The 144,179-nt window shown below is 43.7% G+C and overlaps 2 protein-coding genes across 6 annotated transcripts; both read right to left on the bottom strand.

Annotated features, from left to right (window-relative positions):
* Positions 1-82,197: 82,197 nt before the first annotated feature.
* Positions 82,198-88,224, bottom strand: OLFML3 (olfactomedin like 3). Its single transcript, XM_035123831.2, has 3 exons — positions 88,032-88,224; positions 86,499-86,784; positions 82,198-83,665 (listed from the first exon to the last, which is right to left on the bottom strand). The coding sequence occupies exons 1-3, from the start codon at positions 88,137-88,139 to the stop codon at positions 82,881-82,883; spliced, it is 1,179 nt and encodes a 392-aa protein (XP_034979722.2). The 5' UTR covers positions 88,140-88,224; the 3' UTR covers positions 82,198-82,880.
* Positions 88,225-99,069: 10,845 nt separating this feature from the next.
* On the bottom strand, positions 99,070-143,431 carry HIPK1 (homeodomain interacting protein kinase 1). Of its 5 annotated transcripts, none has more exons than XM_035121700.2 (16): positions 143,157-143,431; positions 133,960-135,034; positions 131,458-131,581; positions 129,668-129,787; positions 128,468-128,554; positions 127,604-127,788; positions 126,765-126,927; positions 126,022-126,244; positions 124,535-124,656; positions 115,264-115,398; positions 111,264-111,403; positions 109,825-110,007; positions 109,231-109,446; positions 107,858-108,090; positions 106,556-106,692; positions 99,070-105,041 (listed from the first exon to the last, which is right to left on the bottom strand). In XM_035121700.2, the coding sequence occupies exons 1-16, from the start codon at positions 143,224-143,226 to the stop codon at positions 104,571-104,573; spliced, it is 3,684 nt and encodes a 1,227-aa protein (XP_034977591.1). In that variant the 5' UTR covers positions 143,227-143,431; the 3' UTR covers positions 99,070-104,570. The 5 variants fall into 5 exon arrangements, with proteins under 5 accessions (XP_034977591.1, XP_034977590.1, XP_034977592.1 ...); XM_035121699.2 differs by having other exon boundaries at positions 111,264-111,406; positions 143,157-143,429; XM_035121701.2 differs by lacking the exon at positions 143,157-143,431 and adding an exon at positions 142,099-142,421 and having other exon boundaries at positions 111,264-111,406.
* Positions 143,432-144,179: the final 748 nt, after the last annotated feature.

Raw genomic sequence — 144,179 nt, 5'->3', positions numbered from 1 at the left:
GGGGCAGCAGAGGTGCCAGGGTGGGCAGGGCACCCACATGGGTGCTGCCTCTTGGGCTTCCACCAGCCGAGGTGGCATATGCACACATCCCAGTTCCTCTGAAGAGTTTCCTGAAAGGTGCCATGTCCTTGGATGGCTCTCCCACCCGTGGCATCAAAGAGTCCAAGATCTGGCTTGAGAGCAGTACATGTGAAAAGGATCTAGGAGTCTTGGTAGACCACAAACTTGACATGAGTCAACAGTGTGATGCAGCAGCTAAAAAAGCCAATCCAATTCTGGGCTGCATCAATAGGAGTATAGCATCTAGATCAAGGTATTCCACTCTGGTCAGACCTCACCTGGAATACTGTGTCCAGTTCTGGGCACCACAGTTCAAGAAGGAATACTGAAAAGCTGGAACGTGTCCAGAGGAGGGCAACCAAAATGGTCAAAGGCCTGGAAACGATGCCTTATGAGGGAGCTGGAGAAGAGAAGGTTAAGGAGTGAAATGATAGCCATGTTCAAATATATAAAAGGATGTCATATAAAGGAGGGAGAAAGGTTGTTTTCTGCTGCTCCAGAAAAGCGGACACGGAGCAATGGATTCAAACTACAAGAAAGAAGATTCCACCTAAACATTAGGAAGAACTTCCTGACAGTAAGAGCTGTTCAGCAGTGGAATTTGCTACCAAGGAGTGTGGTGGAGTCTCCTTCTTTGGAGGTCTTTAAGCAGAGGCTTGACAGCCATCTGTCAGGAATGCTTTGATGGTGTTTCCTGCTTGGCAGGGGGTTGGACTGGATGGCCCTTGTGGTCTCTTCCAACTCTATGATTCTATGATTCTATGACTGATCTAACATCTCTGATTATTTAGTAAAAGCAAAGTGCTTGGCAGATGAGGCTGCTCAGGGTGTTCTAGCCCCCACAGAAGCTTCATGTCTAATCTTAGCAGTCTGTCTAGATGCTGCCAGCTAAAATAATTAATTATATAATTTTATATCCTTCCCTTTCCTTGATGTGCTACAAGGTTACCGGATCTGTTCTCTGCGAAATCTCTGCCTTCTCTTGTAATCTGGGATTTAGTTGAAACAAGCATGGCGTTCAGTAGAAAGCTTCAGTTTTTAATCTCAACTTCACAGGAATGAATCTCCTCTCAGCAGACAGCTATAAACATCTTCTTCCCAGTTCCACATGAAAGTTCGCACCAAGGCCCTGTTATTCTCTCAGAAGCTACAAGCAGGGTCCATATATTGGTTTCTGCCTTTTCCTCCTATGGAAGGGCATCTTGGCTGTGAGTCCTGGAAGACCTGTTCCCTGCCTTGCGACTCTTTTTCTACCTGGCCTGGGAAAGCAGGTCCCTGACTGACTCCAGCTACAAAAGATGAGGCTATGAACAGAATATTAAGCTAGGGTGTTGTTGTTGTTGTTGTTTGGGGGGGTTGTTGGCGTGGTGTTGCTGCTGTTGCTGCTGCTAATTTTTACTTCTTTATTTCAGATCTTATGATTTATGTGGAAATTGTTCAACTAGGTTGTGCACTTTTTGACGTTTTGTTTATTGTTTATGCCTACTTTTTATGTTTGTAGTTTTTATATATGTTGTAAGCCGCTCTGACCATGGTTTTAGCTTTGGTCCTTGTTTGTGGGGAGTGTGTGTGTGGCAGCCATGGAGCAAATTTCAGATGGAACAAGAAGGGAGATGTTTGCAGCTGAATTATAACAGTTATACATTAATTATTTGTTGAAATATTTCCACCTGGCTTTTTGATGCAACGAATCTCCAAGGCACCAACAAGTAACAACAAAAAGAAACAATTTCCATAAAACTACATCCAAGAAATAAACCAAGAAAAGAAGTGGATTTGTTGTGCAAGAACTTCCATTTGACTATAACTGTGCAATCTGAATTTTCCGGTTTGTGCTTGAATCCCACCTAAAAACAGTGACCTAGTGGAAGCACCCTTGCCTATCATTGGTGAAATGCTATCTGCTCTATTAAATCCACATGCCAGCTACTTTTTAGCTCATGGTATCCATAATAGGGTGTTGTTTTTTTAATTTGATTTGGTTAATTAACTATATGTACCAATACTGACTACCAAATAAATGACAACTAAAGAAATAAAGAAATCAGTTCAGAATTAGGACTAGAAAATTTCATGGAATATTAACAGCCATACTAAGCGTCCAGCTAATATAGTACTAACTTGATGCTGGCATGCAGTGATATTCAACTAAGTTTTACTCAGAGAAAACCTATTGAAATTAATGTACCTAACTTAGTCATGTTGACTAATTGCAATGGGTCTGCTCTGAGAAAACCTCCACTGAAAAGCACCCATCTTCAATAGCAGTCAATTCTGTGGTTCTAAATGAAGTGGGAAGAATAAGAGTGTTGAAGTGAATTCTATTCAGCCATTACTACAATGTCTAACACCATTGTAGTGCCTTGTCACGATGCATTTTAATCCCAAAAGCAGAAATTAGAAATTCCAGAGTGGCTTTCATCTCACATCAGCAAGAACAAACAGTGCTGTAAGACATTCGAAGGACATGCTTCAGGTCACCTCCAAGACGCGCAAAATATACTAATGACCACAAAAAGAGTAGAAAGCTTCATAATGCAGGAGAATTAAACACAAAGAGACGGAAACAACCCTCCACAAGCATCACAAGGGACCACATATAGGTCAGCACTTAGGTGCCAAAGACATAAGAGACTAATCTCACTTCTGCTGCATAATGTCTCCTGTGTAATATATATTCTGATGTTTGTTTCACTCTTCTTCACCACTCAAGGTCTTTTTAAATGGGTCCTAGGTAGTGGAGATAGGTACCCTCTGTTCAGCTCTATGGAAGAGCCTTAAGGGTGTCAGCCCATGTCCCAGGTAGGGATGGATAAACCCATTGAAATGTTCAGAGGGGATGGGACTAAGTCCACCCCACCCCATTTCCAGGCAGATTTTTAAGGGGATAGGCGTACAAATCCACCCAGGAACACACATTGCAAAAAAATACATTTAAAAACAGCTTACGGTGTTCTCTGAAGGCTGCATAGGTGCCGATTCCCTGGAGCCCTGGGTGCCCGAGCACCCACAAAATTCCCCATGAAGGAGCTGGGCATCCACAAATTTTAGTGTCAAGGCCATGCACGCTGCATGGCGCCCACAGCCCCGGGCACCCACAGTCACAGGGCCAAGCTGGCACTCCTGGAAGGCTGTGTCGTGCCTCCATTCCACTCCAAAACATTTCCCCCTTAAGTCATCTGATATTATGTATACAGCTGCCTGCAGCCAGGGCCGGCCTAGCCAAGATACAGAATCTGAGGAGCATACTGCTTGCCATCTTCTGTGCTTGTTGGCCACCAGTGCCACCTGCCATTGCCTGTTCCTGTCTGGTCTTCTTTTATTCCCCAGCCACCTTCAGTGTACTGGGGCTTCTCCAGGCAACGTCCAGTCACCTCAGGTGGTGGCAGAGGAGGAGGAGGAGGAGGAGGAGGAGGAGGAGATGGAGGAGATGGAGGAGATGGAGGAGATGGAGGAGATGGAGGAGATGGAGGAGATGGAGGAGATGGAGGCAGAGCTGTAGAGATGAAGGTGAGGGTGGCATTCTCTGTTTCCCCTCAACTCGTGAAACATCCTGGGCCAGTTTTGTTAACATTATTATAACAGCAGCAAACACTGTGGTTTCTACAGACCAGATATGGAAAACAATCTTTTTGTTTCAAATCTGCTGCATGTCACAACTTTCATACACTCTTGGGCTGCCACTACTTATTATCACAACTGTGTCTGTGTGCTTTCTTGGCAGCTGCTGTAGAGGCATAAATCCAACAGGTTCAGCTTTCTTGGATCTGTAACATTATTGCTTGCCTTGCAGACATTAAAGGCACAGAGTTTCTGTCAGGAGAAAGATGTTAACCCCACTGCCCTCTTAAAAGGCATTTCACATGGATACTCTTAAGCTAATCTAACTGCTGGCACATCCTTTCTACAAGAAGAAGCCTTGTTATCAAAGAAGCAAATATTTAAGCAGCAGTTAGGATGAAGCGGTTGAAATCTCTGCTGATTCAGTTCCTACAAGGGCAGCTATAAGCAGGGCTATTCTGTTTAATTGAGGATCTAAAGTTGATTATTAAAGCCAGAGCAGGGAGCCTTTTCATTGGGTTAATGAGGTGGATGGGAGACCTTTCTGGGTAAGGTAAAGAAAATTGGGTTAAGAAGCAAATGATATCCACTCATATGAAACAGTCCACTAGACTTTGGAAAGCTGAATAAAACCAGCCAGAGAGGAAGGACAGCCTCTGCTGTGTTCTGAGAAATCGGAGGAAGAGGAAAGGGTAGATCTCTTTGGGGGAATGCAAATGACCCATAAGAAGTTATACTTTGTATAGTAAGCCTAAACAAGAGTGCTAACAGTATTGCAAGACTCTACCTTGAAAACTGTGGCAACATTCATAGTACTATTCAGATGTTCTGGGGGCGGAAACAAGGCCAACATCATGGCAGCTGAGCACCTGCACATTCATTCTGTGCATGAATAGGTTCTGTACGTGCAATATGGTGTCCACAGTGGTGTAGCATGGGGGAAGGCCACAGGGGTGGTTGCCCCAGGCGCAAAATTGTTAGGGACACAAAATTTCAATACCAGGAGTGCCTCAATATAGCTGCACTCTTCCATCACTGGGATCCTTTGAAAATGGCTTCTCCATGTGAACCAGGAAGTGATCTCTCCAGACAATGGAATGATTCTTTTCACTTATATCTGCAGCTGAGATCTCCTGGGTGACATAGACAACATTAAGCAGTTAAATACACATGTGTATTCCATCCTCCCCCCCCCCTTGGCATGGTCCCAGGCACTGGTGACCCACGCTACACCACTGGGTACTCGTACTAAGTTACAGCTGGTATACTTACTGTACAGTGGTACCTCAGGTTACAAACGCTTCGGGTTACAAATGCTTCGGGTTACGAACCCCGCTAACCCGGAAATACCGTGTTTCTCATATTTTAAGACATGTCTTATATTTTTTTACTCGGGGGTGTCGTATTTTTTGCCGAGCCCCGACTGAGCGGGAACCAGCAAAGGCAGCAGCCCGCCGCCGGCTTGGAGCTCGGCAACGTGCGCGCTGCTGCCTTTGCCGGCTCCCGCTCTGTTGGAGCTCAGCAAAGCGCCGCTGCTACCTTTGCCGGCTCGAGCTCCAAGCCGGCGGCGGGCTGCTGCTTCGCGGCTTCTCCTCCTCCTCCTCCTCCTCACTGCCGCCTTTTTCGGGCTCCGGCTCCTTCTTCCCCACAGGCTCCTCCGCGGAAGGCCCGTCCGGCAGCTCGGCCTCTGAGTCGCCGCTGCTGCTGCCGCCTCTTTCTCCTTCTCCTCCTCCGCCACCGGGCTCTCCTCCTCCGGGCCCCTCGTCCTGGGCGGGAAGAGCGGTGGCGGGGGTCTCGGCGGCCGCCGGGCTCTCCTGGGTCTCCTGCATGGGGGGCTGCGCAGCCTTCCCGCTCGCCTCACACGCGCGGCGCACGGACAGGCAAGGCGGCGCGCTGGGCTGAAAAGTGGGAGGGAGGGGGAGGGAGAGCGCAGGCGCGCTCGCAGGGGAGGCTCCCTCTCACCGGGCCATGTGCGCGAGTGCGGACCCGGCGGCGAGTCTCGCGAGAGGGGGCAGGGACCAACTCGGCACAGGAGGGGGGAGGAACGGATTCCAAAAGTGGTGTCTTACTGGGTTGTATATGTTAATCTCCTATGTTAATGGGCTAGGACAGGGTTTGCTATAGCTTAACGCCCAGATAGGCTTTCCCCTAGGAATTAGGCGTTTCGGTCTTGAGGTAAAGCTCGCTTCACATCCCACCCCCTCATTAGAACAATCCTGGTGGTTAAGTCCAACATGGCGGCTCGAGGCCCCCGCATTAAGCCCGCCCTTAGGTGGGGTCGGATGGACCATCCCAGAAGGAGGGTGGAAGTGAAAGTAGTGTCGTGAGTAGTGGCATCGTCATTGCGTCCTTTCGCTTGTGGCAGTATTGTCGAAATTGAGCGGGAAAGCAGCAGACCGCCGCCGGCTTGGAGCTCGGCAAAGCGCGCACTGCTGCATTTGCCGGCTTCCGCTCCGTTGGCCGGGTCCTGCTCAGTCGGGACTTGGCGCGGCGTGCCCTGCCATACCGTACCAGCATGTCTTATTTTTGGGGTATGCCTTATATTTCGCCAGGTCTTGAAAATCCTGCCATGCCTTATTTTTTAGGGATGCCTTAAAATATGAGAAACACGGTAGTTGCTCCAGGTTGCAAACTTTGCCCCAGGATGAGAATGAAAATCGCGCAGTGGGCGGCGCAGTGGCAGCAGCAGGAGGCCCCATTAGCAAAAGCGCACCTCAGGTTAAGAACAGTTTTGGGTTAAGAACGGACCTCCAGAACGAATTAAGTTCATAACCCGAGGTACCACTGTATGTAAAGGTAAAGGGACCCCTGACCATTAGGTCCAGTCGTGACCGACTTTGGGGTTGCGGCGCTCATCTTGCTTTATTGGCTGAGGGAGCCAGCGTACAGCTTCAAGGTCATGTGGCCAGCATGACTAAGCTGCTTCTGGCGAACCAGAGCAGCGCACGGAAACGCCATTTAACTTCCCGCCAGAGTGGTACCTATTTATCTACTTGCACTTTGATGTGCTTTCGAACTGCTAGGTCGGCAGGAACAGGGACCGAGCAACGGGAGCTCACCCCGTCGCGGGGATTCGAACCGCCGACCATCTGATCGGCAAGCCCTAGGCTCTGTGGTTTAACCCACAGCGCCACCCGCGTCTCCTAACACTGTATGTAGAACCAATCAAATATGGAGATTGGACGTGAGGGGTGGATCTGCTGTTGGAGTCCTAATCTCCACTCCACACATTTACTCTGCTACTCACATTTAGACCTTTTTTAATAGGGCTTGTGTGGGGAATACAGGTTGCATACATCTGCTTCTACCAGGCAAGAGAAATTTCAGATAGGTTGAAATCTTGATATCAATGAGAAGGATTTTCCTTCTTTTCCCTTTCTGTCCTTTTCCCTCACAACTAACAAAAGCCACCAGCAGAGAAAGATAAATGTTAAATGATTATGCACCTTTAACTTCCTCCTTATGAAACTATGACAGCTTTAGTACCCCTAATAAATTTTTATCCTTGTCAAACAAAAAACCACACCAGTTAGATTGTTTTTATTATTTTAAAATAATAGGTTTTTTTTATTGAGAACATGAATATGTTAAGAGCCAAAAAGATAATTAAGGGAAATTTACATTTAATATTGTTCATATTGTTTGCTAACATGGAATGAACTTATAGCGGAAATTGTTTTTCGATCATCTAAACAATTATATTGAGAGTCACAGGTAGGGAACTCAAACATGATTTGAAGTCAAGTGTTTCATTTGTAGAAACATATTGTCTGGAAATGTTGGTGTGTGGTTATGTGAACTTCAGAGAGTTCATTGTTTAAGAGTAACTTTGAGAAACAAAAACTGAAATATTTCTGAAGTTCAAGCAGGTTAACATAATCAGGGAAGAGACATGAAAATGAAGCAAATATAATTTAATAACATGTATTAAATAATTGCAATGTTAAAGATGCTTATCAGATACCTTTTCAAGTTGGATGTTACAAGCAAAGCTCATGCGTTTTAAGTGTATATCTATTAGAGCCCAGTTCAGAGAAAATGTCAGGAGGCTTTTGATGTCTTAATTCCTTATAGCTTTCTCTCTTCTCCCAGAGAGATCATTGGAGTTACTTCTTTTAATGAAAGGCTGGATATGTCAGAATTCTTAGAAAGCTGTTGAAATGTGTTATTGCTTATTACAGCGACCAATTTTGTGCTTGTTTCTGTGTGCATGTTCTACGCTTTCATGCCATATCTTGCTAGCCTGTAAATATTGTTTGTTATTTTGAAGACCTTTTCTCAAGTCCCTTTTCCTTAAATATTTTTGTCAATGTAACATCTGCTAAAACCTATAATGAAAATAAAATAGGTATGCTTCTTTCACTGCAGATTTTAAATTGCCTAGTTAGCAGGTAGCCTTCTGTTTTCTAAATACCAATGGTATGAAACTCTCCTACAAGGGCAGAAAAATATAGGGTTGCCATGTTTTGAAGAGCAAAAAAGAGGATGCTATGACAGCTGTTCAAAGCAAATAAATGCAATTTGTCTCAAATTTTACCCCTGAAAAAGAGGACATGTCCTGGAAAAAGAGGACACATGGCAACCCTACAATTGCAGCTTCCCTTTACAAAATCCAGCTTGCAAAATCCACAGTAATATTTGAGTGGTCTGCCCAGGTCTGCACAACCAAAAACTGTATAAGGCAATAATTCTTGGGATCACTCTTGGCAACTTTTTAATGAATGGGTACAATAATTATACCAGATCCCCAAGGAGATATGATCTTACCAAATTCATTAATAAAAGTAAAAAAACTTTTCAAGTAGTGGAGCCCACCAGTTAATATTTTGTTTATAGATTTATCGGGGCATCATATGTTCACCTGAGGCCTGAATAACTTTCTGAGGCAAGAGACCATGTGGTTGTATTCTAGATATCAGGAAAAGTTGCTGATAAAAACCCATACATTAAGCTCTCTCCAGAATTGAGTATATGTCAGGATTCGGGGAATTCTATCCCTCCCATGGTGGCAGCCAGAAACAGAGAAAAACAAAGAAGAGTTCTTACTAATGAGTTTATTCAATCATCACAGCAAGAAACAAAGGAAAGCAGTCTGTCTCCCGTTAATGCTGTTGCTCCAACTGATCTCCTCCCCCTCCCTTTCTAGCAACAGCACTTCCTCTTACAGTGGCTGCCAGGGGCTAAGTCCTTTGCTCTTGCATGCTCAATGAATGCTGGGTTCTGGGAGAAAGGGGGGTCAGAAATACACTCCAGTGATAACGTGTCAGCTGGCTGCTCTGTCGCTGTCTCTGCTTTCTCTTTTCCCAATACCTTCCAACTCCCAACTTTTCTGTTTGCCTTTCTCTGAGCTGTGACCTTTCTCAAACCACTGCTGTAATTCCTCAAACCACTGCCTTCCTCTTCTCTGGAAGCTTCAGGAGAAGGGGGGACAATCTTCACCATTTCTCCTAAATCTCGTCCCCTTCAGTCCAGTCTCTGACAGTATATAATTAAAGATTTCTTTAGATTTGCTACATTTAAAAATGTAGCATAAACACTGACAACAGGGAAACACTGTCCTGCGAGCATTCTAATAGGAACCTTTACCAAAGGTGTCATGGGCTTTGAAGACACTCGAACTTAGGACGCTAGGGAGAAATGTGCTAAGAGGAAGGCATGCTTGGCAAATCCACACCGTGATCAACTCCCACCCAGGAACCAATGTCCCCACTGTGGAAGGATGTGTGGATCCAGAATTGGCCTCCACAGTCACTTACAGACTCATTGTTAAAACCGTGTTTATGGAAGACAATCTTACTTGCCTATGAGTGATCGCCAAAGAAGAAGATGATGATTAAAGGGAGTGTGTGCAGAAACACGACTATTGAGCATGTTCACCCTTCCTTTGTATTCATGGAGGCTTCCATACTCATAAGATTTCCCCCATACCTCTCTTTTGTGAATGAATGGTTCCATTTTGACTAGAAAAGGAGGACCCCACAGAGAGAATGAGTTCACTATTAATATAAGATTGTCTCTGGCAACACCGCATTACAAAATATATCTATTGTTTGCTTTGAATGGAAAGGTAGGGTCCAACCTTGTCTGTAAAAAGACCCTTAAAATTAAGTTTCTGGTCAGAACTGAAAAGGCATCATATATCAAGAGAAAAACAAAACTGTAAAGAAATTAGGAAGCACAAATAATTTGGGGTCATGGGATAACTCTTAATGATGTAATTTTTTTGGAAAAATTTGCAGGGCAGAGACTCTATTCAGTGATCTTTTCCTCCTCTGTGATAATAATGTGGAGTCCTCATATGCCCTTTCCTATCTACTTCTGCAGAGAAATCTATTTTAAAATCTGACTAACTGAGGCAAAACAAAGCCACCCCCTGGCTCTGCTGGGTGAGATCTGTCACCAAGAGGACACTTCCCTTTAGTGGGAAGATCCACTGTAGCAGATCTACATCGACCTTTGAGTTGCGTGCTGAACAAATGCATGAAATAGTGCTAAAAGGAACAGAGTGATTTACTGGAATAAGTGCTTGAGGTTGAAATGATATCCACCGCTTTGTTGTGGTTGCAATATGAAAAGGCACAAAGTCATGCAACTAGGTTGTTCAGGTCCGCTTCGCACATTACAGCATTTTCGTAATATGCATGTAGAGAAGAAAAGGTTTACACACACACACATATCCTATGTTGCCACATGTGAAGAGTCTGAAATTGCAATGGCATCTGCTTGCTTTATGATAGCATGTTGTGTGGGGAACATGAGCTCTTGGGAAGCAGGAAAAACATTTCCTCTGCTTTTGTGCAATGTCTGATGTGCTTCCGTTTGAGGTCAAGTATCTGTCTACAGCAGCAACTTGATGTTTTCCACAGTGGCCAGCCAGATCAGTCCCAGGAAGCCCACAATGAGGGGTGGACATGAAGGCAAATGCCCTCCACCATGTTTTGGCTCCATCATCTTCCTCTGCTAACTATGGAGGTTCATGTCTAATAGCAATGGATAACTTTATGTCCTGTGAATTTGTTGGGTCCTTTTTTAAAAGCCACCTCAGCTAGTTGCTATGTGTTAAAGAAATGTGAGCAATGGAAGCAATTCTAACTCGGTTTATGGCATTTCATGCCCCAAACATCAGTTCCTTCCATCTGCTCATCTGCTGAAGTGCTAGATTCAAATTTGTGAAGGGTAAAGGAATTTATTCCCTCTTTAGAAGCTATGTCAATAAGTGATTTGGCTTATGTAACAGTTTTCTTACATAATTATAAGAATATGGCTATAGTATACATGAACTTTAGATCTACCTTGCCTGTCTAACCTGCAGTGGTGGGGGGAGGGGGAGGTGTAGCCATCCAAATCCTAATAGCATTTGTTACAAATGGATCTTGAAATGCTTGCCTTTTCTCTGCCTGTTCTTTGAACTTTTCACTGAGGCTTAATCCAGATAAGCAGATGGCTTTTGGTCGGTTGGAGGATGGCTCTGGGGGGCAGCATCCAGCCTCCTCCAGGTGTAGTTGCATTTTCCTTGAAGAAGCAGACTCACTGCTTGGGAGTTCTGAAATCCCCACACTTCCTGCATGTCCAGGTAGCTGCTGTAACAAGCAGGGCTTTTACCAACTTAGGCTGGTACGCCAGTTGTGACTTTTCCAGCAGAAGATGGATGCAGATCACATGTGGGGAATATTTCTCAGCCTTAGGGCCACATTTCCTCCTGGGAAATATTTTTGGGGCCACATCCCTGCAGTGAGAGGCACCACAGGAAAAAACAGGTGCAGCAATGAATTTAAATTTTGCCTTTGTACAATAGACTGGCATCTACAAGCACCAAAGCACCCATCTCTCTCTTCCATCCATCCAAGCAAAAGGCATTTTGAACATGCAAGGACACATTCCAGCCAGGCAGAAACACCCAAGGAAAATGCCAAGCACTCCTGGCAAGGAGTGTAGCCTGTGAAGAGGGGTGGGGTGGCTTCATAGAGGGTGTGACCTGTAAAGAGTCCCTGGACAACTGCATTTGGCTCTCAGGCCTAAGGTTCCTCACCCCAATTTAGATATTGTCTCAGACATGTGTTCGATCAGGGATGAGGAATGTGTGGTCCTCCAGATGTTGTTGAACTCCAGCCATCATGGATATTAGCAGGAATGATGGGAGTTGTAGTTCAGCAACATCTGGAGGGCCAAAGGTTCTCCATCCTTGCCTTAGGTGATCATATCCAGACTGAATTACTGCAACACCGTTTATGTGAAACTGCCTTTGTAAAGTGTTTGGAAACTGAATTGGCGTAAATCGCAGCAGAGAGTTTTAACTGAGGCTGGGTCTGGGTTTTTTTGTTTGTTTGTTTTTTTCAGTTCATGTAGCTCCACTGCTATGCTAGCTTCATTAGCTCCTAGGTTGTCATCCAGCTCTAGGGTCATCCAGTGAAGATGAATGTTGGAAAATTCAGGACAGATGAAAGGAAGTACTTCTTCACAGCATGTAGTTAAACTGTGGGTTTTCCTACCCCAGAATGTGGTGATGGCCACCAACATGGATGGCTTTAGAAGGCAATCAGATAAAGAAGGAGAAGCTTACTAGCCAGGAAGGTTGAAGTAGGTTCAATATTAGAGGCAGTGTGCCTTTGAATGCCAGTTGCTGGGAATCATGAGTGGGAGAGGCTATTGCACCCATGTCCTGCTTACCATGGGCATCTGGTTGACTACAGTGGGAGACAGGATGCTGGGCTAAATGGCCAGATCCTGCAGGGTTCTTCTTAATCTCAATCCAATTCAGCATGCTGGCAACCTAAATGGTTTGGGACCAGGATTACATCCTCCTTCATAATCTTGCCCATCAAAATGATCCAAGGGGAGGTTCTCATTCCTGTTTCACCAGCACCAGTAGAGGTGAATGCATTTGGTAGCACTTTCTCTGCCATGATGCCCAGGCTTCTTAGAACTCCTTGACTGAAGATGTCCAGAGAGTCTGTTTTGTCGCCAGCCATGAAAACACAATACTATTTTGCTGAAGTTGAAAAACCTAATAATTCAATTGCTTGTTATTATACTGTTATGTCCTGCTGTGCTACCTGACGATGTTTTGAAAATGTAGATATTTTTATTATGCTGTATGTGTGTTTTTAATTGAAAATGGATTTTTAAACAAAAATAATAATTGTTGTCAGCCACCTTGTAATTTCTCTGGAACTGAAAGTGCAAAATCGAAAAGTTTTAAGTAGACTACTTATGCTAGGTATGCTTCCAAGGTGGAAGATGAAAAGCCAGCTGTAAAGGTTACTAGTGTAGCAGTCCTTGAAAAATGGCACCTGGCAACAGAATACTAAATAGGGGGTGGAAAGAACTGGAGTCAGATGACTAAGAGCAGCTACTACTGATTGGAAGGCTTTTGGCACCACAGTTTCTGAGTCAACTGAAGAGCAAGAAGCATCAGGAGCAGCCTATCAAACAAGAAAAATAGATAATTACAGCCAGGAGACCCAACTTGAATAAAATATTTGGGAGGCTCGGGTAAGCCCCAGTCACATGACACAGTGCACACTGTTAGGATCCTCCTCCTCTCGTGTAGGACCCTGGCAGAGACACATGCCCAACTGGCATGTTCTCTCCCTCCTGGTCGGTCGTTCAGGAGCTTCAAAAGCTTTCTCCAACCCGAACATCACAGCAACTGATACCAAGAAGCAACAGCACACTTAGGGATCTGCAGAGTATTGGCAGTTTGCGTAACAGAGCTCAGTAGCACAGCATCTTGGCTAATCTACTTTATTTACTCAGAGCATTCTGCCTTAAAAAACCGTCTTTAGATGCGGCCAATATGGCCAACTATCGCCCAGTCTCAAATCTTCCATTCCTGGGCAAGGTGATTGAGTGAGTGGTTGCTGAACAACTCCAGGCACGCCTGGAAGAAGCGGACCATTTGGATCCCTCATCATGGGACTGAAACTGCCCTGGTCGCACTGGTCGATGATCTCCGGCGGGCTAGGGACAAAGGTGAGAGCTGTTTCCTAGTTCTGCTGGATCTCTCAGCGGCTTTTGACACCATCGACCATAACATCCTTCTGAACCATCTAGAGGGCTTGGGAGCTAGGGGCACTGTCATGCAGTGGTTCCGCTCCTTCCTCCTGGGCCGTGTTCAGAAAGTGGTGGTGGGGGATGAGTGTTCAGACCCCTGGGCTCTCACTTGTGGGGTGCCTCAGTGTTCTGTCCTCTCCCCCATGCTTTTTAACATCTATATGCAGTCGCTGGGAGAGATCATCAGGGGTTGGGCTGGGTGTTCATCAGTATGCGGATGATACCCAGCTTTACCTCTCTTTCAAATCAGAACCGGTGAAGGTCCTGTGTGAGTGTCTGGAGGCGGTTGGAGGATGGATGGCGGCTAACAGATTGAGACTGAATCCTGACAAGACAGAGGTACTGTTTGTGGGGGACAGGAGGCGGGCAGGTGTGGAGGACTCCCTGGTCCTGAATGGGGTAACTGTGCTCCTGAAGGACCAGGTGCATAGCCTGGGAGTCATTTTGGACTCACAGTTGTCCATGGAGGTGCAGGTCAATTCTGTGTCCAGGGCAGCTGTTTATCAGCTCCATCTGGTACGCAGGCTGAGTCCCTACCTGCCCGCAGACTGTCTCGCCTAAGTGGTGCATGCTCTAGTTATCTCTCGCTTGGACTACTGCAATGCGCTGTACGTGGGGCTACCTTTGAAGGTGACCCGGAAACTACAACTAACCCAGAATGCGGCAGCTAGACTGGTGACTGGGAGCGGCCGCCGAGACCACATAACACCGGTCCTGAAAGACCTACATTGGCTCCCAGTACGTTTCCGAGCACAATTCAAAGTGTTGGTGTTGACCTTTAAAGCCCTAAATGGCCTCGGTCCAGTATACCTGAAGGAGCATCTCCACCCCCATCGTTCTGCCCGGACACTGAGGTCCAGCACCGAGGGTCTTCTGGCGGTTCCCTCACTACGAGAAGCCAAGTTACAGGGAACCAGGCAGAGGGCCCACCAGAGGTCAAAGAGAATAACAATTACCAGACCTTTAGAAAGCATCTCAAGGCAGCCCTGTTTAGGGAAGCTTTTAATGTTTGATTTCTGTATTTTAATGTTTTGTTGGAAGCCGCCCAGAGTGGCTGGGGAAACCCGGCCAGATGGGCGGGGTATAAATAATAAATTATTATTATTATTATTATTATTATTATTATTATTATTATTAGCTCCTTCCTCTTTCTCATCAGACAGCAAAGAGAGAAAGAACAAAGAACAATAGTCCCACTTCACGGAACATAGTAACACAAAACATCATGTCTCTGTCACTTCCCACACTGTGGAATGAAAACATACACCGTCATGTGATAGACAACAATCCCATGACTACAAACACAGAGCAAGAATCCTAATATCCACACACCATTTGAATTGCAATGCCCATCAACCTGGGGGGACAACCCCTTCAAATATATTTGGGGGGGGATGCAAAGACCCCTCAGCCCCTAGGAGTTGGCTCCTATGATTATAGGAACAGCACACACACAAAAATACATATTACTCTTCACAGGGCAGAATTTTCAGGTCTTTGGTGCCAGGAATCCAATAGAATTGGGGTTGGTGAACCTGTGACCCTCCAGATTTATTGGATTCCTTTCAACAGCTCTCATCAGGCCGAGCCAGCACAGCCAGTGCTCCAGGGATGAAGGGAGACGCAATCAAACAACATCTGATATGTGTTTTCCCCGTCACACACTATGTGATTTGCCCTACTTCTACTCCACCTGCCTACTCATGAGTCCTACTAGTCCAGTTTGGAAGGCAAGCAAGTTTGTTGTGTAAGAGCTCAAGCCAATTTTAACACCACACCCTGAATTTGCTGGTTTGTGATTGAATAGTGACAATCTGGAAGTAAAATAAAAAAAATCCTTCAGTAGCACCTTAAAGACCAACTAAGCTTTTTCACGAAAGCTCATACCAAAATAAAAACTTAGTTGGTCTTTAAGGTGCTACTGAAGGAATTTTTTGATTTTGTTTCGACTCAGACCAACACGGCTACCTACCTGTAATCTGGAAGTAGTCACAGTTCCAAGTTGGAAATTGCAGCCTGTACTACAGGTAGCAGGCGACACATCTGAGATTCTGGGTTGAAGAAGAAATGTAACCCAGAAGTTACAAGGTTCTGTGGCTTGTAACCCAGATCTATCCCATTCCTTAAACAAAAGGCACAGATTCCTGGGGTAGGCAGAGAGCAGAGACTCAGAAACTACAATTAATCCAGAATGTGGCAGCTAGACTGGTGACTAGGAGCAGCCACCGAAACCACATTGGCTCCCTGTATGTTTCTGAGCACAATTCAAAGCATTGGGGCTGACCTTCAAAGCCCTAAACTGCCTTGGCTCTGTATACCTTTTTTACCTTTACCTGTACAGTATACTGTATCTGAAGGAGTATCTCCACCCACAGCCTGGACACTGAGATCCAGCACTGAGGGCCTTCTGGCAGTTCCCACACTGAGAGAAGTGAAGCTACAGGGAATGAAGCAGAGGGCCTTCTTGGTAGTGGCACCCACCCTGTAGAATGCCCTCCCATCAGATGTTAAGGAGATGAGTAACTATATAACATTTAGGAAACATCTGAAGGCAGCCCTATACAGCGGAACCTTAGTGTTCGAACGTAATCTGTTCCAGAAGACAGTTCAACTTCCGAAATGTTCAAAAACCAAGGATCAATGGGCGGTCGACAAAATCCATTGAAAAAACCAATCCATTCAACTTCTGAGGCATGTTTGAAAATGAAAGCAATTTCTTCTGGGTTTCCGGAGTTTGGGTTCTGAGCTGTTCGGATTCTGAGATTTTTGAAAACCAAGGTTCCACAGTATAGGGAGGCTTTTTAAGGTTTAAGGTTTTACTATGTTGTTATATATGCTGGAAGACACCCAGAGTGGCAGGGGCAACCCAATCAGATGGATGGGGTACAAAAAAGTTGTTGTTGTTGTTGTTGTTGTTGTTGTTGTGGAACATTGCAGTCTTTCAGCTTTGCAAAGCCAGGGATTAATATTGGGTGAGGTGCTAAGTAAAGCTGGATTGTATAGTATTACCTAGTGGTTGATGGTAATGAATGATAGATCACATGACATGCTGTGAGTATGTATGCACACAAGCACACACAAACATATACTATAGAGTACACACAAACATATACTACAGAGGACCCACTAGTGGGGATGGTGGCAACACAACAGGGGCACTACCACCATGCAAATATATGGTAACTGTTTGAGAACTAGGTCCCCAAATGCATGTTTGGGTAAAAAGTGTGTCCTGGGTGTGAAAAGGTTCAAGATACTTGCTACAGGAAACCTCTGCAAAGGGAAGAGCTTACAAATCAAGTTCACAGGTGTAAACACTTTCTAGATTGTTAATTGCTACTGAGGTGAAAAACATTTTTTAAATCTTCTACATTAGTGCTCTCACGTTTTTCCATTAAAAATAAATAAATTCTACTGCCATCAGGGACGGGAAAGCAATAAGAGAGAGGAGAAGATCCCAAATGACTCTTGATTTTTTAATTAAAACAGTGGTTGTGGAGCAGGGAAGGTTTTGCTCAGATACAAGGCATCTCCTTTTCATAAATGAGCTAAATCAATTTATTCTACTACTGATCGCTTTAACTAACCAGAGCATCATTTTTATGCTGCTTAAGAGAGCTGATCCCTGGAATGTAATCTGTATGAAAGGATTTTTGCGCCCCGGTGCCGCATATGCTTAAGACAGCCCTGCTGCCAGTCAGTGTAGACAATAGTGAACTAGATGGACTAATGGTCTGACTCTATATAGGGTACCTTCCTATGTTGCATTGTACAAATATTAGGAGCCCCAATCATGGTTCCATCAGCCAGAGATGGAAGTATAGGGAATTTGCTCCACTCCCCCCAACTCTGTTATGAAGAGTACTCTGCTCTAACTGCTAGTTGTCATGGGACTGCAGAGATTTTCCAGAAAGAAATAAATTTCCCAGAAAAATTTTTAAAAATGAAAATTTTAGCACTCTACATATCAAAAATCACTTTAGGGACATGAAATGATCATGTATAACTTGGTTTACTGTAGAATTATAATGTCTGGTATTTAAAAAGTACAGCTTATTCAGACGATTTTTACAAATTGAATTTGGGTGTTGTTTTTTTATTTAAAAATGTTACAAATGGGACTACAAACACAAGCATCTACCCTTTCACATTTAATTATTGATTTGCTGTGATTACAGTATTTTCTTGCATGCTGCAGACGATGGAGGAATCTGAAGCAAGAGGAGCCAGAGGTTGTGTTGTGGAAAGGCCTTGCCGCCATGCTGCAGAAGGGATATATGCTGGGCAGACTGCATTCCTTGGTCAAATACCTGAATATATTCTGCCCTCTACAACATTTGAAACTTCATTTCCGGGCAGAGGGCCTTCTTGGTAGCATAGCTGCCAAGTTATCCCTTTTTTAAAGGGATTTTCCCTTATGCTGAATAGGCTTCCTCACGAGAAAAGGGAAAACTTGGCAGCTATGCTTGGTAGTGGCACCTGCCCTGTGGAATGTCCTCCCATCAGATGTCAAGGAAATAACTACTGTATTTGACTTTTAGAAGACATCTGAAGGCAACACTGTTTAGGGAAGTCTTTAATGTTGGAAGTTTCAGCGTGTTTTTAATATCCTGTTGGGAGCCGCCCAGAGGGGCTGGGGAAACCCAGCCAAATGGGTGTGGTATAAATGATAATATATTATTATTATTATTATTATTATTATTATTATTATTATTATTAGCATCATGTTCAGGTAGGCCCAGGCCCCATTAGTACCACAGCATCTCTGCTGCTCTTCTTCATACCTGGTCTTCTGTCTTTACCTTACTGATGGCTAGCCCTTCTTTTTTTAAAACAAAAACATTCCACCTATAACTTTTATTGTATATCTGTGGAAGCATGGCCTGTGCCTGATCAGGGAACAATGTAATTTAGTGCCAAAGCTGAATCCAACTATAAGCAGACAGAGAAGGGTCCTGAGGGTAGCAGCCTTCAAGGTGGTGAAATCCAGCAGAGTTTAGAGTGAAACCAGCGCCTGAATGGGGCTGAGATAGTTGTGGGAGCCGGGAGCTTTTGATAGCTGCTGTGTAATCTCTGCTTTATCTAATGATGACTTTAATTACTATGCTCTTTGCCTTTTCTCAGCAGGGCTTCTGGAACAGCTCTGCATCTGGAGTTGGGATAATTGCGTTCCTGCTGACTGGCTGTAGGTGGCAAAGTAATTATGTCCATTCCTTGACCTGGTAAAGGAGCCCAATGAGGGCCCTATAATTTTCCATCTCAGTAAGAGAATGCTTTGTTTTGCAAGGATATGTGGAAACCAAGCATACCCTTCAACATTAATCAAAAGTGAAAATAGGAACCCAGGACTTACCGGTATATTATATGAATATAATAGCCAGCCTGTTTATTTGGGCTAGAAAACAACCTTGACTAGAACAGTAATCCTTTATGGGAGCTGGTGTGTCCCAGTGAAGGACTGGGGGGGGAAAGATGTGCATTTTCTTAATGTCTACAAGTGCTTATTTTTACACTTATGTGCCATGAATCTTTATGTGGATTTCTTTTCAGCAGCTATTGCGAATGTAACTCCGAAAACAATGCAATGTTCACAGTTCAGGACGTTATTTCGTTTAGTATATTTGCATGCTAATCAGTTACATAATCAAGCTCATGTTGCACAAAAGCAAAATGCAAACAATGAAGCCAAGAACAGTCAAATAAAATTCATCAGAGTCAGGTCATGTCTACAACAAATACTGACAATCCCACTGAAGGCAAATGCAAATGTTTGCAGTGATGGTTTCTAGGCTTGGCCTCAGACTAGATTTCCTTCATGTGGCACTTTACATGTCAGAGCCATCACTGAAAAGGCCTTCATGCTCATTCTCATGGATTTTACATAGATTTTAAAGGGCAGGTGGAAATATATGGAGAGGTGTATTTTCTTGGCTTTAAAGGTCAGCTGCTTGGCATGGACTCAAACAAATAGCCAGTGAAACTGTTTGGGGGCATTCTTGGTGTCATAGATGAGTTGTGGCAGTATTTCTCTCAGTGCAGCAGAGACTGACACACTGGAGATCATGGAAGTTGCTGTGGCCAATATAATTTACAAGCACATAAGAAGTGCTTGCTGGGTGAGGCCAATGCCCTTCTAATCCAGCATCCTCTTCTGTCATTGGCTCCCAGAACGTTTCCGAGCACAATTCAAAGTGTTGGTGCTGACCTTTAAAGCCCTAAATGGCCTCGGTCCTATATACCTGAAGGAGCGTCTCCACCCCCATTGTTCAGCCCGGACACTGAGATCCAGCGCCAAGGGCCTTCTGGCGGTTCCCTCATTGCGAGAAGTGAGGTTACAGGGAACCAGGCAGAGGGCCTTCTCGGTAGTGGCACCCGCCCTGTGGAATGCCCTCCCATCAGAGGTCAGAGAGATAAACAACTACCTGACATTTAGAAAATACCTAAAGGCAGCCCTGTTTAGGGAAGTTTTTAATCTGTGATATTTTAATGTATTTTAATGTGTGTTGGAAGCCGCCCAGAGTGGCGGGGGTGGACAACCCGGCCAGATGGGCGGGGTATAAATAATAAATTATTATTATTATTATTATTATTATTATTATTATTATTATTATTATACACAGTATTCCACGTAGGCTGCAATCCTATGCACACTCACTTGGGAGTAAGCCCAATCGAGTACTGCCGTACTTCCAGGTTAACAGTGGATCAACCACTCCCATCAGCCCATCTCCCATTCCCACCCACCCCCACCACCCTCTGTATATATATAGGGTCTGACACTTCTGTTTCTAGTGTATCTGAAGAAGTGTGCATGCACACGAAAGCTCATACCAAAATATAAACTTAGTTGGTCTTTAAGGTGCTACTGAAGGAATTTTTTTATTTTGCTTCGACTCAGACCAACACGGCTACCCACCTGTAAGTGGATCATGCAGATAATTCTCATGAGTGAGGAAGTATTCCAGCATATCCTGTGAATCAGATGTCAGAAGGACATGCAAAAATGTCTCAGACATGTGGAGTGGGGTGGAGGGGAATATAGCTCCAGCTGAATGCTGAAAAGAAAGCACTTGAAGTGTCAGAAATGGCACTATTAGTAGCAGGGTGTGAAACTGATTTTATATGGGGTTATCTTGCATAGTTCTCCTGAAAATTCAGCTTCCACCCCCGATCTTTTAACTATTCACATCTTGTCCCCCCACTCCTTCCCAATTTTTTAATTACTCACATTTATGATCTGCAACAGGATCCCCAAACCTCAGTGCCAGAGTATCCAATCGCTTTCTTATCACTCCTTGCTTCATCCATAGCTATTGAATCATCATCCCCAGCAGTCATAAGGACCAGACAGGTGCCTGGCAGAAGTGAAAAGACATCATGAAAGATTAAATGAGGCATTGGCACATGGTTACAAATGATAGTTTCTCACATAGTTAATCTTCAGATGGCAGTGTAGGATGGAAATAAGTCATTAATATGTCCACAGTTTTCTTTTCAATGATAATGATATATATGTACGTGTATGTATATATATATATATATAGAGAGAGAGAGAGAGAGAGAGAGAGAGAGAGAGAGAGAGAGAGAGAGAGAGAGAGAGAGAGAGAGAGAAGACAGTTAAAGATGGCATTTTTCATTAAAAGAGAGGCTCTAAATCAATGGAATGAGAACATTTTAATGGCATCCGCATCCATAAAAGGGCTCAAAGAGCTTCCTGGAGTTTGTTGAAAGCTAACATAATCATTAGAGTATCTTCAAAGATGTGTGTGTGTGTGTGTGTGGTTGTTGTTGTTGTTGTTGTTTCATGGGGCAGGCTGCATGTTGATTTCAGTATGTACCATTTCACTGGGCAATCATTAATGAAGACATAACCATGGGCGTAGCCAGGATTTTTGTTGGGGAGGCCAGCTTTTGTTGGATTTTTATTGATTTAGGGAGGGCATCTGCCCCTCCTGCCCCTGCTTGGCTACACCCATGGAAATAACCATAATGATACCTATCATTGTACAATCTCAGAAACAGGGGTGGCTGGAAACTAAGGCAGTGTCCCCACTGCACCTTTAAAGCACATTGCAAACACACCCTGCCCAAAGAATTCTGGGCACTGTAGTTTGTTAAGGGTTGATAGGAATTAGAACTCTGTGAGGGGTAAATTACAGTGCCCAGAATTCCTTGAGGGGAAGAATGTGCTTTGTGCTTTAAACTTTAAAGGTATAGTGCAGGCATCCCCAAACTCGACCCTCCAGATGTTTTGGGACTACAATTCCCATCATCCCTGACCACTGGTCCTGTTAGCTAGAGATGATGGGAGTTTTAGTCCCAAAACATCTGGAGGGCCGAGTTTGGGGATGTCTGGTAAAGTGTGTGCACAGCCCAGCAGAACTGTTGGGGCAATGGGCAAGGCAGTTAATGAGAGGAGGGCTGGATCTAGACACATCAAAGAAGTGTTTCAATTTAAAGAGTTGTAAATTTAAACAGGGAAAACAGGTAGAGAAAAATGGGACTCCACATCGCCCTCTGGTGGCACAATGTTATATTGCATATACAACACATATAAATCGCTTTCCCTCTACCAGTCTAGCTGAGTCTGAGGAGTCAGGAGGTCACTGGAGGTGGAGTCATCTCAGTCTGGGTTTCTCTCCCCCCCCCAATCTTCCTCCCTTGCAAATAAACATTGGATACTTAAACCATCCTCAGACACAGGCATCAAATATCTGAGATCCAGCCACTATGGAGAAAAGTTGGGCTCCTGGAAATGTTACAGTTCCAGGAGCCAGAATTGAATCCCTATAATTGGTTTTCACCCATCCTGGAAAGGTTTCAAAATTGCTGGATACAAATATGTAAGAAGATCTCCGGTTTTCCAAAATGTGGGCGTTCTTCAAAAATTCTAAATGCTAAAAAATAATACTGTAACTCGAACATCCTAGTCCTATGCACGTTCAGAAGTAAATCTCACCGCAGCATGACAAAGGAGGAAAGATTAGTCCATAACTAAGAGCTATACAGCACAATAGCCATTTCTCTCTATAGCCTTTGGCAGCCTTGGACATGACATTTTCTAGAGCCATGAGGAAAGCTGTTCATTTTAGAGGGATAAACACAGTACTCAGTATGTCTTTGCTCCAGCTGCCAATTGTAATATTTGGAACAACAGCAAATCACAACTGACTCCAGTGTAATTGTGCGATTCAAAGACCAGATAATGAGATGCTTCAAGCAATATCTTATTAAAGGCACACATTGTCCATGGAAAAGAGACATCAAAGTCCTTACTAAGGCCTTTGAGTAGATTACACAGATTATACAAATTTGAGTAAATTCGACAAACAAAACACACACTTAGCTGTCATATTTAAGTTGTTCCAAAGTAGGAACACATCTGAATGCGAAGGAAACTGTGTTTGTCCACTGTTTTGAGCAACATATCCAGAGCATCCGCAAAGCAAGCAGATTGTAGCAGGTCATCCCTGTAGAATATGTGCACTTCTCTGAGATTTCAACAGGGCATGAGATCCATAGCCCTCTTTCACTTTCCCTCCAGCAACTGGTATTCAGAGACATACCATGATGCATGCATGTTTCTTGCCTTTAAGAAACAAAAATAGATTTATGATGCTATCTTATGCACACTTACATTAAGAATTCCCATGGAACTCAGTGGGACTTGTTTTAGAGTACAAATGCATAGAATTGCAATTCTATGCAACAACGTATTTGGAAATGGCAGAGATTGACCTGGAAATAAAGTTGCCAAGTTGAAAAGAAGGTAGGGCTCCTGTATCTTTAGTAGCTGCTCAAATTCTCTCTTCTACATGGCTACAAAAGGTGTAGGAGACCTGACCTCTTCTAAACCTGACATTCTCACAGAGATGGACTATTTATTAAATTAGCCCTCACATTTCCTATTAGCACCAAACTTATGGCTTCAGATTTGTCTGGAATCTCGGGATTCAATACCAGTTGGCTGGCTTGCATGCCACAGCAAATTCCTTCCAGATGAATGTGGAACAGCTTCTTCCTGATTCACCTCCATTTCAGGGGCATGCTCCATAGTTTCTCCAGCATAGTTAGAATTAGGCAGAGATTCTGGCAAGAAAATCTTCTCGTATTACAAGACAACAAGGTTTCCTTTCAATAACCCAACCAACCCAACAAAATGCAAGTTTCCTTTCTCCTGCTCGTTTGGTTTTTTTCTCACTCATTGGGCAGCCACCTGCCCATAATCCATCCTCCCTATAGACACAGTATTGTTTCTCAGAGCTTTGCCATGTGAATGCTGTCATTTGAAAGCTGAGTTAATTCGTCAAAATCTAACAAATCATTACAGTGAACCAGAAGCTCCCGTTCCCAGGGCTCTTTTTGCCATCCTCCTAAACTCAAACCTTCTCTCTCTCTCTCTCTAGGTGCCTTGCTGCAGAAATCCATTTTAAATCATAAAGCCAAAGCTCAATTACTTCTGGTCCTTTCAAGGGGGAAATAAGGAAATCTTCCCTGAGATAATTTAAACAAAACATTACAGCTAAGCAATTTCATTCAAGACCATGTCAAGAATGCCGTTGCGAATGCAGAGAAGAGATGGAGGCAAAGCGGTCCAAAGCGGCGGCAAATAACAGACATTATTGTGTCCCCAACTGACTGAAAAATTAACTGGCTGCATCTTTGGTTTTCCCAAGAGGGAACAAACTGTTTTTCTTGTTGGTGATTAGGTCTCGGTCAGCTATCAAATCAGCAGGAAGAAATTTAAGAGTAGCTATGTCTCGTTTGCTGTGGAGAATTTGAGCCTTGGTGAGGTTTCCATTAGAGACGAGCTGAAGTTTATCTGAGCACATTTTTCTAAGAATATTTCTCTCTCTTTTTCAGTCTCATGGAAAAAGTCCACTTTGCAGAATTTTATCTGAATATTCCCTCTGTTTGTCTGTCTCTGTCTCTCTCTGGGTGGCACCTAACATAGTCCCCTGGAACGATGCTAAATCTAGGGCATTATGGAGGATGCAAAATAGTGGCCAGGCTGCCAAAAGACCTTTGTATACCATTTTAAACAGTCATGGCTTCCCCAAAGAATTCTGGGATCTGTGGTTTGTTAAGGGAACTGAGAGTTACAGTCAAACCTTGATTCCCAAACGCCTCCGTTTTGGAATGTTTCAGCTCCCGAACACTGAAACCCCAGAAGTAAATGCTTTGGTTTTTGGTTTTTCAGAAGCCAAACAGCTTCCGGGGAGTGTTTTTTTTTTCCTCCATTGACTTTGCTGACCGCCCTTTGATCCTCGGTTGTTGAATGTTTCAGAAGTCAAACAGTCTTCCGGAATGGATTACATTCGACAACCGAGGTTTGACTGTTTTAGGAGACCTGTATTCCCCTTCACAGAGCAGCAATTCTCAGAGTAGCTTAACAGTCCATAGCTCTTCACAGGATGACACCATGAAGAGTTCACTCAAACCTGGAGCTGGCCCTAGCAGTCAAGTACAGCATTAACTCACCATTTCTATTTCAACACATTTTTACACCTTGTCATGTTTTGGCAGGAACATTCTCCTGGTCGAAGTGTGCAACTTGAAAATGTTTTTTCTCTCTTCTCAAACTTACACTGGAGCTGAACTGCAAATTTAGGGGTGAATGTGAGTGAAATGGTTTCCCCCCCCCTAAAACTTCATCATGTTTTGCCAGTACTTCAAAATGCCATCATACTCTACAGAGGCAAGCACAATTTTGATTGCCATCTTTGTCAGTTGTAAGAGGTTTCCAGTGTAGATGCTGCAGATCAGCAGTTATATCAGCACAGACGAAACCCTTTGTCGACAGACCTGCCCGCCCCCTGCTGCTAATGCGTGGTGAAAAATCCCTGCTTGGTCCCTATGTAGAATTCAGTGGTGCATTGTGGCATTTCCAGAATTGCTCAAGCTTGCACGCTGAGCAATGTGATGGGGAAGCTTCGTGGGAGAGCCTCTTCTTTGCATGCAGAAGGTCCCAGGTTCAATCCCCGATAGCATCTCTAGGTAGACTTATTGCAAATATTAATGTTGAAGCAACTGGATGCATTAAAGGGGGGCTCCTTTTTAATACAACATTGCCCAGACCCTTTGGATATTATCCAAGCTTTACTTGCAGTGAAGCAAGGGTTTTCTGATAAACAACAGACCAATTAGAGTTCAAGGAAACTCACCTTTATTTCATAACTGCAGTTATGGTCCCTAGTCGAGACGGACTGAGGCAATGTATGCAGCTCAGTCCAGGCTTTGATACATTTCGAAAGGTACGCCCACATGATACAAGAGCAATTAAACTGGAACACTCTGGTATAATTCATGATACAGGATGAGCAACAGACCAGATGAGCAACAGGTCAAGAAGGTTGTTACAGCATGTGTAGTGCTGGTTTCTTACTTGGCCAGCTTCCCGGTGGGTTACGCTTACCATGCAAGCATGTTAGCATGCGAGGATTTCTCTTCAAAGAAACCTTTCATCCTTCCCCTTTGATAGCTTGCCAACTTCCTATAGCTGCTCAGCTCAGGTCCTGTTGGCTTCCTAAGAATGGTTTGCTCACAGTTCATCCCTTACATGTTAAGATGCTCTGGGCTGTTACCAAATGTGCAGGCAGGCTAGCCGCTGGCTCTTTTCTCCCTGCCGTGTTCTATCTGTTGATACATAGCTGCCTTGATTATTCTAGACTCAGAATAGGCAGCTCCATACTTTGTTAACAGGCTGCAGAAAGGAAATCTCCTTTTATTACAAGCAGCCTGACAGGAAAGGGAAAAGAATCTCACCTTTTCTATACAATTTGGTGGTTCAGAATAAATTCTATTTGGCTCTTCCTTTCTTCAAAACAGAACAAACACATCAAATATACATCCAAATAAACGTTCGGTATCAGACCACATAAAGTTCACAGTTAATTATCAACTAGTTAGAGCTCAGAGAGCTCTCAATATGCTGCTATGGAAAAAACCCAATGTTAGCAATGTTTAGACATTGTGCATTTTAGTGTTGTGTGGGCAGGGCGGTCCCTCCCCTTACCTGGCCAATCCCCTGGCAACGCCTCCCCAGGCGGGATTGGGCAATTGGCTGAGGTAGGCGGAGACCTCCAGCTATCCAGCCTGGAGAGAGCGAAGCCAGCCCGTACTACCGGGAGCCGCACTGGGATCCGGGGGGCTGTGTGTGACCACGCAAAAGGCGCCCCCATTTGATGTGGGGAGTGGTCATTTCAGTGTCAGTTAAACAATTATACTTAATAGGTCTGAGAAAAGGCTCCTGTCTGAAACCCTAAGGAGCAGCTGCCAGTCAGTGCAGACAATATGGAGCTAGGCAGACCAATGATCTGACTTAGTATAAGGCAGCTTCCTTTGTTTCTGTGTTCCTGTGATGCAGTTCTTAGCAGAGTGCAGCTATAGGTGTCATTTATTTAGTAGCCCTGCTTTGGGGGCTTTAACAGTTTAGCATGCGGACCTTAAGCAGGTACAGCTTTTCCTGGCACAGAGATAGAGACAAAAAGTGTCACTAAATTTCTGCACACCAACCTGCTATACATGGGGCAGGGGCAATGGAATATAGGCAAGCCATAATCCTCCCTCACCCTTGGCCATGCTTTCTGGAGCTGATGGGAGTTGGAGGGCCACTGGTTCTCTACGTGTATCCTAGGCACAATCCTTTAACCCTTCCTTGAGGGAGGGCCTAATTGTGCATAAAAAGCATTCTGAATCCTCTGTGAATACTTTTCATATAGCTATAGCTATTGATGGATGCTTCTTAGAATGAAGAACTTTATACAAATGATGCTGATTCCCCTTGGAAATCACTTAGGGAAGTGCTTGGTTTAGTAGCACTTGGATATAAGGCCACAGGGAATAAAACGAGGTGCTTTCCTGGTGTAACAATTGGGTCTAGAAATATGTAAGACTTGAAATGAAAGCCGAGAATGTCTCCAAATTAAATCACCTCCTTCATAGAACACAGTAGACAGATATAATTAATATTTTCCTTATGTTTGCTATAGCTCATTAATTATCTGTAAGTGTTCCCAGGCTTAGATTTGAAAATGAATTCTTGTTCTATTTAAATTTGTTAAGCTTCCAAGAATGATAACTTCTAATCTTCCCTTGCAATGCAAGAGAACGCTGGATCATTACGGAGGGGAAATGGCCTGTGCTGCAGCCAGGTGCCGGAGTCCTTGCAGGAATTTACAAGGCAGCGTGAAAGTGCTTTATCCCCACAGGGCTGAGGGATGAGAGCAGAGCATGTTCAGCGACCTTCTCTCTAACGCTATTTCCCAGTTTTGTTTCCAGTGTCCTTGTTCTGAGAGTTATGCTGTAATATCGCTTTTTTAAAATATGACTTGCTAGTCAGTTCAGGCACAGGAACTTTGGCTGCTTTGGGTACCAATATCTTGATTAACCAAATCCTTATTAAATCTCTTAGTAAGTGGAAGCAACACTTGGTGTTTGAAAGGCAGGCGTACAACCCCAGCCAGCCTGTGCCACCCCACCGCTGCCTTGTATTATCTACACATCCAGTTGCTGGTAAAGGCACAATCACAGAGGTCAGTTGTAAGGCTGGCAATCCTAGTTTTATATCTGCTGGATGTGAAACTTTGCCACCAGTTTGGTATATTTTAATGATTAGCACAACAAGGTTGTATATTTTCTCCCTGCTTATTTAACTTACATGCAGAATTCATCATGCGAAAGGCTGGACTAGATGAATCCCAAGCCGGAATTCAAATTGCCAGAAGAAATATCAACAACCTCAGATATGCAGATGACAGTAACCTTTATGGCAGAAAGTGAGGAGGAATTAAAGAACCTTTTAATGAGGATGAAAGAGGAGAGCGCAAAATATGGTCTGAAGCTCAACATCAAAAAAAACCCAAGATCATGGCCACTGGTCCCATCACCTCCTGGCAAATAGAAGGGGAAGAAATGGAGGCAGTGAGAGATTTTACTTTCTTGGGCTCCTTGATCACTGCAGATGGTGACAGCAGTCACGAAATTAAAAGACGCCTGCTTCTTGGAAGAAAAGCAATGACAAACCTAGACAGCATCTTAAAAAGCAGAGACATCACCTTGCCAACAAAGGTCCGTATAGTTAAAGCTATGGTTTTCCCAGTAGTGATGTATGGAAGTGAGAGCTGGACCATGAAGAAGGCTGATTGCCGAAGAATTGTTGCTTTTGAATTATGGTGCTGGAGGAGACTCTTGAGAGTCCCATGGACTGCAAGAAGATCAAACCTATCCATTCTGAAGGACAGAGTGCTCACTGGAAGGACAGATCCTGAAGCTGAGGCTCCAATACTTTGGCCACCTCATGAGAAGAGAAGACTCCCTGGAAAAGACCCTGGTGTTGGGAAAGATTGAGGGCACTAGGAGAAGGGGATGACAGAGGACGAGATGGTTGGACAATGTTCTCGAAGCTACGAACATGAGTTTGACCAAACTGCGGGAGGCAGTGGAATACAGGAGTGCCTGGCGTGCTCTGATCCATGGGGTCACGAAGAGTCAGACACGACTAAATGACTAAACAACAACAACAACAATGATTAGCACGTTCCAGTAAACAGTATTATGGAAGATACTTAAACCCCATGTTTCCCTAATGCTGCAGCTAGACCATTTTAGACCCTGGACTTAATGATTTTATGGAGCCTTTAGATGGTTGTATGTGTCGCTTCTGTGTGGTGTAGTGGTTAAGAGCGGTAGACTCGTAATCTGGGGAACCAGGTTCGTGTCTCTGCTCCTCCACATGCAGCTGCTGGGTAACCTTGGGCTAGTCACACTTCTCTGAAGTCTCTCAGCCCCACCCACCTCACAGGGTGTCTGTTGTGGGGGAGGAGGGGAAAGGAGATTGTTAGCCGCTTTGAGACTCCTTCGGGTAGTGATAAAGCGGGATATCAAATCCAAACTCTTCTCTTCTTCTTCTTCTTATGAAGGACACAACTGAAATAATCTCTTCTTTTCCCCCATCATCACCCCAGATGCTTTACAGCTGTTTCTACATTCCTGGTATGCTAGAGCTATAAAAAAAAACAGCAAGAACAGTCTGCCAAGTTTTGAAATGGAAGAGAAATACTCTTGAGTATGTGCAGTTTGAGATTTTAAGCTCACTTAAATCATAGCACCATTATGACTACAAGAATAAAATTGAGTTTGCTTCTGCTGCCCAGAAGCTAAGCACATTTACTTTAGGGTTACCAGATGTCCCTGTTTCCCAGGGACAGTCCCCGGATTTGCAAATTTGTCCCCGGACAAATTCCATCCCTGGAATGTCCCCTGATTTCATCTAATGTCCCCAGGAAACGTGGTGGCAGCAGTCTCAGCAGCCCGGAGCCAGCCTGGTAGCGCAGTTGGCTCTGGCTAGCTTCAGGGAAAGCCTGCTCCCATGGCTCCCACCATTTTGCCTCGCTGGAAGTCCCCATATGATGTGTTGCACACAAGACACATCATATGGGGACTTAGAGTAGGGGCTGAAGACACTGTGCTGGGTGCCACCACCAGGCGAGAGCTGTGCGGTGTCATTGAGCTTGGTGCACCGCTGCAGCTTGCTGCTCAGTTCACCGTTGGCACCGCTGCCCAAGGCCGTCGGCTTGGGCTCTGGCTTGGACTCCAGGTGGTGCTTGGGTGGCTGCGGCTGCTGCTCGGCTTCGCCATTGTGCTCCTCGACTTCCAAACAGCAGCTCAGCTTGTTGGCCAGCTCATCGTTGGCCATCGCAGACGAGAGGTGAGCAGGAGACAAGCTGATCCGGCCCAATGCGCCTCCTCCCACTCGCTCGCCACCAGCTCTGTCCCTGACCCACTGACCGGGTGCACCACAGCGTGGATGGGTGGCCGCTGGACAATGCCTGTGCAGGAGACACCCAGACAGACGGGCAGGGCAGCAGCAGGAGGGAGGGGTTCTGCTAACACTTACTCCCGAGTAAGCCTGTAGGGGATCGCAGTGCAAGGAGGGAGGGGGGAAGCACAGCTAGCACTCCAAGAAAGGCTGGGACCCAGAGGAAGACCACGCAACAGAGGAGACCACAGAAGAGAATATATGACTTCTTTATTTTTTAAATAAATTTTCCTCTCTCTTTTTTAATTTATTTATTTATTTAGTCAGTCAGTCCCCGGATTCATTGAACTAAATTTGGTAACCTTAATTTACTTGTGATGAGCAACAGTTTGTTGTAGAAAGGAATTGTGTGTGTGTGTAGAATAACCATGTATGCCACCTTGAACCCCTTGGAGAAGAAGGTGGGTGTAGATGCAATTAATCATCACCAACATCTCTTTTCCTCCAAACCTGAGAACGTTTTTACAGTGGTCTGTGGGGAGGTTTAGGTAGCTTCTCATGTGCATGGCAGATATGTGTAAGATGATAGCTAAGTTTGTGCTGAGGACAATTTGTTCCCAGAAAACAAACTGTGAGAAAGGTTTGTCGGACCAGAAGTGTAGCAAGCTGGATTATAAGGAGAGGAGAGCTACAGAACCTCCTACACACACTTTGCAAAAGAGTTTTGCAGCTGTAAACTGAGATCCTTTGAGTATAGCAGCACTTCACTTACAAACGTTGAATCTGAATTATCCAAATGTACAAGGCCAAAAGCTTTCAGACTGTTCTCTTTCCACACACCCACTTTTGTAACGCACAATGATTTTGTAATCTTTTATGCTTTGTGTACTAAGATTCCCTCATCTTTCTGTAACTTCCCAGAGATCTCAGCCCTTGGTGTGGCTTCTTTGCCTTTAAAAACAGTTGCTTCCAAGCTCGGCAGCTCTCTCGAAAAGCTCAAAGTGATATTAGATCCAGATGGGAAATGGGTTGGTGCACGGAGCATGTGCGCTCCTGGCTGAAGAGACACCAGTGAAGAGGACCTTTAGTGGCTTAATGAGGGGTGCTGTCAAGTCATGCTGGAATTCTTACTGTTATTACTGGAAAGAAAGATATACCATTGCCCTCACCATAACTCCAAATAGTCTTTGTCCAAACAGTTTCTTAGAGACATGAATTTTATTGTCTGATAATGATGTGCCTTGAAGTATTTGATGAACTACCCTCGGCCAGGTGTATGGATTGTGAGAACAGGACACTTTTTTGTTTGTTTGAAACAGACGCAAAAGGAATTTGTGCTACGGCATGAGGACATTTATTCAAAATTGTCACGGTGTGTGCCCAAGTCCACAAATAGCTCTTTGGATCTTGGTCTATGGGCTCTGATTTCTCACCCTCTTTCAATGGTGCTTCCCCAGATAGACAACTCCTGCTGTTAGCCAACCATGGTTCTTCTGCGGTTAAGTACAAGTAGAACTCCAATACTTCAGGGGGTGTACCATGATTGATTGATTGATTGATTGATTGATTGATGTGTGCATCTTACTATGTTCAGTCCCCACAGTGGGTGCAACATAGCCATGTGGGCAGAGTTTGTCCCCTCTCTTTTCCACCACCATTCATGGTGAGCTTAGTTTGGAAGCCACTGCGTTATTTAATTCTTCAAAAGGATGTGGGAAAGACGGCCTCATTTGAAACTGAAAAATTGTGTCACTTTTGTGTTGTCCTGTAACCCTGGTGGGCTTTCCATCCCCTCCCCTTTTCCTGACATTTGATGTGACTGCTCCAATTCATTGTTTCCTGAAGCTGTTTCCTCCTTCCTGCTTTCAGTGCCATTTCGTTACCATTTTTAAAATTAGTATAAATGCATATTTATATGACAGTATCTAATTATTTGCACTGTTTCCCTAGAGCAAACATGTGTGGTTTTTTATAAAAGAGTTTCTGCAGCACGGGGAAAGAGCATTGTGGAGGGGAGCTTATGGAACAACTGGAATGGATTTTTTCGGACGTACCATATGAGTTGCTTATGTGTAATTGGGATGGGAGACAGGAGATTTGCTCTATCATGAGCTCTCCCCAAACACCCTCCATGCTCCAGAGTCTGGAGAAAGGTGCCTTGGTTCCCTCTGAGCTCCCTGATTCAGACGAGGCTGGGAAGCACTTGACTGGTGCTGAGCTATTTAGATCAAGGAGCCAGGGAAGTGGGTGGGGGACTTGATGCATAGCAATGGAAGGCCATGGAGGAGCCTGCAAAGCAGTGAACACTCTCCATGCTTTCCAAGATTCTCCATAGCAAAGCTCCCCTCGCATTTATCTCCTCAGAGAAAGGATTTGAAAATCTCTCACAAACCATCCTTCCCACCTTCCCATCCACGTACCCACCTAGCTCTAGGAAGGTCAGTATCTCCCCTTTAGCTATTCATTGAAAATCTCTCACAAACCATCCTTCCCACCTTCCCATCCACGTACCCACCTAGCTCTAGGAAGGTCAGTATCTCCCCTTTAGCTATTCATTTCCTTGTGCATTTTTGTAAGGTTTTTTTTTAATGAATAATAGAATCGTAGAGTTGGAAGGGGCCCAAGAGTCATCTAGTCCAACCGCCAGCAATACAGGAATATAAGCAGTCCTTGCTTCCCATATTGGCTTCCCTAAAAAGGTGTGACCATATGGCCCATACTCTGACACACCACAGTACACAGCTGAACCAGGCCACTTATAGAAGACTGAAGAGCAGTTGAAAGGCTAGCCACACATAACCTATGGTGATTGCACTGCTCTTACAGTTTTAACAAAATGCCAGATTTTTTTAGTGTGATAAAGGATGAAAGAAACACATTGAAAATGAAGGGTGATTATTATTCCATGCTGATCATATGTAGATACCCTGGGATACCACCAGACGAACTGGTTTTTGAGCATTCATCCTGAGCACAAAGCTTCCGCTGATGTTTGCACAAAGCTTGTGTTGTGGTAATGTCTGCAGTTTATTGAGTATTTGTGGCATCCGGCCAAATCTGACCACCCCTGGTCAGTAACTGGACTCTTGACCAAAGTTTGGAGAACTCCATGTTACATTTTGCTGTGCATCTTATTCCTTCTTAGCAAAAGGGCAAAGAAATATCTATATGTGTAGCTTTGCAAGGTTCAGAAATAGCTATGATTGTTCAAGCTTGAAACCGAAACTCGTCATGCATCAGCCAAGCACCTGTTGTTACTGACCACAAAAGGTCTAAATTCAGCTTTGTGTGGAAAGTACCTGCAGCTGGTTAGATACAATAATAGTTATTCAGCACCCCCTGGGGGAGCAAAACAGCAATGCAGCTTGAAACTAAGAAGGCAGCTGATTGGTTAAAGGGATACTGCAGAGGGATAGCTAAGGGGCAGACCTTTACTGTGTGAAATTGTATTTAATACTCTGTACGTGCACATGGGTTTTGTGCAAGTAGAGAAGCTTTATTCTCGCTGCACCTTATTGCTTTTGTCTGAGAGAAACAATAAAATTGTTCTTAGAACTTTGAAACTTTGCTGCCTGAAGTTTTCTTCATCTGGTCTATGTCTGGAGTCCTAAAACACAGTATAACATATTCACTCTGATTTGTTTGCATGGAAGTTATGTGACACCTGCTGTTTATTGAGTCTTCAATTCTGATTTGTGTGGAAGATACATCACTTCCCAATAGTCCATACTTTATACAGCGTGGGTGGCACTGTGGTCTAAACCACTGAGCCTCTTGGGCTTGCTGATTACAAGGTTGGCAGTTCGAATCCCCGCAATGGGGTGAGCTCCCATTGCTCAGTCCCAGCTGCTGCCAACCTAGCAGTTCGAAAGCACGTCAGTGCAAGTAGATAAATAAGTACTACTGCAGCGGGAAGGTAAATGGCGTTTTCGTGCACCCTGGTTTCCGTCACGGTGTTCTGTTGCGCCAGAAGCATTTTAGTTATGCTGGCCACATGACCCGGAAAGCTGTCTGTGGGCCGGCTCCCTCGACCTGAAAGGACCGCAACTCCATAGTCACCTTTGACTGGACTTAATCATCCTTTACCTTTTTTTCCTTTCTACAAAAAATCTGATTGGGGGAGCACTTGCAAGAGCACTTTAATCCACTTTAACTGCCCCTCTTGGGAGCCATTGGCCACCATTGCCATTCTAAGAGAAATGAGGGAGGTGTTCGTGGTGAGTTCCAGCACCTCTTTTCTGTCTCTAGAAAAATACAATTTGCCTTACCTTTGCTGAATTTGTCTAATTTTCTTTTCAAACCATCCAAGCCAGTGGCCATCACAACATCTTGTAGGAGCCGGTTCCAAAGTTTAACTTTGTGTTGTGTGAAGAAGTACTTTCTCTTGTCTGTCCTGAACCTTCCAACATTCAGCCTCATGGGATTGCCCCAAGTTCTAGTATTACGAGAGAGGCCTAGCCACTTTCTAAGCACCATGCACATGTTATACACCTCCATCAAGTATAAAAGGTCCTGAAAAGTCTTTATGTCTTATGCTGAAGTCTTATGCTGAAGTCTTTATGTCTTATGCATGCCATCTTAATGAAACTCATTTAGACAGCCACCCTTTCATCCTGTTGTGTACCTTCACAATTCTCCAGTAATGTTCTGTGTAAGGGTGATCTCTATTGCTCTTTGCTAAGAGAAGGGACATCCCTCAGGGAGTTTTCTGATGGTGTTACTGTTTGCCATAAATGCATAATTAAGGTGTAATATTACTGTGATTCTTAGAAAACTCTACCCAGCCTTTAACTCCCCGCCAAGGGGTTTCTGTGCTCACAATTCAATTTGAAACTTTCCTGGTACTAAAACAAAGAAAAATATTCACAAACAGAATCCCAAACACATACTTATATATACTTCTGGAGCCAGAGGGTGAAGTAATACATTTTGTCTGTTCAAGAAAACTTATCAGCAGGACCAACAGGACCCAAGGGCATATTCCTGAGAAGATTTTTGAAGAAGACGAGGAAGTAATTTCAGCATAACTGCAGTGCTAGCAATTAAAATCCCATTTCAACTACCTGTCCCTATGGTATAGTGAGCAGCTTTGGCCATTTAGTGATCATCAGGCCTGGGTTGACCTCTCTGGTTCTGTCAATAATACTTCAGAAAGATGGTGATGATTATGATGGTGATGATATTTCAGGAGTACATCCAACCTGGGTTTTAATGAATTTTGAATTGTAACCTGCCATGTTCCATGGACCTCTTTTTCAGACAGAAACATGAATTCAGACCAAGTGCTGTTTAGGCACATCTGTGATCATGGAGTGAATAGCAATCATTTGACTGCTGCCTCCTTGTAGGCGCAGAGAATGCTGCTTGCAGGAAGCCTGAACATTTAAGAGTATCACAACTTAACACTTTTCACTTCTCTATTCATTGAGCGTACTGGTGGAATAAGTCATAGATTTACAAACAGCGGACCAGAATGCTTGGGGACATTTCACGTGAGATATCTGCAGTGCGGCTGAGGGTGCTTTGACTTGGGGGCATGGGGGGGTCACTAATACTAGAAGACAAACAGCATCTTGATCCTGAGTGGGAGCATGTGAGCAGAGGCGGAGCTAGCTGCTCCGGCACCCAGAGTGGTGCACATGCTGTGTACCTGGGGGCGGGGCAAGCCACCCGCAGGGGCGGGACAGGCGTCCCTGCGGGGTGCCCATGGCGAGCGTCCCGGAGGCAGGTGGTGGATGACACCCAGGGTGGGCTGCACCCACCGCACCCCCTTCCTCTGCCAGTGCATGTGAGCAACAGCTGGAGGAAGCCGTTGTTGCTGTCATGCTAATCCAAACCATTTCCACAGCTGCTGGATGAATCCTGTATCAGTAGGGATGGATGAATCTGGATAATTTGGTTTTCTCAGTTTTCCTAATTTTTCCAATCTTAAATTCAGTTCTCCACATTTCCACCTCACTTTGTGATTTATTTATTTTTAAGTTTCCGTGAAAAGTAATCAGCATTAATGCAAATTTCTCCTGACACACATTTTTGTGTGCAATTTTGCTTAATGTACACATTTTTTTTTCAAAATGATCCCCCCCAAAACAATATATTTTTGCATTTTCCTTTTTTACAAGTACCTGGATTTATAAGGACACTTTATCCCAGCATATCCATCTTCATATTTGGCTGAAGAACTGTTTTGCAAAAATTCTAGAAGTGTAAATTTTGATGGATGGCTGTGCTTCAGTTCCTGTATTATTTGAGAAAGTGTGAATTAGGTAGGTTCACCTTTAAATGCAAACTGAACCAAATTTCTCCCCCATCTCTAGTGGGCCATGCCATGGGGCAAGGAGAATATGGTTGCACCGCTGCAAAAATAATGATCCTTAATATCTATTCATTCTGAACCAGTTTTCTCATGTGCAAAAGTAAAGTACATGTTACTACACAAAAGACTCGCTACTACACATTAATCTGAACAAAAATACAGTTGGGAATTCAGTGAAGGAGTTTGAAAAGTAGAGAACAGTTAGAAGTGTGTGGAATGTGAGTTCAACTAACCAGGGGCATATTGGAATATAAGTAGCAATGTGTTGGGGAAACTCCTGGATGCCAAGATCCAAGTACTCTCTGGTCAGAGAACCCCAGCAGAGATTTAACATGGCAATACAAGCAGCTAATAAAAGTGTGGAAATATAGGCTGTAAAACCTTAAAATGGGCCCTTTCCAGTGAATTGCTAAGTACCCCACTTGCTAAGTTTTCCACTTCACCTCGCACACAGATAGACCACACATTTGGTAAATTATAAAAATTGTTTACTTACAAACTCTCCCAAGGTCAGATTCATCTGCTTTTCTGCACAGCAGTCAGAAAAAGTTGCACGGGCAGTAAAACGTAGCTTGGTTACAAAATGGTAAAAGTTCCTAAACTATTGGTATAGGAAAACGCTAGTTTCAGACTCGATTCTTGTGGAGTGGTACACCTTTTTATTGCAAAGTTCCATGTTTTTCTGCCTCCACCCACCCACTCATTACTACAGTTATAAAGTTTCAACCAATCTTAATCTGGCCTGATTATTGCATAAATCCCATTTATGTTCAACTGAGCTTTCTCCCAGGTCAGCGTGCACACAAGGGATTGATTTTTAAGGAGTTATTTTAGGCCTGTAGCCACTAGGGGTGGGGTGGGGACATTTTTTAAATAATTCCTTTATTTATTACTATTTTTGCAGGTAAATTTTCAAGGAAAGCATAGTTAGCATTTTCCCCACTTTCCAATGGCCTCTGCTTGTTGTTAGGCTTTTAGTGTTATGAAATGGATATTTAAAATGCTTTTTATATTGCCTTGGATTTGGACTTGGTTTAGGAGTTATATATATTGCGAACTGCTTTGTGAAGCATGGTTCTCAAAAGGCAGGTTATAAATCCTATATATAAAGGAATGAAGGAGGAAAGGAAATTGTGAACAAACATTCCTACCAGTTCTTAATTAAAATTTTCTCAGGCTATCTGAGTCTCGATAAAATTGCATTGGGAGCAGGATCTGGGCTGATCAGTAAAACTTCAGTGTTAACTCCCTGTCTCAACATATCAGAGCAGGGCCAATATGGTGATTCCTTTTGACTGCTAGAGGATATTGCCTCATGAAGATTGCTGAGCAGTGAGATCTTTGTCGGCAGCTCTGTTCCAGGTGCTCCGCCCATCTGAAGTCAGGTGGATGGTGACCAGTGATAGGTCCACTTTCATAGTGACACCCCAGAGGACAGAACACCCTTCTCACTTTACTGCAGGGGTGCCAACTTGAAGAAAATCGGCTCCTCCCTAACAAGAGTGCACATGTCGCGGTGCGACCTGGCAACCAGACCCTGTGTTGTGAGTGGGAACATTTGGATGGCCACAACACCCTATTGGAGGTCACTCGATGCTGGGAGAAATTAGACCAATGGGATGCCAGCTAAAGTACACCGAGGGACCTCTATTTAAGCCCATGCACATGTCCCTAAACTTCCTCTTTGGGGCTCTGTGCATCGGAACACCCGCCCATCTCTCCCTATATTTAGGGCTTGTGCTTGACCTTGCTATGCCGTCTTGTGTCATCTGTCATTGGGACCGGGGCACGGCAGGAATTTTCCCCACTTGGCTGATTGGCTGGTGCCATTTGGGTTTCGCCTGCCATGTAGCAAATCGTCACAGGTTGCGGATAGGCTCTGGTTCAGGTGATAGGGGTGGCAGAACACTCTGGCCATCCCTATGCGATGGGTATTCCGACTAAAGGAATCCACAGACTCATTGGTTGGTCAACCCTAGGAGGCGTTGTGCCCTGAGCTTGAGTCTAGGGTACATCTGGGTAGAGGACTGCAAGGGTGCAGGGAGCTAGTCGAACCAGAGCCTATGCAACCACTCACTTGATTGTAATCAATAAAGTTGTAGCCTAAATTCTGCCAAAAACCAAACCAAAATTTGAATCTTGTCTGAATTTATTTCGGGGGGTGGTTAAAAGGTCTACGCACACAAATATTGGGGGGGAGCAATCAAGCCCCACCCTGCATAAATGATCACACACACACACACACACACACCATTTGAATGGCAATGCTCATCAACTGGGGAGGGGAGCCGCAAATATTTTATGGGTGTGTGTGTGAATGGACCTCATCCCATAGGAGTTGGTTCCTATGCTTTACTGGCACTATTATTGTAATGTCTAACACTTACCTTTCGTTACTTTTCTCTCTGGTTTCTAACTAATTATTTTTATTGCTTGCTCTGGTTTTTGTGCTTTTATTGACATCTTGCTCCTCATTTGTTTTAACGAGTTACTTCCTGCCCTTCAGAAACTTCCCCAGAGTGGCTATTCCCATTTCATTTATATGCTTGCGTGTGCTGTTCTTGATTTTTATCATCTTCTTTGTTTGCTTCCCTTTTACTGTTATTGTACTGTTTTTGTATTAGTTGATATTTTACTCTTTGTGGCTAACTGCTTCCAAAACTGCTAAAAGTTGGGTATTGTTGCTTTTTAATTACGGTAAATAACGCCAGTGTGGAAAGGATCGGCAGAAAGGTTCTCATCTTTGTAGAAATATTGCTTATGCATCAACCAAAAACACCCAAGGGCAATCAAAGAAGATCATCAGCTTCATGGTTGCCACAATCCCCCAACCATGCTTTCCTCTTTGCATTGTGTGGCAGAGCTAATATTCAGGGTCTTTTGCCTTCCATTCAGCTTCTCTGTGTAGAATGAATGAGCTGCTTTCTATTCCCAGTGATACCTAGGAAGCATCTCTCTGCAACCTTCCCTGTTTGTCGTGGAGAAAATAGGCAACAAGGTTTTCAGGTCGCAACAGCTTTGTTTAATCACGTTTGTGAATTCAATTTGTCCTGCAAGGCAGCTCAATTGCAATGGACCTGTGCATCTTAGATCCACTTTGTCCATCTGAATGTTGATGCTCAGATCAATAAATCACCCCATCTCTCCATTTCCTTGTGATTAGTGAGAGGAATGGCATTCACTGCTACAAATGCCAACAATTCCTAGAAGGAAACAAATAAAGAAAAGCAGTGACATTTGTCTTAATGCCAATCCAAGAGGAATCATGCATGAGTGGGTGAGCTTGGTGGCTGGAAAGGCAGATCAGGCTGCAAGGACAATGACACTTTTTTCCACGGAGAAAACATAGCATTGACCACCATTTTCAGTAGCAGACCATGAAAAAATATTTCACTCTATTAATGGATACTTCGTTATTTTACTATAACAGATCTTTTACTTTTTAAAATGTATTTGGAATGTTCCCTTTGGTGATGTATTTCAAGGGGGAAATTGGGTAGAACAGGGCTGTCTTCCACCAATTTTTCACTGCGCATGCTGCTATCTAGACATGTCAAACCAGACAAGATGTCAGATCAATGATCAGATCTCCCACCATTGTTTTAAGTCTGCGGGTCATCCCAGATCAGAGTCTCAGGCCCACGGTGCTGTGGGGTGTGGGGAGGGATGGGATGTTAAAATTGTCTCCAGGTCCCCTCAAATTTCCCCTGCCTCACAGGAGAAAACACACAGATATAACGCATGTTCAGACACATGACAAATATCTGTTTTGGAGGAAAGGGATTCTTTAGTAAAAGGCGAAATATTTATATGATCTGAAGAGAAAACAGAGTACAGTGGTACCTCTACTTACGAATTTAATGTGTTCCGAACACACATTTGTAAGTCGAAAAAATTTGTAAGTCGAAGCAACCCTATCTAAAAATTCGTAAGTAGAAAAAATCCTATCTAAACCGCATCCAAGATGGCAGACGGAGCTCCATTTGTAAGTAGAAATATTCGTAAGTAGAGTTATTTGTAAGTAGAGGTACCACTGTATGGAGGAAGGGGGTTCTTGATATAGAAAGCAGCATGGGGTTAACCTCACCACTTAAGTACATAAAAAAGTCCTGTTGGGTCACACCAAAGACTTACCTAATCCAACTTCCTGTCTCCCACAGTGGCCAACCAGATGCCTATGGGAAGCCCACAAGCAAGACATGAGGGCAAAACCTCTCTCCCACTCTTGTTGCCCAGTGACTGGGATTCAGAAGCACATTGCTCTGATCCTGGAGGTAGAATAGACACAATGACTAGTAGCCACAGAGTGTAATGTCTGGGTCCTCCACACTTGCTTTTAAACTTTTAAAAAAACTACTCACGAATCTCCTACCATCTCATTTAGGTTCACCCTTGGAAATGTCAGGTTCTGAGATGGGACTTTTCTTTCTTTCTTAGGACTGCCTGAGGGTTGACTTCATGAACTCTTGAATACCTGATCTGGGTGATATATTTCTGACCTATTGACCACTGTATAATGCCTTTATTTTTTGCCTAAATGTTCCCAACTAAACTACACTAAAGGGAATTTTTGGCTTGATGCAAAAATTCACCACCACCATACTGCTCAGAAATGACTGTGCAGAACAGTTTTGGAAAAAGATTTTGTGTAAGTCGATTTCTGTAACTTACTTGCAACCCATGAGGTTGTGTCATCACTGCTCTAGAACGTGATGTTTCCCTCAATGTCTTCCTACCATTTATTTTGATTTTTGACTCTAAGCCACCCTCAGTCTTTCTTGAAATACCTAATTGTGTTGTGTGTATGTGTGGCAGCTTAGATAATCTCCAACCCTTTACTATGCTCTACTGAGTTAGGCAATGACATGGTCCAAACACCTGCCAAATTATACTTGATTAAATGAAACTTTTCTCATTGTAAAAGTACACCGAAAGGCAACATTAATTCTTGCATTAGGAGTTGGTCTTGTCTATTGCTTCCAGAATGAGTAGTTATACTGCTGGGGCTCTGGTGATTTTAGCCGCACGCTAAAATGATCCAATATTTTTGTGGAGTGACTTGCTAACTTCCTTTCTGCATTGCCACACATACTGATGTGCTCTCAAGCTTTTGAATGATGTATTTTCAGATCAGAGCAAAATCCTCCTGCTTTGGGGCTAGAGACGAAATATGGTACAGGAAAAAATCTAGAATCCAGACCCACAGAGATAATGGGCTTCTCCGGTCATCTCACTGAAGTGGCATAAAACCTTTGAATTTTTCCTCCCTAAGGGATAGAACTACCCACCCACCCCAAGCAAACTCCCTGCTACAGCTTCGCTGGAATGTGTGCCACTAAAGCTATGTACAAATACCAGCTATGTACAAATATGCAGCCTCAACCATATACAATACAACATCCTGATATTGCACAAACTCCTTCCATGACTTCTGTTCCAGTGTATCTGAAGAAGTGTGCATGCACACGAAAGCTCATACCAATGACAAACTTAGTTGGTCTCTAAGGTGCTGCTGGAAGGAATCCTTCCATGGACAACATCATGTCACTATAGCCTGTACCAGTGATAAGACCACTGACACAGCAGATGAGTCACCCTTCATTGGGCATTACTGGAACATCCCTGCCTGCCAAAAAATAGCTATGCAGGGAACTTATATATACCCCAGTATGCACATGTTCAGAGTTTCTACCAAGCACCCCTGCTCTAATGACAGTTAGGTTTTGCTGAATACGCAACCCGCTTCTCCCTTCTCTCCAAGGCTTTGCATAACAGGGCACATGAACTTTCAAATGACTTTCAATGAGTTCTCACCAATGGACTATGCTAATGATAAACAACCATATGACCATAATTACAGAGGCAATGTGGGATCACTGCATGGAGACAGCAGCATACATGCTGGTTCTGATGTGGGCTGTCCTGTTTATTCCAAAGAGCTTTTCCGCTAAATACAGAGAAAGCTTCTGTTGAATGGGATTGCTGTATTTAGGGCATTTCTGTCTCCCTCTCCCCCCCAAATAATACAAGGGAGCCTTTTGTTATGACATTTTTAAACACATAACCAAAGTTAAAATTACTCCCTGCAGTATTGCTCAATGCAGCATGTTTGTGAACTGTGTCTCCTTCATTGTCCTCAGCGAATGCAAAAGGGAATGTCAAAGGTTCCGTAAGCTGCTTGTTTTCAGTTAGCAATAAATATATATTTGCTCCTTCTGTTTCTAGTTGGATAATAGCAATCAGACCTGCATGGCGTCTGCTAAACACAGCAAACTCCCAGGCCACAGATAGAGAGAAAGAATTGTAGAATTACACAGCAGGAGAAAGGAGATGTAATTTAAGGGTCCAATGGGAAGAAAAGCTCTGAGAATAGGAACATGCCGTGTTTATATATAGAATTGCATATATGATTTTGCAAACTCTCCAACTAATCTACGGAGTGGGAAAACAGAATTATATTAACTAACTTTAAAATAAAGCAAGTTTAAAAGAAATGTTTTAAATTGCATATTCTTTTTTTTTTAATTGGAGAAAATCATTGCTGGCATAAAATTAACTCACAAATATAATTAGGAGAGAGGGGAGAAGTCCAGCAAGACCTGTGTGTGTGTGTTTGGAAATGTGTGTGCTACTTTTTCTTATAAAATAAGCTGGAAAGTGGTTATATTCTTTTTATATATAAAGCACATAAAATATTTTAAAGAGAATCCAACCTACACCAACTAAAGTCAATTGCATGCAGCAAAACCAACAGCAATATAAAAACAATTCAGCCATAAAAAGAGGAGAGGAATAACTTTTACCCAAACCCAAAAACTACGTGAAAAGAAAGCTTTGAGAGTTCCCAAAAGTGTATAATAAAAAAAGGAGGAGAGGGAGGAGGAAACCAGTCAAACCTCTCTAGGAAGAGAATTCCATGACCTAGGAGCCATAGTAGAAAATGTTTGTCTCACATCCCAAATAATCATGCTGCTGAGAGCAGTGGGATACTCTGGTGCTGAACACAATAGGCAGGCAGTGCTTCAAATATCCTGTCCCAAACATCTTACCACTCAGTAGGGCCCAGCACTTTGAACTGAGCTGAGAAGCAAACTGGGAACCAGTGCAGATGAAACAAAACCGGCATATGGTCAGTGAATCTTGGTCAGGCTCCAGGAATCTTGCCAGCTTTTGTACCACCTGAAGCTTCCAAGCATCTCTCAGTGGCAGTACCACGTGAATTGATTTGTGATGGAAGGGAGTTCATGATGGTTGGGAGTTTGTTAAAAGGGAGATATTAAAAGCACAACTTCAGGCAATACCAATGAGACGGAAACATGGAAGGTGCCTAAAGAAGCCAGGCTGGCTATCTAAAGAACTTTTGACTGAGTTAAGATTTAAAAGGGATATGTACAAAAAATGGAAAAGGGGGGAAATCTCCAGAGAGGAATTCAAACATATAGCCAGCACGTGTAGAGACAAAGTCAGAAAAGCTAAAGCACAGAATGAACTCAGGCTCGCCAGAGAGGTTAAAAGCAACAAAAAGGGCTTTTATGGGTATGTCCGTAGCAAAAGGAAAAACAAGGAAACAGTGGGGTCACTCAGAGGAGAAGATGGTGAAATGCAAACAGGGGACAGAGAAAGGGCAGAACTCCTCAATGCCTTCTTTGCCTCAGTCTTCTCCAAGAAAGAAAACAACGCCCGACCTGAAGAATATGGAGCAGATGATTCAGCAGGGGAAACACAGCCCAGAATAAGTAAGGAGGTAGTACAAGAATACTTGGCTAGTTTAGATGTATTCAAGTCTCCAGGGCCAGATGAACTACATCCAAGAGTATTAAAAGAACTGGCAGAGGTGATTTCAGAACCACTGGCAATAATCTTTGAAAATTCCTGGAGAACAGGTGAAGTTCCAGCAGACTGGAGGAGGGCAAATGTTGTCCCTATTTTCAAAAAGGGGAAAAGAGAGGACCCAAACAATTACCGCCCAGTCAGCCTGACATCAATACCAGGAAAGATTCTAGAGCAGATCATTAAGCAAACAGTCTGTGAGCACCTAGAAAGAAACTCTGTGATCACTAAAAGTCAGCATGGGTTCCTGAAAAATAAGTCATGTCAGACTAATCTGATCTCATTTTTTGACAGAATTAGAAGCCTGGTAGATGAAGGGAACGCTGTGGATGTAGCCTATCTTGATTTCAGCAAGGCCTTTGACAAAGTGCCCCATGGTATTCTTGTAAAGAAGCTGGTAAAATGTGGGCTAGACAATGCTACCATTCAGTGGATTTGTAGCTGGCTTACTGACCGAACCCAAAGGGTGCTCATCAATGGCTCCTCCTCATCCTGGAGAGTAGTGACTAGTGGGGTGCCACAGGGTTCTGTCTTGGGCCCAGTCTTGTTCAACATCTTTATCAATGACTTGGATGATGGGCTTGAGGGAATCCTGAGCAAGTTTGCAGATGACACCAAATTGGGAGGGGTGGCTAACACCCCAGAGGACAGGATCACACTTCAGAATGACCTTAACAGATTAGACAACTGGGCCAAAGCAAACAAGATGAATTTTAACAAGGAGAAATGTAAAGTACTACACTTGGGCAAAAAAAATGAAAGGCACAAATACAGGATGGGAGACACCTGGCTTGAGAGCAGTACATGTGAAAAGGATCTAGGAGTTTTGGTTGACCACAAACTTGACATGAGTCAGCAGTGTGATGCAGCGGCTAAAAAAGCCAATGCAATTCTGGGCTGCATCAATAGGAGTATAGCATCTAGATCAAGGGAAGTAATAGTACCACTGTATTCTGCTCTGGTCAGACCTCACCTGGAGTATTGTGTCCAGTTCTGGGCACCACAGTTCAAGAAGGATACTGATAAGCTGGAACGTGTCCAGAAGAGGGCAACCAAAATGGTCAAAGGCCTGGAAACGATGCCTTATGAGGAACAGCTTAGGGAGCTGGGTATGTTTAGCCTGGAGAAGAGAAGGTTAAGGGGTGATATGATAACCATGTTCAAATATATAAAAGGATGTCATATAGAGGAGGGAGAACGGTTGTTTTCTGCTGCTCCAGAGAAGCGGACACGGAGCAACGGATTCAAACTACAAGAAAGAAAATTCCACCTAAAAATTAGGAAGAACTTCCTGACAGTAAGAGCTGTTCGGCAGTGAAATTTGCTGCCAAGGAGTGTGGTGGAGTCTCCTTCTTTGGAGGTCTTTAAGCAGAGGCTTGACAGCCATCTGTCAGGAATGCTTTGATGGTGTTTCCTGCTTGGCAGGGGGTTGGACTGGATGGCCCTTGTGGTCTCTTCCAACTCTATGATTCTATGATTCTATGATTCTATGGATGTGACCAGAGTATGCATGAGAGTAGCTAGACCCGCCACAGCAGCCACCTCAGCATCCAGGATCAAGACTTTGCCCAGAAGCTCTCCCAAGACTGAACTTTGAGGAATTCAGATTATTCAAAAGTGACTAATGGATGTGAAAAACTTCAGATTGGAAAGTCTAATCTTTTGCCATGGCAAACTGTTCTAAGTCACAGTTGCAGTAAGTGACAGTCACTAGAAAATATTGCACAATCACAAGAAATTTTGTTTCTGTGTCAATGACCTAAGCATACATTTACCTAGCCAGTATTACCTAGGTTATGCTAACAGCGAAATGTGAGTAATTGGTTTTGGTGCATGCAAGTAAGGTGGAACTCTAATCTCCCCTCCCTGCTTCCTACCCTAGTTCATAGATTGTTTAATGGATTTGTCCATTCTGTTAGGTATTCAGTCAGCCTCACATTTATTCTTCTTCAATTGAGCTATTCAGGGGAGATTGTGACTCAAAAGCAGCTCATTTGCATTGTGAGAACTTAACTGGCTATTAAGCATGTAATCTGTTTAAGTGACCAATTAAGGGAGTTAATAATAGGCTTCTCTCTTTCATCAGAAAAGATAATAATTGGTAATTTCTATTTATTTTGACCCCTATCTTTGAGTTAATAGCAGTAATTTCCTTCCATCACCTATTTGTTGCCATGGTTATAGCATCTAATTCCAGGTCACTAGGTACGGTACCTGTCATGGAGATAAGAGCAGATTTACTTGAATGCACCCAATTTATGCATTTGTGGGATTATACAAATGGTAGGAAGCCATGCCACCTAGATATAGTTCTGCCAGTTCCAACTTTTGCCCTTCACTAATCAAACCAATAATCTGATAATTAAGTGCCATCTAAAATCAAATTAATCATTTTTATCTTTCTGACTACTTCTAAAATCCCTTTCAGTCTCCCAAGATAAACCTGCTGTACGCTCATTGCCCTAATATAATCAAGCCCTAATATAATCAAGCAATGGATAAAAGGCCCTTTTGTTTACCAGACATTTGACCCCTGAACATCACTCCTCCATTGTCTCTTCCCTGCCCTATTGCATGTCTTGGTGATCCATCCTGCAAGAAATTCTTCTGAAACTGTCACTGTTAAAGAGAATGATTTCACAATTTTTCATGCCCTGGACAAAAAGGAGGCTTCCTCATTGGATGTTGTTGTGTTGTTCTGTGAGTAAAAGATGTTGGAGGGAGCCCAGTACCTCTGTAGAATTTATATGGCATCTCTATGAGCACAATAAGAAGCTGGACTTATCCACATGATTCACCAAAACATACAGCAGCCTCTTCTGTACATTCATTTATTCTCCTTCCAGAACACATTGCAGGCAATAGATGGGAGGGAAGGATGGTTTGCTATGAAGCTATGACTTCTGTCAAAATCAGAGAATTGAAATTGGCAAGACTTTTCTATTTGCATCCCGGGTTTATTTGCCTTTGTCTTTGAACTCTGACAATGCTTCTTGTTTGTCCATACGGATGATTGAGGGTGTGTGTAAGTGTGTGTAGAAACAAGCCTACTCTGCAAACAGGGCCAGATTTAGGTTTGATGAGGCCCTCAGCTACTGAAGGTAATGGAGCCCTTTATCTGTCCAGCTGTCCTTTGTCAACAACAAATTGTTGCTGTTTTTTGTGTTGAATATATGGTAATTTATGGACCTATTAGGTATCTAAAGCCATTTGCACTAATAATAATTATTATTATTATTATTATTATTATTATTATTTATTATTTATACCCCACCCATCTAGCTGGGTTTCCTCAGCCACTCTGGGTGGCTTCCAACAGAAATATTAAAATACACATAATTTCTTAAAGATTAAAAGCTTCCCTAAAGTACATAACAAAATATGTACATCATAGGAGCCTACACAACACAAAACACTGTTGCTGTATGTAGGTTTTATTTTATTAGTGTTTTATGTTATATTTGGGGAATGTACATCCAGGGGTTTTTTTTCCTTTAAATTTTTTTGGGGCCCCCAAGAGAGTGGGGCCCTAAGCTTATACGTAAATCTGGCACTGTCTGCAAAGGTAACATTTAACTTCATTGCTCAACCCATGTTTGCCTCCTGCTGTGCTCACCACGGGCACGTGACCCCCCTATAAGGTTGCCCAGAACAGAATGCGGCGCTCAGACTGGGAAACTTTTCCCAACCCTGGTTTTCAGGGTAACAAATCACAGTGTGGGCAAAGCCCCAGTCACCCACCATTGTAATTTGTCCAGAATCAAATTTGCGCCACGGGCCCTGAGAAATAGCAATGCCTCTGGTAGGAAGCATAATTTTTTTAAAGAAAGAAACTGCTCAATATAAGCTTAATATTTGTGTCTGCAAAACCTCTTTTTTGGCTGCATAGTAAAGCTCTGTCCTATCCTGAGGAGTATAAACTAACTACATGAAACTCGCCCAGCCCCCAGCATCAAATTCCATCTGTGTGACAAAAAATTTCTCTTTGGCTGTGAACACACTACCATTTACTCTGTAGCCTGTGCACTCTCACCGCTGGTTTGGAAAGCAGCGTACAGATGACATTAGCCTGGAGTCTAGAACTAACCCTGCATCTATCATGCTGTTTCTTTTGAAATACTGCATCCTGATCACGTCCCCTCCCAAACCAGTTTCTAGCCAAACTGAGAAGAACGACCTTGCTGTGTATGCGACCTAGCATGTATGCGGCCAAGTGTCCACAAGATCCTTGCTGGTTGAAGATGCAATTATGTTATTGCAAATTGAAATGAGTTCATGCAACAACACCATCCATCTTGATCAAAGCATGGAAATAATTGCAGATTCCAAGTCAGTAATTGAAACTGTCCGGAAAAGTGATGAAACATTGTTTCATTCAGTGCACTACCAAGTTTGGTTGCTTTTTGTTTTAATAGATTATACGGTTAGGCTGTAAAGATTGTGGTTTTGGAATTCTTGTATGCTCTCTCTCTCTCTCTCTCTCTCTCTCTCTCTCTCTCTCTCTCTCTCTATATATATATATATATATATATATATATATATATATGAAGACCTTGCACACCAGTGGGCAAGTCAAAGCCCTGTCATTTGCAGCAAGCTGTTGACACAAATGTTCCTTTGGGAAAATATTCTTTTCTGCTCAATCTAAACTGCCATTCAGTTAGAAACGCACGTTTCTAGCTCGTCAGTTTTGTAGCAGCTGCTCTGCATAATCCTAGACAGGAAATGCAAATACTGTAGATAGAATTGCCTTGCTGGATCAGATGAAGGGTCCAACTAGTCTAGCTTCCTGTTTCCAACTCTGGCCAGTTGGTGCCACTGAGAAGCCCACATGCCAAGCATGTGGATAGAGCCTTCCTTGTTGTCCGTCTCCAATACCTGGAATTCCTTGGGACACCGCCTCTTCATAAGGAGGTTCCATTTAGCTATTGCAGTTAAAAGACCAATCCCCCATGAAAGATTTCAGGTAGCAGGATGGAAGGTCTATTTTTAGAGATAGCATTGCAAGCTCTTTAGAGCAGGAACCACGAATGCCTTGTGTTACAAGGGATATGTTGCAATAGGCATTAACTCACCCAGGTTGAGACAAGAGACTGGCCAACAAGGAAATAAGTTAGTAGCCTAGTAAATCAGAGTGGCTTATACTAGGGGGTAGAGAACCTCTTATCTTCTTTGTGCTACCTTCAGTTTCTGTTATTTCATTGTGTTTTTCCACTTTCTGAACAAGCCAGAGGGACCTCTTGATTTTGCAATCCAATACAGAATTAAGTCCCCTTTGAATTCAATGAAGCTTACTCTCCTATAGGATTGCAGTCTTTAAAGATTCAGCTTAGCTCCTTATGTGCAAAGTGAAGGAGAGGTCATAGAGACACCTGAATTTTATAGAAAAGTGTAGAAAATGCCCCCAAATATGGGCACATTTTTCAGCTGGGCAAGAAATGGCCCTCTCCTGTTTATTGTCACTGAAACACTCATTCCAAAATAATTTTTTAAGAGAATTCATGCAATGAACAAATGCAGCGTTTACCCCATGAAAGGTCTGCTATGTCAAAGCAAGGTCACTTCTCCACAGTGGGGAAGCCACTGCTGATAAAAGGTGTTTCGTTCTTAGGATGTATCCCTTAAGGCTGCAGTTGTCCAACATGCTTGAGTTCTTCCCAGGAATCAGCCAGGTCAGGACATGGCTTGGTCAAATGTAGCTTTTGTGGGCTGGATGTTGAGATAAACTGGAGCTGTGAGACCTTGCAGAAATGATACTGGAATGGACTGGCAGTAGTGGTACAGTAGGTCTTTACTATGGAAAGATTATTTAAATAATCACATGATTGTGGAGTTATTGGAAGATCTTCTAGTCAAGCATTTTGCACCAATACAATATCTGTTGTTTGTTTAAGAGCCCCTCAAAAGGTAAAGGATTTCAGCAGGAAATGACAGGCTATGCTCTGATTGGAAATGAAGCCGTAAAAAGGTAAAGGTAAAGGGACCCCTGACCATTAGGTCCAGTCGTGACCGACTCTGGGGTTGCGCGCTCATCTCGCATTACTGGCCGAGGGAGCCGGCGTATAGCTTCCAGGTCATGTGGCCAGCATGACAAAGCCGCTTCTGGCAAACCAGAGTAGCACATGGAAACACCGTTTACCTTCCCGCTGTAGCGGTTCCTATTTATCTACTTGCATTTTGACGTGCTTTTGAACTGCTAGGTTGGCAGGAGCTGGGACCAAGCAACGGGAGCTCACCCCGTCACAGGGATTCGAACCGCCGACCTTCTGATCAGCAAGCCCTAGGCTCAGTGGTTTAACCACAGCGCCACCTACGGTAATATGACCACCCTAATAACACAGATGTTCTTGTAGTGATTGGTCGGGTGTTCCACATTTGTGTCACTATAGCTCATCCAGACAGTAATGATGTGGTGAAATTGACAAAGTGTCTCAGAACAACTAATAAAGCAGAATGATGTGTGGACAGTCCAGTTTAAATCCAGCACCAATGCACTATAATTGTGTCAAGAACATCTTGTAGAATACACCTGCAAGAAAAGGAAAAAAGCAAACTGATAGCCTTAAGTTAAATAAAATATAAAGCAGTATTAAAATTTTATGAAATTATGATTAATAATAATACATGGTTTCAGTGAAATCATCACAGAATCCCATTTCAAATCCTGCTATAGGCCTGAGTGCTTTAAAAAACGACCTGTAAGTAGCACAGCGATGGGAAACCTCCAAATGTTGTCAAACTCCAGACTCCATCATCCCCAGCCATCATGGATATTAGCAGGAATGATGGGAGTTGTAAGTCAACAACATCTGGAGGGCCAAAGGTTCTCCATCCTTGCCTTAGGTGATCATCCTTGCCTTAGGCCCGCCAGATGTTGTAGGACTCCAACTCCCATCAGCCTCAGCTCCTGCCAGCATGGCCAAAAGCCAGGAATGATGGGAATTGTAATTCAACAACTTATTGCAAGCCATGGGTTCTCTATCCGTGCTGTAACACATAGGGATGCTGAGAGAGGCAGTTAAAACACCAAGAAACAGTACGAGAGTGGGATGGACCCAGCTTGAAAACCAGTTTTTGCAGTTTAGCTCATCGCCAATCATTTGTTTCATTATTAAGAGCAAGCAGCCTAGGAAGGCTGTGGGAATTCCTCCTCTTCAAAGTTTTCAAGCATCGTTGGGTAGGCATTGACAGGAGTGCTTTAAGGAGGCCAATGCTTCAAGGCAGGGGGTTAATAAGACTTTAAGACCCTTCCAGGTCTGTGATTCTGTGAAATAACCAGAAAGTGAAGCCAATGGTCTGGCAAAGATTCTGCAGCAGTCTGTTCTACTGACAGCTCTCTCTTTCCCATGCCGCTTGAAGATGCCTAGACTTTATCACACTAGGATTCCCAGAATGAGCTCATGGAAGCACATGGAAATTTTCCCATAATTTTAAAAATAATTTAAAGAATCCTTTTTCAGTGGTAAAATTGGGGTGGCTTCTCAGAGGTGATGTCTTGGCATCACAGTGGAATCAAAACATAGAAGCAGTTGTGGGTTTAAAAAGAGGGGAATTGTGGGGGCACAAGAAAGCTTTTGCCATCATGGCATCTATGGAAGAAGTAAAAAAATGTTTTTTAAAATGAACATTTTGGGTTTGAAGGGCTGCAAAAAAAAACCACATCAGGGTGGCATATGCAGGCTACAAGTTAATCACTTCTGATCTAAGCTAACTGGCAACAGCCCCCTCCTAGATTTCAAGCAGGGACCTTCTGCATGCAAAGCAGATGTTCTACAACTGTGCAGCCCCCCCACCTCAAGTTGTACAAGAGGTATGGACACAGCACATTGGTGGCTAATTGAAAGACTAAACATCTCACTTTGTGTAAGTAAATCCACAGAGGGGTTTGTAAGTCCAGCTCCCGAAAAAGAACTAGGGACGATAAGCAATGAAGTTGGATAATGGGCTATGTTTGAGAGCGTTTTGCACAGAGGTTGGTCCCCAGGGGCCAAATGTGGCTCTCCAAACCTCTCTATCTGGCCCTCAGGAGGACTCTTCCCAAACTACACCCCATTCCCAGCCGTACACCCCTAATGGTTCTGAATCACACCCTCCTTGAACACTTTTGCCTGGCTAGTAGGTTTCCTTGAACTCTGATCGTGCATCTTGCTTGGCTACAGATGGGTGGTGAGTGTGTGTGTATAAAACCAAAACTCACTTTTGTTGCTCTGCTCACTTTTGCCTCTGGCCTCGCCCATCACTAGCACGATTCCCTCCCCCCAAAAGTTGTACAGAAGAGAATGCCACTCTCAGGTTTGAAAAAAAATCCCCCACTCCTGGTTTAGCCTCCACCTGTAATCTAACTGTCTTTTCTGTCAGCAAATCTGAACAGAATTTTAAAAACATTTTCTGTCTTGGTTGCTGCTGCTCCACTAACAGAAAGTCATGACAAAAGCTGGTTCTTTGTAGAACCAGTATACAATGGGCCTTTATTAAAAAACAAAACAAAAAAAACCCTGAGAATTTAAGCAAGAATCCAGTGAAATGGAGTGGTTCCCAAGTGAAACTGTTACTAACTTGTCCAAGATGTTAGTCTCCTTGAAGAACAAGCTCCGAGATGTGTATAGTATCTGCAAGATTTAAAACTAGCATAAAGGGGAAATTCTGCACATTGAGAATGATTAATTCTCTGTTGCCTGAACCACCAACGTTGGTTTCTTTTCTTATTTATGGTTGAACTTTTGCAAAGCAAAATAGGGCATGTTCTTGGAATACCACACCAGATTCTCAAGTGAATTGTAAAAATAAATTACAGAGTTTTCTTAAAGTTGCAAAAACACATCATATTGCTCCATAAACACATTAGGGGAAAGGTAACAATAAAGGATAAGAATGAACAGAAGAAAGAGGAATGAGGGAGAATAAGGGAGAGTGGAAAGACTCAGAAAGGTAGAAGACAGAGAGCTGGTTCCGGAGTAATGCTAAGCAGTGGTTTAGCAAGCTTTGGCACAGCTGCAAGGAGGAATTAAGAAGCTTCTGGTTGTAGAAGAGGAGTCAGTGTCACAGAGCTGTCCTCCAGACTTATACCCCCAAAGATGGGCTGGGCTTCCATAAACCCTAGCGTACTTGGGCAATAGTCAGTGATGGTGGAAATTATAGTCCTGTGCTACAGTACAGTGAAAGCCTCTCAAAGCTCTAAAGATTAGAAAAAATGCACAAAACTCTTTTCCCATGACGTAAAAAGTGACCACTACGAACATGAGTTTGACCAAACTGCGGGAGGCAGTGCAAGACAGGAGTGCCTGGCGTGCTATGGTCCATGGGGTCACGAAGAGTCGGAAACGACTAAACGACTAAACAACAACAATAAGGTCACAGGTTCCAGGGATGCCACACACACAATCCCATCCTTTGAGAATACATGGTCACGAAACATCATGTGCTCACATGTGTGGCAAACAGTGTTTCACAGTCCTGGAGTGGGGGGCAGGGGGAGAGGCTTTGAGTAAATAAAGTTCTACAGGAGCAATATTTTCCTAGAGAATTGGATTCTTGTGATTAACTATGGTGATATCCAGAAAGGACACGAGAAAATCATGCTCTCTCACGGGCGCACACACCCCATTGACACATGCTTTATTTCTGACACCTACCCCCCCCCTCTAGAACTGAAGCGTCCCTCCTACCCCTGTTGTACAAATCCCTTGAGAGGCTCTGTTGTTGCTTTGTAATTCAAGGGAGATGAGTTAAGAGCTCATCCAGATGTTATGTGGGCAGAAATACCTATCTGAAGCCTAAAAGCCTGTGATTATACTTGCCAACCAGCCATTAAGAAAGAATTAAACGAAGAAATTATCCCCCATTCTTGTTCCATTACAATAGCAGCTTTGTAATACGCTTGTTTAAATTGCCTGGATTTAATTTTGCTTCTCTTGCTCCTAACACAATGCACAAGACCAGTTTGCTCCATCAAGAAGAGCTTCAGAGCTGTCAGGAGAAAAGCCAAGCAAGCTGAAAATTAGGCAAAGGCAAGAAAACAAAACAAGACCTGAGCAAACAAAGAAGAGCATGTCCTCATTTTTCCTGCTTCTGAAATGCATATGCATATTGTTAACTCTTTCCCAATTGGTGAGAATTCCACAGGCAAAGCTCCAGGAATTCATTTCCTTTGGATGAGAGAGAGCAGGAGAAACCTACCTCGACAGATCCAGAGGTAAAGCTTACAGGAAATATAAACCTGACACCTTTAAAAAGGTATCAAAGACCTACTTTTTAACCTGTTGCTTTTAGTGGGTAACTTGTGGGTATATCCTGGCTTTTGTAACGGTCAGGTTTCCGGAACACGCCGGGGGGGGGCACACGCAGCCCCTGGAATGAGACAGACCTCTCCGGGCATCTTCCTGATGAAGCGCAGCCCAGGACGTTAAAAAATCAGTCCCACTGCGCACCAGCAACACATATCTAAAGACTATGTGCACACTCACTCAGCAGAGTATAGCAGAAACTATCGTGGAGTGTGAGTGTAGCCTTCTAAGTGATTTATTAAGCAATATATACAGGGCAAAGCAATCATGGCGTCCTCTCACTTCTTCTCCAAGAGAGAGAGAGAGAGAGAGGAAGTACAAAAGTACAGTACAAGCGGAAGAGATAAGACTGGCTTCCGTTCTCACACTTTCCAAGCCTGGAAACTAAACACAGACATATGATATAGCAATCACACATCCAGCAACGGAGGAGTGAAATGCTGACAAAGTCTTGTTGCTTTATTTGTTAGTATTCACTGTTGTAAACCACTCTGTGAATCTTTCACTGCAAAGTTGCCTACAATTTTCTGCTTTACTTATCTCAGGGCTTCCCTATACTGGAGCAAAATGTGTATTTGCAGCTGCCGGTCTCCCTATTAATGAATTAATTCACGTGATATTCTCCTCATCACTGTGTTGTTCTGGACCCTTCCCCTGTTAAATGTTGGGTTTTCTAATCCTTGGAAAGCCTGAAATGACCGGCCAGGATCACATTTGAAGTGGGAAAGGTCTGGGACAATACGAGGATAGAGAGGACATTGTGTGGATGCCCCTACATTAATGGGGAGCAGGGCTGTCTTAAACATATGTGGCACCGGGGTGCAAAGGTCCGCCCGGCACCCCCCCCAAGTTTCCCAGGTGTGCAGGAGGGTGGAGCCGGCTGGCTGCCTCAACGTCTCGCTGGCTCAGTCACCCCCGAACTCGCGGCACAGAGCCGCCCACAGCAGAATAGCCCACCGTGGCGCTCTGACCGATGGGCGGGCTCTTCCCCGGACTCAACTCTCAGGCCCCGGACTCTCGGCATGGCACCCCGGAGAGCCCGGCACCTGGGTGCCCCACACCCCTAGTGCCTATGGGTAAGACGGCCCTGATGGGGAGACAGGCAGGTGCAAATCCCCATTTTCCTCCAGAACGGACAGCCCATAAACAGATCCCCAGCTCCAAATAGGCAGGGAAGCAGCAATCTTGATCTTGAATCAGAGTCCCAAACCAACAGTGTGTCTCTCTCAGTCCCTCAGGATGCTTCCAGTCCAGCTAAACATATTACATAATTCTCTCCATCTGTGCCCAAACTCAAACAGCTACAAGCTGGTTTTTCTGTACCTCCCACAAGCTGAAAAGTGTTACCTTCCAAAGGAGAGAGAGATTTCCAGTCATGAAGGAGCATTAAATGTTCCCTTTTGTTACGTCTCTGACCACCCATGAGTTGCTTGATCACAGTAATCAAGGCAACCAAATGTACAGCAATATAAAACCTCCCGATCTGAGTTTGCTTTCCAAAAGGGAAGCGTTTTACAGAGAACCGGGAAGGGGAGGGAATGTTATTACTTAGCTAACTTCTATTAAAGCAATAAAATATTTGGCAATTAAACTAGTAGCAGCTACAACCCCACAAGGAAAGAAGTGATCCAACAGGGCAGCCACAGAACATATTTTCCGCTAACCTTTCATTACTGTAAGTGATGATATCACATCCAAGTGCGGTGCTTTGCAAATCCAGTCCTTTTTCCAGTGCCCAGGAAGCTAATGACTTTATATGCCCATGAGATAGATTGAGGCACTCACTGAGCCCTTGGTTTGTATCCCTCAGAACAGAGTAACAATAATCCCTGCAGAAACCTTCCTATATGTGACATCCAAATGGAACCTGATTGTATTGCTTCTTTTGCAACAGACCAGTGGTCCAAAACAATCTAGAAGGTCTGTATTCAAAGATTTGTCTTGGTTAGTTCAAATCAGTTTTTGACACTGATTCCCAGGCACTATCTCTTGACTCCTTGCACTATAGCCCCATAGCTTCCAAAACTCTCACATCACTTCCTACCCACCATAATATGCCCCAGCTTGCCTCTATGAAGCAGTGGATTTGGCTGTTTGTTGTTTAAGCTATTTCTCCACCCATCTATGTTCAAACTGAATTTTGTAACTAAACACAAATATTACATAACAGCATATTGTTGCATGCAGCCTCAAGATTCCATGGATTCCAGGTTCCCAGGGTTTGGTTTCCTTCAAAATTAGGTACAGCAGACACTGTGGTGTCTTTATAACTGGTTTATTTGCACATATATACAACCTGAGACTATGATGCAGAGATTCACAGCATGAACATCCCAAGAGGGCCATGTTTCTTCCATAGTCACAGCCTTGGATTCCAATAGAAACTAGACATGATTCTGACTCCCTGGCTTTCCAGCCTGCTTCTTGCTTCTACCGGTAGTAGCTTCTAGCTCACACATCTCAACTCTGGCCCTTGCATTTCTAACCGCCAGTGAGTTGAAGGATGGGGGCCCACCCATTTGCCACCTGGCAGAAAACCACTTCCTATGTTACCTTAATGGCCCATACTTAGAGGGACATTACTTCACCAGGAAGCTGGCCTGGCTATTCCAGGATTTGAATCTGTGCTGGATCCAGGAATTAGAAGGGTGATCAGGCAAACAACCTACTCCTGGCCTTCCAAATGAAATTAGACCTAGGTAAGTAGTGTGCCTTAGAACTTCTTTCAGCTTGGAAAAACGGGGTGCATGTATATGCCATAGCAATACAATTTGAAGATGGGAAGGAAACTATCCATTTATACAGAACTGTCAGCTGAAGCAACTGCAATTTTGATGCAAATCAATTGTTCCTGCATTCTGATGGATTTGGTACATTTCAATTATTGTTTCCAGCTCTCCATTTTCTTCTCCAGAGTGAGAAATGTACCAAGTTTAATTAATTCTAAGACTCAGTTCAATTTTTTATTTTTCCTCTCTGTGACCCTTATAAATATTGAAAGCGTGGGGAACAAAGAGGCAGAGATAATGTGAGGTTTTAAAATTCCAGACAGGTAGCCGTGTTAATCTATAATAGGAAGAAGAAGAAAAACACAATGATGCCTGTGGTACTTTAAAGATGAACAGATTGACAGCACAATCCTGTGCATGTTTACACAGTAGTAAACCCCACTGATCTCAATGGAAGAAATCTGGGATTAAACCTTATTGAACTCAGCATGACTTACTTCTGAGTAGACATGTATAGGCTTGCACCGTTGTGGTGGTTAAATGTCAGAAAGATGGAAGGTCTGTTTTTCTGTGGAGAGTTTACTAAGAGTGACAGGAAGGCACTGAATTTCTGTTGATGAAAAACCAGAAGATGTGAAGGTAAATCAAAGGAAATATTAGAGTTATTGAGGGGCCTGTTAGGGAAGTGAATGCTAATACTAAAAACTGGTCTGTGTCTGCAGCCTGTATTGGAGAGGAACATGGAACTTGCTCTTAGTTTTGCTTTTTAGGAAACTTGGCTTACATTTGTGTTGTTCTATCCAAGAAGGTAATTCAGTGAGTTGATCTATGATCTCCCAGCCCTTCTAGTTTTCTGTCAAACTGAGACACTTTGTGCTAGAATAAAACAAATTACTGCAGCTAGTTCGATCACTGTACGTATATTCTGGGTTCTTTTCCAGGCACAGATAAAAAGCATATAATGCAGACTGTGCTCACACCCCTGTGTATTTTGCATTTACCAGTGCTGAGTTTTTAATTGATGTTCACATGTTATCCCAAATGCATACGTTGCCTGTATTTTGTTATAAATATACAAAATATATTCCTCTTCTTCCAGGCCTTTGGCTAATTAAACCATCTATGGCCTTTTAAACTGTGGGTGGGGGCAGGTTGGTTTTTTTTGTTATTATGTTATGATTTTTTTGTGTTTTTATACTGTAAACTGCCTGTGATCTTCAGGTGTACGTAGGTATAATAATAATCATAATCCATTCCTGCCAAGTAAACCACCAGGGGCCCCTCTTCAAACTGGAGCCAACACTGGCTCCTTGGCATTCTCTTTGCAAAACACACCCTAGCTGACCCGCTGTCCTGCCTCACACAGAGGCAGCAGGGAGCATTATGATGCTTCAGAGAACTGTACTTGGACCCTACACTAGACAGATGCAGAATAATCCATTTCCATAGGGAAACGTCTGTTGCCCTTAATAGAGAGAGACTGGTTTTCAGCCCTCAAGCAGAAGGGCTTTGCTGAGCTTTCCCAAATTTGCTAGCATTAACTGTTCAAGCCCTGGTCATACTTATCCAAGCCGACAATAGCACCCCGAAGTCCTGCTTCCCAGGATCCTGCTGTAAATAGGAGAAGACAGAACTCCAAGGGCCATTGTCACTGAGGATCTTTCCATGAAAATCTGGGGAAAGCAGCGGGGAAGTCCCTAGCCTTGCTAATGATGAAGCAGACCAGCATAGCCAGGCTGCAGGCTACATCAATACATCCTGTTTACTGCTGGTTCCATTCTAGGTGGGATGCTCAACACAGTTTGTGAGCATAACAGATAGCAATTGGCATAAAAGGAGCTGAAGATTGCTATGGACTGTGGCTAGCCTCTTGTCCTCTTTCACCCAATCAGTGAGATGGTTGTTGCTTGGATACTCTGGAAGTTTACTCAACTTTATTGCATAAATCTCAAGGTTTAGAGGCAGTAGGCTACTGAATACCAGCTACTGGAGAACAACAGTAAAGGTAAAGGTAAAGGGACCCCTGACCATTAGGTCCAGTCGTGACCGACTCTGGGGTTGCGCGCTCATCTCGCATTATTGGCCGAGGGAGCTGGCGTACAGCTTCCAGGTCATGTGGCCAGCATGACAAAGCCGCTTCTGGCAAACCAGAGCAGCACACGGAAACGCTGTTTACCTTCCCGCTGTAGCGGTCCCTATTTATCTACTTGCACTTTGACGTGCTTTTGAACTGCTAGGTTGGCAGGAGCTGGGACCGAGTAACGGGAGCTCACCCCGTTGCAGGGATTCAAACCGCCAACCTTCTGATCAGCAAGCCCTAGGTTCTGTGGTTTAACCCACAGCGCCACCTGCGTTGGAGAGGGCAAATACCTCCTTGCCCTGCATATGGATTTCCCTGAGGTATTTGCTTGGGCACTGTGCAAAGCAGGATGGTGGACTCGATGAACCTATGGTCTGATCCAGCAGGGCTCTTATATTCTCATTTGTTTATTATTTTGAAGTTCAACTTGTCATTTATTTCAAATGTATTTTTGAGTAGATCACCTGCATAATGCTTATGTAAATGAGCATTGTCACTTCTTCCCAGCAGTCTCATTCCAATTATGGAACAAGTGGTTTATATTGCATTTCCTCATCTACTCCTTTCAATGATTCATAGAATTGGCAGTCGGCAGTCTAACACAACTCCATAGCAAAAGGTTTGAATGTCAAGGCACCACCTCGCTACAAAAAAGCTTATGCCACTGATGGCTACGTTCTTCAGTCTTGGTAGCACTTGAGCATCTCCAACCCCAACACAGTGTCATCAAGGAGGAGTGGAGTACGCAAACGGAGAGCATATCTTTGCAAGAGAAGGTACCCAAAGACTTCTGCAATGTCACTGTTGCCTTCAGCATTATGTTTCATTTAAGAACATAAAAAAGAGGCTGCTGCATCAGGCCACTGGCCCATCTAGTCAAACATCCTGTTCTTCCAGTGGCCAACCAGTGGCAGTGGGACAGTCCCCACCCCCACCCCCCGGATCAAGTTAAACAGTGGAAATCCTTAACTAACTTACCCATCATGTCAGTTCTGTGTCCCCCACCAAAAAAAAGTCCTGTCCTCCCCTAACAAAAATCCTGGCTATGCCCATGAAACTGGAGTAAGAAGTATACCTCAAAAATGGCTGAAATCAAATATGATTGATTTATTCACTGTAGTGAGCCCAAGCCTGCAGAATCCCCTCCCAAATGAGATTGGACAGGCACCTTTCTTGCTGAACTGCAGGCAGACGGCTAAGACTTTCTTGTTCCAGCAGGCATTTAAGTTGGTGTTTGGTTTTATGATCATTTATGATATATTTTTTATCCCGTTTGTATGGATTGTTCTCACCCACATTACTTAGAAAGGCAAATAATTAAGCAGTATATAAATGCCCTAAATACCAAAACAGCACTTGTGGTTCCCAGGATCTGGTACGGTGCCTCGCTAGACGAAATTAATTCGTTCCACGGGTCTTTTCTTATAACGAAAAATTCGTCTAGCGAATCCCATAGGAATGCACTGAATTTTTTTGACCTTTTTTTGCCCATAGGAACGCATTAATTGAATTTCAATGCATTCCTATGGGAAACCGCGATTCGCTAGACAAATTTTTCGTAAAACGCATTCATCTAGCGAGGCAAGCTCCGCTCGAAAAATCCTTTCGTTAAGCGGAAATTTCGTTAAGCAGGGCATTCGTTAAGTGAGGCACCACTGTATTCAGAAGCAAGACAGCATCTAACCATGGATTTAGCCCTTATGGGTAATAACCGGCAATAGCCTTCTCCTCTGTGGATTTGTCCAGTCCTTTTTGAAAGCCATCACTACTTCCTAGGGCAGCTGATAGTTCAGGTGCTCTAGCACCAAGAGGTCTCTTAAAGTTGCTCATGGACAAAGGGAAACAAACCCTCTTTGCCCTATGTTGTCCAGATTCCACATGGGTGCGATATTTCTGTGTTTTTAATAATTGAACAGAGGACCAGCTTCCCCTCCAGTGCAGTATTAACTTAGGGCAGGCTATGCTGCTTTGACAAGTCCATAGGGCAGCATTTCTCAAACTGAGCCAGGAACCACTATTGGGCCTCAGGGACATAACCCCCTTGCCCCACCAGCAGTTGTGCTGTGGCCTAATGACAGCAGCAGCAACAACACAATGCAGGCATCATTCACAGACATGTGTACAACAGGAACGAGTTGAGAGCAAGGCTCGAGAAGAAGAAAGGGGAAAGAGAGAGAAAAATAGAGAAAATGGCCAGGTGGGTGTTAGGGGAAAAAGGAGGAAGTGGCCGATGGACTGAGGGGCTGGTAAAGGAGACAATTTCAAAATAGGGATTGGGTATCAACAGAAAATGATTGCAGTAATTTCCAGATGGTTCAACCAAGCTTCACCATCTGCCACCATTTTTCAACTAGACCTGCCCCTGTGTCATCATTTTCTGATTGGCGATCTCCCATAACCTCAGTGGGTCCTGGGGAAAGAAAATTTGAGAGCCCCTGCCATCAAGTTACTCTTGCAAATCTTTGCCTATTGGACTGCAATTTATATCCTATCAGAGGAATGGGGTCTTCAGGGCTCCAGGAAGCACAGGGAGTCAATTAGAAGACTTATGTTTAATGAAACACTTCTTCTCTTCCCCCCCCCCATTTTTAATACATGAAGAATTGATTGGGAGACAAACGCAGAGCAGTTAATAAGCCTTGCTGAGCAAATGAACACAGTCCACAGGGCATACCAGCCTTTCCAGGAAAAGTTTGCCTGCAGTTCTTCGGCTCTACAAAACATGCACATCTTTTCTCTAAGTGTGGCTATAAATTGACACATATTGGAAAATTCATGTGTGGCTGGAAGGCAAGGGGAGATGAAAAAGGCATGGAAAATTAAGAAACTAAACAGTGGTTTAAAAAAGCCTGGGGTCTGCTCTGCAGGAAGTCACTGGAGGTGCTACAGAGATATACTGTACAGACAAGCAGCTTTTCAGTTCAGTGCCAAAGCAGACAATTTAATCAAGAGCTGTGCACAAATTATCTCCCAAAATTCCGTACCCTGTTTGCAGGTAGATAAAGGGGAAAGGACCATTTCACAGAGATGGACAAATCTGCCTATTTCTAGTCCATGTCACTCATGTGCATGTGTTACCCATAGCACCATCCCATCTCATTGTCACCCAAATCTGCATTCCCCGCCCCCCAGTTAATCTCAAGAATACATAGTTTAAATACATACAGTATTTCCTCCCAAAATAGGTATCAAAATTTGCATTGCCTCTCAGATTATGCTGCTGAGAACTGCTTTGCAATATTATTTATTATTATATTTGTTGGCCACCTTTCTTACCAAGATCAATTACATTAGACATACAGGCGGCAGCGACCCCCACTTACGCAGGGTTTACATTCCAGACTCCCGCTTGCATAAGTGAACTCATGTAAAGTGAGCAGCACCCACTAGAAAAACCTCCCAATGCCTATTTTCCCCTGCTCTCCAGCTCTCTCCCCAACCCAGACCAAAATATCTAGAGTTGAAGCTCTGGGACCAGCTGGAGGATGCACAGGAAATTGGGTGCTGCTACTGCACTACTCCATATGCCAGCTGTTAGATGGGGGTGCTGAGCAGCCTAAACAAAGCCCTGCCGCACCTCAGCTCTCTTTGGGGCTTCCTCTGCCATTAATGATGTCCTCTTCAGGGTGGGTCTCCTTGCGAGTTGTGAGGACTCTCCAGCAGGGGCGTCTTGCCCATAGAGGCAAGTGGCGTGGGGCGCCGGGGCGCCAAGTTCTGGAGGGCGCCAGGGAAGAGACGGAGGCTGGATGCAGCGCCTCCCAGCATCAGCTCGCTGCCCTCGCCCGCCTCTGCCATGACGCGCTGAAGCAGCCCCGCACCCTCCGCCTCTTCCCCGCCGGAGGAGCCGCCCTCCAACTGCTGCCCACCTCCTCCCGCCCCACAAAGCTGCCGGCAGTGCTGTAAAAACGTCGGCAACTCCGGAAAATGAGGGGGCACCGGAGGGATCTTTGCACCACAGCTCTTTTCCTCCATTTCTGCGTACAATTCTCTTTATTTATTTATTTCCCAACACCATGCATAGTATGTACGTGTGTGCGTGTGTGCGTGAGCGCGCGCCCCTGTACTTTAAAAACAATTAAAAACAACACTAAAGACCAAAAACGCAGCAAAACAGATAAAAGGTTAAAAAGAAACTAAGCATTCAGAGACGAGCATAGCTGCCAAGTTTTCCCTTTTCTCGCGAGGAAGCCTATTCAGCATAAGGGAAAATCCCTGTAAAAAAGGGATAACTTGGCAGCTATGGAGACGAGTGATACCTGTTGGACAGCAAAGTTCAGATCCAAGAGGGCCATATGGATAAGCAGGATTATAAAGGAGGAGACAGACCCTGACAACAACATAACATGGCTGGATACTGGCCATCCTCCTCTTACTAGATTTTTATTACAATGTATGTATATTATTTTGAAATTTTAATAAATTGGGGTGTTTTTTTAATGAAAGACATCAAACTGGTAATTATATAATCTATTACTATTGTCTTTTTACTGCCAGAGAAAGGCACATGTGGGATTCTCTGCCTAAGGTACCAAAATAACTAAGCCAACCTCGGGCACTATGCCTTGACTTGGGTGTGGGAATAGCATTTGCTGTTCTTTCACAGGCCGCAAAAGATATTGAACTGACTGCATTTAATCCAGTACTGCCTTTGTCCTTTCACTGAATTCCACTGCCATGTTCCCTTTGCCACTATTCCCTTTGTCCTTTTTTATACAATTAAAACATATTTGATTGTACAAAGATTTCAGTAAACCCCTTTCTGAAAGATGGTCATTTGGCTGGGGTTAAGAGTTCAGCACACACACCATGAGTCAAGTGGAGAAATTATCCAACTATGAGAAGGCTTGCTGCGTTGTCAAGTTAATTTGCAGGTCCATTTTTAAGAATCAATAAGTGCTAAGAGAAGGGCCCTTTAAAAAAGAAAAGAAAAGTGGATAGTTGCAAATAATTAGGACAATAGATTTTGCTCCCTTGAGGTAAAATGGATGGATTCAGTATTCTGTGCCCAAAAAAAATCAAGTCACCTGAAACAAAATGATGTAATGAGAAAATGACTTATCAAAATCATATGGAGTGTGATGGCAGAAGTCACACTACTCTCATAACAGCAGCAGACGATGTAGGAAGCCTTGTCCAATGGAAATGACATCCCACTCCTAATGTCTTTCATACAGGTGATTTGTACTGGTTAAGGTCTCCAGAAACCTATACCTAAAGGTTTTTGTGAACAATTAGATTAGATTCCATCTATTAGAACTCGAAAGGCATGTTTTCCATTAGAAAACAGTACTCAAAACCTGTTTCTGCCAAACCTGTTTCAAAGACACAAAGGAAGGAAGCTAGATTATAAAGCAGCCATCGACCCAAGATAGGCAGTTTCAACTTTGTCAGACTGGCTTTGTTTTTCTCTAGACAGAATAAGGTCTCTCTCCCCCTCTAAAGCTCTTCAGGATGGGTTTGGGCAAAATGAAGTCGCCAGCAAAGAGGCCAGGGCAGAGGAAGAACTTCACTGAACTTTCTGGTGGAGGACGGGGAAGTTGGGATGACTTAGAATCATAGAATTGCAGAGTTGGAGGGGACCCCAAAGGTAATCTAGTCCAACCCCCTGAAATGCAGGAATCTCAACTAGATCATACATGACAGGTGGCCATCCAGCCTCTGCTTAAAAAACCCCAATGAAGAAGAGTCCACAACCTCCCAGGGGAGTTTGTAATGTTGTATATTTTATTGTTTTAATATGTTGGTCACTGCTTTCTTTTGGTCAAAAAAACTGGCAAATAAATTAATGTGGCTATACCATTGCTATACAATACAGGGAAACACAGTGGCATCACAATGTCTCTTCCAGGGCAATAGGTATGTTTGCTGCTGCTGCTGCTGTAAACAGATCCATGAGCCACATAAAACAACTTCAGTGTTTTATGTATCTGACGAAGTGTGCATGCACACGAAAGCTCATACCAAAATAAAAACTTAGTTGGTCTTTAAGGTGCTACTGGAGGAATTTTATTATTTTGCTTCGACTCAGACCAACACGGCTACCTACCTGTAACTAGAACTTCAGTACTGTTCAGCTCTGCAACTTTGGGAGATATTAACGTTCATTGGAACTACCGTGTTTCCCCTTTTTTAATACGTAGTCAAAAAGTAAGCCAGGGCAACAATTTTAAGCATTTGAGAAATATAAGACATACCCTGAAAATAAGACATACCCCCATGCCTGCCAACTGGGGGCCTGGAACCAGCTGCTGCAGCGTGGAACGCTCAGCAGCGGCAGGCAAAGCAAGGAAGCAGAGCGCGGAGATACAGATAAGCTGTGGGGAAATCAGCTGTTCCTGGTTCAGTTGTAGCGCGCAGCTAGCAAAGTCAGCCCTGAGGAGGTAAAATGGCGTTTAAAAACGCCGTTTGAAGTGATTTCAGCTTGCCTCCCCGCCGCCTGGAACCGGCTGCTGCAGTGCGCAGCAGCGCCGGGCGGAGCGCCCAGCAACACGGACGGAGCGCTCAGCAGCACCAGGAGGAGCGTCCCACCGTGCCAGGCGGCGGGGTGGCAGGCCTCCTTGGCATGGCGAGGAAGAGACGAGGCCGCTGGCTCGGGCGCTCCTGAGTCCTGACCCCAGTCGCTTCTACGCGGCAGCAGCAAAAGAGCCGTGCGGCCACATGGAGAGGCGAGCGCCCGAGCGGGAGACGCGCTCTCTGCAAAGCTCTGCACTCACTTCATCCGCCCGACGGGAAAGTGAAGTAGGGAAGAGAAAAAGAGCCGCTTCGTTTTTTTCTCTTTTTCTCTTCCCCACTTCGCTTTCCCGTCGGGCGGATGAAGTGAGTGCAGAGCTTTGCAGAGATCGCGTCTCCCGCTCGGGCGCTAGCCTCTCCATGTGGCCGCATGGCTCTTTTGCTGCTGCCGCGTAGAAGCGGCTGGGGTCAGGACTCAGGAGCGCCCGAGCCAGCGGCCTCGTCTCTTCCTCGCCATGCCAAGGAGGCCTGCCACCCCGCCGCCTGGCACGGTGGGACGCTCCTCCTGGTGCTGCTGAGCGCTCTGCCCGTGTTGCTGGGCGCTCCCCCCGGGCGCTGCTGGGCGCTCCGCGCTGCAGCAGCCGGTTCTGGGCGACAGGCTAAAATCACTTCAAACGGCATTTTTAAATGCCATTTTCCCTTCTCAGGGCTGACTTCGCTAGGCGCGCGCTACACCTGAACCAGGAACAGCTGATTTCAGCGCTACAGCTGATCTGTATCTGCATGTGCCAGAAAGTGTCATGTGTGATTGCACAGAGCACCAAGCCTTAAGACATCCCCTGAAAATAAGACACCGTGGTTTTTTTTGAGGAAAAAAAGTTATAAGACGGTGTCTTAAAAAGGGGGAAACACGGTAGCATCTTGGTAGCGCTGAGATGTGTCAGTTTGTGAAAACCAAAAAAAAAAAAAGGAAATAGCTTAAGAAAAACGAGCCTGAAGGAGGGCCATTTTGGTATAAAAATCAAGGAGCATCCCCCCCAACCCTTGTGTCATACAGGTTTCTCCTACCATTTCTGTCAATGAGTGTTTCTCCCTCCTGCTGTGTAATCTTCCCACCCTCTGTGTAAGCAGTGCTAATGATGAACATTATCCCATAGCAAAGCACATCCATCTACGCCCACATGCGTGAAGAAGCTAGCAATCGAGTACCTTGTTTATAAGTCACCTTTGATATTCTGCTTGTACTAAAAGCACGCAAGATCTATGATGTTATAAAATACACATAGGTTAATGGGGAAATCAGACACACAAGCTCTGCCAAATGCTTCATTATTGCTCATTCTTTCTCAGATCAGCATAAAGTCTAGCACAGAAATATTCACCCTCGTAATTTGATCGATTCCCCTCCCACCCTCATCCTGGTTGTCCTCACTCTAATTGTTCTTCTTTTATCTTAAAGCCACCTTGAGTCCTTGTCGGAGAAAAAGGTGGGGTATAAATACATCATCATCATTATTATTATTATTATTATTATTATTATTATTATTATTATTATTACATCAAAAACAACTTGGCTGGCACTGGGAACAAGCTCTGCTTTATCTGCAGTCTAAGGGGACTTATGTCACCCAGAAACCAACTTTGAGATATCCATCATCGGTATAGTTCTCAAAACAAAGGACATTAATGCTGCAATCCCAAACGTACAAAGGAGTAAGCCCCATTGAACGTGGGGCTTTCCCCTTTGTACAGAAGGAGTACAGAGAACATGCTTCTGAGCTGTTAGCTGGGAGACTGAAGAACCTCTCCAGAGCCCATAGAAGATGTCCGGGGTGGGTCTCCTCATGAGCCAGAGGTGTAGAGGGGCTTTGCGGAAGCTGGTCAGATCTCTCATCACACTCCCGGGGGCCACCTGAGATGTGCCAGAACAGAGAGTTTCTGCTGAAAAAAGCCCTGGTTGTAAGTAAGCGAGGAGGCAGGCAGGTGAGGGCTGGCTGAGAGCAAACTGAGGTTTTTTGGGCAGCACCCCATTCATTCTAACAGGCCAGCCAGCATTGATGTGACATATACAAGCAGGCCCGGCTCTAGGGGTAGTCTCGGTGGTGCGGGGCGCCAGGGCACTGGGCCGGCGGGAGGGCGCTGTGCGGCAAAGCTGCGCGGAAGCCATGCTGCACACTGCGCCCGCCCACCAGGGCGGGGGCGCCGGAGCAATCTCCACACCACGGTGCCAGGGCGCCCGACTGGCTTGAGACGGCCCTGTATACAAGTGTCTGCATTTCAGTGTTAGGAATTCACATCAGATTGTTTGGTCATTTTTTGCGAAGAGACAGTGCTAATTTATAGAGGAATCATAGGCATAAATTCACACAGAAACATATTGGTTTGGTTAAACTTGCTTGCTTGAAAAAAACTCAGGGGCTTGAAAGAAGATAGAAGGATTTTAACAGATTATAGGATAAGATCTGGATTTTATTGATTAGAAAGCAGTGACTGTAGGCTTTCTGAGTCTGAGGACTAGGCTTTCTGAGTCTGAAGCATGGGAAGTCAAATTTAAATTAGTATAATTTGGCAGAACATTTGGATTAATTGTTTAATTGATATTTGCATAATTTGTATAATTTGAAAATGGATTAGATGTTTAAATTGGAAAATCTAATAAAAATGTTTATTAAAAAAAAGATTGTTTGGTCATTTTTATATATTCTACTGACCACAGGCCCTCAACTTCATCTTTGTAAAGTAAACATTTTCACAAACCACGCTACAGAAATACATGAAGTTTATTTAGTGCCTTGACTTTATTTATTCTTTTGCATCCATCGATTGACCAGGGATTATATTCTCTAAGCTTGCTTTTATCCTCTACCTGGTGATCCCAAGGACTCAAAGAGAATTTACAGAGATCAGTCCACTGTTTTAACGCAAACACTTTACCAGCTATATTGCCACAGGCCCAAGGCAAGTTATTATAGAGGTGTCTTTCTGGAACTTTCATTTCCGGCACATCTGTCAATGTCCAGGCCTCAATATGTTTTGGGAAGTGATGCAAGATGCATTTGCTGCCTTTTCCTTTTCAAAAGTACAAATTATATTTATGGGGAAATGCTAGGGTTACCATAGTTTTTGAGCTATTTCTTTTAAAGAAAATCTCCAAAAAATATATATCAATACTTCCACACGCCTGGGCTTTCCCAAACATTTTTAGTGATTTTTGGAAATTCCGCTCGGACGCTATTTCCGATGGATGAATCCTGGATATGTCCAGGACGTCCCAGACGCATGACAGCCCTAGGAAACACTAAATATGTGGGGAGGGATAATAACCACAAAGGTATCTCAAGCATTACAGCACTGAAGTTCTCAGTGACCAGGGAAGGCAGACTGACTTTTGCGAGAGGGAGGATGGGAAATGAAAGAGGATATGGGGGGTGGGAGGTGGAATGGAATGGAATGGAATATTCTAGCATTGGCTGGATTAATAGTTGGAACCCTGAACAGGAGCACTCCACTGCATCATTTTGTTGCAAGTCCCACTTGTTAAAACTCATTTCTGCTACAGTGGTGCCTCGCTTAACGAATGCCCTGCTTAACAAAATTTCCGCTTAACGAATGGATTTTTCGAGTGGAGGTTGCCTCACTAGACGAATTCGTTTTACGAAAAATTCATCTAGCAAATCGCGGTTTCCCATAGGAATGCATTGAAATTCAATTAATGCGTTCCTATGGGGGGGGAATTCAATTTTTTTTCAATGCATTCCTATGGGATTCGCTAGACAAATTTTTCGTTATAAGAAAAGACCCGTGGAATGAATTAAATTCGTCTAGCGAGGCACCACTGTATATGGTCAGTAGCTCTAAAAGGGGTGCCTCTTGAGACGGTCACTGTATTCTCTTTGGTGCCTGCTAAAAACATTCTTGTTTAGACAATCCTATCCAGTTGCTTGAGGCAATTTTAATCTGCTTTAGTATTTTAACTTTTGTATGTTTTAAAGTTATGGTTGTGGTTTTTTTTCTTGATTCTACTGTTTTAACATTTCTCAATCGCTTTGAGGCTTTCTACAAGCAGTGTATAAAAAGTTGATGAAATAAATAAATAAAAGATGTGAAAAGTGATGCAAATTTGTAACAGACTGTATGGAATACTTTCAATGATTTGATCGCTGGTAAATGAAAATCTGTGGTCATGTTTGAAACGGGTAGTTAATGAAATTGAACAAATATTCAAATAAAAGTTAAAAAATAAGGTTTCAAACATTCAGTTCGCCTGCTGTTTGATTTATAGGCGTGAGTGGGATTAATTGCTCAAAATGTTTTCAATCAAAGCATTTAACAAATCAGCCAACTACTGTGCACAATGAAAATGTCAGAAGTATAAGCATGGCACTCTGCTTGGCATGGACAGTGCTTTGAAGTATCTGCAAGGTAATCAAATAACCTTCCCCTCTTTGGCCCATCGGTGAGAGTCAGGAATGCAGCTTCATATCCAGTTTGTTAAAATATACAAAAGGTGAAGGGATGGAAAGCAATATTCTCAAGGTGCTCTACCTGCCCTGTTGCCATGCCAACAGAGCAGTGTTAGATTACACTTTCTGAATATTATGTGGAATATGGCAGAAATTGTGTTAAGGGGAAATTATAGAAAATTGCTGTTTGCCAGATGAAAAATATTATTAGAAGGAATTTGTCTGAGAGACAGAGCAAAAGAAAAAAATAATCTTAGAAATAAGAAAGCCCATGTCCTGTGGTGCAATGGGTTAGTGCCTCCAGCTGTTAACCAGAAGGTTGCTGGTTCGAACCCACCCAAGGATAACTGTGGGCAGGATTCCTGCACTGCAGGGGTTGGACTAGATGACCCTTGGGGTTCCTTCCAACACTACAATTCTATTATTCCTGTCAGAGAATGGTAATCTCCCTGTGCTAACCCTGTGGTTTCTCTAAAAGAAAGGGAGGAGATAATAGCCAGGAGAAAAATTCATTGCACTTCACACAAGAAGCTAACACAAGGATGGGGAACCTGTGTTCCTGTAGAAGATTGTTGGACAACTCCTCCCTTCATCCATAACCATTGACCATGCTAGATAGGATTGATGGGAGATTGAGTCCAACAACATCCAGAGAACCACCAGTTTCCCTGAGCTAAAGGAACAGTCAAAGTAAGCAACTGCAGTTTGTCGCTCATCACCAGCTTAAGAGCCAGTGTGGTGTAGTGGTTAGAGTATTGGCTTAAGACCTGGGAGACCAGGGTTCAAGTCCTGGGCCTTGGGCCAGTCATTGTCTCTTAGCTTAACCTATCTCATAGAAATGTTGTAGAAATTAAAAAGGGAGAGGGTAGCTCCATGGAGTAAGGGTGGCGTATAAATGTAAAAATGAATCAAAATATAACTAACATAACCCAGGGTCAGACTGCAACTGTTATGGGATATTAGGATACTATGAGTGTCTGGAAATGCTGAGAAAGTATGATGTGTGCACGCATATATATATATATATATATATATAGAGAGAGAGAGAGAGAGAGAGAGAGAGAGAGAGAGTAAAGGGACCCCTGACCATTAGGTCCAGTCGTGACCGACTCTGGGGTTGCGCGCTTATCTCGCATTATTGGCCGAGGGAGCTGGCGTACAGCTTCCAGGTCATGTGGCCAGCATGACAAAGCCGCTTCTGGTGAACCAGAGCAGCACACGGAAACAACGCTTACCTTCCCGCTGTAGCGGTCCCTATTTATCTACTTGCACTTTGACGTGCTTTCGAACTGCTAGGATGGCAGGAGCTGGGACCGAGCAACGGGAGCTCACCCCGTCACGGGGATTCGAACCGCCAACCTTCTGATCGGTAAGCCCTAGGCTCTGTGGTTTAACCCACATTGCCACCCGCGTGCATACACAGACACACACACACAGAGAATAGAATAGAATAGAATAGAATAGAATAGAATAGAATAGAATAGAATAGAATAGAATAGAATAGAATAGAATAGAATAGAATACACACACACACACACACACACACACACACACACACATGGAACTGGACTTTCCTCTGGTTAATACCAAGATTCCAAGATGGTGGATGGAACAGGATATTCCTGGTAACCAGCCATACTCAACCCTTTCAGCGGATTAAGGTAGGGCTGCCACCTGAGAAAACTTCTTCCACGTCCAGGACAGCCACTGCATCTCTTCCCTGTGACTGGCAATGTGGTAGGTGAAGGGAGAACAAGATCTGCTCTGTTTTTAGCCTTAAAGTAACTCACAGGAACTCAACAGCAACAGTATCATCCATCCATCCATTCATTTTCCCATTTATACCCCCCACTTCCTCCCTTGTACAAAGCTGAATTTTACATTCATTGATCTGCTCACTCTTGTATCTGGCTCTGCTCAGTCCTGGATTGTGGCCCTTGGGAAGTTGCCTAGAACAAAATGTGGCCCTTAGGCCAAAACGAAGGGTTCGTCGCATCAATTTAAAGGAACAGCAGATCACAAAGCCTACAGAGGAGGTGAAACAGCCTGATTATCCTGGTCAAGCCCTTCACCCATGCAGAGGGGTCTGGAGTCCGGCCTGGATGTAAACATGAATGACATGGAAGTGTGCCTTTGTGCCCTGCTTCCCTGGCAGTTACCAACTGCTGAAAGAAACCACCACCCATGTTTCTGTCATGTCGTTCAGTAGCAAAGGGTGCAAACACAACCCATGGCCTTTTATTGTAGCCATAAAGTCTTGTGCATTTTGCTTCCTCATGGTAGCTGCATGCAGAAAATGCTGAGGAACAGGGGGCAGGAGTGACAGCAGCCCGGCCATTCATACCATTGCTTCCTTCCTGGCTGCTTCCTGCATTGTCCGTCTGCTGCTCTTCCAGAGTGAGCAGGTGATGGAGGGGAGCAAAGATGCAGATCATTGCTTACTTGTGCACATTTATTCCTTTAAATGGCATGCACATTTTAAATTGCCCAGTGCATGTGTATTTGATGGGACTGCGTGCGAGCGCCTAGTTTGACGAGCAAAAGGCTCTCTCTCTCCTGCTGCTGACTTCTGTAGGTCCAGTTAATTTAAATGTTAATATCACGTGATTAGTTCCCCTGCTGCGTGTTAAGATATTCATGAGAAAGATCTAAATAGGTTGCAATTCCCTCCCCAATCACACCCACCCTCCCTCCCTCACCCACTATGCCTTTGATTGCTGAGCTAGGTTTGCTGGATGAAAGTGTGAGCAATTTACTAAGCAAAGATTTCTTTGGAAGGCACTGCCGGCACAGCTCTTTTCTTCCCTGTCCCATCCCCACCCACCCTATTTCACACTTCTGCAGCAATGCCCACAGACAGCCATTTATGATTTATATGGTTTTGAAGACTACAAGGGAAAAGTTTCAAAAGCAGGATGCTAGCAACCCAAGGCAATCCTTCAGAGCCAGACCTGAGCCTATGTACACAATATGGGCTAGGGTTACCATAATTCAAAAAGTAAAATTCCTGACACCTGCAAAGCTGTTGTTGATTTTTTTATTTTTTAGGGAAGCACCAAAATTGTTGAAATCGAGGAGGGGGCCAGGCCCCCTCAAAATTCCATGGCTGCTGTGCGCGTGTGCCGTGCTGATGTTTGGAAAGTGGTGGGGAAATGCACTGAAAAGTATGAGGTGAACAAACAATTAATGGGAAGAGGTGTTAACAAATCAGGATCCAAGCTAACCAGAATGAATGCAGGATAAATGGAACAATTGTTGAACAAAGACTAGTCATGGTCTAACTAGTACATAAGCTTAGCACAAGCAAATCAGGACAAATACTGAATAAACAAGTCAACTGGAGTCCTGTGTACACACAGTATGATTAATACTTCCTAGAATGACATTGTTTGGCAGCTTCCAGAAGGGTGGCCATGTACCCTTTCCCTCTGCAGCCATTCCTTTACATTTCCTCCACTGCTGTATATATATATATATATATATATATATATATATATATATATATATATATATGCTTCAGGATTACATTTCAAGCATCTGATGAAGCAGACTGCATTCATAAAAGCTAATGTCACAAAAAGCTAATGTTAGCCTTTTAAGGTGCCACAGGGATTCCTGTTATTTTCCAGCAAAGCTATGGGAAATATTAGTATAAACGAACTATAAGTTGTTCATGTCACATGTGGTTATATATTTATTTTTTAAATGTATACCCTACTCCCCAAGGAACTCAAGCCAGCGAAAAAATCCCAGTCCCAAAACAATATTTCAAATTAAAACAGCCCCCATGTTAATCCCAACCATGAAAGCCACAAGAAGAAATAGCATAGTAATAATTCTAATGCCGCTCAGCACCAGACAGAAAAACAGACTTTTTTTATTTAAGCCACCTCTTTACCAGCTGCCTAGAACCATAAAGTGATGGAGCAGCTTGCTTGGCAAGACACCTGCTGGTGAGCAGTAATTCAGAAAATACCCTAACCCTGGTTGTGTGAACCATGGCTCATGAGATGAAGAGAACTGGAATGAGGTCAGGGGTGCTGATTGGAGCATGCAAGAAGGAACACATAGAAGAAGGCAGCCCTTAGGCTATCCAGGACTGAAGCCATTAAGATTACCAGCCCTGCCTGAATGATAGTTTATGCTTCCAACAATGCCATTGCTCCAAGAATTAAAAGATAGAAGTAATCAAACTCCTAAAGTCATCAGCCACAAGAGGTCACTGTAGACATGTTTAAGAAGTCCAGTCAGTACGTGCAACACTTATGGCAGCTTGTTAAGTTCTGAACTTTAAGGGGGAACTTTTCATTGAGACAGCCTTTATCACAGTTCAAGGACACATTCCAGACAGGCAAAAGACATTCAATGAAGGCCAAAGATGGGTGTGGCTTGGAGAGAGTCCCAAGGGCAAGACAGAGAGGCTTTGAGGGCTACATTTGACCCTTGGGGCTGAGGTTCTCCAGACCATCTGATTAAAATCTGCCATAACCAAATTATGGTGAATCCATGCTACTTCGTGTCCCATTTTCTTTTTTCCTCGTTAATTCCCCCACCTCCCCTTGCCCCGCATTGCAAAGTCATGCCCTAGTTGCTTGTGTCAGTATTCCTGCATGTAGGGAGCTCAATTAGCAATTTCCAACTACATTGAAGGTGCCAGCAGTAGACCAATTATTTCCACCATAATGGGTCACAAGAACCTTTGAGTGTGGGTGCCAATGACTCAGAAGTGGCAGTGTAGCACACAGTGCTAATGAACGGCTGACTTCTACTGGGAACTGACAGACGAAAAAAGCACCAGCCTTTTTTCTTTTTCTGTCTATCCATATTAAAAGCATTGTGAGCCACTGCTTTAGCCACCAGCTCATCACTGAAGAGAACAGCCCCACAAACAGCCGCCTTTTCCTGGCCAAGCAGAAGGTAACTTGCTAAAGAATTCATTTGAAGGAATAGAGCTTTGCAGCAGCTCTAATAAGAAGGCTGGATTAAGCTGCAGAGCAATGAGTCTGGATCCCTGACTGGGAACGAAACCAGCTCTTTTATCTGAACATTTTCTCCCTGGTCGACAAAATGCTGAGCTCAGCAATTAAGAAGCTCCAAGGTTGGGTAGGGGGCTGGTAGATACAGCTCTTCTTTCCCTCTGTGCCTCAAGGCTGGAAGCGCAGAAAATATTTGGCCTCAGGCCAGTTGCCAGCATCTGTTTACAACATGACAAAAGCCCTTGACAATGCTGTCAAAGAGCAAACTTTAGCCTCGAAGGAGACAGCCCCAAGAGAAACAGAGAAGTGTGTTTGTTCCTATCAAAAGAAAGCTGAGCGAGATCGCAGCCTGGAAACCATGCCTGTCTCTTTAAAGTCCTACCAGTTACAATTCCCTGCGCATTTAACAAACGTCAGTTCCTAGGGTTATTTGCATGTTCAGACCCAGAAACCTCCCCCCTAAATAAATTCACACATGACTCAAATTTTGGTTTGGTTTTTGGCAGAATTTAGGCCACAACTTTATTGATTACAGAAAGTGAGTGGTTGCATGGGCTCTGGTTCGACTAGCTCCCTGCACCCTTTGCAGGTAGCGCTGACCCAGGGCACCAGCATAGGTCAGCCAAGGGTGAACACCTGGATAGGCGGAAAGCCGGGAACAGGCTATGTCCACCACCCAGATGTCCCACTGGACTCAGGCATGGGCACAACCCCCTCACAGGGGTTGACCAAACCATTTGAGTCCCTGGATTCCTTTAATGGAATACCCTTCACATAGGGATGGCGAGAGCGTTCTCCCATCCCTATCACCTGAACCAGTACCCGTGCACGCCACCAACCACTCACACCTGTAACCAATCTCTTAACCCCACTGACACGGAGGTCAGCCACAAATCATTCCCAATCACAAACAGATGAACCCCATCAAGCCTGTAAAGGGACACATCATGGAAGGTAATGCCCGGGTGACGGCTCACCATCGCTGCCCAAGGCCAGAACCTTTTTGGCCACCGTGCTCTGGACACTCATCTGGGCCCTCTTGGTGGCAGCTAGGCATTGGTTAACTCGCCACACACGTCACTGCCATCAGTGACAAATTCTGAGTCAAGGAAGAGCCGCCTTCAACTCTTCAAAGTCCTCCTGCATGCGGGACCGCAAACTCAGCCAGGGGCTTCCGGACATTATGCCCAGCTGCACCACCACCACCGCAGGCATGCCTCCGCAGACACCTTCGCCCGCACCACTTGGGAGAAGCCCAAGGCATTCCTCGTCTGGACACCCAGGAGACGCGCACGTGGTTGGGAAATCCGAGCCTGTGTCCAAATCCAGACTCCGCTTCGAAAGCTGCGCAAGATATAGAACAGCCCATAGGCATAGCCTTATCCACATAATGAGCTCCATTCAACTGGAACCCGAGCAAGATAAAATCATGTGGATGTACAGGAAGTAAGCGGAAGGCAGCTTCCACATCACACTTTGCCAAAAGTGCACCTTTCCTAAAACTCCTGATTAACTTGACCGCTTGGTCAAAGGTGGCATTCTTAACAGAACACAGCATAGAAAGGATAGCATCGTTTACTGATGAACCCTGAGGGTAAGATAAATTATGAATTAAATGAAATTCACTGGGTTGACATGTTCTCTCCCTCCTGGTCGATCGTTCGGGAGCTTCAAAAGCTTTCTCCAGCTCAAACATCACAGCGACTGATGCCAACTGACATCAGCACACATACGGATCCGCAGAGTTTGCGCAATTGCGTAACAGAACTCAGTAGCACAGCATTTGGCTCATCTATGTTTATTTACATATAAACACACATGGAGCACTGCAACATGGCTCCGTCTCTCGCTAGCATCAGGCAGCAAAGAGAGTGAACAAAGGACAATAGTCCCACTTCAGGAAACACAGTAACACAAACATCCTGTCTTCATCACTTCCCACTGTGGAATGAAAACATATACCATCATGTGATAGACAACAATCCCATTAATGCAAACACGGGGAATGAATCTCTAACAGAAGGTGGGGGAGACAGTTTTCTTTTTACCTACAAGCGCCAGTGGCCATTTCCCTCCTATTTTCCCCTGGTCTAGATGGAAGTTCCTGGACCACTTATACTCATGGGTCTTAGAATCCCAAAGAAGGAATGGTCATTATCATCCTGCTCTCCAGGCTTCAAACCCACAACAATCTCCCACCAGGCCCCAGAGCCTGGGATGCACATAAACCCTGGTCATCCTTTTTTACTGAACATTTGTGATTCTTTTGTGCTCTTTGTGCTATTGAGTTATCCACATGTAATCCTGCCTTCAATCCTGTTTGCACTTGAAAAAGGTTTGGACGGTCACATTGCTTCACTTCCAATCAGTGCATATCCCATAACTTCCTGCAGACTTTATATACTACAAATGTTCTGGTTTATTTTTGTCCTGCTTTTCTTGTGTTATAGTCCCTCCAGACAGCAATAACGTGCTGCTCGATGAACAAAGCAAAGCAAAGTAAGTCCACTACTAATGCACTATTATTTGTGTTAATAACATATTGCAAAAGACATCCACAATAAGACATCAGTCTGGAGGGGGCCTGGGGCACACCAAGGGAGTAATCCACACTATGTCTCCACACTTGCTGGGAATTTATTGAAGCCAAGCAATTCTCCAGCTGTTGCGTAACTCTCTCCCTTCTTCTTCCCTGCCTATGTATTTGCAATCAGACCTTAAACTTAGAGAAACTGAAGCTGCAGCCAGCCAAGAAACCATGGGAAAGGTCCCATTGGAACTTCTGCCTAAAGTTTGAAGAACCGGTTTCAACCGGTTCTTCTACCTTGTCAGCCCATCGCAACCCTCCACCCATCACCTTTTCTTTGGCTAACTTGCCTCTTTTGTTTTATTGGAGTATTTTTTGTGGTTTGTTTATTTTCTTACATTTATATCCTTCCATTCTTCCACCATGGAACCCAAGGCAGTGTGCATGTGGTTCCTGGGCAGTCTAGGGCTGTGCCTCTTTAGTAGAGCATATGTGTTGCATAGAAAATGTCCCTGGTTCAATCCCCAATGTCTCCAAGTAGCAGAGGTATAGCATGGGGCGGGTGCCTTGGCCCCACATGAAATCTTGAGAGGGGGCACAAACAAGCACCCCCACAGCAGGCTCCTTCATCGGAGCCTGTTTCTGTGCCAGAAGGAGATGTGCCATGGCTGTGGTACTTGTGCCTGGCACAGCTCCACTTCTGACCCAGCAGCGGAAAGCAACCCTTCTTGGCCCTGGCAAGTCGTGCCCAGCAGCAGCAGCTCTATCACCAGGTCAGGTGTGACCCCGTGGCGGAGAAATGCTGCCACCCACCCTCCTTGGCTGCAAGGCACCTTGTGGCTGGCTGCAGTAACTCTGAGGCCGGGTCACATAAGACACAGCAGCAGAGAGCATCCCACCTCAGCCACAGCGAGGTGTGCCCTGTCGCAACAGCTCCATCTGCACTGCCAGGTGAGGCCTGGCCCAGCAGTGGAGAGCAGGGGGAGAGGGAGCAGCAAGGCTGCCACCTGCTCTCCTGAGCTGCACCCTGGCCATAGCAACTCCACTGCTGGGTCAGGCCTGACCCGGCGGCAGAGAGCAGGAGGAGAGTGGGCAGCAGCTTCCCTGCCCCTTGCCTACCCTGAACTGTGGCGTGTGGGAGGGTGGCCTCTGTGCCCTGCTTCCCTTGGGGTTCCACCCCACACATCTGCCCCAGGAAACGCGGGCATACGCTCCGCCGCTGCCAGGTAGGGCTCGGAAATACCCCATCCGGAAACCTGGAGAGCTGCTACGCATCAGTGTAAACAATACTGAATTAGACAAACCAATGGCCTGACTCTGTTCCTATGTCCCTCCCATCCAGGTACTGACCAGACTCCAACCTACTTAGTTTCAGCAAGGTAGGGTCCTCACAGTCCATATCATACAAAATTATTCCATTCTGGGGTCTGTGGTTTTGCTTTTATGCTATGCATCATCCTGGTATATGTACAGATGACGAGCAGATTAGAAATATTTTTAAGGGGGGAAAATATGGCATAAATCCTATTCAGTTCAGGAATTCCTACACATGATTTAATCCTTTTATGGTTTGCAGTGATTTTCCAAAACTGACCTCTGCTTTTCTAACTCTTGTTAGCCTGCTGGGTGCAAGGCCTACTCAACCCACAGTTTGGCACCTAAGAGTTTGGTTGTTTTGCCTTCCTGGGAGGATGAGCCATCTATTAGGCAAGCAGAAGTAGTCAAGCTGGCAGGAGATTCTCTCCCATTTGTGGTTGCGTTTTTAAGACAATGGAAAGAATTCAAGCCAGGACTTGGCAGATGTGAGCGAGTGTTTGTCCAAAAAAAAAAAAAAATCTTCCTGAAGATAGGGGGATGGGCCCTACAACTATTTCCCTTCCTCCCAGCAGGGAAGGGAAATACAGTCTAAGAAGAAGGTTGAAAGAAAACTTCTGTATATTCTGAAAGACCTGATGCAAACAACGTGTAAATAAGCTGAAGCAGAAGAGTAATTCTGGGTGGCTACAAACAATCATTTGCCTACCATGCAACATACTATGGTGTGCTTTCGACTATAGGTAATGCTGACAGTCTGTAGCAAATGGCCACAAGGTGAGGAAAATGTTAACACATTTCCTTCAAGTGCAGATGTGTGATAAAATTCCTCCTCCCAATGGTCAATTGTATGAACACTGTTCTTAAGAAGCAAACCAGATGTAGAATGGGCAATCGGGCTTAGGATTTTGTGTAGTTTTCTTTTACTAATTTGCAGCCTGATATGGCTACATTGAAGATCATGGAAGAAAGAAAAAGGTTAACTACAATTTCCAGAATTATTTGGGGAGGCGTCATGTGCTTTAAATGTATGGTACACACACAATCATAGTCAGTGTCCAAAGGATGGGCAAGCTGGAGCACTCAACAAGGCCTCAGTGGATTTAAGCATCCACCAACAGCCAATAGCATCCAGAGGTCATATGAGGTCCATTCAGGTTAGAGGCCAGACACCTTGCTTTCAACCTGGATTCGCCCCAGGTGAAGTGGAAGCATGCCCAGTGAGAACTCTGGAACATCCTCTTATATCCCCTGCTCTGCCTAGGCCAGGGGTGTCCAAACTTTTTTCAAAGAGGGCCAGATTTGATTAAATGAACATGCGTGAGGGCCGACCAACATTGTTGGTCTTTTTTTAAGTTGTTGAGCTTTTTTTAAGAGTTAACCCCAAAGTTGTTGAGCTTTTTTTAGGATTTTAACCCAGAAAATAAACTGCCACAGGGGCTGGATTAAACCAATTAGACCCCCGGGCCGGACTTTAGACATGACTGGCCTATGCCATAGCACAGGACACAATCATTGTTAGGTATAATTATTGAATTGCACACTGACATGGAAAATGCCTGCATGTGTAATGCTGAAGGGTTTAACATTGGAAAATTCCATTGTGGTATACTAAAGCTACAAAAGAGCTTTCTGAGTTTCTAGCTGGGTCGATGTTCTCTCCTCTTTCACGTGAGTGTTCAACCTTAGGTCACATGATTAAGGTAGTCAGTTGCAAATTTTGAAGGGAGTTGCTGTTGGACCCGCTTGCATTGCCTTTGTCTTTGGTTCCCAGGCACAGTGAGAGAAAGATGTGCTAATATTGTCTTTCCAGGAGAAACAGCCTCAGGCTGGAATGTAGGCTGTGTGTTGAAAGAGAGAGAAAAAACTTTGAAGCTAGGTCTGTTTGGAGTTAAATAATATTTCAGAGATGTTGTGGAGCCTATGCTATGGAACTATTTGGATGCATCATTGATTTGTTCTTGTACCTGTTATGAAGTTCTTGTTAGTAAAGCTTTGAATCATGTTTATGGGCCTGGCCCATTTTTATTCCCAAAGGAGTCAGCATTTATGCATCCAATTGCTTCAGGCAGCACAATATTAATATCTGCAATAATCACACACTACAAGAGAGTTTTAAGAGGTTTCCTTGTTAAAGGACATATGGAAACCACATAACTACCATTAGAGACATGTGGCTTAAAACACATTTTCTCAATACTTATCAGAGCTGGTTTGTGGGGAAATACATCGGAATGCAGTATTTCAGAAGAAATGACAGGATAGATGTGGATTATGGCTGATGTTGGAGATGTAGTGCTTCCCAAATAAGTGGTGGGAGCTTAGTAGATGCAAAGTAAATGGGAGTGTGTACACAGCCCAGTTAAAAAAGAAAGAACCCAGAGGAAATGGCATGAGAATGGAGCCAGAATTAGACAAATCCAGCAATTAGTAAGAAATTGTAATACAAATGGAAAAGGAGGACAACCTGAAACATGACCAAAGGCTCCAAACACTATCAATTCTCATTGACTTTTGGAGGGAACAGAACAGCTAGATAGGAAAGCTGGTAATTGGAAGAAAGCTGGCTTTGTTTTTGTTGTGAGAGAATTCAGGCAAGCCAGTCTCAGTAGCTTTCATGAGCGGCTTTCTGTTTAGACTAATCTTTAACAAGGCACTAATTTTCAGGCAAACAACAAGAACTACCACCTCAGAAGAGGGCCACAAATCAGAGAGAGATCTCAATATGAAGGCTGGGCCAGAGCAACTCCCTCTAGTATTTTCAGCGGCATATGAACAAAACAAAACAAAAGCTGATACAGACATATTCTGATTTATAGAAAGGAGATTTAAATAGAACAACAGAAATAATAAGGTACAACAAGCAAGCAGGAAACTGCCACCTGGACTGTCCAATTAAAGCTTCTGGAGGGCAAAGAAAAGCAAGAAGAAAAATATGTTTTACATTCTTGTTAAATTAACCGAACCCTATGGGATTATTATTATTATTCTTACTGCAGTGCCTGGCCTTAGAGTTATCATGAGTGCTTGCTCACTGCCTCATTTGGGCAGTCAGTTTAAGATCTTTCTGGGCTGCCATTCTGAAAAGGGAGCCATCTATGAAATGGCAGGGCTGCCGGGGTGATGCCAATTTGATTTCTAATCTCTAAGGCAGTATGGAAATGTAGAAGGGGGTGCCAGCTGCAAACCCAGTATTTTTTTATGTTTTCAAGCATAAGGTTCCCCCCCCCAAAAAAAAAGATTCCAATTTTAAGTGAGGTGTAAAAAAGAAAGAAATTGGCAAGTCCTCCCCTCCCCAAATGCAGGCAATTTCTGCATTAAAAATGTTTCATGTATCAGGAAGTCCAGTCTACTCTGTTCTTGCTGGTTTTCTAAGGAGCTGGACATGCTACGTGCATGAGTAGGCAGCTGAGTCGTATCTGCAGGGAGGCAATGGTGCATGCATTTGATGCGCTGTCCACCAGAGCTCTAGGCCTTTCTCAGACTTCGGTCTTCTTCTTCATCTCCATGCGGTAAATAAGCTGATAGCCATCATCCCAAGCATAGATCTGCCTCTCTTTGGGGTTGTACTTCATGCTGGAGTGAGAGCCGTATCGCTTGGGGAAGTAGACTAAGGCAGCATCTTCAGTCGCCATTGAGCCACTGACATCAAAGACACACTGGATGCGAGATCGGCTGGGCAGTCGCGTGTTGTACACCACATAGAGCGCACCACAGATGACAAAAGCGCTCTCTGCATTCTCCCGGGGACATGGTGTGTCCCACATTTGCTCAATGTCCAGGGTTTCAGGGTCTAGCTTGGCCAATTCAATGTTTCTTTCATTCTCTTGTGTGGCGTAAATAGCCCAGATCCCTTCCTCGTCGGCCACCAGATCAATGTAGTTATAGGATGAAAGGCCAAAGACAGGGATCTGCTCCTCGGCAGGGAAAACTGAACTATCCACAATAGTCTTGTTGGCCAGGCTAAACTTGATGACCTGGAAAGTGCCGTGTCTTCGGATATAATAAAGATGGCCCCCATATACCAAGTGTCCAGTGCCGACCCATGGATAGGGTAGCTTGATGCGTGCAGCCTTTCGTGTAGCAGAGAAGAGCGTAAACTCTCTCATTCTGGGGAAGACATACACGGTGTCGTTGCTAGTGCCATCAAACACATAGATCTTCTCTGAAGTTCCCACTGGGTCTTTGGTCCAGAGTCCAGCAGTGCTGCCAAACCGCTTTAGGATTTTCATGGCTTTCACCTGGGACACAGTGTCACTGCAATCTACAAAGAATAGTCATAGGATAGTTACAGTGTGCTTTGCTCTCATTCTCAAATCTATAGCACAAAACTGCAAAGGAATCGTTAAAACAGTGTGCAGACATGTGAGCAAATCACAAATTCCAGAATATCTTCCCTGTTCAGAACCTGATGCCTTAATTCCTACTGCTCCCACCCCTTGCTAAATCTGAGACTCTTGGGACTGGTTTAAAATTGCCTTTCCATTCGGTTGTATTGTGAACAAGGTTGGTGCCTGAAAAAGCAGTGTGTGCATAAAATACATACATACACACATAAAATATATACCACTACCCGTCCTCTTTGAGATTTTCCTGCAGACATCTGGTTGACAAATAGTGCTAGATAAGACCAACAACCTATCTTCAAAAGGTCTCTTGCATTGTGAAAATTGCAACTCCTAAAGTGGTAGAGGCATTTGTATTCGCATTATACTCACAGAAAGAATTAAACATGTGGAAGATATTCTCCCAATCCTGCTAATTCTGCACTTTTCTCTGCATGGTCCTCTCTCATGAAAGGGAACCCAATAGATCTTGCCTCCTGCTCCTCCCCACCCACCCACCCAAAAATATGCACTTTTTGGTGGACCAGGGGAACTGCCCTTGAAGTCTCAAATCACTGTTGAATTGAGGCTAGACTTGCTTGCTTAAAAAGCAGCCTAAACAAGACTTGGCCTTTTAGTACTAATATAGCAAGCTGTTCCTGATTTATTTCTGGCAAACTGAATTGATTCTCTCCTGGCTTTGCCTTCTCTACTACATTGTGCAGCTTAGCTCTAGCAACAAAGCTTTCATTACTATCTGTCTTGCAAGTCACTTATTTCAATAGCTGATTCTGCAGCAGAGCATACAGTTTCCATTGCCCATCACTTAAAACACTGAAGGTTGGGACTGAATAGCCTCCTTGACCAATTCTCCTCAAGGGCTAAATTGCAGGGAGAAGGTGCTTGGAAGTTGGGCGTATATTACATAGGTGTGCAGAGTTTCACAGCTGCTCCTTTCCTGAAAAGGGATCATCACTGCATGGATGAATTATAGGTCTATCAATGGCAATCTTCTATGGCAGCAGCGTCCATATTCAGAGGTTGCATACTGCTCATTCCCAGATGTTGGAGGAACAAGGATGGCTCGCTCTATCTTGCTCTGTTTGCTTGCTTTGCAGATGCAGATAAATACTGCTATCAATGCATACTTGAACCAAGAACATTTGTTTAGAAATTTATATTTTGTGGGAATCATGTCCCCAGAAATGTATTTATATACTGTACATGTTTTCATGCAGATGATGTGAGGAATCATAGATTAATGCAGAAAGGGGTTAGAACAGATATGCAACTGACATGGATGAGAAATTTACAACTAATTCATGTCAAATTTATCTGTGCAATGGTGAGTGCATCTTAGCAGACTTTAATCTTGAACAAAAGGATCAAAAACAGCAAAGCACTGCAGCATGAAAACAGTCAGATGTGAGGAGACACTTGAAGAGCTAGCAACATTTCTGTGGCAAACTGACTTTCTGGAATATGGTCTGATATGTCTCCAGGGCACACAACATTGGAGTCTGTTCCAGCAGCGGAAGAAATATACTCTCCCAGCTTCCCCGATCACTAGCCCAAATGGAAAAGCCTTTCACAAGGAAGTCAGATTTGTGAAAAGCATTGGAGGAATCACATGACTCAAAAAACATTATGCCTGGGAGAATTGCTCACTTGCAATGGCTGGGATGTATTTTAGATACCGCAGCTGCAATCTTGCTCACAGTCTGCTTAAATCTGATTGAAGCCAATGGGACTTCAGCAGCCTAACTGTGTGCAGGATTCTAACCTGCTATGTCACAACCTTACTTGTTAAAGTAAGCTAGTCCCTTATTTCATGGGAAGTAGCTGCTGCACATATATTGCAAAATATGTTCCTTTCTATGTCAGGGCTAATACCGTACATTGTCCCAACATTCAATCTATAATATTTTCCATCCAACCAACCCAACTGCTCTGCCATTGCTATTGAAATTCCTGTGTAGACTGTAGTTGCACCGATGTCACAAATCCCTATTGGACAGTGCCTGTGACATTGTTTAATAATGAATTAGCCTGCTCTAGCCTGCTCCACTCCCTACATCATTTGGCAAGCATTAAATGTTCATTTGTTGTTGTTGTTGTTGTTGTTGTTGTTTTAAAAAATATTTAAAGGCTTTGCAGTTCCTCACGATGCATATGCACTTCCCTCTCTCCCTCCCGAGGCAGCAATGCCTCCCCGTTTTGCTGCCCCTGGGACTCCTTTGCCCAAAAAAAAAGGGCAGGAAAGAAATGTAATAAATAAATAAGTAAAGTTTTGCTAAACAGAAGAGTCATTTTGTGAACAAAGAGACGGCTTCTTCCTTCTCACAGAACTGTGAACAGTCTTCGCAAATTTCATGCTGCCATTTTTAATAGGCCTATCAGTTCACCGCTACTATCCAGAGGATGGGGGGGGCATTGAAATAGGTGTCCAGCTCTAGACTGCATGTGATCTAGTCCCTTTTAAAAAGTCACATAGCAATATTGGCTGTATTCCTCTCCCCAAAACACAGCTCTCTCCTCTGCAACTAATCATGGATGTTTGTGCCATGGGGACAAAATCACTGATGGTCAATGCTGAGAGATTTGTAGAAGAGTAGCACAAAGCAAAGCAAAGCAAAGCAAAGCAAAGCAAAGCAGCAGCAGCAGCAGCAACAACAACAACAACAACAACAACAACAACCATTGAAGCCTGCCTTGCAGGATCATCTGGCCCGGTCGTTAGTATGAGTGCATGCGGTGAGGTTGTCCACTCACCTGTCATTTTGTCATACTTCTCATTCTTGCGCTTCTTGGCATTGGCAACTTGATTCTCCATTAGTTTGTCATCCACCTCCACACAGGGTGGGGCAGGATTTTGAGTTTCAAGGTAGTCCACCTCTCGCTCCAGCCGGTCCACCCGCACTGCAGTGTTTTCCACCTCTGAGCGAAGTGTCTCCCGGTCTTTCTCCACTGACTCCAGCACGGACACCACCTTGTTCTTGAAATCCCTCAGCTCAGTGGAGTAACGGCTGCTCTGATCATGCCACTGCGAGATCCGCTCCTAAGAGAAGGAGGAAAGAAGATAAGGCACCTTAGGAATGCTTTGGAATCCAGCTGCATGGGGAGCAATGCTTTGTCCAGAGGATCTGGGGGGGGGTGTCCACCCTTGACATGCTAAACCAGGCATAGGCAACCTTGGCTCTCCAGATGTTTTGGAACTACAACTCCCATGATCCCAAGCTAACAGGGCCAGTGGTCAGGGATCATGGGAGTTGTAGTTCCAAAACATCTGGAGAGCCAAGGTTGCCTATGCCTGTGCTAAACTGTTGTTGTTGTTGTTGTTGTTGTTGTTGTTGTTGTTGTTGTTGTTGAAATTAATATACTGTCCTTCTTTCGAGGATCACAGGGTGGTTGACAGTATTAAACAACACAAAATTAACCTACCCAACCTGGGACTCTGGTTGCCATGTAGAGTCCAGGTTACATTTGTCTTGACAGATTGCATGAGCATCTAAAATCAAGAATCAGGCTCTCAAAATTGTAAGCGTGGCTTAAAAGTTCTGGCGTGTTAAGATGCCTGTTCATTTTGAGATGTTCTCATCTGCCTTTTGGATTCTTAGCCATCCCTATGCACTCTGCAGTTACACTGTCAAGACTTTCTACAAACACATGCTTGTTCCTAGAGATAAGAAAACGCCATGCCTTTATTTTAGATTTAAAAAGCCTTTGTCTTGACACTTTTATTACCCTATCCTCCCAGGGAGTGAGTGCTCTGCATCCAGCTACCAATGCTCTTGATAGCTGCTGCGGGATTATCAGATGAAGTGAGCTGATAAGCACACAGAGTGCTGTAGAACCACTGAGTTTTGAAACAAAAGATCCAATTATGTTCGAAGGAGCTGCGACATTATGGAATGAGGAACAAGGCTTTAAAGCCTGGCAAAACGTCTTCAGAATGTCTTGCATTTCCACACAGGGCAGCCCAAGAGTTCCATATCTACTACCCCAGACTCTCAAAGATCAGACCACCTGCACCTACAGGCAATAACCTCCCTTAATGGTCAACAGATAACGGACAACAGACCATTATAGTTCCTTAGCTCGAACTCCAGTTCAATAATAATTTTCAAACCTCTGCAGCTCTAGAGGAGCCCCCCTGCCCCCCTGCCTCCCCCAAGTTAGGTGATAGCTGTTCTTCTGTCAAAGGTAACTGCAGAGCCAGCACCCTTAAATCCAATCTGGAATGCACTTCGCCCTGTGCTCACACCAGGCCCAGAAGAAGAAACCATTCTGCTCCCATGCCCTCACCTCTAAGACAGCGAGCCTCCTCTCCATGTACTCCATTAACTGATGCTGTTGCCCATCAATGGCATTGGCCGCGATAACCAGCAGAAGCAAGGCATGTTGGGGAGCCATGGCTGCAGTACCTGGTGTCCTGCGCTTTGCCCGCAATCTGTGCGCTGCAGTCGAGCTCACACCATTGGAATGTTTTGACAGTTTCTCCGTAAAAAAATGGGGGAGGGAGCACAGCCTCATTTGCTGCACTTTATTAAAACCAGATGGCCATTTCTGGAGGAGAGAGGCCGCTCTATCCCATGAAGAGAACAGCTGTGAGGCTTAACTCTTTCACTGCCAGAATCATTCAAGGACCGAGGATGTGCGGCTGATCAATGCCTCTATTATGGCAATTCCACTGCCTTCCATCACCACCCATTTCAGAAGGCATTTCCCTGACCATTGTTTGATCATTCTTGGTAGCCTGTTTTAAATGTTTCTAAATCTGCCACTATATCGGCTTCTTGCTTTGGTTTCTTTTCTTGCTTTATTATATTTTTTAACTTGCAATGTTAGCCATCTTGAATTATTCCTTTTTCTGAACCAGAAAAGGGTGGGTGGGTGGGTGTGGGTGTGAAGCAGAGAGAAAGGCGTTCCAAATGAATCCCAAAGAAAGAATTAAATTCAATCTTCTAGGAAGCGTCTAGCAATTATTGCTTATGTACTAACGTCAAAGCCCTAGTTCTGTGTACTTACTTTGACAACAGCAGGCCACTTCCTCTGTCCCTTCCATTCCCCTGATCTCATTCCATTTCTTGTTGTGAAGATCACATATTGAAAGAAGCAAGAACAGAACACAGAAATCTCTCCAAAATTTTGATGCTGCAAGGATGCTGATTTCTGGAACTAGAGTGAGATGCTATAGATGGGGCAAGCCCAAATCTCTCTCTCTTACACACATCGCTAGAGATGGAAAAATCACTCAATTTTCGTTTCAGTGTCTCATTTCAGATACTGGATCTTCAGTTCTCCACATTTCTGCAGCAATTTGAGGTTTTTTTATTTAAAAAATCATTAAATTTCATCAGCATTTCTGCTGATAAGCACATTTCTGCAAGCAATTTCCCCTAATATAATGTGTTTTTGTGTGTGTGTTTTTGTGCACAAAGTCTGGGTCTGAGAACGGCATCACAAAAATGTCAAAGAATGGCTGTTTTTCAGTTTGCATATTGGCTTGCTTGAGAATATGAAACAAATCAAATTTCACCCCTTTCCTAACCCTTCATTTTGCAGGATTTCACACAGTGTGCTGTTGTATGTCTCATTCTTTGGAAAATGTGTTTTTCTCACCATCCCTCACCATTTATAATTTTAGCTTCTAAGGGGTCTCATTTAACCTGTGTCCCAGGGAGCTTTGTTTGGCATTTCAAAGAAAAAAATGCCCTTGTCTAGTTTCTGGTCCCCAACTGCTAGGGACATTTCTTGACTCTCTTCTTGCTAGTGTGGAGTAGAGATGTTATAGGCTAGGGGTTCCTCCAGTGAGGAACCAATCTGAGGGGTTTCCCATTGTTTTAATAAAGCACAATTATGTCACATGAGATATTTCCAGTGAGGGGTGGCTAACAAGGAGTTCAAAAGAAATACAGTTCTTATTGAATGTCACAGTTATATGAACACGTCTTCAACCAGGGTCTGTGCCCTACAAGAACGCCCAAAGACAAAAATATTTTGCAGTACTGGTGAGAAGTCATATTGGGCTTTATTTTTGTGCAGCCCTTTTGCTGCTTTCTTACCTTACCATATCCCAGATTATCCTATTACATTCCTTACATTTTGAACTACATTCCCAAGTACAAAATAAATGCACATAGTGTCATTTATGAAGGGTGCCTGGGTACACAAATCTTGTCTTTCGCATGCTAACTAATCCTGAGCAACAACTGGGAAAGTATTGGTCTCCAGCCACATATAATTTGCAGGTGTCATCCACAATTTATACATATAGACATAGTTAATAAGTGATGTCATTGCACATAAATTTTATATAGAGGAATCAGGTCCCAAGTACATAGCGTATCAAGTGGCAAAACTCTTGAGTGCGCTGATTTGACATAAGCAGCAAATTCTAAACATTGGCTCAAACAATATGACAGGACCCACACATTTATGACAGAACAAAGATCTTCTTGGTACTCATCCTTGGGAAGTCAATGCAGTGGTGATAACTCAACAGGACCATTTTAGGCCAGGGGTCACCAACCTAAGGCCCATGGGCCGGAAGCAGCCCACAGAGGTCGTTTGACTGGCCCACAAGTCGCCCCCCCAACTGAGCTGCCCACTCGCACGCTGCGCTAAACCAGCGCAGTGCGGGACTCGCTTCCGCGACGCCAGAAATCGCGTCTGCACACACACAGAAGCTGAAAATCACAGGTGCACGCGCGATCCGGCCCACAGAGGGATCTCTGCAGGACTGATCTGGCCCAGGCAAAATAAACCTTGCTGACCCCTGATTTAGGCCATCAATGTGGTTCAAAGTCTTGAGTTTCAAGCAAGTAGGACTATTGCATGCAAATTTTATGGAATAATGGAGTAAAAGAAGTAATGAGTACTGGTTGATGAAGTGATTACGGGAAAGACAGAAGGCCCAGGCATTCATTCATTCATTCATTCATTCATTTATTCACTGCAGTCTTTAATACTACCTGGGCTACTTGAGAACACTCAACAGCTGTTTGACAGATTCAGTTGTCTCACCTGCAGAACATGCCTCCTCTTCCTTTGAAATGCCAGAAGTGCCGGTCTTTACCCACTTGGATGCTCTAGAATGGTCAGAATGTGTTTTCATAGGGAATGGACCTCTGTTCTCATTCAGACATGGGACACAAGGCAAGGTTTCCCATCTTGCTCTAAGGCATGGGTAGGCAAACTAAGGCCCGGGGGCCAGATATGGCCCAAGTGCCTTCTAAATCCAGCCCACAGACAGTCCGGGAATCAGCGTGTTTTTATATGAGTAAAATGTGTCCTTTTATTTAAAATGCATCTCTGGCTTATTGTGGGACATAGGAATTCATTCATTTCCCCCCAAAAAATATAGTCCAGCCCCGCCACAAGGTCTGAGGGACAGTAGACCGGCCCCCTGCTGAAAAAGTTTGCTGACCCCTGCTCTAAGGTTTGTGGCCAGATTAGTTTATGGTCCCTGCCATGTTGCAACGCTAGAGTAGTTTTCAAACAGAGGTTCCTAGAGTTTATCTGTCATTTTTTTTTATCTGTCATAAACTTCCCTGGTGCCTGCCTGCAATATGTAAATGCAAGGGTATAATCTTGGTAACTTTAATAGCTTTAATAGGATACCCTACTAGAATAGGCACCCTATTTATTCCCATGATTATCCAACAGACCCAGCACCAGGTATAGTGGTGTTCCGTAGAATATGGCTCAAAATCCTCTGTTAAATTGTTCCATAAAAGTCTGGTTAATATTGAGCATGTTATCTGAAAGTAGAAAATCTGAAAAAACCCTGCTGCCCCCCTACCCCACCCCCCCACCGCAAAATCCTTTTTGCTCAAAGAAAGAGCATCACTGAAAACCAAGTTTGGGTTTTGAACCGTTTTCTGGATTCCTTGGTCCTATTCTTTATTTTATTTTATTCTTTTCCTTGTTGCATTTATCCCACATTTTTCTCCAGGAGCTCAAGGTGACTACATGGTTCTTCCCACTTCTCCTTTAATCCCCACAAACTGGGGAAAAAATGAGATTTGAACCATTATAATTGAGATTAAGACCACTAACATTAACTGACATTGAAACAGTAACCAATGGAAAGAGGCCCGGAAACGTTTGAGTTCAAATGCATTACATTTGATTAAAGTGGTTTTTTTAAAAAAAAAAAAAACCCTCACTGACAAAGACAGTTAGAAATGAGCCACTGCTTGCCTGTACTAGCAAAGCAATCAGGTCTACAGCAAATCTCGCAATAGATCAATATCTCTCTGACAGTCTAGTAGTGTTATTGTAGAATGCAAATAGCTTCTGATTAATTTCAGGAAAGAACAAATTCCCTTTTTCTAGAGCTTCAAGGTCACGTGCCCTGCTATTGGACAGGCTAGAATGGCACACAATGCAACTGATTTGCCTGCCCAAGACAGAAGTCAGGGCTCTGCACCAGATCAGATCAGTGGCCCATCTAGCTCTGTATTGTCTGCACTAACTGGCACCAGCTCCTGTCCTGTTTCCAGTTGCCCCTGGAGATGCCAGGAACTGATCCTGGATTTTCTACATGTGATGCATCTGCTGAGCTACAACCCTCCCTGCGAGAAGAGAAATGAAATGGCAGGTTTGTTTATGTAGATCAATGTTTCTCAACCTTTTTTGGGCCACGGCACACTTGTTCCGTGAAAAAAATCACGAGGCACACCACCATTAAAAAAGTTTAAAAATTTAACTCTGTGCCGCCCTATATTATAATTATGACTGTAAGAAACACTTGCCAAATATCGCTATCCAGCGGGTCAGTGCTGCGTATTGGCGGCTACCAGGCTCGTTTGCACTGAGCTTTGGGAAAGAGGAGGAGAAATATTGCTTTCCGGCGGGTTAGCGTTGCTTATTGGCGGCTGCCAGGCACGTGACAATGCAAATCGCCCTTCTCGTCGCCGCACGTCGCGGCACACCAGCCAGTGTCTCGCAGCACACTAGTGTGCCGCGGAACAGCAGTTGAGAAACGCTGATGTAGATAACTCTACCCACACTATTACCCTTACCATCAACCCATCATCACAAGGATAGCATTGCATTTGATTTCCAAATGTTCATCTTTGGTAGGGTAAAAAGAAGGGGAAAGTAGTATATCCAGTATGTCAGGAGTATGGGCCGTGACACAGTATTTCTTTCTAGGCTGTGCTACAAAATCTGTGTGTAAAATGTAACATGAAATGAGCTAGGGATTCATTGGTTCCCCCACCAGCAATACCAAACCACTGCTGCTCTTTTTGGCACGCATTTATTTTGCCATGATGGGTCACTTGCCTTTAGGTAAAGGTACCCCGACCATTAGGTCAAGGCTGTGGATGACTCTGGAGTTGCGGCGCTCATCTCGCTCTATAGGCCGAGGGAGCCGGCGTTTGTCCGCAGACAGCTTCCGGGTCATGTGGCCAGCATGACTAAGCAGCTTCTGGCGAACCAGAGCAGCGCATGGAGACGCCGTTTACCTTCCCGCCGGAGTGGTACCTATTTATCTACTTGCACTTTGATGTGCTTTCGAACTGCTAGGTGGGCAGGAGCTGGGACCGAGCAACGGGAGCTCACCCCGTCGCGGGGATTTGAACCGCCGACCTTTTGATCGGCAAGCCCTAGGCTCAGTGGTTTAGATCACAACGCCACCCTTTAAAGCAACATTATTGGGCAGCCAATATTGTGCACTTCAGCTGTTTTAGCATTCCAGCTTCCAATCTTCCTGTTGGTTGGCTATGGTGAGTTGTTTTCCAACAGCTTCTGGAGGCCACCATGTTGGCTACCCAAGTAAACAAAACAGCTCTACATTTTTCTACCTCTTTGGCTTTTCTGTAAGATAGCTTTTACTCAAAGGCTTATGGTGCCACCTAGAGGCTGCACGAAAATCATTTCAATATTATGCCATCTAAATACAGTAAATGCAAACTTTAGCAGAGAGGCTCTGTAACATGCTATGAGGACACGATTACTTTTCTTTAGATAGTCTTGCCTCTTTTCTAGCATCTGAAAAGGACCTTTATTTGTGGTGTGTTTTTTCTTTTCTAAATCTACTGAATAAGGTAGTCACTTCCATATCTCCATAACAGAGGGAATGCATCACCAAAAATGACAAACAATGAAATGAAATGTTCATATGCTAATTTATATATAAAGATGCAAATTTAGAAACGAGTAGAATCAATTTTGGGTTTTGATCTTGCAATTTTATGCTGTGAACTGGCCTGAGATGTACGAGTATAGAGTGGTATGCAAATTTAATAAATAAAACAAATAAAAAATGAAATAAATTGAAATACATCTCACATCCTAGTGGGATGGCCATGACCAGGTGGCCGGTATGACTTCTCAGTCTGCTGCCCAGGTACTAACTGCTGAAAGCAACTTCTAGGCCCCTGCTCTTCCTTGTATGATCCTTTATCTTCAAACCAAACTCACTTCAGATAATCCTTCAAACAGGTGCCCTCAAATACAGAACAGTCTTATGTAAAGTAGGCCAGCTTAGCACTAAAGCAGTGCTGGCTAGCCTTATGACAGGTAGATATAATTAGGTAAGCAAGGCTTAATTTGAGCCAGGGCTCCAGACTTCAAACCAAATTTCAGTGTTAGTAATAATAATAATACTGTATAATAAATTTTATTTATACCCCGCCCTCCCCAGCCAAGGCCGGGCTGAGGGCGACTAACACTAGATATAAAACAACTGATTAAAATACAACTTAAGAACAAGATTAAATACATTAAAATTAAAATGCAGCCTCATACGGAAGGAAAAAGAAAAGGGGGGAAATGGGGGAGGGGATAAAGTTGGCTCCAGGCCAAATGCCAGGCAGAACAACTCTGTTTTACAGGCCCTGTGGAAAGAAACCAGGTCCTGCAGGGCCCTGGTCTCAGGAGACAAGAGTACCCAACCACCAGGTCGGGGCCAGTGTTGAGAAGGCCCTGGTTCTAGTAGAGGCTACTGTAATCTGATTTCCTTTGGGCTCGGGACCTCTAAGGTATTACTGTTTATGGACCTTAAGGTCCCATAAGTAAAAGGGTCCTAGGCTGTAACGGGCTTTAAAGGTCAAAACCAGCAGCTTAAATCTGACCCTGTACTCCACTGGGAGCCAGTGCAGCTGGAAAAGCACTGAGTGAATATGCTCCCATGGCAGGGGCCCCGTGAGGAGCCTCGCTGCAGCATTCTGCACCCGCTGGAGTTTCTGGGACAGCTTCAAGGGCAGCCCCACATAGAGCGAATTATTAGGGCACTTGCATGCATCTGCCGGACAAGGCACCTCCTGCAAACACTTTTTCTTTACACTGCTGTGACAGTTCTCCACAGACTGAATATAGAAGCTCAAGAGATAATACACTAGAAACTAGTTACAGGTAGGTAGCCGTGTTGGTCTGAGTCGAAGCAAAATAAAAAAATTCCTTCAGTAGCACCTTAAAGACCAACTAAGTTTATATTTTGGTATGAGCTTTTGTGTGCATGCACACTTCTTCAGATACACTAGAAACAGAAGTGTCAGACCCTATATATATACAGAGGGTGGAGGGGGTGGGTGGGAATGGGAGATGGGCTGATGGGAGTGGTAAACCTGTAGATGGGTGTTAATGGCTGCTGATGGCTGCAATTAGTCCTGGGCTGAGGTGCTAAAGAAAGCTTGATCATGCATAATGAGATAAGAATCCGATATCTCTATTCATCCCAGGTGCTTCCATGGTTTTAAGCTTGGTAATGATTTCCAATTCAGCAACTTCCCTTTCCAGTCTGTTCCTGAAATTTCTCTGTAATAAAACAGCTGCTTTGAGATCTTGTATAGAATGTCCTGGGAGATTGAAGTGTTCTCCTACTGGTTTTTCAGTCTTATGGTTCCTGATGTCAGATTTATGTCCATTTATCCTTTGGCGTAGGGTTTGGCCTGTTTGTCCAATATAGAGAGCTGAAGGGCACCGTTGGCATTTGATGGCATACACAATGTTAGAAGATGAGCAATTAAATAGTCCTGAGATGGTATGTTGGATGTTGTTGGGGCCAGTAATGATGTTGTCCGGGTGTATGTGGCAGCAAAGTTGGCATCTGGGTTTATTGCAGGCTCTGGTACCAGTGTCCATGTTAAGTCTGGTGGTTGTATTATTGTGGGTGAGGAGTTGTTTAAGATTGGGTGGCTGTCTGTAGGCAATGAAAGGTCTTCCTCCCAGAGCTTGAGAAAGGGAGCTGTCATTGTCCAGGAGAGGCTGTAGATCTCTGATGATGCGTTGTACTGTTTTAACTTGGGAGCTGTATGTGATGACTAGTGGTGTTCTGTTATTTTCTTTTTTGGGTCTGTCTTGCACTAGAAACTGTTCCATTAGCTGAAATCTTAATGAGGAACATAGCATTCTTCCAGCTAGGTTAACGCGTCCCAGGTAACATGGTTTACCCATCTTCAGCATTTTTCTCAAGATCTCATATGCATTGAACACCAGTCTGTTTCAAAAACTGGTGCAACATTGTGAAATTTGGAGCTGTATTACACAAGCTTTTGGAGTCCCGTCCACCCCCTGCCCATCCCACCCCCCACCTAACAGGAAATTATGGTACTTCTGAGAATGAGCAGAGAGGGGCAGGGTTGACCAGACATTGTGGTTTCCAGATCTGGTCCCCATTTCCTTTCATTATATGTAGTGGAAACCAATTTGATAAAGGATTAGAGCAGGTGGGGCCAAAGCCATGCCCTCCAAATGTTGCTGGACTACAGTTCCCATAATCCCTGACCACTAACCTTGGTGGCTGATGGGAGTTGGGAGTTCAGCAACGTTCAGAGGGCACCACATAGGCTACTTCTAGAGCACAGGAATGTCCAGTTTTGGGAAGGGGGGCAGGGGAGCTTGTGCAAGTAATTGCTTCTAATGTAAACATTTGTTCATACACCTCCATAAAGAACAGCGCACATTCACAAGAACACAAACACACAAATGGTAATTTCCAGATTATTCAGTATACAGTGGTACCTCGGTTTATGAACACAATTGGTTCCGGAAGTCTATTCATAAACTGAAGCATTCATAAACTGAAGCGAACTTTCCCATTGAAAGTAATGGAAAGTGGATTAATCTGTTCCAGACGGTCCGCGGAGTACTTAAACTGAAGCGTTCATAAACTGAACTTTCCCATTGAAAGTAATGGAAAGTGGATTAATCCGTTCCAGACGCGTCCGCGGAGTACTCAACCTGAAGCGTACTTAACCCGAAGCATGGGTGTAATTGGTTCCGTAAGTCTGTTCATAAACTGAAGCGTTCATAAACTGAAGCGAACTTTCCCATTGGAAGTAATGGAAAGTGAATTAATCCGTTCCAGATGGGTCCGCGGCGTTCGTAAACCGAAAATTCGTAAACCGAGGTGTTCATAAACCAAGGTTCCACTGTAATGCTCAGAAAAGCTAGGGTTGTCATATGTCCGGAATTTCCCAGGCATAGCTAGTATTCAGCCCTCTTAAACAGCACCCGGGTGGAAATTGCTGAAATGTCCAGGAAATTCTGGCAGCCCATGTCGGAAGTGTAGATTTTGGTGAATTTCATTAAAAGTAGCTCAAAAACTCTTTTTCAAGAGATTTTGCAAAAAAGAAAAGCTCAACAAGGTTTCATAGACCTGATATTTACAGCAAAGTACCCCAAAGTTCGCCAACCCAAATACGCAACAAGGACTTTTTAAGTATTTGCTGTTTTCACAACTTTGGTGTTTGCCTAGCCTACCTCTCAGGGCTGTTGTGAAGATAAAAGGGGAAAGGGAATACTGGATGGAATCCAATGTTGAGTGTGTGACAAATACCCCACCTGGACAAATGTTTCAGCTTGCCAGACACAATAGTCCCCATTTCTCCCCGCCCCCAAAACCACTGCAAGCTGCTGGAGTTATAAGGTATTTTATTGTTCTTGCCAATTCATTTTGCATGCATATTTTTGTATTGTTGTGTTTAATGATTACCCACTCCTCACTTGCAGGTGCTTGGGCAAGTTACCAACATTTAAAGGTCAATGTTAAAACAGTCTGTCACAGGAATAGAGCGGGTCCTGAAAACCACACCTTTCAGATGTTGAATCCCAGATTAAAGATGGTTACTGTTAATAAATAACAGCTCAGTAATGACAAGCAGACCAGTGGTGATGTGCGGGTTGGGGGGAAGGGAACATAGAAAATCAAAGGGGAGGACCTGCAATAGCACCATTTTTTTTCCTCAGTAGGAAGGAAACCTCGTTTCAAGGACGTTGCTTCTGCATAAAACATACCAAAACCAGACATTTCTGTTGTGTTCTGTAAAGGGCAGCACCCTGGTGAATGAAATAATGTGGACATGAAAAAAGTGCTTTAACAAACCTACCCCAGTATCCTCCCCCATCCAGCTTCTCCTGCTCCTCTGGGAGGGACATATATGTGTGGGTCTGTGTATTCCTTCCTTCCTTCAATTCCTTAGCAACAATGATTAAATGTCCTTAGCAATGGTGATGCTGGCCGAGTGCTCAAACAGCAGCAGCAAAGAATGGGGGGGGGGCTCCTGGCCTTAACCTCCCCCCAATATTATCCCTTTTACCTTCCAGCAGCCCTGCAAACACATGCAGGGGCATGCAGAACCCACCCACAATCCCGAGACAATATTTAGGCTATCAACTATCCAGAGTACGGTATTAGCACTCTTTATTTTGGTACACAGGAACCTGCTTTGTACAGAGCCAGACCATTGGTTCATCTAGAGCAGGGGTCCCCAAACTACGGCCCCCGGGCCGGATGCGGCCCAATCGGCCTTCCAATCCGGCCCGCGACGACTCCCGCCGCCCGCTGCCGCCGCCCGCTCTCACGGCACGCGGCGCAGCGACGATCTAAAAAATCGGCAAAAAATCGCCGAAAATCCTTTGTGCGCATGCGTATGGGCCTCTCCCGACCCGGAAGAGGTCATTTCTGGTGCACTTCCGGGTCGGGGGAGGCCCATACGCATGCGCACAAGCGATTTTTGGCGATTTTTCCCCGCCCGTGTGCGTGTGCGCATGCGCACGGGCGCGCACTCCCCCGCCCTCCGGCCCGCTGCGCGCGCACTCCCCTGCCCTCCGGCCCACCGCGCGGTCGGCGCGGCGGGCACCGGCCCGCCGCGCAGAAAGTCTGGGGACCCCTGATCTAGAGAAGCGCAATGACTAGCAGTCACCCTCTGAGGTTTCTTGCCCCAACAATACCTAAAGATGTCATAGATTGAACTTGGGACCTTATGCATGCAAAGCAGATGCTCTACCACTGAGATTATTTTCCCAATTTTTGATTTTTAAAAGAAAGATTTCAATTAGCCTTTGGGACTTGTAACCATAAAACACGAGTCATAAAACAGCAAATGAATAGAGTACAGAAAATTAACCCTTTTTTATTGATGCATTGCAATTGTTCTACATTTTTACCATATTATGTAGAAAATACTTAAAATACAAGCTACTTTGTAAAACCAAAGACAAACATTGAATCCAAAGATAAACTATGTTTTCACAATGGACCATTTTCCCATATAGTTAGTATTAAATTTTTTTAAATATCTGTATTTCCTTTTGTTAAAATGATTTTTACATTACCCCCTAAGTACATTGGCAATACAAACATAGATCAGTAATTGTCAGAAACTACCTTTATCTAGCAGATTGTAAAAAGGAAGAGCACAACCAGAAAAAATTTAAATTCTACACAGTAAACTAGCATATCAAATACATTTAATAAAGTAGGAATTCCATTGCAATACCAAGGATTCAAGCAGAAATACTAACATTACATATAATGCACTGCTACATGTAGTGAGTTAGATAATAGTTCAAGCTGAATCTGAAATCACACATTATATAAAGTTTAGCAACAAACAACTATGTCAACATGCGGCACCATTCATAAGTTACAAATTAAAATGAAAAAGCAGGGCTGTGCCAATCCAATCACCTAGAAGCAATTTAATTATGTATTTTTTAAAATAAAAAAACTGGGTCAGAGGTATAGTGCTGCACTGGTCAACTATGTGCAAGCAGTAAAGCTCTGAAGTTGCTTTTGCAGTGGAGTATCAATAGCTGTGAGATGAGAGTTCAGCTGTCAGGGACAACACTAAGGAATAGATTTAACTCATCTCAAGAGTGATTAGGTGAAACATTTCATCTTATTACAAAAAAAGGCAAATTACTGTGCAACTCCCACCCCCGGCTGCAGAACTGAACAGTTGCACACATGCAAGTCCCACAGATTTCAACGGGACTTGCACACATTCAGCTGTGTGCAAAAATGCAGCCCCAGCACGACATGGGGGTTCCAAACTGATTCAGAAGTGTTAAATTTTGCGTAAAACGTTGCTTTTGTTAAAATAGTATGTTTACATATAGACTGCACAGCTGTGAGGCTACCTATTGCCTTACATCACTCCATCCGCAGGGAGGCAAGCTGGATATTGCAATGGGAGAAAAGGATAGGGCCTAAAACCTAATTCTCACAAACAACAGATGCAGTTCAGTGTGTGAATTGAGACAAACACGAAGCCAGTGTTGTGTCATACATCATTTTCTGCATGCGGGGGCGGGGGGAGATTATAATTACTTTGACACTTTTTATGTGCAGGGAATTAGGAGGAGTCCAGGCACAGGGTTTGCCACCACATCTGCTCTTTGTGAAAATGAGGCCTTGGTTGGGCAGAACCATTCAAACAGGCCTGGCTAGTTTCAGAGCAACAAAATGTTTATATATATGATGTTTGGGACCCCAAACTCTCATCATCCCTGACCACTGGTCCCGTTAGCTAGGGATGGTGAGAGTTGGAGTTCCAAACATCTGGAGGGCTGGAGTCTGCCTATGCCTGCTCTAGAAAATCTTTAGAATGGTTCTTATCCCTTAACTCTGATGGGCTTTAATTGTCCTTTTAAATCAGGGGTAGAGAAAGGAGGCTTTCAGTTAAAATTTTAGGGAAATAAATTCAAAATGCTGGTCTGAAAGTTTGGCCCTTCAGAGAGGTATGACCCTCTTTGCATTTTGCTCCTCATAGCCAACTTACCCTTTCTGAGTCCCTTAATAGCACCGGAAGTGGGTTTCTTACATGCAAAATGTGCAAAGGTAGAATGGGGGGGAGGCCTGTAGCCCTCCAGATGTTGCTGAACTACAGCTCCCATCATCCCTGACTGGGCTGATGAGAGTTGGAGTCCAGCAACATCTGGAGGGCTACAGCCCCCCTTCCTGCTTTAAACATTTTGCATGCAAGAAACCCACTTCTGGTACTATTAAGGGACTCAGAAAGGGTAAGTTGGCTATGAGGAGCAAAATGCAAAGAGGGTCATACCTCTCTGAAGGGCCAAACTTTCGGACCAACATTTTGAATTTATTTCCCTAAAATTTTAACTGAAAGCCTTCTTTACATTGGAAATCCACTACTTTGATATATCAAAATCATAATGCACCTCGCAGAAATCCTGAATAGAGTGTTTTTGAAAGTGGGTTTTAGAAACACTCTTTTCAGGATTTCTGCAAGGTGCATTATGATTTTATCTCTTTGGGTGGAAAGGCACAACTCTGCCCTTAAAGGTCTTGCCATAGAATTTGGGGAGGAAAAATTAAAAATGGGTGTGGCACTAAGCAAGAAACCATTTTGATAATGTTACAGCAACAGAAAGTGGTGTTGACACCAATGATGTAAAAAACCTGAAATGCCTTGGTTATCCTCATATCAATACAGAGGAAAAGATTAAAAAGAACTGAGAGCAAAAGTACAGTAAAAGGTTCACAGCTAGTTACGGTGTTAACCAACCACTCTCCTATTGCCAAAAACAACAGATTCCTCTTCATAAAGGAAAACTGTAAGGCTTGTGGTCCACAAACTTAGTCCTATTGGGGAAAGTGGCATTAAGATCACTGAAATCTTGGCCTCCCTGAAATTATTGGCAAAGCCTCTTCTGACTTCAGTAGGGTCAGGGTTATTGCCCTGTATCCTCATACAAGCTGTTCACATTTGGGCAAGGCTATAGCATGCTATCATGCATGTTTCAGAAATGGGCTCTTCATTTCTGAATTCTTTGTAATGTACCAAAAACTAACTAACCTTATGATCCAGACTAGACAGAATACAAACTGGGTTTTCAAGGCTGTCAAGGCCTTTTATTGCTGTAGCAATACCACTCTCCAAGCCAGTTTATTCTCCATTTGGACAAGATCATCCTCTATATAACGGCAGTGGTGAAATGATTTTCTGGGTTCTGTCAAACTACTGTTCAAGTGTAGTACAAAAGCACACCATCAGCAGGCCAGTTTAGTGTGCATTTCCTTACAATACCAAGTGCTACAGCTCTCAAATCTTCCCCAAAGCGCCACATTACTAGTGGTGTTAAATAAAACTTCAGAATATTATGTGCTTTCCAGCAGGCTCTCTTTGGTATAAAAGTTCTTAACACCAAACTAGTAATATTTTACAAGAAACAATCTGCTACACACAAGGGGGGAAATATAATATCACAATATAATTTAAGGAAAAGTAATTGCACATGCTTAATTACCTTTGCAACATCAGATAAATTTCCCAATGCATTCCCAGCACAATACCCTATTAAAAGATGCATCGACAGCTAACAGTATAGGTAACATTGGGGGTGGAGTGGGGGAAACTTTACTCCAATTGAATTGAGCCAGTGAATTGAGCCAGTGAGACTTAAACATACTTCAGTTTAGCTGGATTGTCTCCTAGGTATTTTATTTGGAGTAAAGTAAACATGAATTTGAGTGACAGAGGACAGAAAATAAAAGCAGACAAGCAGCTCTGTACCATCAAGCTTTAAACTATGGTTAGCAGAAACCATGTTTGGCTTTGATGTCTGAACTGAGGCTATCAATTTCAGTGGGAATTTGTTTAGCACACCCTTAAATTTCTAGCTGAAATCAAGACACATAAATACTTAGCTCTGGTCGGATTATGCCAACAGCTTCATTTATGTTGGCATTGAAACTTAAAGCAACCTATTTTTACCACTTGTGTATCCTCAGTTGGATATGCTCAATGAATTGCTTCAGTTTGACGGAGAGCGGAGGGGCTTGCTGGTCCATCATAAGGCAAGCTCACTGTAAACTCTAGTCACACTACATAATCATTTAAGGCACTACAATATTGGGGGGTGGGGGGGACACACCAGTCACACATACCTGTGCAAAACAAATCAGAAGGTATCCTTGTCTCTCATGCGGCTCCATTTTTCTCTCTCTCAGTGCTACAGTGATGAGCTCTAGACAATTGCATTATTTCACATACATTCCAACATGTATCAACTCATTTTGGTTTAAATACAAAGGAATAGATAAATTTCATCCCCAGAAACATTTAAGAGTTAGACAAACACTAAGTACAGAGTTCAAGTATAATCACTACACATTTTGATTACAAAGACAGAACATTTGGGATTAGCAGGAAATTTTGCTTGTTATATTTTGTTCTAATCAATATGTACATATTTCATTTTCTGTAAAATATTAAAACACCACCATTACAAAACTTCTAAAATAGTTTTAAATTCAGTAATAAACCTTTAAAATCTGCAATTTATGTGTCATGTTTTTGCAATTCCTACATGCACTTACTGTATACAAGTCTTAATAAGAGCGCTTTAAAGTTTTCTGCCAAGAAGATCCCAGAGGGATATGCTTGCAGGAGTATAAAAAGTTGTACATATCAGTAGGTTGATGTTTTGGTGAATTTCGGATTCCTCAGCTAAATTGATCAGGAAATGAAAGATATGAAGGGAAAGAGACCCCTGCATTTCTGGGAAAGGAATCCAGCTCCAAATGTTATTTTAAAAAATCAAACTGAAAGGGTGTAATTGTCTGAGCTCCTGATGAAGTCTATGGAAATGAACAGGTAATGCGTTAGCTCCTATTCAATTCAGCAAGTCCCAATCAGAAGAAGTTCCCAGTGGCTCCTGCCCTCAAGTCATAATGCAAACCTATGCATTTTCAGCGCAGAACAAGAGCTTTCTGGGAAAACAGTCAAAAACCATATACTAGGCTGTGATCACACATACAACAGAAAGTAAATTCATACTTTCTGTATTTTTTTAAAAAAACTGAGCTTTATTTTGAAGAGTCATACATTAAATTTTTAAAAGGAGAGGGAAAAACTTATGGTGTAAATGGAGACTGATAATAAAAATTGCTACACTAGCTTTAAAAAAAAGACAATTAAAACCAAGAAACTGGGGAGCGAAATATATAGATATATATATATATACATATATAAAATATACACACAGAGAAATGAGAAGGTAACTGCTTTTGCAGAATTCAGCTATTGCCTATCAAGAATGTGAATTAAAAAATTAACTTTAAAATACTAACTCAAAAGTTTATAAATCTGCCCTAGCAACCTAGAGTTAAATGTGCATTTTTAGTGGCAATATGGATTTGTGCAAGCTGCTAAAATAATTTAAACAAGTACTAAGGTAAGTTTAAGAGTTAAAAAAAATCCAGCCTTTTCACAAAGTCCTTGGTTTCCTTTCCCCATTTGATTAACATAACAATAGCTTTAAATAAACAGGGGGTTCAGGCCTTTGTTGTCGTTTTTTTTTTTAAAGCATCCATAAAAGTGTAACTGTAAAATCTGAATGTGAATGTGACTCAAAAGGTTCTGCCCGGTCATTACCTGAGCTTTCCCCAAACAGTGGGGCTCCACCAAGTGACAACCAGACTCTAGAGAGCATACAGAGAAGGAAGGTGGTCCCATTACTCTCCTCTTATTCTGCAGAAGTTCCTGTTGTTGTGGAGCTGTTAGAATATTGCAAAACCCACTGCAGATCTCATCACTTCTACAATCAAGTTGAAAACAATTACCATTAATCCCTGCCCAAGAGCTACAAGTAAGAGTACTGATTAATCTTGGTAGGACTCAGTGGGTATCCAGTGTAAATAGCAGATCCTCTGGAAGCACCAATATAGGATTGGGTGGCAAACTGATGCTGATACTGAGCAGGTGCTACATTGGCAGAGGTTAGCAAGCTGGGCCCCACACTGACTGGGACCTGGTGCACAAGAGTGCTCGGGTGGGTTGTGTATGTGGTGTGCCGGGAAGAGCCCTGAGGGGAAAAGAGATGCGCAATGGAGTTGGTGGAGCCCAGTGTGGCAGCAGTAGTAGGTGCGTAGGTGTACATGTGAGGCTGGCTCGCCGTTGCTGCTGCCAAGTGGGGATGCACTGGGCTACTATGCTGGAACGTGTAGGGAGCCTGAGCAATTGTTGTTGGCAGGGGAGCGACATAGGCCTGTTGTCTCCGTGGAGCTGGGTTTCCACTTCTCTCTTGTGAAGCCAGTACAGTTCCTTGCTGGTTCTGCAAAGCAGGGGGAAATTGCATGGATAAAACATTCACATGGACATTATTCAAAGAACCCGTATTAGGAGCCATAAAGGTAAAGGTAAAGGGACCCCTGACCATTAGGTCCAGTCGTGACCGACTCTGGGGTTGTGCGCTCATCTCGCATTATTGGCCGAGGGAGCAGGCGTATAGCTTCCAGGTCATGTGGCCAGCATGACAAAGCCGCTTCTGGCAAACAAGAGCAGCACACGGAAACGCCGTTTACCTTCCCGCTGTAGCGGTTCCTATTTATCTACTTGCATTTTGACGTGCTTTCGAACTGCTAGGATGGCAGGAGCTGGCACCGAGCAACGGGCGCTCACCCCATAGCGGGGATTCAAACCGCCGACCTTCTGATCAGCAAGCCCTAGGCTCAGTGGTTTAACCACAGCACCACCTGGGTCCCTCCATTTGGAGCCATACAGGTAGACAAATAATTTGAAGGGCTGCCGTGCAAAGATGGAACAGACTTGTTCTCTATTGTTCCAAAGGACAGGACAGGGTGGAAACTAAAGAGCAGCAGATTTTGGCTAAACATTAGGAGGAACTTAGAGAGCTATTAAACAATGAAACAGAGGTTCTTTGCTGGGGGGTTTTAAAGCAGGGGCTGCACAACCATTTCTCTGTGGTGCTGCTGTTGCAGCCTGCATTGCAGAAACTCCACTAAGAAAGGGTTGGAGTAGATTACATCCGAATTCTAAATACTCTAAGATTATCAATGCTTATTCTGAAGTAACAAACTAATGGCACAAGCCAACTCTGGTTTCAGCTCTAAAGAGAGATAGATATTACTTAGAACTGCTCAATATCACATCAATTTGTAGCAAAAAAATGTTTAGCTGGAACACGAGAGGAAGAAGCCCAGCTTGAGAACCAAGATTCTGTGACACTGCACTCTCCCCAGCATCTTATCTGGCTCAAAACCTAGATACCACAGCAACTAAAAAACCTTTCATATGGTACAGGTTCCTGAAATGTGCTGGAAGGAACAATGTGTGGCAAATCTGATGCATATGCCTTATTTGCCCCCAAACTGTAGGGACGTGAAGTACAAACAGAATGGACAACTGAATTCAAATCTTCCTGAATACAGGTGACTCCCCACTTGTGTGGGGGTTACATTCTGGGCCCCCATGTGCATTAAGTGAAATGGCTCATGAAGAGACATTCTTCATGGTTCCCAAGGAGACCCTCCCCAGAGCCCAAAGAGGACCTCCTCTTCATGCTCCAAGGAGGGTCTCATTGCAAGCCATGAGGGCACTCCAGGGTGCTCCCCACTTCCAGGTTCCCGGGGCCATGCATGAGTGTGGTAGCGCACAAGTGGGGAGTTGCCTATACTCCTACCCCTTGCAATTCCCATCTACAGCAGCTCCCTTGTGCTTCATGATTTGGAGTATTTCTCACTCTTCAGCTTCACTAGTCATTGCTAACATCCAACACCACAGCAGGATCTACAGCCAGCATTCATCTGAAAGGGGAGCCCTGATTACCTGGCTAAGGTTGAGCGGCTGTACACCATTTGTCACCACCCGGTGTTGCCGGTATCCTGTTGGCGTGATACAGCACCCTGATGCTTGTCCACTTACAGATGCCACTGGCTTGGTCTTGCTCAGGCTACTCAGGACACCTGCAATGTTAAATCAGTGTTTAGTCCACAAGACAGCCTAACTTTGTAAAGGAGCTGAAACTAGATATTGTGGCTTGAAACCAGCATAGACTGTATGAATTCCCCCACCCTCTTGCCACAATAAACAGCAGATCCATGTCATATTAAAAACTACTTCTGCTAGTACCCTCCATTTTAAAACTGATTTGCCATGCAGCATGACGGTAATAAATTGAACTGTACACAGTATTCGAAGTGTGGTCACACCACAGATTCCTATGAAGCTATTACAAAAATAGCAGTTATCGGAACTTTTATTACTCCAAAACTGCTCCCCTCACAAGTTTGAAACTGGGGAATATTAAATGCAGCTCTGTTAAAGATGCATAGCAACCAGTTACTATGGAGGGAAATAACTGTACAAGTGAAGAGGATTATCCTAAATTGACTTGATAGCTTTACAAGCCAACAAAGGAGCACATACACCAGGCACAGGCAAACTCCGGCTCTCCAGATGTTTTGCACTACAATTCCCATCATCCCTGACCACTGTTCCTGTTAGCTAGGCCAAAACATCTGGAGGGCCACAGGTTGGGGATGCCTGACCTACACAGAGTGGGGGGAATTTCTGCAAAGCATGGTCCATAAAAAACTCAACCCAGTTCCAGTTTCAAGTTCAGGATAATCTTACTATTTTGAGTATTTAAAGGTCAGTTCTCTGGGCAAATGCCCATCCAAATAAGAAACCTATGTATAAATTGCATATAAATCTCAACATAGCAAGACCTCCACTCATCAAGAGCAACCATACACCTATAATTAAGACATGGCTGGATAATTGTTTTAACTGTTTTTATGTTTCATATATGTTATTATATTGTATATCATTTTGGGAAGCCTCATGCAAAGTGACACAAATACAATTGAAATAAATAAATGAAGAGGTAAACTAAGTGAATGATGGGGTAGGAGAAATACTCTTAAAATGGAATATATTGGAGGGGAGAGCTGTACTGTACGTATAGATCTTTGCCCCTCTCTAGTAACAGCTTTATTGTATTTTAAAATATATACAAATGGTCACAAAAGATAAATACATACAACAGAGTGCTGTCTCTGTTGTTGATATATATAACCTACAGACTAAAATGAAAATGAGCTCCATGACGGAAGACAGTTTTCTTACCTGAGGCCTGGGTGGCTACGATACAGTCACTGAGCTGCGTTTTGAGAGGCACAATAATGGTGCGGGAGTTGGAGCTTTCAGCTGCCCCTCGGCTTGGCTCTAGAGTTCCCCCAGAGCTCCTGAGCGTGGAAAGCGCATTCGATGCATAGGGGCTATTCAGCGAGGAGTCTGAATCAGGAGAGTCATTAACGGTAACGTAGCTGATGACATTGGATCTCTGCTTCATGCCCAAGCTAAGAGAAAAACATTCAACCGCTTTATTACAGCATTTCACCAAATGCATGTCCAGGACATTCAGACACACAAAGGAGCCAAATATAGGGGTATAATACTACTTGCTGCCAGCTTCACAATTCTAAGAATTGCATTATGTACGTATTACATTCGTACCCCATCTTTTTTTCCCAGAGCAAAGGATAGTATACATGAGGACTACACCATTTCATTCTCAATTCTGCCCTATGAGGCTAGGCTGAGTGGATGCAGAAAGCCAAAAGCGAGCTTCAGGGTGAAGCAGGAATTGAAACCTAGATGTTTCAGTCCCAAGTCCATCATCCTATTCACTGCATCACTCTGACACACCACATTTTCTAAAGCACAGCCTCTCAAACCACCCCTTAGCATTCAAGTCAGAGGAGACAAACCTAGCAAGTATTAGGTCTAAATTGGTTCATATAATTGAAACAACATTTCTCCAAGTCCATGCAGATACACTGCTGCTTTCTCTCTCCCACCCCTTCTCAGCTTTATATTTAATTCTGTGCCTCCTTCAATTTTCTTTAGCTTTTACCCTTCTTAAAGACAAAGAAATCTAAGGTTTGATAAGCCAGGCACCCCCAAACTCGACCCTCCAGATGTTTTGGGACTACAACTCCGATCTTCCCCAACCACTGGCCCTGTTAGCTAGGGGTCATGGGAGTTGTAGGCCAAAACATCTGGAGGGCCGCAGTTTGGGGGTGCCGGCTCTAAGCAGTTTCTGATATCCCCTGGAGTGTGCCAGCTCAAATTACAGTGGAATTAGTACTTTATTACACTATCTTTTATGTTCACTTACTGTTCAATTGACTCGTACGGTGTAGATAACAAAACCTATGCAGCATAATCCACAACTTCCTTGCATGACTAAAATTGGTTGTGGATTGGTCCCTAGCCACCAGATCTAGCATGCAGTCCAGAACATCTGACTTGAGCTATAAAAGCAGTGTTCAGTTATCCACCACGTCCCAAGAAAGACGAACAATCCAATGGCTATCCCCTCAACACTTAGAAATGAACCTGCTCAAAAATTCTGAGTAGTATTCCCGACTTATCTTTGGAATTTCCTAAAGGACTGCATTAGCAATGGTCTCTTAGGGAGGAACTAAAACCTCTACCTTGCAGGCTTGTATTTGTTGTCCTCCTCTTCATCAGTGTCACTGCGGATGGTGATTACGCTGACTGGGGGGCTGGGAGTGTCTGGAATGACTATGGGCTGGTGCTGCTCCTGCCCCGGAAGGAAAGCATTGGAGGAGGAAGATGTGGCACGCAGAGGGCTGCTCCCAATTAGAGAGTAGACTTGAGATGGAATCGCCTCTAGTGTAGATGCAGGCCTACAGAAAAATACAATGATGGTTATCATAAACAAGTCCATTTGTGGGCAATATTGACACTCCCTTGTTTTAAAGGGATTTGTACTAGCTTGACTAGTTAAGCTTAAAGGACAGTGTACAAATCAGTACAGAATAACATCCATTAGATGTCACAGGAGGTCCATATCAGTGAATGTCCCAAACACCGCTTGAGATTTTTCATACTCCATGTTTAGATGGCTTTTATTAACTATTTCTAAACTACAGAAATGTTTGTAGGTGCCAATACAAGACTTTACTGATATTAGGCAACACACAGAGTCTAAATAATATGGACCTGTTTGAAAAGTGTTCTGTCTACTTTGTTCAAGAACCATCACAGTGGGAAGAAGTCCTTACTTTGTGGCACTATGAGATGGCCGTTTGTTCTTCTTTGCTGGCACGGCATTATTTTGCTGCTGCCTCACAACATGAGCCACTCCAACATTCAAAGGCTGGGTTGTAGCCAGAGTCACATGGTTGGTCAGCAAAGATGGCTGCTGCATGATTGTGCTGTATTGATTTCCATGTGAATGGGCGTTTCTAAAGGCAAAAGGAAAGAATGCAGAAAAGGCCATCTTAGGTACTGTAGAAAGGACATCAACTCATTGAGTAGCTTTCCCCATCCTAGTGCCCTCCTGCAGATAATGGTGGACTACCCAAGCCAGCCTGGCCAAGTTAGAGGTCACCAGGAGGTAGGGGAGACTGCCCTAGAGTGCCTGACCTGACGTTTGTCCTTGGTTTGCCAAACTATCTGAACAGTCAAGCACCACAAGCTTCCCAAGAGGGATGGGGGGGGGCGTTACATCTTTAATCCTAGTACAGTGGTACCTCTACTTGCTAATTTAATGCGTTCCGAAAGCACAATCGTAAGTCAAAAAAAATTGTAGGTCGAATCCCATAGGAATGCATTGGGGGGGGGGGGAATTCATAAGTCGAAGCAACCCTATCTAAAAATTCGTAAGTAGAAAAAATTCTATCTAAACCGCACCCAAGATGGCGGACGGAGCTCCATTCGTAAGTAGAAACATTCATAAGTAGAGGTACCACTGTAGATTATCAATAAAGCTCAGTGCCCTTTTCCCAAAAGCCACAAAAGAAAACAGCCCAGATACATCTTGCATAGCTTTTGAAACATACCTAAACTTCACCAAACTCGGGAGAAGGAGTTCCATTGTCTCACTGCCAATTCTACATGCACTCATCATACACACACTTGAAACACTTGCGTCAGGCATACAGGTATCAGAAGGCAGAGGTCAAGACAATGCTCTTAAACAAGTGATATAAGCACGGATGGGGAATCTATAGGCCCTTCTGATGCTATGGACTAAAACTCCCATCAGCCCCAGCCAGTATGTCAGAGATGATGCACGCCTAAGAAAAGCCGGAGGGCCACAGGTTCCACACCCCTGTCATATAGAAAATGAGATGAAGTTTCAGTGCTTATTTTACATCTCAAAGTGGTGCAAGAGTTCAATCATTCATTCTGGACAAGCCACTCCTGATGCTTGGGAAACTCTGCTGAATGGAGCAGGCTGCAGAGGCAAATCCTTAAATACTGAGTGGAAGCAACATCCAGACCTGGAGCTCCCACTTGCGGCATTTGCGTCCACCCAGTTTTCAGGGATTCCTCCCCTTCTCACTGCACTACTTGTTCACTCCAGGGACTGGGGAGGGAGGGAGATCCAGTCCATGGGAAGCTGATTCTTTTGGGTCCAACAATCTACCTGCATCGCCTTGCATTTCAAGCCTCAAAACACATAATGTGGAAAGATTACTTCTACTTTACTGCTCACCTCCAGTCGGCCAACTGCTGGTTGCTTCCAATTGTCTCTGGAATCACAGCTGTAGGCTGAACAGAATTGTGCAGTGCAACCCCTGGAAGTTGTTGCCAGGTAGAAGGCAACAAGATCTGCTGGGTGCCTCCAGGCCAAGCCTGCTGCAAGACAGCAAACAGAAAAACAAAAGGTTTACTAAGATTAACGTTTTAAAGACTAGGGAAGAAAAATCAATTTGTTCAAAGTAAAAGAAGTAAGTAGACTGTTAATTTGCAGAGATAATGGCATGTGACTGCACTTCTACAAATAAATTTTACAAAAGGAAGTGAACAAGATATTCAGGGATAAAACACCCCCTGTCACTCTGGTTACGTTTACATCACAGGGGCTACCTGCCACAGTTTGATGTTCATATTGTACTGCAGAAAATGTATCAGAATGCATCTAAGAAGGTTAGTGACATGCTCGTGATTGCTGTGGGGGGGGGGGTGATTTCCAAACTGTTGGGGTGGGTGAACCTTGGGGACTTCAGGACATGGGTGTGGGGGGAGAGGAAGGATGAGTTTTTAGTATTATTTTCTTCCAATGCCAGTGGTTGGTTAGTACGTGGCAAGGAAGTAAACGTTCACAAAATTATTTTCAGCCTGCCTTTTTGGAGTTACCTGAATACCTACCCTGCTCACCAACTAACTTAGTATACAAACTCACAGATGCTTGCACAGTGCAGCAAGCTTGTTGCCCACAACCCATGCAAGGATCTCTGCATCCACACTTATAGAACAGATGTTGGTACAGGGCAGGAGGGAAGTACAGCAGGATTGGCTGAGTCCACATGTCAGAGGAAAAACTGCTTTGAAGATCACACATTATAGAAATAAAATGTTGTGGGTATTCCAAAAGATAAAATGAACAAAAATTGAGTTTCCTTGCCTGTGTCTGAAATACTTTGGGCAAATACCCTAAAGAAATTGGTATTACAATTAAAGAAAACCATTACAGTGGCTTTAGGCACATCAACTGCACATAAGATCCAGCTGTTAGAATTGCAAGAGAATAAAATTATTTGGCTCTCAGGGCTTTTTAAATATCTTCAGCAAATATTTTATAAAAAGAAGGGCTGTAGATTACAAATGAAATTTAACTTCTCACAACTATTTCTCAGTTACCAGGGTCTACACATTGTAGATAGGCTTTAGAGGCAAACTTTGTTTCTAGTAGACTCTGGACTCGGCTGCATTGGCAAAGAAAAAGCGCTTTATATAAGTTGTTTATGCATTCCAACACTATGACACCAGATGGTGCTGTGGAGTTCCATTTTTGCCAACCCAATTTCCTAAAGTTTGCAACGCGTTGAACTGAAATGCTCCTTTGATGTGTCTAGATCAGTGGATCCCTAACTCTACACTAGTTACCTCTGCAAAGCAATTTTTTGAACAAAATATGGGGTATTTCTTATGAAGAAGTGTGCATGCACACGAAAGCTCATACCAAAATAAAAACTTAGTTGGTCTTTAAGGTGCTACTGAAGGAATTTTTTTATTAAAAAACAGATTAGTGTTTTATAGAAGGTGGTTGTTTTATTGATGATTTAATTATTTTATATAATTTGTTACATTTGTGATGTTCTACTATGTTATTTATTGTATGAAAGCCACTTTGAACTCATGTGAGTGAAAAGCAGCATAGTACTGGTAATACAAAAAAAGTGAAATTTGTGTACTGTCAGCTTCTTTAAAACCTACTACTCCTATGGTAGACTTAATCACAATTAAATGTGTAGTAATCAGTTATAAGCTTGCAGCACTTTCCATATTTAAATTCAAACCCATCCAAGAATAGTGGTTTCCCTACATAGAAAGTCTTCTTAAGATACAAGTTCTGCAGTATGTATATATATTTTTAGAGTTCCACACATATGGTCAAACTGTGAAACCATGCACACATGCCATTTTAAGTTGACATATTTCTGCAATTAACAGATCCACATTACTGGTTCCAAAAAGAAGCCTTCAAGCAGAGAACTGCTAACCCCTCTGCCAATACAAGCGGAATAATAATAATAAAAAGAGAGAATTATGTTAAAAGTCACACCATGCCTCTTTCCAAAAGCCAACACCTGCACAAGACAAAGCAGAGAGTTTAATACAGTGCGAGATCTAATGTCCCACCAGGAGGCAGAAACCGGGCCTTCCAAGCGACGAACTGCTTGACAGAGGAGGGACAAAAATATGCAAAGCTTAGCAAATGGCTAATGCAAACTTAGATGAAGCGGCAAAAGGGAGAAGTGTTGAAAGCACTAAAGGTGAGCACTTTAGGCAAAAGGCTATTAGAAGCCAAAATTCAGAGGGAAAAGCAGGATCCAAGTATGCAGGTGGGGTGTATATTCGGTCATTGCACCACACAAGTACAGAAATTAGTATGGGGTGCAAAATTCATCATTCCAAGAATGTCAAGTTTTTGTCTTGTGTTTTTAAAGCTAGTTTTTAGTCCTTAAGGCTGCAAAGAGGTTTGAAAGAACACAGGCAGTGCCTGGTAAATCAAAGAAAGAAGAGGGTGGCCCAATCACAAAAGGATTTCAAGTTGTCAGTGCCTTGCAGAGCTCTTCTCCCCTTCCCATGAGCCAAAAGAGAATTGAATATATATGCAAAGTGCTTAATTTGAATGATTTATAGATCTTATACAGCTTTCCTTGTCAATGAATTTTGATTAAGAGTATATACAGTCGAGTATATACAACCCTGGACTAAGTACTCTACAATGTCCAAAGAGGAAGGTGCCAGATTACTGGATGAGAAACTCAAGTCTTTTACAGCAGCTAGTCACAGAACATTTAGGTTCTGAACATGCATCCATGTTTCCACAATTGGAATTCAATCTAAATTGAATGAGGGGAGGCAGACAGGAGACCTATGAAATCTTTTAAGTTGTCTTTTCAGCACATGCAATTATATAACCTTTAAGATCCCATCCTGTCTGCCTTCTTACACTCGCTATGGCGTAAACAGCAATGCCAAAAGAAGCAGTTCCTCATCTGGTGAGACTTTGGTTCTGACCAGAGCCAACAATGCTCCAGAATGTATCTCTATTTGAAGATAAAGATGCTCATGAATTATCACTTTAAAGCCACAAAAGACAACGATGTATGTAACAAATGGAAGTGTGCTTTGCAAGACACGTGAGGACACCAGAGTTTCAAGTGCACTGCAATGTTTCCATAAACTTCACTGATCTGATTCTGGAGTTTCCAATTGACTGTTTTTTGGCACCTACAGTGTGAATTCCACTGCAGAAAGAAAATTTTGAAAATGGACACTTCCTTTAATATCTCCAGCAAGTTTAAGAACAAACTATCCTGAGAAACAGTTTAGAAGGTAAGAGCTCACCTTTAATCTCAACCAAGAAATGCAAAAGGAACTAAAAGTATTGGTGGGAAGCAACATCTCTCTGAGGAAGATGCACACTGCCAATGATTGGTCAGAGGTAATGAAAAGCCAGGGAGAATTGGAGGTCAGCATTGTTCAACAGAGGTTAAGAAATCTGTACTGTTAAAGCCGTTTATTAATAAAGTATTTGCCGATATTAGACGTTTTCAGTGCCTGAAACATTTCTACATGCGAAGAAGCTTTAAAAAGCTTATCTTGTCAAATCCTGGCTGCCCAGATACATATGGCAGAGTCAACCTAGGGGCCATACCCCTTGTTTTCAATCAATAAAATGTTAAAAAAGATAGGAGAGTAAAGAAAGAAGAAATACAATTACCACTCTTCTCAGACTAGGAGAAGAGATTGATCAACACACTAGGCTAGTAAAGAACAGCAGTCAATGGATCTGGATTCTTTACAGAGCAACACTAAACATCAGAGTCAGACAGTGCTTCAGCAATGTTGGGGAGGAAAAACAACGAGACATTAAGATGTAGCAAGAACACAGCCACAAGATGGCACATGCTTCCATGCCCTCTGCAAGTCTAAGTTAAAACAAAAACTCCGTTAGTGAACACAATCAAGGGAGGCATTACCAGTACTGCAGCCGTCTGTTCTACTAGCGCTGGCCGGCCGGCTGCGCAGTTCAGAGTAAAAGGCACCGCATACTGCGGCGTGATGGTGGCTACTTGAGGATGAAGAGTTGCTACCATTAGTGGTGTACAGCTTCCCTGAAATGTAGATTAGGCAGTGAGTGAAACAAATGTACTGAGGAAACAGGGCCAGAAAGGCTTTCTCCGCAAGGAAACTAGTGGCGCTTTTGAGTGGCTTGCAGAACTCATGGGTATGCTCTGATATAAATATGCTTTTCTATCAGCTTAATTCAGTATCTCTTGCCTGAAGTGAGATTAAGTACTCCTAAATTTCAGTGAACAAAACGTTTGTGTTTACTGCACTTGAGATGATATTAATCCTGAGGAATAGCTAAACTAGTGCAGGGAAGGCTTGGAAACACTAATAGCCCCTAAAATGTCCTATTGGACATGTCAGACTGCAAAACCAGTGTTCTGGTATTTTAAGATAAAAACAGCAACACCTGCCTGTCCATGGACTTTCTGTTTAAATAAATATAAGGCAATTCAATGATCAGAATAATTTCATTAAACATTTCCACAACCAAACCGACTTAAAACTTCACTTTCTAATAGATAAGAATCATTTTGTTACACTTACAAAGAATACCATATTGGATTTCTGTTATGCTAGTTTGAGTGCTTCCAAATGCCTTCCACAAGATATAAAAAAGGACAAGTTAGAAAGCACATTTTCATTTAATCATGCCTGACCTGAACATGTTTGCAATGATATCAACACAAGTCCCATGGCAAAGACCACAAAATTATATTAGCAATTTATGTAGCCATTAGGCTTTCTGGATCTTCTGGTCTGAAACAAACAGGACTGTTGGTCTTACCTGAATTGTATTTTTCCTTTGAGTTATAAGGTGTTCTCTGGTGGAATATGAGTTCCCTCTAATGCTCAGAGGCAGAATTACAACTTGTTTAGAAGATTCTGCTCACATCCAAATAGTTTATGACTGTCCAATCTGCTACAGCCCACACGAACCACAAGAATATGAAAACAAGGAAAACATACAGGAAAAACACTGTTCAGATGGGGTCTAGAAGCTTCGTTTTGAAGTGCCAGAGAACAAGGTTCTCTCTCGGCAACCCACTGTTTCTTCATTACAGTGTTGTCATACGTAAGAGCACATGATGAAAAGGAAACTACAGAGAGAAGCGCTGAATGGCAAGGCAAGGGACCTGAAGTTTGAGTCACTCGATTGGCAAGACTCTGCCGGATTCCACAGACAATGTACCACATGATCGTCACAGTGAGCACCAAAGACTAAGAGGCTGGCATCCAAAATGAACGATGTCCACTGTGGCTCCCTTCAACAGTACTCCCTTCTCTACATTGCTGGTCCACCACAGAGGTCACTTAGTCACTGAAACTGGCACCTGTACACGCAGGAAAAAGATAGTTGTTTCCTTATATTCATAGCCAAGAGCAATCTTTCAGGCTGTAAAGAATCACCTCCATGTAACTCTTTGGAAAACCTAGAAGACGACCAGAAGTGGCAGAATAAAATGGATGGTGGTGTTGTTGTTTAGTCGTTTAGTCGTGCCCGACTCTTCGTGACCCCATGGACCATAGCACACCAGGCACTCCTGTCTTGCACTGAAAATTTATATGCCTGTTGTCTTTGTCCATGGAGTTTTCTTGGCAGAGATACTGGAGTGGCTTGCCAGTTCCTTCTCCAGGTGGATCACATTTAGTCAAAACTCTCCACTATGACCTGTCCATCTTGGGTGGCCCTGCATGGCATAGCTCATAGCTTCTCTGAGTTATTCAAGCCCCTTCGCCACGACAAGGCATCGATCCATGAAGGGGTAAATGGATGGTATTGATGTCAGTCATCTCTGTGGATTGAACCTGGATTACTACCTTCTTGCCAAAACATTTTCGTCCCACACAGGGTTCCATGGAGAGGTTCAGATGAGAAGCTTGATCCACATTCCAATGCCACAGCCACAAGGTGCATCTCATTACCACACCAACCACCAAGGTCCAGGACAAAAAATGTGTAGAATCCACTGAGCTGTCCGCTATAAGTACACCTTCAGGAGAGTCTTACGGAGTCACACTGGATCCTGTTGAGAATTGTCCAATAATTCTATACAGCCACAGAGAAACATGAGAAAATACAGGTGCAGCAAAAGCACAGTTGATGCACTGGTATCACATTCCTTCCTGAGACCAAAGTCCAATTTGTGCATGTGAGAGTCTTCAAACTGGGCATCCCACACAAACTAAAGCAATCATAGTTCCAATGGCTGGGAGCTTTCACTGATCCATTTAAGTCTGATCCACTGTGGAAACTCATTGGCATACCGGACCAGTTCTTGGTATAGTCCTCTTTTTCCAGAGTTTCAAATTTCATTTCATTTAATGGGCAAATGGACAGAACTGACATATGATTGAACAGATGCAAACATGAGTACTGAAAATAGATTGGTTCATTAATGTTCTGTAAGTTGGAAAGAAAAGAGGCAATTCCAATACATTTTATTATTTCAAGGAAAAGAAAGTTCCAGAATATACACAACATTTACTGTTAGCAGCATCTAAGCCATGGAAAATACATTTTTCTTCTACTGGAAGAGTCAATACTTCAGACTAAAGAACTGCTTAAATCAGATTCAAACAGAAAAAAATTGATTCAAACAGAAAAAAATGCATTAGTCACAAAAATTGACATTAATGCATTATAGTACTTTTTCAATAACAAACACTAGTTTAATATTGGGCCTAATAATAATAATAATAATAATTTATTATTTATACCCCGCCCATCTGGCTGGGTTTCCCCAGCCACTCTGGGCGGCTTCCAACAGAAAAATGAAATAAAATATTCTATTAAACATTAAAAAGTCTCCCTAAACAGGGCTACCTTCAGATGTCTTCTAAAAATCTGGTAGCTGTTTTTCTCTTTGACGTCTGATGGGAGGGCGTTCCACAGGGCGGGCGCCACCACCGAGAAGACCCTCTGCCTGGTTCCCTGCAACTTGGCTTCTCGCAACAAGGGAACCGCCAGAAGGCCCTCGGTACTGGACCTCAGTGTCCGGGCAGAACGATGGGGGTGGAGACGCTCCTTCAGGTATACTGGACCGAGGCCATTTAGGGCTTTAAAGGTCAGCACCAACACTTTGAACTGTGCTCAGAAACATACTGGAAGCCTTTAAATCTTTAAAACAGTCATTTAATCTTTAAAACAGTCCTCAGCCCAGGGGTCAGCAACCTTTTTCGGTCCACCATCCCTCAGACCATTTGGTGGGCGAGACTATATTTTGAAGGGGGGGAAATTAATGAATTCCTATGCCCCACAAATAACCCAGAGATGCATTTTAAATAAAAGGACTACTAATGTGAAAATACACAGATTCCCGGACCGTCCGCAGGCCAGATTGAGAAGGCGATTGGGACGCATCCGGCCCCCGGGCCCTAGGTTCCCTACCCCTGCTAGCCACTGTAGGGCTTGCACTTCACAAGGGATTACTGGTTCTTCTGAGATGCTCAGAGCAACAGGACTTTTGAGACCATTTTTAGGGCCTAGTACAACCACCAATCCCAATCCTTCTGGGCGACAGTAGCATATCCTTTTCAGATTTAGCAATCAGATTGATATCAAGGATGGGAAACCCACAGCTCCCAGATACTGTTGGGCTCCAACAGCATCTAGACAGCAGCAGGTTCCCCATCCCTGGAAATAAAAATGTTTATTTTTAACTAGCATCAGTCCCTCTTTACTTCTTGAGCAATTTTCCGTGGACATTGCAGAAGTGAGGTACAGTGGTAACCTTGGTTCTCAAACTTAATCCCTTCCGGAAGTCTGTTCCAAAACCAAAGCGTTCCAAAACCAAGGCATGCTTTCCCATAGAAAGTAATGCAAAATGGATTGATCTGTTCGACAATTAAAAACAACCCCTAAAACAGCAATTTAACATGAATTTTACTATATAATGAGACCACTGATCCATAAAATGAAAGCAATAAACCAGGCTGCAATCTACTGCCCATTATAAAAAGCTGGCTGTGATCTACCCATTGCCATTGGAGGAATGAGGCAGGAGGGGGGAGTTTAAGTGGGGGGGGAGGAAAAACACTATAACTGAAGGGAAGAGGAGCGTGTGTGGGGTGCATGTGGGGAAGGAGGTGGCTAACTGGATGCAAGAAAGGGGAGTTTAAGTGGGGGGGGGAGAAGGAAAGGGAGGCAAAAGTTCTCTCTCCCCCCCTCCTGCCCAAGCCAGCCTCTCTCCCCCCTCCTAAAGCAGCTTGCTTGCTCGCTCTTGCATGTTTCCCAGCATCTGCCCACACTCCCCATTCGTCTGGGAGTCCCAGGGCTTCTGTCTCCACTTTGGGCAGCATGACAAAGCGGCAGCCATGGGCTGGCCAGGGCGGCGCTGCCTGAGCATCCCTGGCATGGCGGTACCAGGACGCGGCAGCAGCACCGGAGCGTGGAGGAGGCAGTGGCACAGCTGCTCTCCTAGCCGCCAGACGCTGAGCCAGGCGGGCTGGACCTTGCGCGCAGTGTGAGTGCCCCAACCCCTGCTCAGGAATGCAGCGCCCGCACTGCCTTGCCTGGACCTCGCTTGGGGTCAGGCTTGGGATGGGGGGGGAGGGAAGGTCAACCTGCCCAGCATAGTTCCCCCACCACACGCCCTCCCCCCGCAAACACCACTCTCTGCGTGCTGGGGGAAGAGTTGCCAGCTTCGAAGTCTCCCTACTCTGGAGTCACTTACATTCCGAGGAGCCGCCCAGTTCCACTTTGTGCGAGGAAAGAGGTGCTTCCCAGCGGAGGGAAGGGAAGGGAAGGAACCGGTGGCAGTCACTGCTGGGGCCAGGCCGCTCGCTCAAAACGGAAGTGTGGACTCAAAGTGTGGCTTCTGAAAATTTATTGAAAACCAGAACACTCCTTTCCGGGTTTGAAGTGTTCGGGTTCCAAGTAGTTCGAGAACTAAGCTGTTAAAAAACCAAGGTACCACTGTACTTCATACTGAATTTACTGTGAAAGTAGAACTGTGAATTTAAAACAACAGGCACTACAAATTTTATACATAACGTATGCGCTATGTGCTTTAAAATCTTAAAAAGGAAGCCCTGTTAAACTGGTAAATTATGAAGTAAAAGCAGTCAAGTGTCTTGTAAACCAAAGAATCTTTAATAAAAATATATTTTTTAAAAAACAGTCAAGTATCCTTTGTTTTAGCCTCTAGTCCAGGTTTCCTCAACCTCGGCCCTCCCAATGTTTTTTGGCCTACAACTCCCATGATCCCTAGCTAGCAGGATCAGTGGTCAGGGATGATGGGAATTGTAGTCTCAAAACATCTGGAGGGCCGAGGTTGAGGAAGCCTGCTCTAGTCTTCCTACTTTTTTGTTTTGAAATTTTAAAAGACCTTTATTTATATTTTCACATTTACACAAAAAAAGAATACACATAATATTCACAATAGCAAACAACCGTGTTAAAAAGTTGTACCGCAATGAGAATATACTCCATTTGTACTTTCTATCAACGTTCAAGTTTTTATCTACGCATTCTGTTTGACTTTATATCTATCATCAATTAACTTTCCTTTCTGTTTACCCAATATATCCGCTGCCCCCCTTTTTTCTCCTTTCCTCGCTCTTAGCAGTCTTTCCTTCCCTTTTATTTCCCATAGCACTTTCTTTTGGGGGGAGGCTTTTGGGGGAGAGGGGGGGTCGCTTTTATCTTAGATAGCAGCCAAACAGTTTATATTAAAAAGTGGATGCTGGAAATTTTTACCACCGTCTGCTCTGTTTAGGGTTCAAGGCTTTTTTGCTGGGGGTCAGTTCTCTCCCTGCACCTGGGTCTCCTCCTCCACCGTTGTTCGCCGATAGATGAGGGTGTCCCTTCCTGGCGCTGCTGGAACCAATTCAGCTCAGAGTCACCCCTTGAGCCTTTTCTGGGGTCGTGTAGCCTTCGCGTCGCCCCAATATTCCCCGCAACAAATGCTCCTGCTTCAGAGAGCTCACGGAGCACACCCGTCCCGCTCACGGCAAAAACCGAAGTCAAGTCAGTCGTCCTACTTTTTGAAGGGCAAGCGTCATCATAAGGCAAATCATGGTTATGAATACCTGCATAATGCAAAGAAACAGCCTAGGAGATGCAGCACATTGTTTGCTTTAATCTTCGGCCATTTGAAAGTAAATGGATCTATTCCTCTTCCTCGCTTACAACAGTTTTGCCAAGATAAAAAGTGCAGTTTACCATTGTCCATGTTTGAACACACCAAAGTTGTTCTTCCTTTCATAATATTCACAGTATCTGCCAGTGAAGTATTGGGGGCATGCACAGAAGCTGCCCAGAATTCGAGTTCCTTCATTTTGACAGCAATGCTAGTTCAGTTTTTTACTTTCAGTAAGACCAATGAAAGGCACTGTTGGCTTACTGAGCTGTTTCCTGCTCTCATAGCTTTGGTTCATCACAACAACAACAAAAAAGCTTTGGTTCATCACATTGAAGACATTTAATATGGTGTGATCCTTTGGGACTGTGGCATCAGCAATTTCTTCAACAAATCTGTGCTCTTGTCTGGACCTGTGCACACGAAGGCAGGTTCCCTTCGAGCAAAGTCGGACTTCTACAAATCCACCAGAATAATTACATCAACAGGTACCCTCTCCTCATACCGTTGTTTGTGATTATTATTACTTATATATTACTGAGGCCGTTTGCATTTGCCTTCTCTCTGGGGCGAAGCTGAGGCGACTAGAAGAAATGGAAGCTGGTTTGTCCATAGGCTTGTTAAGATCCAGAGGTGTCATAGGTTTTCAGAGAAGCAGCAGGAATGGTGCCTGTTAGAAGGAACTTCCTCAACCTCTGGTCCTTCACTCCAGTCATCGACATCTGAAAACTCCTCTTCAAACACAGCATCTTCATAATCTTCCAACTGCCGATAGGCAGAAAAGCTCTCACACTTCTTGTGCGCCTTTCCCTTGGGCCACGTGAATCCCATAGCTCAGCTGGTACAACATCCGGAACTGCTGGAGCCAGAAGTAATACTGGAACAATAACTGGCCCAGGAGCCTGAGCAGACACTGCCAGGAGTGTGAGGCAATGACTGCAGGTCCTTGTTAGGCACCCCTGACAGCTCTTTAGCAAAGTCACGTAACAAGGCTCCTTTAATTTGGAGCAACATTTGAGGAGTCAACTGAAGCTGCACCCAAGTAAGATTACTGGAAGTGCTAGGCAAAGCTTGGGAGAGAGCTAAATTACAGGGCAAACCTGGACTAGAGGTCATGATAATGTTACAGAGAGCAGCTGTGAACAGGAGCCTTATGAGGCACAGAAATGGCCCGAGAGGGAGAAGCAGCAAAAAAAACAAACCCAAAAACCCTCTTCAGAAGGTGCCACAAGTCGTGACTGGACCAACATTACTTCCAGCCCCTCAGAAAAGGCCTCATCTCCACTGGCCTGAAGCAAGGAGTAGGAAAAATATCCAAACTCCCTCCAGTGGCCTGCCTTTTTACTCCAAGCAGATCAGACTTCATTAGACCTAATGGAGTTGGATTAGAAGACAGCCTCAGCAGAGATTATCGCACAATGCCATTGGGTTCTGCCTTCAGCCACCTCCAAATCAGCAGAGCCATGATTTGTTAAAGTGCTGGAACTTAAAAAGGAAACTGTCACTGCACGAGGCTGGATGACTATGATGCTATTAGCTGCCCTTTGGCTTTAAATTTATGTAGGTTTTTGTCATTGCCCCCCCCCCCAAAAAAAATGTGGCTGGAATTTTCCTCACAACTGCTGCAGCACTGGCTCAGAGCAAATAGGGATCATCTCCGGTGGGGGTGGGAAACAGGCTAAGCTTCTGTGCGCCTTATGGCCAATAGCTTTGCCAAATGGCTACTTTAAAATGGTGCACGGCTTTGGCACTGGCTGGAGCACAATGGTAGGGCATCAGCGTAAGAACCCAACACCCACTAAAATGCTGAGAGGAAAAACTGGTCTGTTGGAACTCCCAAGGGCCTGAAGTGGTAAGGAAGCAGCCACTAAGGAGAAAAAAATGGAAGGGACTTTCAAAGAGTCATGGAATTGAATCAAGTGACAAGGTGAAAAAAGCAAATGTAGAAGGGATTGAAACAGTCATGGAAAGATGCAGGAAGGGGACTGCCAACCAAACCACACACAAAGAGTGTCCCCTCCCCATTAAAAAAAAACCCAAAACAAAGATTCTTATTTGATATCAAACTCACAAGAATTACCTTTCCCCTTTCGTTGAAGTTGTGACAATTTAGATTTAGAATTCTTTTGTTCCAGCATGGGGGTAGTGGGTTCTGTGATAACCACACGCTGAATGGAAAGCGCTTCCAAAACACAAGCCTGAGCAAATCTGAATAGCCGACAACTGCCTCAGAGTGAAGGCAGGAGGAAGCCACGTAAGGTGAGTGGATATGAGCAAAATCCTGCGATCCTGCCTTTGAAGGCTAGAGGGAGCTTTCACCCCACCTGAGAACATGTTCACTCAAAGAAAAAAAAATCCCCATTAGAAAATGAGTGTTTAGCAAAATACAAGAATTCCTGGAAGCAGATATCACTTTGGTTTTTCTAGTAGGATATAAAATGGGATTAGAGTACCAAAATAATATATACTGAAATCTAATTATTTGATATCATCTAAGCTTTTACCAGTACAACATCACAAAATGAAACAATGCAGTTGTAGCAAGTTTTCTTGTTATGAATGGGGGCAGGGCAGAAAAGGAGTAAGGACAAGGGAAGAGGAATTGACTTAGATTCAACATAGCCATATGAAAACTTGCACTAATTTTTTTAAGCTGATTTTTCAGTTGTAAACACATTCTGCTTTGTGGTTTTTTTTATCTGTACCTGTGAATGAAAACTGCCTAAAACACAGGACTTCATTTAAAGCTAAGGATTTAAAAACCACTCCACATTCAGATAATATGTGAGTGGTGTAGAAAAACAGAGTATCCATAATAGAACAGTATTATAAAAACTGAGAAGTATTTAAAACAACTTTATTTTGGCTAAATGGGTTAGCCCATTTATTAGGGCCAAACCTTTAAAGTAGATAGAAGATTAGATTTTAAAAAAAACAGACTAATTTCCATGCTTTCTTGTCTTGTCTTTGGTATTGGAAGGCAGGACTCTGCCACCCAACTTTGAGTAACTTCTGGTTCCCAACTTTAATCTAGAACAAACCAGTAATTGTATTCAGCGTAATTTGCTGACATTCTAAGGGCTCTCCTTACGTTTACCTGTGTGAGAACTCCGGACTGGATCTGCAATGGCTGAGCTGCTGGTGCCTGTGGCACAATTGGAACAGTGTTGTCCATCCTAACAGGGAAGCCAGAATGCTTTGTGGTTGCCTGAAGACCAGCTGTAAGAAATAAAGGAAAGCGAACAGTTAATCTACTGCTTTGAATTATCTGAACACTTTTCAGAGCCCACTTACCAACAAATGAAACAAAGACAAAGCAAATAATTACTGACACCGAGAAATGCTTAAGTCTATCTACACACTTGGTGCAGCAGACCAGCTGTACAGTCTAAGCAATATTTTTCTGGAATACCACCTATTCAAAAACACCTTCCTTCAAATGAGGCAACGGTGGTGGATTGCCACAAACCCATGTACTGATTCTGCTCTTAACATTCGGGTCACAATGGCATTTGGAAATTGGGGTGCCAGCTGTTGACTGAGAGGCACCTGTATAGTTAAAACAAAGTTTTTCCAGCTCCATGAGAAGCTTCATCCCAGGCTGCAGCTGCTGCAGCCTGGAAACTGGTCATCTACTAGTTGGTAATAAAACATTTTACAGCAAGCCGTTCCAGCTACTGGCAATATCTTTGTATTTTCCACTTTACTGAAAGTGTTTTTTTAGATACCAATATGGAGTGATGCTCAAATAAGACACAGTGGTGCCACGCAAGACAAAATTAATTCGTTCCGCGAGTCACTTCGTATTGCGAAAATGTCGTCTTGCGAAGCGCGACGGAAACCAAGGAAACCAAAACCAAAAAAAATTGAAAAAGGCCGTCTTGCGAAGCATGGCCATAGAAAAATTCATCTTGCGAGGTACCAAAAAAATTGCAAACCGCTTTCGTCTTGCGAGTTTTTCGCTGTGCGAGGCATTCATCTTGTGAGGTACCACTGTATAGGTATATCTATAGATAATTTAGCTACAGCTACAATATGTGGCAATGCAAGTAGCTGTACATCCACAAGAAAGTGCCCTGTGCAATACTCATGAAGGAAACAGGGGACCACCCTGCACCCGACTTCTGTGAAAAGGGACACAATATCTGCACCCTCCCTGGACTCGCTCAGTAATAAAGGTGTGATATAAATTGAATACATAATAATAATCCGCCAAATCCCACTCTATATGAAACAATAAATCCAGGTTTGTCCACAGCAACCCTCAAGTCATCTTGGATTCCTCCACATAGCCTAGAATAAGCGTAAGCGAATCCGTTGCTCAGCTGCACATTGTATCCTATTTTACTTATTTCAAAACTTTAGATTTTCAGAATTTGTATACTGAGCACCATGATGAGTTTTACTTGTAACTCTTAAAACATGATAAAGTGTCAAATTATAACTTAGTGGCACGCATATATATATATTATAATATGTGCACCTTAGCTGATATAGCTTTAAAACTACTATACATTATTTTTGTAAATAGTATGTAAAGACCCCAACACACACACACACACACACACACACACACACACTTACTTTGAAAAGCAGGAGGACACACAATGAAAGTTTGCTGAAATGGATCCGTTTGGGTGCAGATCTGAGTGGTTCCAGGCTGTAAGGAAACACTCTGCTGTGCCACACCAGTAACTGGTGCTGCAGATGATGGGTAGAGAGCAGACTGATAATTCAGCAGTGAAACATCTGAATTTGCCAGAGACAGAGTAGCAGCAGCTGTAGAATTAGATGCCAAAACACTAGCCTGGAAAACAGGAACAATCATCATTAGAACCAAAACATCTCTTTTGCTCAAGCATTTGAAAATCAACCACAAAACCAATACAAAATCTGGAGTAGAAAAGGTTCAGGCTTTCCGTTCACTTTAACCCGACTTTCAGTCTCGTTGACATATTTTACATCAGACCAGCATGTCATCAAAAGCTGGTGAGCAGTTTAATACTAAACAACTAGTTAGCTACAATGGGAAAGGGTGAGGGATGAAGGCAGGTCACATGAGAGCTGCTCCAAGAGGTCCAAGGCCATGGAGAGCTTTAAAGATCAATGCCTTGAATTGGGTATGGAACTCATAAGCCAGCCACTGCATAGCTGCAGCTTCCTATTACATATAGCATTGATTTCAGATTAAATTCATGATTAATCATCTAGAATAACATCTAGATTATTAAGGAGAATCACTCCAGGAAATGGAAGCCGTTTTATTGGTTTTCATTCTTCAAAAGAATAGTAATAAATAATAATAATAATAATACAGAACTACATACCTGGTGGTGCACAGTATTGAGCTGGTTGTTGAAACTCATGGTGAGGTTTGTGCTTGTGTTCGGTGCAACATGTGTTGTGAATGGGCTTTTTATCTGATTAACTGTGTCATACATATTAACTCTTCGCTTGCATATCTCCATGTTCTGAAAGCAGGATTTCACACTAAAAGGAAATAAGATGTCAAAGAGATTTGTGTGGCTGTGAAACTGTAGTTAGTTACCAAGCATCTAAGGCTACGTGTGCTATGCTTCTGTACCTTATTTTAGCATGCATCAATATAACCATGAGTGCCAACCTCCCTCCATAAAACCCCCGAAGTTCAAACAGTAATGATCAGGGATCAGGAACCCGTGTTTATCCAGATGTTGCTGGACTCCAACTCCCATCAACCCCATCCAGCATGGCAAATGGTCAGAGATAATTGGGAGTTGTAGTGCAACAACTTCTAGAAGGCCAGATGCTCCCAATCCAAACTGTATACTTTAGGGGTGGCTGCCAAGCATCCACTTCCACCTTCCTGTTAGTTTCCTCTCTCCAACCCATATCTGGGATATAAAGATTCTATGAGAAATCAAAGGTGTTGGTGGAAAGCTGGGATAGAGAATAAGTAGCTGCAACAACTTTTTTTTTTAAAGTAACTCCATTGATAATACACTTTGGGAATTCCTTTGATTAAATCAAGTGTGCTCTAATTTGAATTTATTTTGTGTTAATGTGAACTTCTAGAAGGCTTTCATATGCTTTAGTTTTCCTTGTCTCAACCCTGAGGGAGGGACAGGTTACAAGGGTGAATGAATAAATGAACGAACATTGTTTCATACATCTGTCAGAAACTTACTGGTTGCTATGTGGGAAATCCAGTAGATGGTTCATTGTCACAAACTGATGGTTCAAAGTCTTCAGCGGAGTAATTCTCTTATCTGCATCAATTGTCAACATTTTCTTCAACAAATCAATGTACTCCCTTCGATCCGCCTTCTCTGCCAACATGTCTGTTCCCTCCAAATCTGTAGACATATTTACCTTGTAGGAGAAAAAAATTAGAACTTGATCTTTGTTGCATAAACCATTGATTTTATAGCAGGCAAATTACTAGATACACAATATAGGGTTTTTTTAGGGTCTCTGAGAATGCAGAATGATTTCAACTTTAAGACTCAGGATCTCATTCCTTCCTCTTCTGGTTTCTCTAATATATGGATATTGGGGGGAAATCAGACTGTTTTATTATTTAAAGAGCATGTTCAATAGAAGTGAAAATGAAATCTTACTCATGTTTACTCAAAAATAAGACCCAGTGAGTTCACTGGAGCTTACACCCAAGGAAGAGGGCACAGAATTGCAAACTTAATTCCTGAGGAAGGGAATATAATTGATTCCTATGTAGAGCAAGTGTAAAATACTACTGCTCTGGGTAATTATGCTTATAGTACCGTGTTTCTCATATTATAAGACATGTCTTATATTTATTTTTTCCTCAAAAAAACACACTATGGCTTATTTTCAAGGGATGTCTTATTTTTTTCCTCCTCCTCCTGCTGCAGCCAGCATTGCTGCGGCGCCTATCACTATGTCTTATTTTCGGGGTATGGCTTATATTCATTGAATGCTTAAAAATCCTGCTATGGCTTATTTTATGGGTATGTCTTAAAATATGAGAAACAGGGTATAAAAGGCATCATTATTTTTCTCAGCAGCTCACCTGCGCCATGTCGTCCAAACAGTTGAAAATGTACTTCCGAGCTTCCTTTGATTTTATTCCTGTCTCTAATTCATGTTCCTCTGGAGTCTATCAAATAAAATACATGTTACAAGCAACTCTAACAAGGTTTTAGAGTTCAGTGCAATAAAAGCAAAGCTAGGTCAACAAGCAATCAGCCGTTGACAAATGGAATTCCCTATGAAGCAGAAATGATAGGCCATCATAACCTTGCTACCTAAGCTTGTGAAAATTGACACTGTGCCAAATTAATGTTCTCATCTATATTCTCAAGGACAAATACAAGCCAACCTGAGCAAAGTATCAGATATTTTACAAGGCAGCCACAATGTGAAGCTTCAGATGTTTCTAAACAGTAGTTCAAACTCTGAAAGTTGATTTTAAATCTCTGGGTGGCTTTACAGCAAAGGGGATTGCAAAAGCGATTTTCTGACAGTATATCTTTTAGTAGAAAGAGGGTTTGTCACTGAAAAATTTTCTGAGAACTAATGTTAATGGCCTTAAATCTTCTAAAAAGATGTTATAAGAGAGCCTTCTGTGCATGTATCTTTGTAACTCTCTAAAAGTGCTTTCCTTTCCTATAACATTCAGCTGAACAAGTTAGTTGTTTTAAATTGTTTTTGATATTGTTTTGAAAACTGTAACCCACCATGAGACCTTATGGCAAAGGGCATACAATAATTAAATCAATAATAATATTTTTTTAAATGAATGTAATTAAAATCAAGAATATACTTTTTTGTTAAAGTCCAGCCAAACAGAAAAGACTCACTCCTGCGTACAAATAAGTCACACCAATAAGTAGCCCTCTTTATTGTAGTTGTTTCACGGGATGTGCCCAGATAAGAAATGCATGTGCTCAGCAGTTAAGTCCCACTGAATTTAATTGGGCTTCCTCCCAGGTAAATGGGGTTAGGTCTCCAACCAAAGTTAATCTTCACCTAGTGGTGAACATGCAATAACTCAGGCATCGCCAAATTTGGCCCTCCAGATGTTTTAGCACTACAATTCCCATCATCCCTGACCATTGGTCCTGTTAGCTAGGGATGATGGGAGTTGTAGTCCCAAAACATATGTAGGGTGGAGTTTGGGGGTGCATGCAATAACTAAAGGTTTTTCCTCTACATAAGCTGAAAACACTGCTCTTAAGACAATAAATTGAATGTCTGAAAAAATAAAAACCTTTAGTCTCCACAATGGGTATCCCAAGTTTGGATCTCGATTAAAAAACCTGCTTGTTTTCGTTCCTGCACTCAGTAGGTACTCAGCTGGAAGTCCTTGCGTTTGTGAAATGTAACGAATCTGCAATGGAAAAAAAAAGTCACCTATGATAAAGGCAGAATGCTGTGTCAATAATTACCTGCATTGGGATCTTTTCTTTTTTTAAACTGCCTCAGTCAATATTCACTTAACTGATTACCATGCTGAAGCAAATACATTTCTCTGCAAACCTTGGTTGTTTAATATATTGTACTGCATTATGCAGTTCCAACCATATCTTGGGTCAGATTCCCAATTTCTGGTTGGGCTGAACTGATTTATAGCCTGGACCCAGGAAACAATCATTCCAGTGGATTCCAATGTTGTGTTAATGAACTCTGATGGCTCCACAACATCTTTTGAAAGCGTCTCAGAGCCGGCGCATTGAGAAGGCCTTGTCCCACAAGGAAGGCACAGAGCTTAAATGCTCTCATGTGCTGGGTAACCTGAGCAGACCTGGTGCTCCACCTTGCCGGCATTTAATTTGTGTGATTTTAACCAGCCTACCTTCAACTGCGTATGATTAAAATCAATTGTACTGTATGTCCAAACTAGGGGTCATGGGTTGTTTCACTCCAAGCAAATCACGACCAAGGTTTGTTCATTGAAGCCACAATTCAAATGTAACACTAAACTATAAAATGTGATTTGTTTGTCCTGAAGAGAAGAATATAGCCCAGACCAATGGATTCGTGGTAAACCATGAACAATGGTGTAATTGGAAATGGCAGTGAAAAATGTGTGTGCCTTGATCAGAAGGAACCACATGACCCCCATCTACCAACCCAAAGGAACATTCAAAAGAGCTGAGGGAACAAAGTGCTCATTGAGCTGGTCCCACCAAGATGAATACGCCCGGTATCTTGAACTGCAATTGCCTAAAAGTATGCCTGCAGTCAGCTTAAGCAGAGGTAGGAGGGAGCAGCACTGATTCAGGCAAAGCACAACATCAGTGAGTATGCCCCATCCTTCATCAGCAGAGAGGTGTTGTCTACAGTACTGCATGAGCATGGCCAGGGCAGAAGGCTCCATGCCACCAGGCTTAGCAGTAACCTGGTGGGTCATAACTTGCACCCTGTCTGAAGTGTTTTAGATGTGGTCTGGGGGTAGAAATAATTTAATGTTGTCAGCATAGTATGCTATCTACCAGTAGCCTATCCATTCAAAAGAATTTTAGACAGCCTGGTGATTTATATAATCCTGTAATTTCTGGTCTTGGTTACTGGAACGGAATGGGGCAATGCAAAGCACTACAAATGACCAGTGCTTCTCGCATGTCACAAAATAGCTCCCACTTGCTAACAACCAAGGAGCTTTCTAGAATGAATTTGTAATATCTTGTAATATCTGAAAGCACATGCTTACTTGTATGTGTCCATCTGAAAACAGTAGGACTATTGATCAAATCCAACCAGCTCTCTAGATCAAATGTGAAGTGCTCATGAATTAGATGTTTATAATCCAATCACAAATGCATTTGCAGTGAAATCCTAACATTATTTCCTCAGAGGCAAACCTCAATGAGTACAATGACACTTATTTCTGATTGAAGCTGCTTAGGACTGCAGGCTTAAATACCATGAATTCATCTTAGGGCACCTTTTTGTTAGGAAAAGTGTGGCTAAATTTGGATAGGCATTATCAAGTGCTAAAGTGATATAAAATCCATTAAAATTTGAATGTTAACTATATAAACATCTACACAAACTTGCCTGATCATATTCTGAAGCTCCAGGATACAGTGGCCAACCAAGAAAAAGCTCAGCTATCACACAGCCCAGCGACCACATATCAATGGCTTCACAAAATGGCAAACCAAGGATGATTTCAGGAGCTCTGAAAAACATGCAATATTATATTTGCTTATTACTCACAACTTCACAAATCCCACAAACTTGACTGAATTAAAAAGTTTAGATTATATCAAATGTATAGCCAAGAATGAATGAGCAAAACTTATAGCAAAACCAATTAACAGTGCTAGGGCATCTTAAAGACTAAAACATTTATTGCAGCACCCCAGATAATGTATGGCATCTGGTAGAGTGTGCTCTTGTCCTACAAATACTTATACCATAACGACATTGCTATCCTGTACTGCAAGAGTATTACCGATCACCCTCTGAAATCTGTCAAAACTGATACCATTATCCTAAAGTACATTTTTCTTCTTTAATAAATGGAACAAGCAATACACGTAGTTTCCGTAGTACCAGCTCAATGCAGTCTTCTATTTAATAAGTTCAGTTTAGGTAGTCTAACAGAGCCATAGGAATTATAACAACTGTTGTCCCTCTGGTGACAGGGGGGCTCTTTCATCCAGAGATGCTCCAGAGGTTTGAGGAACCCTCTGAAACAGGGTTTGAGGTGGCACAAAGTACTGCAGAGGGGACTGCCAAATATCACTTCAATCCCCACTCTGACGACAGACCGTTCCTCTGGATCAAAGAAATTTGATACAACCACACTTCCCAAACCTAAGCACTATATACTTCAAAGTAATGCTTTTATGTTCAATGGGGTTTACTCTGTGGGCACAGAATCATGACTTTTCCACACAATCAACCTTGGGCTGTATATTAATGCACTCACATTTGGGATAACTCAGTGAACTAAATTCAATAGGAATAGCTCCTAAATAATTACTGCTAACTAAGGTATAAGATCAGCCTGTTTACGTTTTAAAGGCAATATAGTGAGAAAATGATCTGACAAATTTAGCACACAATTCCCTACATTTAAATCACAATCCCTGTCTTCGCAGTACATTTGAACACGGGATTATGGATTATTGGGACTGAAAATCATTCTTATGATTATTATCTTAATCATGGCTTGTTGGGAACAACCAACTCACAATACTGTTGGATCAGTCCATCAACCTCTGATGGATGATTTAGAAGGATTGGGTCACTTTCGCAGTGTGTGCCAGTATCTGTACTCAGCAGAGTTACATCTCAACACAGCTCCTTCCTTGGAAGTGTTTTTGGGGTTGAAGGTACACACAGTAGACAATAAACACTCATGGATGCCATAAAGCAGGCATGTCCAACAGGTAGATCATGATCTACTGGTAGATCATTGGACATCTGCAGTAGATCACTGGTAGATCATTGGCTCTCCCCAAAGAAGCTGAACAACTGTGGCTCCCCTAAAAAAAGCTCGACATTTTATCTCATCCCTGAAAAAACTCAACAACTTTGACCCAACCCCCCCCATGGGCCTTCCTCTTCCCTAAAAAAAGCCCAACAACTTTGACCTGAACCCCCCAAAAGGGGGTAGATCACTGCCAGTTTTTAACTCTGTGAGTAGATCACAGTCTCCTGGGAGATGGCCACCCGTCAAGTTTACTTGACAGGAATAAAAGCATATTGGTAGCAAATATATATACAGGCATTCACCACTGCTGCGGTCAAGGCAGTGAAAGTGATGCCAGACCCAATACTTCTAAATCATTCATCAGAGGTTGATGGATTGATCCAACAAATATCTGGTTCAGAAATAACATCAATGCAGAGATCATGGCTTGCTTTTCCCAAAAGCCAGGAAGAGCAATGCAGGCATGATTTCACTTGTGCACAGCAAGCCATGGTTTATGCTTACCATGACTACTGGGTACCCATTTGAATATTGCAGCTGCCGGACAACATCTGAGCTTCCCAACACTCCAACAAAGATACCACAATTTTCACACCGTGTGGCTTCCAAGTGCCAATGGCCATATGCCACGTTGAACTCAAACTTGGGCACATCCAAAGTCATCTCAAACCCTTAAAAAGTTTTAAGTGCTTATTCATGTGGCAAGGATGCTTACCATTGGAGAAATATAAATTCCCCGTCGGGATTTGTTTGGGCTTTTGAATTCTGGCTATGTTATTCAATCTACTGCATTTTACATCCCAAATTTTTGGAGCATAGAAGTTCTTTTTCTAAATGTCAAATAATGAAATTTCCCCCCCTTGGCATCTGCAATCTGCTTGCAGCAGTCAGGCTTCTGAGTTCCCACTCAACTTTACCAACCCAGTTATTTGCAAAATATTTGTAAATATCTTTCAAGTTGAAAACCCAAATGGAAAAGAAACAGGAAAGGATAAATGGGAAGCAGACAAAAAGCAGACAGGCATGATTTCAGGAGACAATTTACCTATCAAGTACCACAGGATGAATGCCATGCAAAAAAGCCTGTTGTTTAAATAAATGAAATGGGTACTTACCTATAATAGCGCGATTGCAAGTAAGTGGAACACACAGCTTTCGACACATGACTAGCAGAGCCAAAGTCTATGACCTTCACCCTATATGGCTGGCGTACAGGGTCAACCAGCATGATGTTTTCAGGCTTCAGGTCAGCATGTATTAGACCCAGGCTTTTCAGTTTCATCAAGGCAGTGGCCACCTGCTGCAAAATTGGCCGAATGTATTTCAGAGGCAGGGGGCTAAACTTATTTTGTTTTAAGAAGTCGTACAAGTTTTGTTCCAGCATCTCAAACACCAGGCATGTGTGGTTTTTATGTTGAAAACACTCATAAGACCGGACGAAGTTGTATTCATCAGCATTCTCACTACTCAGCCGGGACAGGATGCTCACTTCGATCTGCCCCTGCCTGGCATAGGAAGGGTGGTTTTTCAGGATTTTGATAGCTACAATCTCCTTGGTGCTCCGCTTCCAGCATTTTGCCACCTGGCCAAAGGTCCCTCGGCCCAAGAACTCCAGGACTTCATAGCTGTTTGTCATGGAACAAAGGATTTCATGCTGGACCAGCTGGTAATCCCCTTCGCCACTGGAACTACTGCTTTTCGTTGTTACAGTGGTGGTAGTGGCCGCAGCACCCACCGCAGGTCTGTTTTGCAGCATGAGAGGTGGATGTTCCTCAATAATTTGCACGCTACCGTTGCTGTCAACTTCCTCACTTTTCCTTTTTAATCCACATTTTTGGTACGGTTCCAGCAAAGCAATGTTAGCCCTGTGTGTTAGGGCCTGGCTGCTTTGGAACGACGTTCCACCACTGCCTGTGCTGTCGGCTGCTGTGACCACAATGTGCTCAACTGAAGGAGCAGGGAGATGGAGGCTCTGGTCATAAGCAGGGATGCTGAAGTTTGCTACCTGGTGAGAGGAGCTGGCTGGCCCTTGAGCACCTGGGAGGTTTTTGCTGTGACTGTAATACTCGCCACCGTTACTCGGTCCTGAAACATCCCAGCTAGAGGGCTCCACTTTCAGTTTCTTGGCACTGCAGAAGGCACTCGAAGATACTGATGGGGGGGAGAATACCTGCAGCTGTGAGGCCATACCTGAAGAGTAAACAAAGAGCCAATTAATGAATAAGCAATAAATATATCACACAACAAGAAATCACACAAGAAATCAGGGCTTGCTGATCAGAAGGTTGGCGGTTCGAATCCCTGTGACGGGGTGAGCTCCCGTTGCTTGGTCCCAGCTCCTGCCAACCTAGCAGTTTGAAAGCACGTCAAAATGCAAGTAGATAAATAGGAACCGCTACAGCGGGAAGGTAAAGAGTGTTTCCGTGTGCTGCTCTGGTTTGCCAGAAGCGGCTTTGTCATGCTGGCCACATAACCTGGAAGCTATACGCCGGTTCCCTTGGCCAATAATGCGAGATGAGCGCGCAACCCCAGAGTCGGTCACGACTGGACCTAATGGTCAGGGGTCCCTTTACCTCTACCTTTATATCACACAACAAGAAATCATACTTGGAAAAAGAGAGCCAGATTCACAGCTCTTTTTACCCACCAAGTAATAATGGCCAGTGTGTGACCTCACCAAGAGTTTCCCAAAGGTAACAAGGGAAATGGCTCTTTCCATAGATTGCCTACAGCTACTCACAAACTGCCACAGCAGCCAAACAATATTAGATTCTTGGTGACCCTGGCCGGTGGGTATACATAGATAGGGGGACCAGGAACAAAGAACAATAAATAACTTTTTTGTGGGGGTGTACAACTTTCCTTGTACCGGTAAGTGGTCAAATGCCTGGTTACAAGGAAAACTGCTGAAATGTTACTTTAAGTCAGGTGTGCGGAACATGTGAGTTAATAAAATGGCTTTTGAGTAGATGTGCTAGTTAAAGTATTGTGGAGTTAACATTTGCATTAATTTGCTGTTTTATAGGTTCCATCATTTCCTTTATGCACTACTACATACAACACGTGTAATCCATCTGACCATGACCAAACAAGTTGTCCATCCTACCTCTACTGAAATACAAACCACCTACAATTAATGACAGAAGTCACTATGTCTTCCCAATAATTACTCCTAGACAGGTCATGCTTCCCAAAGGATACTTTACTCCCCAACCTCACTCCTAGAGGCAAGTCATCCCTAAGGATACTTCAGCTCGACTGTGCTGCAAAGTATTTTTTTAAAAAAAACCAACCAACTGGCTTTTAGTTCATTTCAAAGGTGCCTTGAGGACATGGAAGAAAAATGTTTTTTGTTTTGTTTAAGTACAACTTAACAAAAACTAACACTGACTAGAAAATGCTAACTTAAGAAGGGAATGTGCCTGACCACCATCAGTATTGCAAAAGGGGCACCAACACTGCCTTCAATTAAGCAATGTCAGGATCAGATGCTACTCATGACTGGTGCTGATGAGCTGATTATTTCTTATACTGCAGCTTTACTGTTTTTATTTTGCTACATTTCAGTTTTGTGGTTCTGTGTGATGAAAAGCAATATACAGGTACATTAAAGTACATTAAAGTAAACACTAGCAATTTCATAATGGAAGGTTACCTTCAGATACAAACTGTTAGACCATTTATGTTTTTGTCTCAAGTGTCACAGAGAAAAGACAGCAGACTCCAACTGGCCCTTCAAAGTCCAGTCCAAATATTTGTTTGTCAGGCCTAATTAGGGGGACAGATTTTAATCTGCAATGCCTTACAAAACAGGTTATGGACTTCCAGCTACCAGCAGCCCAACTAGCATGGCCAACAGCTGGAGGTGATGGTAATTCTAGTTCAAAGCATTAGTTCAAAACATCCAGAGGGTAACCTTTTGATCATTTGCTTTTACAGTGAAAGGAAAGTAAGGCTCAAGAAAAGAGACTGGCAAACACTCTCTCCAACTTGCAGAGCCCGAGTTTAAAAACTTGTGTTTTTAGAGACTAACAGAGCATTTGCCAACAGCTATTCAAGCCACATTTCCTGCAAGACCTTAGTAGTAGTGTGACACCAGACCACAGCCAATTCACACATACCGGTAAGTCTTTTGACTGTGACTAAGGTTTAGATGCTTTCATAATTGTTCTCATTTTGCGAACTAGGGTAGTTTCTCCATTTTGAAACAGTGGTTCATTCACAGTAGTGTTGACACTGTTGTGCCAGCTAGCATTGAAAAGTTTGCTAGGAGTAGAAACAATGTCAATGAAGCAAGTTATTCCATCAATACAATTTGACATTGTCCATAGAGGACAATGACAAGCCTCTGCTTGTGTCGTCATTCATAATGCCCCATGTAAGCTGCCGCTCTTTTACTCATTGACCCGATTCACACAACACAAAGCACATGAACAAGCAAACATGCAGGTTCCCAAAGACAAGACTGGTTGCTTTGTTCCTCTTCTGAGCCCGATACTGTGGTTTGGCTTGGCCATTATGTCAAAATGCAGGCTTGCAGTTTTATCTCAATCCAGGCAAACCATGAGCCATAGTTAATATTTATTCTTTGGATATAACATGACTAAGCCAAACTATGGTTTAGCTCAGAGCAGTGCAGCAACAGTGTTAAAGAAGCAAAGGAGGCATGTTGTTCTCTCTGCGAATTCACATGTTTGCTCTTTCATATTAAACCATTGTTTGGCTCACTGCTACAAGTAATCTGGGCCAGTCAAAAGAGCAGCTCTGAAAAAAGTGTATCAATTTACTTATGTCGGAATTTTGGTGTGTCACTACATGCAGCTATGAAGACTGCCAAATTAACTCATTGTTGCCCGCGATGATAAGACACTATCCAGAGGAAGTTACACACACTTGAACCACCAATTTAAAGTATGCTTTGGTCTCTTCTAGACTGCACATAAAGAATTCAAGAATGTTTCATCAGACTTTGATTACCCCAACATGAAAACAGAGTGTTCCTTAAACTCTTCTGTGATGTACTGGAAGACCAAGACAGTCAGAAAATAAGAAAACATGACACATGACAAAAGCCTGAGCCAAAGCAGCCATTTCAAAACCCTGCATCAGATTGCCAACTGAAGTGACACACACATTACACAATATTAAAGCTAACAATTCCTGGAAATAATAAATATCCTAAACACTGGCAGCCTAATGTTCAACTTGCTATTCTATTATCAATTTGAGCTTTTAATGCAGGATGGCAAATGTGACCTAACAGGCATTACTGAAACCTGGTGGGATGAGAATCATGACTGGAATGTAAAAATTGAGGGGTATAACCTATTCAAAAAGAGCAAAACAAACAGGAAGGGAAGAGGAAGAGCATTACATGTAAAGCATGTATACACTTGTGAACAGATCCATGACCTGGTCCTGGAGAGTTGAAGGCAGATTGAAAGTACATGGATAAAAACTGTAGGGGGGAAACAATAGTGACCTTACTGCAGGTGTCTGTTATAATCCTCCAAGCCAGACTGAAGAGTGGATGGTGCCTTCCTACAACAGATTACCAAACATTCAAAAAGGAGAGCTCTGGTAGTCATGGGAGACTTCAACTACCCTGATATATGCTGAAACTGACTCTGCCAAGAATGTATGGTTCAACAAATTCCTCCACTGGCAATTTCATTTCCCAGAAGATGGAAGAAGCAACAAATCTCTTGGACCTGTTTCTCACCAACAGGGAGGAACTGATAAGTACTGGGAGGAAGTGATCATGTCCTCTCGTGTTTCGTTATACAGAGGCAAAGGAAAGCTGAGTGTAGTTGGACATGCACTCTGGGCTTTCTGAAGGCTGATTTCAAAAAGTTTAATGAACTACTGGGAATATACTAAAAGAGAAGGGAGTCCAAGATGGATGGGGGTTTCTTAAAGGTGAAATATTGAAGGTACAAAGGCAATTCCAACAAGAAAGTAAAGTAGGAGGCATCTACTGTGGCAGCATAAGATCTTACAGATGAGATTTAAGTACAGCATGGATTAGAGTATACAGAAGGAGCAAACAGATGCAGGGAGAAGTCAGGTGGGCCAAACCTCAGAATGAGCTCAGGCTTGCAAGAAAGGTGAAAAATAAGAGGTTTCTTTGGCTATGTTTGAAGCAGAGAGAGAACAGAAAAGTACGGTAGTAGTCCTCTGCAATCTGCATGGAGCAGTGCTATGGGTGATAGAGAGAAGGTGGAACTGCTTAACACCTACTTTGTCTCATCTTCACCCAAAAGGAAAGCACTGCCCAACCTGGTGGTAAAAGAATAAGCAATGCAAGGAGAGCTGCATCCGAAGATAGGAAAGAACACCTAGCTACTTTAAATTAATTCAAATCTTCAGGGCCTTGGAGAACCTGTAAGGTTCCTGCAGTCTGGGGGCAGGTAAATGTCCCCACCTTTAAAAAGCAGGGGAAAGAAGACCCAGGTGATCAGCTTAATAACAGTGATACCAGGAAGTACGGTAAAAGTGCCACTGTATTCTACCTTGATCAGACCACACCTGGAATCCTGTGTCCAGTTCTCAGCACCACAATTCAAGAAGGATATTGACAAGCTGCAGAGGAGGGCAAATAAGTTGTATTTCTTCCAGATTCCAAGAACCGTAGTATATTTAGTTTTTCTGAGATCAGCTAATCCATTTGTTCAAGCTGCCTCAGTGGATGCTTTAACCACTCACTGCAAACATCTTTCATATCTTACTGTAATTAAGCCAGGTTGTAGTAAAAGTGACTGCTCTGATCTCTAAACCAAGATAGCAATGTCTTGTACGCACTACTTATTCAAGGGCAGATTAAAGGAGCAACATGAATGTTTTCTCTGTGATTTTGGCAAAGACTCAAGTGTTTTCAAGAGCTAAAATCCTTTCCAACAGTTATTCCAACTCTGTCAGGAGCATGATGCATGTAAAAACCAGTAGTTATGAAGGGAAGAGTTTGGCTCCAAGAGATGGCCCTTCAACTTCTCACTCCCACACAACATCTGTCCCCAAGGATAAATGCTGTACTAAAAACATCATATTAAGTTTCAAAGAACAACCACAACACAAGTTTCAGTAAAACACTTTTATCAGTATCCAGGAAACTGTTTTAACTCCCAACCCATTTTGTATGTAAGCTATGTCAGATGCCACATTGGCAATGTTCATGTTTTATAAAATTGATCTTAATGCAAAATGCTATCAGTAAAAATGAACACATTTTTGCTGCTACCAATTCTTCAGCCATCTCAACAAGTTCACACTAGCCACTCATCTAGTTCTAAAAAAATATTAGGGTGTGATCTCCACAGTGGCAGGTTCTACATTTCAGGGTGTTGTGACCTAGATAGCTTTAGAGGTCGGACTGCACTATCATAGCAAATTTCTATACAGATCTCCTCAGTTACTACATCAACACACACGCAGAGCTTACAAAGATACCACAGTCCTAGACTACATAAATATTTGGTTCTGTACAAGGCATTTAGCTGTTGTTCACAAGCAGGAAGTAAAATTAAAGCTATATTCTGCTTGAAGCAATGTAGTACAATACTTGCTTTAAGATGTCAATATAAAGCATGTTATCACTCGTGCACTTTGTGGGGTCTTAGAGAATATCTATAAGTGCACGTGCATTAGCCTCACCAACAAAATATCAATAATGAAAAACAGCATTTTTAGAACCTTTATTCACTTCATAATGCCTACTCCAAATGAAGATTTCAAGACCCAAGTTGTCTTCTATGATAAACTCAGAGCCCCCATTATAGAACTTGAATGCAAACTGAACAATTGGTTTACAGCCTGAGGAACATTACTAAGGCCAGTTTTTTCCACAGTAGATAATATCAGTCTAGCTACAGAATTTTGCTACTTATACCTGTACCCATCTAAGAACACTAAAACAGGTTATCTGGATGCCCTCTGAATACAGCACTAAATACCTGCTTTGACTCCAAGCATAATCATTCTGTGATGTATTTAATAACAGCATTTGCAACAACAGAATGCTACAATGCACGCAAAGCATTTAAGTTTATCAGAACCATCAGCTGTAAACCAAGAGTTCATTTGTTCAGCTACTAAAATGCCAAGTAATCTCATAGTGAAAACTTTTGCTATGGGAATAGAATCACAATACCACCGTGAGGAATTCATATGAGCAAATTTTCCTGATGAATGCCTTACACTTTGGTTTTTTACTTGTTAAAACACATTAACATTTTTGCTAAAGGTTCTAGTTCAGTTCAACAGAATCACCTAGCAATCCCCCTGCAGCTCTCCCTCACAAAAATCTCCAAGTAGGGCTAGAGTCGGACCATCCCATCTGAAACTCTGGAGAGGTGCTGCCATCCAGTGTAGACAACATTAGCACTAGATGGACCAGTGATCTGACTCACTATAAAGCAGCTTATGTTCCCATAATCCACACCCAAGCGTCCAGTTTGAAGGATTCCAGCAGAGAGAAGAAATGAAGACCATCTCAGAGCCTACACTGGACTATGGACTATCCACTCCCCACCACAGGGTCATTCTGCTATAGGGCAGGGTGAGGAGCAGCAGTAGACTTTTCAATACGTTTATTTTCTTTAGCACGTTTTCTTAAAGTGTGCTTTAATATTTGTATAATAAATGTGCTTTAGTATTTCTTATAAGCCACCCTGGAAGGATATATATCTTGAGAGGGGCGATAAAAACGATCGTAATAATTAAATGAATAAGCACAAGTACAGGAAAGCTGACGATGGCGGTAGAATATGCCTCTGAAGTTCTTAAAAGGGACTTATTTCAATGATCTGTAGTTTAAACTTGGCAGAGGCGGAAGGCGGGGGAGAGAGAATATGAAAATGCCCTACCCACTCACTAACCGGAGGCCCCAGCGACGGGCGTAATGGGAAAGGATTACACAGCGCCCCACTCGCTGGACATTTTTCATTTTTTACAGTGGGGAGGGGAACCTCGTGGATTAACAGGTTGTTGCGGAGCATAAGCAAGAGAAACACAGGAACCAGAGACTCGCCCCTCGACGGGCGACTCACCCGGGGCCTCCCCACCTCCCAAGAGCTACGCGATCTGGCTGGCAACGCTCGGCCTCCGCCTCCCCAGGCAGGCCTCAGCGGACATCGAGTGCGATGATGGCGGCCTCTGAACCCGAGAACCGACCTGCCCACATCCCACGACAGAGCGCCGTCCCCGCCCGCTGCATCCCACCCCGAGGCCTCCCCGCGAGGGGCCGCCCGGGCACTTACTCGCCGCCGTTGGGGGTGTCTCAGCCACGGGCCGGGCCGGGAGCTGCCTGCCGGTGCCTGGGGACGAGCGGGCGCATCCTAGCCCCGGGACACGGGGCCGGCCCGGGCAAGGGGGAGCGCGGCCGCCGCGGCCTTCTCGAGGCGGCCAGCACAGGGGCAGCCCCCGGGCCTCTCGGATGCCGCTGACGCCAGGCTTCGGCCCCCGTCGCCCGCCAGCGAGCCCGGCCCGGCCCCCGCTTCTCTTCCAGCCGCCGCGCCCTCTGGGCCCCTCCGCTCAGCCCAGCTGCTCCCGCTCCGTTCCGCGCCCCTCTCTCGACTGAGTCAGGCGGAGCCAGCCGAGCGCAGCACGCGGGCTAACGCCTCACGCTCCGAGCGGCGAGGCAGAAGCAGCCGAGCGCCGAGGCAGGGATGCGAACAGCCTCTTTCTTTTTTCCCCTCCCCCGCTCTCCACGTGATCAGCGGCGGTTGAGCCGCGCCGATTCCGCGGAGGAATCGAGGCTCGCCGTCGTGACGCGGGAGACATTTTCTCCGATTGTCGCGGCCACGAAACGTTACAAAAACGCAAATCATAAACACTCAGCCCCCCCTCCCCCCCAGGCACCCGGATCCACCTCATTTGGCGAGGAGGGGGGTGGAGAGATACAACCCTGGACCATCAGAGCGCAGATATGAGGCGCGTTTACAGTGGAAACAGCAAACCCTGCTGCCCTTTAAAGGAGCGCCTCCATGTTAAGTGCGCCAAGGCACAGGCCGAGAACATGGAGGGTTGGCTTCCCTCCCCAAGCCTAAACCCAGGAGACGGGCCCTAGTGGCGGGACCTGCCACCCGTGACGCAGCTGAGCATGGCCTAGAATCAGCCGGGGCACCTTCGGGTGCGAGATCCGCCGGCCGCGGGGAGAGCCGCTTTGGGGCGCGCAGGCACGGGCAGACGGCCGTCCTCTTCCGCGGCTGCTTCGCCTGCAGCATCCTAAAGGAAAGGCTCCCCTTTGTGGCTTCATGCGCCACGTGGCTCCACCGCCACAGCTCGACCCCAGCAAGCTGCGCAGCGCCGCACTTACCTCTTTTCCCTTTCGCCGCGGTTATCACCCCGCTAAATTCAGTTCCTCGCGTGCGCCTTTTAGTTGCCATCTTCACGCGGGTTGAGATCAGCTGAGCCAAAGTTCCCAAGTTTCTCTCCTCTGGATCGGCACAGGTCCTCTGATCAAGCCCAAGCGATAACGACGGAAAGGAGTAGGAATTGTTCTAAGCAATCCACTCCGAACTTGCCTTCAGGATTATTCTAGAGTTCTTTGCGCTTCCAAACGGCCAACGAATTATTTTTACCGGTCCTGAGAGCAAACGCAACCGCTGCTGGAAGAAACAGCAGGCCATTCCTGGAGAAGGCTAGCCAGCCTTTATATAGTCGACTCTGGTCTCACCTGGCCAAAACAATAGAATTCAAATGTAAATAACATCACGTTTTAGCGCCTTTGTGAAGAAAGTTTTAAGTGCTTCACCTTAGTCCTACGATCCAATCAAAATTAACGTAGACCAGCCTTTTGAGGGGCTAATCCGATTAGCAAGAGTAGTTGCCAAGAGAGATAACCAAAACACTCTTAATGCTGTGATCCTGCCGTTTTGCTAAAGCAAGGGAAGTTCAAGTTCTTGTGAATTAAAATCTGAAAGGGGCTAACGGTCATGAGATAACATGCTCATTTATCATTGCTTTCTACAAGCATTTAGCAATTCAGTACATTTGCCTAGGGCAAAGCTAGATAAAGTTTATTATCCTTATTTTACAGATTGGTCCAACAACAGTTCAATATTTCAATATGGTACAAGTATACAGAACAAGTAGATGCACTTTTAAGTAGAAAGCCACTCTTCCTCAATTATTCCCCACTAAACAAAGTCAGTATCTGCAATAAAAATTAACAAAGATGTTAGTTTCAACTTAAAATTAATAAACCCCGAAGGCTTTGCACTGGCTACAAAGGAATGGTTTGGTTTTTTTTCCAGCTGGGACTGGATGCTCTCTAGGCCAAACGGCAGGACCCTGCAGCTCAGGGAAGCCCCAAATGACCACACCAATGATTGGGCAG

The sequence above is a fragment of the Zootoca vivipara genome, chromosome 7 (assembly GCF_963506605.1).
Source record: "Zootoca vivipara chromosome 7, rZooViv1.1, whole genome shotgun sequence".
In the NCBI taxonomy this organism is placed as follows: Eukaryota; Metazoa; Chordata; class Lepidosauria; order Squamata; family Lacertidae; genus Zootoca; species Zootoca vivipara.
Note: the sequence above shows the minus strand (reverse complement) of the source record. Positions and strands in the feature narration are given on the sequence as shown.

Bases quoted from the DNA above. Each gene is read 5' to 3' on its own strand.
- OLFML3 (XM_035123831.2), bottom strand. From the start codon at position 88,139: ATGGCTCCCCAACATGCCTTGCTTCTGCTGGTTATCGCGGCCAATGCC. The intron at 86,785-88,031 runs GTGAGGGCATGG...TCCTTCTCTTAG, and splicing joins GGAGGCTCGCTGTCTTAGAG to GAGCGGATCTCGCAGTGGCA. The intron at 83,666-86,498 runs GTGAGTGGACAA...TATTCTTTGTAG, and splicing joins GAAGTATGACAAAATGACAG to ATTGCAGTGACACTGTGTCC.
- HIPK1 (XM_035121699.2), bottom strand. From the start codon at position 143,226: ATGGCAACTAAAAGGCGCACGCGAGGAACTGAATTTAGCGGGGTGATA. The intron at 135,035-143,156 runs GTAAGTGCGGCG...TTTACTCTTCAG, and splicing joins CGCGGCGAAAGGGAAAAGAG to GTATGGCCTCACAGCTGCAG. The intron at 115,399-124,534 runs GTAAACGTAAGG...TCTACATTTCAG, and splicing joins AGTCCGGAGTTCTCACACAG to GGAAGCTGTACACCACTAAT.